The following is a 122,068-nucleotide window of genomic DNA, read 5'->3' on the forward strand; positions in this document are numbered from 1 at the left end:
AATTGGCCGCATTCCTTTATCGTTGGGAATTCCGATACGGTGTATTTTGTCAACATACATGTCAGTTGTTTCAATATCGAGGTAGTCAACTATGAAAGTGGAGATAATGTCTTCTAGATTTTCCCATTTACGTTCCGGTAATCCTCGAAAAATAAGATTATTTTTCCGGTTTTTGGCTTCATTATCTATACTTTTATACTCTAATATTTTGAGCCTATTACACGTGCTTTCGTTTTCTTCTGTAAGTGAGTTCATAACGTGTTCAATGTTTTCCACCTTGTTCGTTATAGAGTTCGCTTTGTGCAGCATTTCAAAAATTGTAATCAATTTATCGTCAGTGTTCATTTGTTTAAATTCATCTTTAGTTATTACATGTGTATCAATATTAGTTTCAAATGTCCCACCTGTAGACCTCCTTTTCCTTTTAGAATTTTGGTTCACCTGCCACGTTTGACCAATATGGCCGCCGTTGCTGTTACCGAGGCCTCCATTGTCATGCATATCTTTGCTAGTTTGACCCTTTCTCCGCTGGTTTCTCCTCATTGTTTATTAAGCACTACCAATAACAATCCCTAAAATAGGGTTTTTAATAGTTTTAGTCTCTGTAATATCCGGAGAAATATAAAAAAAATTAGCGAAATGCGGGAGCTAGTTATTCCGTGCCCAACCACACCATGTCACGTGTTAATCCACGTTCAATTTTCAAAAGTACTCCGTCTCATTTTTATAGTCACAAAAACACATAAATGTTGGAGTATTTTATAACAAAACGCAAGTGAATGTCTTAAAATGAAAACAGTAGTGCATTTACTGAAATATGGTTCCATAAGTCACATATCGAATGATATTCTAGATAAGGAATTTGTTTTGTTGCTATTTACTTCCCCAAAAAAGATTTAGCTTTCCTTATTGAATTTAGCGTATCTTGTTACTTTCGCCCAAATATGGTTAAAATAAATTAACAGCAATAATGTCATGAATGAATGTTTTGTTTGAATCTTGAAATAAGGTGTACAACAAATTGGTTTAAACTCACGCACATTTTCAGAAAGAAATTTGAGTATTTTCCAAGAGATCGGTTTTACAACAAGTTTCGATACGCATTCATAAAATCCTTTCCACTTTAAAACAGATAATTTTTGCTTGAGATATATTATAATAATCTGTCACTGCCTGCAGTTAAAGGTGAGGAAATCCGGTGCGAGCGTAACTGTTAATGCGGTAACGAGGTAACACAACATTTACGGATATTGACATCTGCATCTATAATCAGTGATAAATTCATTTATTGCATACCGTATTTTACCAAATTATAGACGAATTACAACAACACTTTTTCAGCAAATGTCGAAAATCGCTGTTAAAATTAAAAAACGGAAAGAAAATGTTTACACTAATTTCCCTTGATTAAACTTGATAATATTTTTATATGTGACATTTAGTGACATTTATCATGTAAACAAACTGTCAGATGAAATGCACATAAATACGTGTTTTAAATCGGTGGATTATATCAGTTTCCATTTTTTCTTTTACTTAAATTTATCCAAATGAAAGATCAATATGGCTGAAGATTAGTTAAGTGACTGTTCATTATGAACCCCGTATCATCAGTTTTAATGTGCACCAGCCAAAGCAAGGAAAGTACGAATCTGCAAAGGATTACATAATTATATCTTTTCCTGCTCTAGTTCGTTTCTTGTATAATAGACTAACATTTTTTAAATTATTTGAAATATGTTATCACTTTAACGTAGTTCACATTCATGGTCACTTTTTGCAACTTCTTTTGAACCGGGAAATATACTATAATAAAAAGAGAACAACCATCTAGGTATTTGATCTTTATTCAATTTTAATTACCGAAACAATATAAACAATGAACGGAACGAATCTTTAATCATCGCTAACAGCCACAGAGTCATCTGGAATGGTTTTTGTTTTGCCCGTAGCGGTAAAATCACCTTAAACATCATTCCGCCGTGCAAGAAATACTTTTCTCTAAATTTGGATAATACCGCAGACAAGAAGAATGAATCTATTATGTAGATTGAGAACAATTTTTCTGCTTCTACTGATGTAAGCGATAACCATACTTAATAACTGTTGATTCATTTTGTAATACATGTATTACATTCATTCCTATATCTCTTTTTTGATAATCTTTTAGATAATGGAGCTCTAAAGCTGTGTTACCAAAGGTCAGGTGTCCACATTTATCTAAGATAATGACTAAAACCCCAGCAAAACAAGTATTGATTTCATTAACATTGTGACAAAGTAGTAACGAAGATATTTCCTGCATGTTATCCCAACGGAATTGATAGAACTAATTTGATGAAACTTTTAAAAGTTAAAGTTAAGACATGTGGGAACAACGCGTAAGTGTTAAATGTTGGCCCTGAATTTACAAAGGTATGAAGAAAGCGAATAGTGCTCAGTGCAAAATAAAATTAGGTTTTGAATATTGGACACATTTTTAATTTAAAGTAAAAACAAATTCTTACAGTGTATTATATTATCCCAGCAAAGCAGTACACTGTAAACAGAGTCAACCTACTTAGCACAGTTTTCTGATAACATGTTGCAGTGTCGGTTACTTATTGCATATAGAAAAGTTCAGAAAATATAAAATATGAATTGAAATAAAAAAGGGAACATAGTCTCAATATCTAATATGGAAATTATTTGACAGAACAGTTCGACCAGACTTGTCACAACATCATCATAAATGTGAATTACAAACTTAAATTTCTTTGTAAACAAGGATAGGTATCCCTCATGCCTCAAACAAACGAACTTCCTTAACTTTGAATATTGTTAAAAAAAAAATATAGTTGATCTGTATTTTACAGAAGCCTATAACAATATACTGGAAGGGTTGGAGAGATGATCAATACGGTTCTCAGATGTGGATGTATTATCTGGAACTTCACAAGCTTGTAGTAAAAGATGCTACACAGGAGCTAACAGAACGAAACCCAATTGGACCTATGGCAACAGCAGAGGTCAACCACATGGGTGATGTCGTACATTCCCATACATTTATACCTAAAGAACCAGGAATGTACAGGTAGTTGTCTATCTTGCTTCTGGAATTATAACTTTGTTCAGTCGCGGCGGCGTTCGAATAGGACGTTAAGAACAGATGTCGCTCTGCTTCTTCTCGTTCTGTCATTCGCGAAAGAACAGGTCAACACAACAGAATGAAACCACGAAAATTATTATTTCTTTCTTTCTATTTGAATTGCAAGACCGGCATAAGTTATGTGAACCGGTTAAGTGTATATGAAGAAGCAATAATTCACATTTCAGTCATATTGCGTGATATTTCGATGAGGCAGACGTTAAATTTTGCAATAGACTTACAAAGTCTGTTGCGATCAAGTAATCTGTTATAAAGTTTATTTCTTTATTCATAATGACACTGATAATTTCTAGGACTGGGACGATTACTCAGTGAATCGGATCCGATTCTGTTACTATGTAAAACCGGTTTCAATTTTGCAAAACCGCTAATCGCTCTTAAACAATAAACATCACGAATCGTACTTTATCTTTATATATTTCTTTGACCAGCACATTGACCCGCAGTATATTTCTGCTAAAACACACCCCATAACATAATCAGTAGTCTCGGATTCGCCTGACATGATATATTTAAAATGAAATACACCAAAATATTATCTATTAATTTTTAAACTGCTTGCAAACGATAAAGTCTGTAAGTTCTTAATGAAGTCAGCTGCTTGAAGTACCTTGATACGGTCATCAGGAAAGCAAAGAGCATTTTCAATATGGCGGCCGATTAACCAGTTCGATTCGATTTCATACAAATGATTAACCGGTTTCAAAATTTTGAAATCGTCCCGGCCCTAATAATTTCTGAGAAAACCATTTTCTCTCTAGACACATCTCAATAAATAGTTAGAGTCAGAGGTAAGAGATGTTTTTTTTAAAGTGCTATTAGAGAGGATTTAATGACGGACTTTAACGATGATGCCAGTCTAATTTTCAACCCATTCATATAAATACAAAGCAACCAAGTCAGATATAATTCTCTTTTACATCTTCGTTTATGATTACAAAGCTGTAATACGTTTAATAAAATTTGTATAAAGATCCTTTGGAAGCACAGAATGCAACCTAGAACAATATGGCAGACTCGGTTTGATTTATTCTGTTCATGAGAGGTAATGAAATGTACAGAACCCCTCACGCCTTCTAGCACCTACATAAGTGGAACTCTATTACACAACTATTGAAAGGACTCCATGATCTCTAAATTAATTTAAAGGACCAGAAAATATAAAACAATGAATTATCTTCGTCGAATTTTGTATTTATAGATAATGGTTAAATAAAACTTGGTAGAGAGGATATTTAAATGTGTTAACGAAATCATAATACATAGTTTATTACTATAAAATTGCATGTTTGTTACGGTTGTTTATCTTGCAGTGGTTTAATGGAAGTACGGGACATATCAAACAATTCAAGAATAACCAGAAGATTTGTACTTTATGACAATGTATCGAATTTAGTATTTATAGATAATGGTTAAATAAAACTTGGTAGAGAGGATATTTAAATGTGTTAACGAAATCATAATACATAGTTTATTACTATAAAATTGCATGTTTGTTACGGTTGTTTATCTTGCAGTTGTTTAATGGAAGTACGGGACATATCAAACAATTCAAGAATAACCAGAAGATTTGTACTTTATGACAATGTATCGGATGTTGAACTGAATAAAGACAGTCCATATGGACTGCACATATCGTCTGCACAAAACCATACGGAGTTCAAGTGGCAGTCAACAGGAAAAGAAGGTAACTTTCAGCAACAAATTTATCGGGGGCAGACACAGTGATCGCCCTAAAATTCCGTCGAACATTGATGTGTGGTAGCCTTTAATTGATATTTCAATCGTTTTAAGAAAGACTTTCCCATTCTATTCGACGCGCTAATATATATCGGGCTAACGTATTTGCTTAAAATACCTTGACAGCAAAATCTTGCATACGTTAGATTACACTATTTTATGTATAATTTCCTAAATAGCTGCCGCTGTAAAGGTTAATTATTTCCATACTCCGTTCCATACTTTTTGTCTTTCTTAGGTGAAGAAATGAACTTGTTTTATTTCAATATAGTTTTATTTTGTTCTTAAACAATGGAGACAAAACTGAGCAGTTGGGTTTCTTCCTGGTTAGTTTCCCCTTAGTTATCTTTTCAAGCAAGGGAGAGAAAAACGTCTAGTTGTTTCCTCCTGACAAAAAGGGAGACTAGATTAACTGGGTAATTTTCCCACTGAGTTATCTTTACAAACAAGAGAGAATAAACTGTCTAGTTGTTCCCCGGGCCACATGTCCCTTTGAGGTTTACGTATCACAAAAAGGCAGAAGAAACTAAAAAGCCGATTTTTCTCTCCCCGCTTCAAAAAATCCCTTACTTTCCACAAAAGTTTTGTCTCCTTTCAAGTGCTTTGTACACCAAAAGTGAGACAAGACTAACTTATTAGTGTTTTCCTTCCTACCTGTTAGTTTCCCACTAATTTTTGCATTAACCAGTATGTTGATCTGGTTAAAAATGTCCCTGGGATGTATATATCTTCAAACCTGAATAATTAAAAAAGGTAAAGGGAAAGAAACGTACTGGTTGGTTCTTCGCTTCATAAAATATGTACGGCTACATACCTGAAAAATAAACAGTGAAAGGGGAAACAACTGAATGGGTGGTTCTTTTTGCATATACATCACTGGATATGTACAATGAAGGATGTATTTATCTTATTACCTGATTGGTGGAATGCGAAAGGACTAGAAATAGACAATATCAGTTCTATCTCCCCTAGTATATATGTATCAACATACCTGAGCAATAGATGGTGAAGGGGAAGAAAGTAATTCCTTCCTAGTGTGTATACAAACAGAAACATCTACTTTTCAAGATTTTTCATTTTGCCGTATTTAATGTCAGGCAATGCAAATAGTAAGTATTTTGGTATGATATACGTTAGCCAATAATGCCTGTTTATATTATCAGCAGAATCAAACCCGGCAGAATATATACAAATTAAAAAAACTTGAGTAAACCAGTATGTTTATATGCAGACTTTGTATTGGTGATACGTAGTTTTTTACTACCTAGGGGCTACCAATGCATAAGACAATGCCCGACATTTCCTTTAAAAAAACAATAATTCGCCTTCTATCTTTTAGCAGATTTCTTTAAGTGTTGATATATTTAGCGTTGAACTTAAAACCCTAACACAATGCGGTTAGAAATCCTGCTTGGAAGAAGCAATGATAAGGAGTTTAATAGTAGGTCGTGTAACATAATATAAGAACAGAACTGATTTGAAAAACAAGAGGATAATGATCAGCTTCTCATATATTTTAAAGCAAATTATACCTTATATGGAATAATGCATGCGTCAGCTACGGAAGTCTTTTTCTACACTCAGGAAAATATTTTCAAAAATTGTCTCTTGTTCCTGTGAAATTGTTTGAAAAGTGTATAAGTGCGTATAGTCATTAATGTAATATTAGAGAATCAATGTTCGTTCTCATTTGAAACCGTATTCATGACACTGAAAGATTGTTAACATCAGTTAGTAAAAACTGGTTTCCCGTTTAATTGTGTATGTGTTTTTTCGGACCACTTCGAATCAAGTACTTTGTGTAACGACGACGTTGTCTCCACTCGCTTTAGCTACCCAGGTACAGTGAAGCTGACAACGGTTTTGAAATTCCTGTGCTAATTTCGCGCTGATGTTTACAAATCAAATTCTTATTGTTCAAGCAACATCTCTAGATATAGGTAGCAATTCAGATCAGTGCAAGCAGAACAATATCTTTAAGGACATTCCACAGTCGTTCCCCTGTGAAACTGACAATCTCCTGTAAAATTCGACTGTAAAGGTGTATAGGTTGATATGTGTTTGAGCTGGTACCATAAAAACTACTAAACTGATGATTCCAGCGGTGGAATTGCTACCTAGAAATGCTCCTGCTGTGATATGATAATGTCACATTCGATTCCTAGCTTAGATTTCTTTAAATATTCGAATTCCTTTGAAATTAGATATAATTCGGATTCAAGTACCCTTTCTGCATTGCTCACACTTCTGTCCCCAAAAGGAAGTAACAAAGTCTCAAACAGAAACCGTGTTAGTGAACTATCTTCGTTCCCGCATGTTCGCCGTAACAGTATTTCAGTTATGTAAAGGAGTGTCTACATAATTTGAAAGGAAAAGGTATATTTGGTTGCCAGTCCTAGATAGTGCCAGTTACTGCAACTAACCTCTAACAGGCAGTTAGAAATTGTAAACTTAAAAACTGTAAAATATTTTGATCAAAATATTACAGACTTGTATCAGAGAAATGCTGCTTTAGGTACTAACTATTATATCATTTAAGTTGCATAACACTATGTCAACATATAAAAACTGCAGCTGAGATTTTAAATATTGTTATTGACCAAAATAATTGAAATTAACAATTCAAAAGGTCATTTAAAGTTCAATTCAAAACGATAAAGAAAAAAAAAAGCTTTCCGTTTATCCTCCGTGGCGTTCTTTGGTAAAATTATATATACTATGCATTAAGATTTATTTCAAATTACGAAAATAAAAAAAAATATTGATTATGAAACTCGGCAACTTAACTCGGTTTATTGGTGGATAACTTTAGTAGCAGACAACATTGCTTGGTCAATGTGGATATTGTTGACGAGTCTACCATCGTCGGCGACATTTGAGTTGATAAGAAGCACAAAAAATAAACCAAATAAGGTACAATTCTACTTTTAAACCGTATATACATACGTAAAATGATTTCTTTTTTAGGCATAATAGTGTTAAGCGTGTTTAATAAAAACACGGGGAAATGTTCTTGCAACGCAGGGCCTTTGCATTTTTAGCTATTATTGATACATCTGAATTACGCCATGATTAAACAATTGTAAAGCATTTTTGAATTGAATGAACGACCCGAATATTTTACTTGGTCCCCCAGCACTAAAAAGAGGTGACTGGGCTAAACTTGATCCTTGCTGAAATTAATTATTTTTCTAAAACGTAAATATTTTTAGGTGAAAATACGCCAATCATTGTGGATTGGACAGGTTACTTCATGAACAAAGCGCACGAGGACGGGTTTTACAACAATGGGATCCAGAGGTTCAAGCCTCAGTTTGAAAATTTAGAAAATGATGGTATCTTATTCTCCCGAAAGTAAGTATATTTTATTCGCGATAGTGTGCATTTTATTGTTGCTAAAACATGTAAGTTCTAATTACACTGAACGGCTTTGAAAACGCACGTCTAACATAACTATGAATAACTCCACTGAGTTTGATGTTCATATTTTAGTTACATTCTATTTATTATTAGCACTTTAATCATATACATTTATGCCATAAAACTGTGCGATACATATAGTTCGGTTATGAGATCTTTTAATATTGGAACGGTCCGTTGATTTGGTGATGTTATTCAGTACGATAGTAGTTCTTACCTAAATAAGGCAAGGAAATTCATGCTGATTTCCCTAATCAGTAGACGAGTCCATAAATTGAACGGAAGCAAAATATGTGCATACGCATTTTTTTTGCTGTCCACGTGATAACAGTGTCTAAAAATACTGTCGCATCTCGTTCTATATTTATCATTGTTTACAAAAAAGCGTTGCAACGATTTATACAAGTGCATGAGAAAAAATGCAAAAGCTCGAACGTTCAATTAGGTTTCATGTAAATATATTAAACAGTGGCGGCATTTTGCCTTTCGTTGATGAATTATTTTAATGTGTTGGTTAGTCGCTTTAAACATATTATCCTTATTCAGAATGAAACTAGAATTACAGGAACGTCAAAAACTGTTAGAAGAAAAAACATCTTGTATTGTTTTAAAACATACTAAACGTTTACATAATCCATCCCTTTGAATGAAGTCTTCGATATTACTAGTTGTGCTGTAAAATCAAACTTGCTTGCTTTGTACAATGTCTCTATTTGGAAATCTTTATCATACGTGAAATGACGAGTTTTTCCGCTTCATCGTCTGTTGTGAAATGAGGAGTGTTTCTATAAATTTTACCATAATGCATCGCATATCAAAAGAAGTGATTGTTTTTCGATAATCCATCCAATTTATTTTTACGCATGAGTAATTTCAAAACAAAATATTAGAATTTGTCCGTAATAATAAAATATATGAAAGACTTTGAATAAATGAAGAGCCCAAGTCTAGAACTATATATAATAAAGGGATCATAATGAATGTTTTTCTCCACACAAAGCAGATGCCATCAGTTCTCAGAACAAAACTATTTTCAAACACTTCGTCCGCCTGCTTTTCGTGACCTTACTGTGTAGATAACGTACACACGTTCGCAGTTTTTGAGAAAAGTCCCGAGAACTGATTACAGACGTTTCGTGCTGAAAAACACTGATTTTTCTGTCTTCGACGCTCTTTATACGTATTATGAAAATCCGCGAAGTGATCAGGAAAATATAGGCAAAGAGCTATCTGAATCGAGACATTTTCTATTGTGTACAATATTCAAAAGTCACGTTGGTTGGCCACTTTTGTATAATAGTTTCAAAAACAACTTGCTGAGAGTATCATAAGTTTCGATTTTGTTAATGTTTATAAATCTAAGGAAAAACTACTTATGTACACATGACAAATGTTTATAAAAAGGAATTCCTCAAACATTTCTAGTTCTTGCATTTCTTGTCCTTATCAATTGAAAAGAAAAGTTAACTGAAAAGCATATCATTATTATTAAAGTAGTACAGTACAATTATAATGAGATCCTGAAAAACTGGATTTTCATATAAAATACTTCTTCCATTTATCAGATTTGTTGATTCAAAGCTGGATGACGATGAAAGCGAAAGAACACGTGATCCAATACCAAACATCCATGGTATTGTTCAGTTCGAGTACCAGTATACCAGAGACGTTGTCTCCAAGCAGCCTGGAGAAAACTGGACGGTCGTCTTTCCTCTCAGCGAGTCCACTACAATAATAGAACAAATGAGCAGCGGTACTTACTTGTTTCTATTTTGTTATTAATCACATTTATACCACTTTGGCATAACACTGAAATGGAGATATACAAAGTCTTATGTAATTGTACTTCTTACCTGCCATTTAGCGAATAAAAAGAATTTCTTTTTTATCAAACAAAACTTTCCTTTAAAAGTTACTGGTTCACAACAGGTTTGGAAAATAAGAAGACGTGAACTAAACGGAATGAGATATGAAATGTCTATCTCGCATTAAAACCTATTAAAGAAGTGAAAACTAATCATGCAGTTTCGTGTAAACATAATTTGTTCATACGTTTAAATTCTTTTAACACGTTAGTATGATGTGACACTTACAAAACATGACTAGTTCTAAATGCTCATTTTATCTAAATTTATCTGATTTTAGAACGCACTTTCATAACCAGATTACATATAAGGTAACCCAAAGAAGTATAAAATACATTTTTATAGCTCTTTGGGTAACCACAGCTATGTGCATTAAGTAAGCTTAATCATTTGAGTTTGTCCCGCATCTGATATATATTTTAGATTCCTACCGAAAGAATAGACTGAAATAGTGAATAGTTCATAATTATGTTTTATCATTTCAGTAATCCTGAAACTCTACTGATTAACATAAAAATAATTACAAAACAGAAAAAAGTTTTGAACATGTAGTTAATCACACGATATAATCGTGAAATAAGTGAAATTAGCACGCATATCTATTAACAGGACAGCCAACTTAACGGATTTCAATAGAAAAAGGCGTAGAAGACAGGAAACCGAGTGCTTTCCTCGGCATTAAGCGTCTGACTGATACATATTATCAATACTTTATCAGTGGTTTGCACACTGGCCTTCCAATCCTGAGGTCGGGGGTTCGATCCCCGGCAGCTACTCGGGAATTTTCAGAAACGCTTTTCAGTGTTTCCCACCCAACTAGAGGTGTACTGGTCAGGAACCCAGGCAATCCTTGCGTGTATCAGTGCTATACACTGGGCACGTTAAAGAACCAGGCTGTCTATTCGCAACGAGCTAGGCTAAGTTAGCCGGACAAGCCTGTATCTGATTTCTGATCTCCCTGTCGTAGGGGCTTTGTCTCACTCTGTCCCTCTGGTCAGATTGCTCTGTGTCTGTACTAGTAGAGGATGAATTATGCGCCCTATGTGGCTGCATTTGAACTATGTAAAGCGCCTTTGAACGTGAAATTGATCATGAAAAGGGCGCTATATAAATCTGGTATAATAATAATAATAATAATAATAATAATACTTTCTTCAAACACTTTCCCCAAATCCCAGTGTGTACATTACCTTCACATTTGGTCGGTCCGTAAAAAACAACACTTTGGTGAAGTATTTCAGAAAAATATTCAGAATGTCAGACAGGTTAGTGCCAAGGAAAGCACTTGTTTTCTTGTCTCCGATATATTAGAATAAGAAAAGTATGAAAAAAATATAAGCAAAAATGTTACCCTAATCGGACGATTTCCTCGTGTGAACGATACTGAAATGTCATATATGTTTTCCACCCTGTATGAAGTATTTTTCTATTGTATACACAAAATGGGGAAATTATAAGGATAAATTACTAAAGCCGGTGCTAGTGTTACTTCTCCTTAACCTTTAGTTGCAGGCGGCAAATTATTCAGCCTTTGCAACAAGTGTAGACCAGGATCTTCAGTGCAGGCTGATCATGGTCTGCACTGCTCGCTCTTCAGCCAGTAAATTTTCAGTGAACAACCCTTTGAATGATAATGGTATTCCCTAAATTGAATGATAGGCCAGTCCATTTTAGAAATTTAGCAGAATAAAGGTTAACATATTCAATCAAACAAAGTCTGCTGTTGATTTGCTTTCCTGCTTTCTATACTTCCAATGGATCAGTTTAAAGATTTAATTATTGTTTATAGATGTTTGGCATTTCTGTACTTATAAGGGTTACCTACTATTCTATAACACAGGATTCTTTTCATACTGAACTTTAATGCTAAAACTATGTTATGACTTCACTTTACTCCCACGACGTCCAAAATGTCCTGTCAAGTCATTCGTGTTTGATGAAGTCAATATGAAAAAGGCACACTAAGAGCCTGTATATATATGACACTTATATTTTTACTTGAAAATGTCCAGGTGACCAGATAAAGGTATGGATACGAGCGCGTGATATTCTTAACAACACAAAGATCGATTCTACAATGGTTACCACCGATTTTTCCCCACCATCAGTATCCAGTATAGATGATAACACGACAACATACATGGTACTCAATACTAAAGACGGACCATTTAACTACTCCAGCAGGTAATAAAAACTACTAAAGTATTACGTCTAACCAGTATTGAATCAGTTTAGATCTATCTGAACTTACGTGGTAAAAATATCATATGCATTTTATGCTTCGTCCTTTCGATGAAAGCGTTAACACTTTTAATTTATAACAAATATCGTATTTCAGATAAATGTATGTCGATACAATTTCTCATCATTTTGATAATTGTTCAGATAATGCCATTATGCAAATAATGTTAATATTATCCAAAGAATTATGGAATATTTTCTATTTCCGAGCAAACAATCAAGCACAAAACATCATTTCATTTGACAAATTTTCTTATTATATTCTAACGTATTGAAAAACCAAAGTCTAACCATATTTTACATAGTTCAAAATGTTTTATCCGAATGTGCAGTACTACCTAAACAGTGTTAACACGTCCCGTGGAATAACTTTGCGCAGACATCTAAGAATTCATTTTTCTCGCCTAATAATCGATACAGTATGTAAAGTAACGTGTAAAACTTTTATATTATTTCATTTTGATTCTAAAATGTCTTTGATATAAAGTAGCAGATCAAATGTGGTAGCACTCTTTCTCATCGCCTGTATGGCCCCAAATAACATGTCGACGTTACGTCAGTACTGTCGTGTTTTAACGAAAATGTACATGAATGCTTCATTATAATATTTTGTGAACATTATACTAATAATAATAGGGACTTTATGACACAAGTTTTAAAATGTGAAAACTGATCTTTACATAGACTGCATCTGACTGCTAGTGATACAGAGAGTGGTGTTCGCGAATTAGGTCTGGATATTTCCATAAAGGTGCCTGGTCAACCCGACATCAATGTGAAGAAGACTGTTAAAGCAAACACGGACGATGTTAGTATATCTAGTAAGATTTTTGGAAGTATTTAAAATTGTATGCCAAAGCACTTCGAGTACATGATCTGCTTTGGCTATAACCTTAAGATAAAAACTCGATAAGAAAACATTTTGATTTCAAGTTGTACTCTCTAAGTTTCTTTTAATATTGCAATATCGTGGTTTGATTGCAGTAGATATTTCAGTCTTCAAGTGTATCTAATCGTGACAGTATTGTTTAAAAACCCTCGAAGATATATTTCATGTATGTATTATTGCCCAAGTCCTCGCGAACCAACCTGCAATAATTAAAAGAAATAAACAGACACGGAATTCTGATTTACATCGCTTCCATGTCCATATGGATGTGGCCGCTGCCCCGCACTCATCCGTTGTGCCAAATTACATACCTGCGGAAAACATTCCAGTTGGTTTACGGAAGTTCCATGATTTTTCCTCGGTTTTAGCCTGTACTTAGAGAGGAATCCAACATTATTGTATTTAAAAAAGACGTTGTTTGGTCTAGGATATGTTACAGTGACATAAAACCCAAAGGAAACAAAAACAGACTGGTTTATAATGCTCACATGTCTTATTTTGTCTTTTTTACCTATTCCTTGTATTTGTGTGTATGTCGTTGTCTTATTCTTAAATCTCTGTATCAGACAAGACATCCTGACAGGGACGTCAGCTGTATAGAATCAAAGGACAAGAGTACCTGTTTTCTGCAGGATCAGACAGTATATTTAGACAACTGTTGGTTGACTGTGCCCGAGCAATCCCACCTATCTTCAGCCAGTGCTACTGTGAACGTCCTTGCCTACAACCAGGCCATGCTGACCAGTAGTGTCAGTTTTGAGGTATGTTAGGTTTCCGTTTAACAGGATATTTCAATTCAATGTTTTAGATTTATATAATATCTATAGTATTTCGCTAGATAAAGATGTAATATGTATTTCTTTGTGGAATATTTACATTTTACTTCATATCACAAGGCAATCTTTCAATTTTTACTGTCTCTTCAGAACAAACACTCTGTATGAGCAAATTCGAAAAAGATTATAATTTACCTTAACACACTTTTGGCACGAAATAAAACACTTTCTTTCTTGTCCACTGCTTTAGACAAGTAAACCTTTAAAGATTACACTTATGTTGTTTCACTGGTGCTTTCATAAGAAATGCCACTCTTACAACGCTTTATTTAGCAATGAAACATATTTACAGATTCCGTCTGTCATCAAATTAACAGGACTGGAAAGATGTAAGTTGAAGCAGTATTTGCTCTCAGCATTTTTCATTTCTTGTATATAGATCATCTTGTGTAGAGTATAATGAAAGAGATCATTGAAATTCGTGTGAAACTCTGTTTTAGGGAGCTTCTGAATGCATGAATATTTTAAGGACTGATTTGTAATATTTATAACAAAAACGAGGAAAAATATCAAACAGGGAAAGCCACATTCCAAAAACGCAGCCTGCCCAAAGGCACACACGAACAACACACACACACACACACACACACACAATAAACACACAAGGACAAAACAAATACATGAAAGACATCCTTACAAACATTCTTCATACATCTAAGATTTACCTGACCACCTGGTGAACATATTTAATTATTAAACGATTTTCCGATTAAATTGCTTTAAATGAAATACATGTAATGATATAACATAGAAATATATATCAGCTGTCCATGCAGTATACTGAGTATTTTCACATGCAGCCATATATTGTGTTTTATCAATATTTATAATTGTATCCTGTGGCTCTGTTTTTTAAACAGATAAAGGGCCAGAGACGGTCAGAGTGGAAAATGTGGTGGCCGGAAGTTTCCGAATCGTATGGGACTTCCCGAAAAAGATGTCTTGCTATGCGATACAGACAGAAATCATAATAATATTTTATAAACGGGTAATTCAGTTATCGTTTTTTTCATAGTTTGTTCTTAATAATGCCAGGATAGAATTATAGGCCTTCACCCACCATTACACATGTAAAACGGTCATGAAAAAGAAAACAACAAATGAATGCGCCAGTCAAATACTTTCAAAATACTTTCAAAACCACCTTCATACAATATAGCAATAAAAGAGATATAATAAATACGCAAACCTTTGCCGAACTTCGGAGTAACTGTCATCAAGTGAGGTGCCCAGTTTTCCTTATGGTTAGAAAAAGAAACTTTTTTTTTATTCTTCCAAGGAGCAAACGGATCTTACTTTGTAGGCCTTTACAAACATTTATGACCTGCAACTGATTTCCATATCACAGACGAATTTTCCTATGAAGTAGTGAAGCTCCTGTGAAATGTCATGGGAAGTGCTTGTCAAAAATGAAGTTTTACTAGCTAACCAGTGAACATGCTACTTGAATATCATATAATGCAAAAAGTGACAATTGTATGTCAGTCTTTGATTTGCTAAGTTGCATACGCTACACAAGTCAATTTCAAAGTTGAGCTCAAAATAATTGTTACGGCTGCTTACGCATTGTCAGTACGTTTAAAGCCAATCTCTGACAACTGCATCTGAGAGTCAGTTCTTTGGAATACTCGAGCGATCCGGGTTCGAATCCAACCATAGTCAGTTGGGAAAATGCTATGCTCTTTAAGTTCTGTTACGTCAAACCGTCGTAAGATGAGGGCTCGTCGGGGAAACGGACTTTATCTCGTGCGAAAAAGTGCACTTTCTATGCTAAAATGGCTTACATGTCATCATAAATGATAACTTCTTTAACTCGCTAATACGCATAGCTTGTACATTCAAAGCCTATCTCTGACAACTCCGTCAACTCTTTGGCTCAGTAGTTAGAGCACTGGACTAGTGCCCGAGAGATCCGGGTTCGAATCTCGCCACAGACAGTTGGGAGTTTTCGTCATAAAGTGCCATGCTCTTTGATCTGTTATGGGTAAACGTCGTTAGATGATATTTAAAAATATACATACATAAATGTATATACCGTAGTGTTTATTTTTCAATTTAAGAATGATGATGGCACCATAGAAGTGGTAACGCACACTGTACCAGGATCCCGCACTTATTTCGAAATTGCATGGCTGGACCCAGATACGGAATACGAGTTTACATTCACATCTAATATAAATGGAAGGAAAAGCCAACCAATGTCGTTCAAAGCTAGAACAAGTATGAACTAACACTCCTGTTAATGTCGTAAAAGTACATTTAAGCCCTTCTGGAGCAAACACTCTAGGAATAATTAAATTGTGTTTATAGAGGTTGCTGCTCTCGAGAGGTTAATTTACTGCGGGACAGAAAACATATGTCTTTGTTCATAGGTGTTTGTATTTCGGACGTGTCGCTTAAAGAGGCGAACGAATTAATTCTTTTTATCAAGATCTGATAATACAGAATTATCTTTCCCCTGCAGGTATCAATTAAATGTAAAAGAAAATATGACCCTACACGTTCATGCAGTGGTTTTATAGCATGTAACTTTACAACTATAAAAACTTCTCTATTTCAGAAGCCTTGCCAGATCCAGTTGGACTTATTGTTTTGCGGCTGTAAGTAAGTAACCTGTTACTGACTATAAGTCTTCATGTTTTTTTTCTGTTCTTACGTGCAGCTGTTTTGACGACTCAAAGGTATAGTCGGGGTAAACGTTCCTTGTGTGAGTGTGTTTTGTGTCCGCTCTGTGAACTGCTTGAATGATTACAAAGAAACTTGGCACAAATGTTCACCACACTGAGGTGACGTGCAAAGCGCATGTTTTGGATGACTTGCTTCAAGGTCAATGTCACACTAAGGGGTCAAAGGTCATATATGACTTTGCTTTGTGTATATTGCTCTGCATTGCAGTGCTCTTGTTTTTATTTGGCAGATCCCTTTTTGTTCTCTTACAATAATTTTTTTTTGAATTACTTTTTTGTTACTATAAATAGCTTAATTTGAAACATTTTTATTATTGGTCGTAGGGAAAAACCGAGACCACTTTTCTATGGTACAACATGGATGGTACATCCAATTTTTAGATGCATTTTGACATAACTTTACCTGGTAAGAATTTTTTTGTGGACTTAGAAATGTCTTTTTTTTTTGGAATTTCTTCTTTTTTGTTGTTCCTGTCCTTTGGGCTTCAGCAGTCAAGTTCTTTAAATTTTTCTCCCATCCTCTGATGTAACCCTTCGGGCGTATATTGCCCCGCTAGGCGGCGCTCTTGTTGTAGCAATTTGTCGTAAAATTGAATGGTATTTTTGTGCGTTTATATATAAGGGTATGAACCACACTGGAAGGCTTCTTGCCAATCAATCAAAAGAATCGCTAGCGCGATTCATGAGTTTGCAAGACGTCCCAGAAAATAGCATTCACTTCTTGAATAAAGTACACATGTGTGCATACGTGTTACAACGGAATATATTAGTATGCAAATCACCTTGCAATAAATATTCTAAACTGCCTAGGAACTGATAAGACTGCTGAGGACAAACTTTGACTTATGAACAATTTCAAAACAGAAAAAATGATGAAGCTATTTCAATATATCCTTATTTCATTCTTCAAGCACAAATATTTAATTGCTAATGTCGTCTACACATTTCCTTTATTATCGTTTCGTGAAATTAGGTTTCATATTTCAACCTCAATATCTGTCACAAGACTTTTGTCTCTGTATCATTGTTTACTTCCGAGGATGTAGAGATACATTTCACGGAAATTGTAAGTATGAAAATCAATGTTCATGGCAAGTACGATTGTTATATTAAAATGCAACATGCGACATGCAACTTGCAACTTGTAAACATTGTAAACATGCAACAGATGGCTAAAATAACTTTGGTCTAGAAATCAATATAATGCTTACAACATTATTCTTTAACTGCAATATTTAAAACAGAATTTACCCAATGCTAGTTATGAGCATTTATTACATATGTGTATCCTAGGTTTAAAGAAATCGAGGTATTACCATATTTCAAAGGTATTGATGTGTAGGATGAATAATTATTTCATGCGTTAAATAATTTTAATTTATGTATTTTTCCGGCAATAAATTTTGGGAAATGGGTGTCAGGGCATAAGAAGAAGGTGACTGGTGTTGTAACTTTATTTCTGTATACCCCCACCCCCCTTCCCCGACGGAGTGAAGTAGGGATGAGTAGGTGCCTCTTAGCATAATGACCCGGAAAGTATATACTCGTATATATAAGGTAGAAATTAATGAATTGATAGTTTATATGACTGATGTTGAGTGTTATACAACTATGGCAGTCCGGATAACAAAGCCTAAATGTTAATTTATGATTTTTTTCCTTTTGCTCCTGTTGATTCTCTTTGATTGTGGGATAGATAACTTATTTTTGTTTGAGTGTAGAGAAAAATGACAAATTATACAATAAATCACAACATTTCCTTCTTTGTTTAACTGGAAATCAAATCGAGCCATGTTAGAATACTTGGGAATTCATAGTTGTTACAGACACAGTTGTTTATCCTTCTAAATTTTACTAGTGATGGACAGTTGCCATTAAGCAAATTGTTCTGATGGTCAATAACAACTATAGTATATATGCATCTGAAATCATATGTGTATTTGGAATTTTAAATATATTTATATTTAAATAAGTATTTACAATAACAAGTGCAAGTGAAGCAAGAAAAAACAAAATTTAGAAATTTTGATCGAAATTTTGATAAAAGAGCAACAACAGTCTGCTGTCACAAAAATTATAACAAAGTCAAGGACGAAGACAACAGCATACTCATATGCTATGACATTGTCCCTACCTCCATACCTACTCCTGATCAGTTTTTCATTGCTTCTATGGAGTTTTTAGCCTTTTTTATTTTTGGATCTAAAATGATACTCAGCTGAGTAACCGAGTATGCCACGCTACGCGCATGGAAATAAATAGAAATGTACAGTAATGTTAAAACAAGATATTAATTTACTTTTTCAGAGTTTATGCTCGATGCATTAGCTTGATTCGTAGATTTGCCGATCCTATTCTGCCGTACATTTCACATGAACTCTGAAAATACTCATTCCTTAAATTCATTTGACTTTAAAATCTCGTTGAATAATGAAAAAGTATAGAAATTGTGACCTAATCTAATTTTTGGTGTTGCCTTTCAGGAGTCTTAGCCATAGTTGCGATTGTTATTGTATTGTTTGTGTTACTTGTCCGACGAGGCTTCATCCATCCATCAACAAGAAGGAGTGCGACATCCGAAAGAAATATAGAATAGAACAAAACAGAACTTTAATTTTGACATGTATAATGTACATAGTCATAATATACATATATACAATATAATAACCATGATAACAGCCATAGCGAGCAAAACAAGTATAAAGAAAACAAAATTCAAATTTACAGATTTGAATCTAAAGTGTACAGAGGATAAACAATCACATATTTAACATAGCATCTCTGATACATAATGTTTCTTTTACAAATTTAGATACATTTGTTAGAATGTGTTTATCTGATGAATTGAGTATCTCAGTGAGTTTAAATTTACAGTCTGTTGCTAAAATGACGTGAAATGTACTTGTTTCTAAGATCATTAAAACATGAGCATTTGAATAGAACGTGAAATTCATTTTTTTTATTCAGCATTTGAATTACAACACAAACATTTTCGTTCATTGTTCGGAATATAATTTCTTGAGTAAACGAGATGTTTGTACTCTTTTAATATAATACATAAACTCCCAATATTCAAAAAAGATTTCGAAAATAGAATGGTAAAATGTCCAAATAGACCGTACTCAAGTGTAGACTTAACTAATTTATGATTTGGTAAAACTCCAGACACCCATATCATTCTTTGAACAAAGCAATCAACTACTCTTTGCTTAAACGTCATACGAATGGATTTAAAATCAGATAATTTATCATCAGAAACATACAAAAAGCCATACTGACTTAACATTTTTTTCACAGTATAGATTAATCAATCTTACAGTTTTTGCCATATTGCACAGCTTATAAAAAATAAAATCTGTTAAATGATCCTTTACAAGAATAGACATAAAATTAAAATACAACCAAGCTACATAACAGAATCGGTTTGATTGTATCAGTTCATGAAAGGTAATGAAATGTGCAACACCTCTCTCGCCCCCTAGCACCGGCTTAAGTGGACTTCTATCATGGTGAAAATGAATATACTCTATGATAAACTCTATAAGTATCAGAACACTGAGCCTAAGTACGGAGGGACTTTTTACAACCACCACACGGCACTTAAAGACCTCTGTTGCGATAGTTAATAAAATATGTTATATGACCCTTTGGAAGCAAAGAATGCAACCAAGCAACATAATATCTGACTCGGTTTGATTCAGTCTGTTCATGCAAGGATACAATGCGATGAAATGCGATGCGATGCAAGACATGGCAAATCAAATCAAAGCAAAGCAAACCAATAATTAGGGATGCGCATGCGTAAACAAGATGGTTGTGATTTTGTTTTAAAAACAAAGAAAATGTAAACGTTTTATAACTTTACTGGTTCTTGAAGGGATTCACAGCCAGATTATTTGCCGATAGAGTCGTCATAAAGTCACCTATGTCTGTATAAGTATAACGATTCCTCAAAACCTCAGCTGAATCATAAAACAGACTTTTACCTGAGCCAGGTGGAGGTTACATACCGCTATATTGATGGGAAGGCGTAAACGAGTAAAATATTCCCTGGGACAGAAACCATCCAGCAAAATGCACAAAATAACTGACAATTCTGCAACAGTTTATAACCCAGATTACGTAGCCGGTAGCGAAAGTGAGGCCCCTGACTACTTTAAGCCATTTGAATCAGACAAAGACTACGCACCTGGTAATACTCCACACAAATTTTCTATAAACATGTCAAAATTCAGTGAATTGAGTGCTAGACTTGCCCCTATACTTGTTAGAGACTTCAAAGCAGCTCTCAGAGCTGACATAATTTACGATTGATATCCAAGAGCTGGTGAGACAGGAAACTAAAAGCCTCAGAGATGAAATTAAATCTTTGAAGTCTAGCGTAGCCGAACTAGAAACGGAACTCAAATCTGAAAGGCAAAACGCAAAGAGCTTGAACAATACGGTAGAAGAATGTACTTGGATATTTCAAGCATACCGGGAGACACTGGCTCGCCTGACAAAAAATGTGGAACATAATATTCTGGACCATGCCAAGCTACATAACCTGGACCTGAAAAGTTCAGATATTGATAAATGCCATAGAAACTTCAAACCCGATTTATTGGTGAACCGTAAAGTCATCGTTATGTTCACCAGTTCCAAGGCCATGCAAAGGGTTTATGCGACCAGGAAAGACCTTGTTGTCGGTATTTTCGTGCAGGATAACTTGTCGCGTAATTAAGAACATGGACCAGATCAGGGCGATTCTTGAAGGAAGACCATCCCCTCCGAGGAGTTTCTAATACTGTTAGACCAAACGTCTGTTTACAAATAGTGCATTGTGCTACTTAATGACCTTCGGCTTCAATAATATTGATCAATGTATATAAAAGGCATATAGTATAATACAAGTGTATATAATTTGTAGTCTTACCTGTCGATAACAATCTGTAGCAGACGATTATTCTATATCTTTTTTATTTATCAAATCGTGAACGTTTATTTGCAACACGTGACCGTACAATATATTATTGTATTGGACGCACGTGCGTACAAAAATAACCCTGTATTTTATCCGTATTTGGACGGTTCAGCAGTCCCATGTCAAACATACGATAAAGCCTGAAACGCGTGAAAATGTTCCGAATGTAAATCGGGTGAAGTAGGCGCTCTATGAACAGAGTTTGATTATGCATCATGAAATCAGAAAAGGCAGAAAAAACAATATTCAGTGAATCATTTTTTATTTAAACTAGATCTAAAATAAAATAGATATAGAATAAAAAGGTTATTTTACGTTGTACCCAGCGGTACAATAAAAGGTTATTTAACGTTGTACCCAGCTGGGAAAACCATATTAGACTCGCCTAGCGGCTCGTCCAGTATGGTTTTCTGAGCAGTGTATTCGTCCAAATATATCTCCGTATTGTACAGAATAATATTAAATAACCTAATAGTATTATTATTATAAAATCACTTTAAATGTTTAAGATATAAATCCGCACTAAAGTTTTATTTCGGATTGAATCATACTTTTTGGTCGAATTATTACTTACACAACTTGTTTTTCACGGTTAAAAGCAAATTATTCAATACTGTTACATGGGTTTACACACTGGCGCCAGATCAGAAAGAAATGCCTCTGTACATGTTATACCCTACCCCTAGGTATTCTATAAGAACCATGGTCATGAACGGGAAAATATACTAACCCATTTCAATCGCGTATTTCATACCTAAAACACGCAGGTCAGTAAATGTGTACTACTGATATTAAACAAGCGATAATTTATCTTCAATCGTGCACCAGTCACCTTGTCTCAATATTCCATATTGCAGAGATGCTCCGTATATTTTATGCTTTAGTCAACGTTACAGAAAAAACTTGCGTGAACTTCCCTAATGAACATCCGGTCTAGAGGTCACGACAGTGTGCACATGTTAAGCGAAATGTAAACAAACAAAAACAGAATGCAATATATTCACAGTTTTACGATAAGACTCGAAATGATGAATGAAATTCATCTTGTATATGGTTTTGAATTTGAAATCATACATAGTTATACATCTATTCTGTTTATTTAATTCATTTTGCACATTTATGTTGCATATAAACATTTTAGCGTACACGTGTAGTAAAATGACGACTGACATACATTTTCTCATCAGCCAATCAGAGTGTGTCTATAATCTAAAACGGAACTTCACCAGGGAAGTTCAAGCAAGTTTTTTGTGTACCTGTGAAAAAACTGTAAACTACACGTTGTTTTTCTAAGACAAGAACTACTGAAGAAATGTGACCGGTACACAACGGAAGATAAATTACCACTTGTTTAATATCAATAGTACACATTTACTGAACTGCGTGTTTTAGATATGAAATACGCGATTGAAATGGGTTAGTATATTTTCCCGTTCACGACCATGGTTCTTATAGAATACCTAGGGGTAGGGTGTAACACGTACGGAGGCATTTTCTTTCTGATCTGGTGCCAGTGGGTTTACATATCTGATCATTGTCGGTACACAATTCATTGGAAGTAATTCTTATAATATGCATCGTTGATTCAACTTATTATTGTTTAGGTAGTTCTATTACTGACCATTTTCAGTTTTTTATCGGAAAAGGTAAAATAGTGAATTTGTTTTTTTTAACTATATATATTTTGTTTCATTGAAACTGTTTGTATATATATCTACTTAGTTTATTTGTATTATTATTTGACATAATTTAGATTTATTGTATATGCTTTGCTATTTGTCTTGTATGCCATGTTTTTTGTTTTTTTAACTGTAATAAAACATTGCAGTTGTTTATATAACTGCTCTTTTTTCACCATATTGGCATTCAAAAACGATAATATGTCTGTTTCGTCTGCTAGGATTATAGATAAGTCTGTAATTCTACATGTCAATCTGTCCGTTTCACTGTTTATAATTTTTGTGTCTGTATGCCTGCCCGTCAGCGTCTCTCAGTTTCATTAATCATATATTTTGACCAATCTGCTTGCAGACAGTTCTTGTTCTTAGCTATTTGTACGACCGTCTAATTATGTTAATACTCGTCTGCTGTCTGTCCGTTTGTTTGCGCACATTTATTTCGATCGTCTGTCCAAGTGTTCATGTTCGTCCGCTGTTTGTCCATCTGTTTACGTTTTTCTGTCGTCTGTCTACCTGTTCGTCTGCACTCATTTCCCAATGCCGTTCGTCTGTATGTGCGATTTTTTGTTGTCTATCTGTCTGACTGCATATTTCTGTCTGTTATCTTGTCAGTCTATCTCCATATTTGCTGCTCTTTTAGGCAATTAGATGTTCTTTTTACTTATTTGTGCTTGACTATTTAAACATCCTGGTACTCTAGTAGAGCGACTTTTAACATTTTTTTGCCCTCCAGTAGGAACTAGATCTATCTAGATTTTTTCTGTAGATGTTAGGAAACGTGATTATTTTGTACGTTTTAGCTCACTTATTCGAAGAATAAGTAGAGCTATCCTATCACCACGGCTTCGGCGTTGGCTCGGCGCCGATGTCGGCGTTGGCTCGGCGCCGATGTCGGCGTCGGCGTCACACCTGGGTTAAGTTCTTTGTACCAGTCCTCATTTAGACAAAGTCTTTTGAGATAAAGCTTTGCAACTTTCAACACTTGTGTATCATCACCATGTCCAGTTTTCGGCAAGAGTACATTGCTCAATCAAGAATTATGGCCCCTTTCAACTTAAAAATCTTCGTTAAGTTGTTCGTACCAGTTCATATTTTATGTAAAGTGTTTAACATATGGCTTTGAAACTTTTATCAATTGTTAATTACCAGTCTCTATCTGTAGGCAAGAGTACATAACTCTCAACTATTTTGGCTGAATTATGGCCCTTTTTGGATTTGCAAATTGGTCCAGTTTTTATACAACGTTTTGTCAAAACTATTTGACATGTAGCTTTGCAACTTTATCATTATGATTTCCATCTGTTGGCAAGAGTACATAACTCTGTCAATTATTTTGGCTGAGTTATGGCTCTTTTTGACTTGGAAGTCAGTTCAGTTTTTCATACCAGTCAATATTTTGTCTTACCTTTTGGCATATGGCTTTGAAACTTTGACCGCTTGTTTATCATCATAGTTTACATTATGTAGGCAAGACTACATAACTAGGACAAGGACTTTAGCACTGTTATGGCCCTTTATTGACATAGAAATTAGTTAAGTTTCGCATATAATTCCATATTTTGTCTAAACTATTTGATATATGGCTTTGAAACTTTGAGCACGTGGTCACACATTGTCGTATAGTGCAAGACTTATAAGTGATTGAAATAGTTTTTGCCGATTGACCATTGGGTTGTTTCATATACGTAGGGAGAAACTATGTAACACGGATATTTTCAGATCGCGTCCGTTTACCGTTATGTTATACAAAACCTGTTCTATTTATTAATGACCGCGTGTTGTGAAAATTGTACTACAGTATATTTACTTACAGATTTTCGTTTTAAACAGTTTTACTAGTATGTAATGTCACATACTCTCAATAGGAAGAATCTGCATGTATATCCTAGTTGTATTGTAGTTGAGAATGTCTATTACACTCTTAATGCACAGTTTCTTGTCATGCTATGTAGCGATATCGAGGTAAATCCTGGACCTGAGACAGAACATGATTGTCTTTCAATTCTACACCAAAATATACGTAGTATATAGCATAAACTCGTTTATATTAAATATAACTATCTTACCTTTAATAAACTATGTTTTACAGAGAGTATATTCTTTTGATATTGCTGATGATTTCTTAAAATTGGACGGATATGGTAAAATATATAGAAAGGATAGTACTGCTAACTCTGGTGGATAGCTTCACACATCCAGTCCAGGCGTCTTTCAAGACTGGAAAACATTCTCCCGGAACTTATACGGATAGAAATTAAAGATTCTTCTCAAACATTTTTAATTTGCAATTTGTATCGTCCACCCCATTCGATCGTCAACGTCCACCCTATTCGATCGTCAAATTCTGGGATAGAATAAACATTTGTCTTCATAAAGCTCATGAAGTTACCAGTAAAACAGCTGTAATTGGAGATTTTAACGAAGATCAAATGAATTTGACTAATAATAAATTTCGAGATATACTGCTCTTTAATAATATGACAAATGTAACGAACAAACAAGCTCTCAAACGTTAACAGATCCTATAGCTATAACAAATAATATTATATGTCATCACCCTGGTACATTGAGGACACACAGAAACATTAGCGATCATTTCGGAACTTTTGCATACATTAAAGTAAGCATTTTTAGAACGATATTGTGTCTGAAATCATTGGTCCTCCATCTCTGATTCATGTGCGGAAGTTGACAGTTACTTGTGGAGAACAGGTTTGTACTGGTACAGAATCCAGGAACACTGGTTAGGTGCCCGCCATTAAATGACTGAAATACTGTTGAAAAACGGCGTTAAACCCAAAACAAACAAACAAACAAACAAAGAACTTACAAAATCGTGTATTCCAAACAGCTTTGTAACAATTAGACCCAACGACAGACCGTGGTACAATTTAGAAATAAGGAAAATCTCCCGTAAACGCAATAGGCAAAAACGTATATCTCTTACTACAAAGAAAATCTCAGATTGGAATTATTCAAAAGAAATATTTTTTAACAATATTGAATTTACAATAAATGACGTGAACTCTACTAATTCTCGTCAATACTGGAAACTAGTAAAGCAAACTCATCAAATTGTGACGTTATATCACCATTCTCATAAAACAAGAGGGCCATGATGGCCCTATACATCGCTCACCAGAGTTGATCTGGCCTACTGACCTAGTTTTTGACCCCGCATGACCAAGAGTTGAACTTGGCCTAAAGATCATCAAGACAAACATTCTGACTAAATTTCATAAAGATTTGGTTACAACTGTGGCCTCTAGAGTATTCACAAGCTTTTCCTTTGATTTGACCGGTGACCTAGTTTTTGACCCCACATGACACAGATCCGAACTTGACCTATAGATTATCAAAACAAACATTCTGACTATGAGTTTCAAACTTAAATTGTGGTCTCTAGAGTGTTGAAAAGAATTTCCTTTGATCAGGCCTAATGACCTAGTTTTTGACCCCACATGACCCAGATTCATACTTGGCCTAGAAATGATTAAGACAAACATTCTGACACAGTTTCATAAAGACTGAGTCACGAATGTGGCCTCTAAAGTGTTCACAAGCTTTTCTTTTGATTTGACAAAGTGACCTAGCTTTTTGACCCCACATGGCCCAGAAACTTGACCTAGAAATTATCAAGGCAAACGTTCTGACTAAGTTTCATAAATACTGGGTCACAACTGTGGCCTCTAGATTGTTAACAAGCTTTTCCACTGACCTGACCTACTGACCTAGTTTTTGAACCAACATGACCCAGATACAAACTTGACCTAGAGATCATCAATACTAACATACTGATCAAGTTTCATAAAAATGTGGTCTCTAGAGTGTTCACAAGCTATTTCTTTGATCTGATGTACTGACCTAGTTTTTGACCCCACATGACCCAGTTTCGAACTTGACCTAGAGATCATCAAGACAAATGTTCTGACCATGTTTCATAAAGATTGGGTCAAAAATGTTGTCTCTAGAGTGTTCACAAGCTTTTCCATTGATCTGACCTACTGACCTAGTTTCATAAAGATTAGGTCACAAATGTGGTCTTTAGAGTGTTCACAAGCTTTTCCTTTGATCTGACCTACTGACCTAGTTTTTGACCCCATATGACCCATTTTCGAACTTGACCTAGAGATCATCAAGACTAACGTTCTGCCCATATTTCATAAGGATTGGGTCAAAAATGTGGTCTCTAGAGTGTTCACAAGCTTTTCCATTGATCTGACCTATTGACCTAGTTTTTGATCTCACATAACCCAATTTCAAACTTGACCTAGAGATCATCAAGACAAACATTCGAACCAAGTTTCATAAAGATTGGGTCAAAATGTGGTCTCTAGATCTCTAGAGTGTTCACAAGCTTTTCCTTTGATCCGACCTACTGACCTAGTTTTTGATTCCACATGATTCAGTTCGAACTTGACCTAGAGATCATCAAGACTAACATTCTGACTAAGTTTCATAAAGATTAAATCACACATGTGGTGTCTACAGTGTTCACAAGCTTTTCCTTTGATCTGACCTACTGACCTAGTTTTTGACTCCACATGACCGAGTTTCGAACTCGACTTAGAGATCATCAAGACCAACGTTCTGGCTATGTTTCATAAAGATTGGGTCAAAAATGTGGTCTCTAGAATGTTCAAAACCTTTTCCATTGATCTGACCTACTGACCTAGTTTTTGATTCCACATGACACAGTTTCAAACTTGACCTAGAGATCATCAAAACTAACATTCTCACTAAGTTTCATAAAGATTGGATCACAAATGTGGTCTCTACAGTGTTCACAAGCTTTCCCTTTGACCTGACCTACTGAACTAGTTTTTGACCCCACATGACCCAGTTTCGAATCTGACACAGATATCATCAAGACAAATATTCTGACCAAGTTTCATAAAGATTGGGTCAAAAATGTGGTCTCTAGAGTGCTTACAAGGCAAATGTTGACGGACGACGCACGACGCACGCCGACGGACCCGGGACAATGACCGGTCACAATAGCTCACCTTGAGCACTTTGTGCTCTGGTGAGCTAAACATTGGTCGTTTGCGACTTCTGATTTAGAGAAAGCTAACACGCTAAATGATTACTGCGCATCTATATCAGCTATTGACGATTCTAACTAATTTTACAATAAAAACAAATGAAACATTCGGCGATATTGATGTATCAGATCAAGACAAAATTGACGTTTTAACTAATTATGTCTCCCACCACACAATGGTGTGGGAGACATATTGATTTACTCCAGTCTGTGTGTCTGTGTGTCTGCCACAAATCTTGTCCGCACTCTAAGTCGAACATTTCTCATCCGATCTTCAACAAACTTGAACAAAATATGTTTGACATAAGTCCTCTGCCAAGTTCGATAACTAGCCAAATCGACCCAAGCACTTTGGAGTTATTGCCCTTGAATTACCGAAAATTGGCATTTTTACTCTTTTCCGCACTCTAAGTCGAACATCTTTCATCCGATCTTCACTAAACTTGAAAAAATGTGTTTGATCATAAGTCGTCGGCCAAATTCGATAAACAGCCGAATCGGCCAAAGCACTTCCGAATTATGGCCACTGAATTACCGAAAATAGGCCTTTTTACTCTTGTCCGCGCTCTAAGTCGAACATTTTTCATCCGATTTTCACCAAACTTTAACAAAACGTGTTTGACCATAAGTCCTCGGCCAAGTGCTATAACTAGTCAAATCGACACAGGCACTTTGAAATTATAGCCCTTGAATTACCATAAATCAGCGTTTTTACTCTTCGAATATATACGTACCCAAGTTGTTGGAAAGGGGTAAATGTAATGCAACTTTTCAAAAAGGGTGTCCGTTCCTTCAGATTATAGGCCTGTGTCCCTGATGAAGTGTGTTGGTACTCTAGTCCGATTTTGCACATATAAGCTTATTTAAGAAGTTACAAGCATTCTGTTAGTATTTGGTCCAACATACTTTTTTAACATATTTTGGGTATGCTGAATCCAGAAATATATGTTGGCCATCTGGAAAATGACCACTGTTTTTATAATACAAATCTTTATCTTTAGATATGTTTCAACAAATTATTTCATGTTATTAGTGTAATTGAGTAAATATTTATCAATAAAATATATCACAAGTTAAAAATGTGAACCTTACGGGGTTCAAAAAGGGGAATTTGAAGACAATTTTTAAAAAAAATATCCAACATCACTTATAGAATAGAAAAATGAGACTTAGTATTAGATTGAAAACTTCCACTGGAATTTTATGTCACAAAAGAAAATGATATTTTGATGAAATGGATTTGCAGTTTTAAAATAGTCATTTAAGAAAAAATAAACAATGGGGAAGTTATAACTTAATTAACATGACATTGTTTGTAATGAACAGAATACCGTGTAGAACGTATTTTATCCGGGTAAGATCATTTTATTTAATAATCAACTTTTTAATACCTTATAATCATAATAATTAATGAAAATTAAGTGTGACAGGGATTAACATTAAGGTTAATGTGAACTTAATTAGTATAAACAATCCAGGTCTCTATCACAATAACAATCTGAGACAAATCATGTTTTTAAGTCTTTATCTAAACTCTTTGGAGTGTTTTACCTGTCATTTAATGTACATTAACTCTGACAAGAACACACTATTTCATGATCATTAAGGTTTTAGAGATGTCATGAATACTTGAAAGTCTTCATGGAATCAGGATTTTTCGAAGTTGTTTCGAACTCTACATGTATATTTTATTTCTAAACTTTTTTAGAGATGCTTCGCTTTATATACTTCGTTATATTTTAAGATTTGGTGAAATTGTATTTATTTTAATTTTCAGTATCTGTGATAAGTTCATTTATAAGAATCTGTTAATGCTAGCTTTTTATATACTATAATTGCTTGTGAATGATAAGTAATAAATATTATTTTGTTTAATATGTTTTAAAATATTCCAAAGTAAGAATGGACAAGACTTTGCATCTCAAGAGACCATTTCAAGATAGCACAGAAAAGTACATCATTTGTCAGAAGGCAAAATCTGACATAGAGAATATTAGGTTACTGTCTTATAAATTTAAATTTATTAAGTGAGTCGGAGAAAATATAAAAGTCGAGGCTCTGCCGAGACTTTTATTTTTTCGTAGACGAACTTAATAAATTTAAATTTATAAGACAGTAACCTAATGTTCTATTTATCCTACCTTCTGATCTAAAATCATTCTTTAATTAAAATTCAAAATTTACCACCAACTAGATCCGAGTCTGTCTTGCACAGAAATTAATACGCCCCACCATTACACAAACAGGTCTTTAAGATAAAAATATAAAATATGAGCCGAAAAACAAAGGCTAACCTTGTTCTGCTTTGTGTCTGACTTCTCTGTTCTGCTGAACATTAAAGATTAATTCTAATTTGCTGCCAAGTGAAGTTTTGTCCGAAGTTCAGTTGAATGTCGGATTGCCCATCCTCACCAAGCAAACGATTGACGAGACTTATATACACGCCATATCGCCGCTTGACAAAACAAATAGGCAAACCGTTTCCTCGATGATTTTATTCAATAACACTCCATTACAGATGCAATATATTCCTATATTGACGTGTAGAAAGCTAAAATTCTGAACAAACGCTATACATGAGTCACTTTCCGTTTCTCCGAGCGTTTCCGTTATAAAAACTTTTTGTAGTAATTGTAAGTACGGTATGCATACACTATACATTTGTGATGGTCTCACATACCTAATAAAAGCGCGTTTATGAAAATAATTGCATAAATATGTCTTTTAGCAGTTATTCTCAAAAACAAGATGGCGTCGTTTTAAAAAAAAATCCAAAAAGTAGTCCGCCAAGCTTTATTTAGTCACTGACCAGATAAAGCAAAATTTATCTGACCCCTTGATTTTTGCCTTTATTTTGCATGAAGGTAGGATAAAAAACTTTAGACTAAACAACCTCAAGGCATAACATCTCTAAAAGAGTGTGCTGAATCAAGAATTGTTTAGAGATTTTTTTCTAAATATAAAGTCATTAGTAGAATTGAAAAAATAGATGAAAATGACAAAAAAAAAAAACAACGTTGAAAGTGTTATTCTAATTTTGTCCACAAAGAACTAATACATACTATTCAGTCAAAGTTAAGTTTAATATAGAACAAACATCAGATTAAGCTGCATCTTCATCAAACTTATCATATACTCCTACTAAATTAAGAAATGTGTATGTTCTGTCAAGAAAAAAAATACATGAAAAACTAGTCAGTGATAGTATCTTAAAGGATGCTAAACATGACGACACAATGCGATTATGACCCTCTGATGTCAACGGAGGGCAAATATCATAAAAAAAATTAAAATTATATTCTTTTAGATACGGAGTTCGCAAAACCAAGTCGGACAACTCAAATACGGGTCTTGCCATGATCTTTCTTTTACATGAACGTGGGTATGCTGCAATGAAATCGCAAATACTGCAGCTTTCAGCCAGTTGAAACAGATACCGCATACGTACTGAAGACACTTCTTCAAAAATTCTTTGTCATTCATTTAATTCTAGAGTATCATCTTTCAAAGAAGCCCTACAACCTAAACTGAGAAACCAGTTTTAGTTTGTAAATCCACTATATATATATATATATTCTGATGAAAGGAATACACTTCTTGTTCCATATGAATGTTTTGCGTCAGAGCTTAAAGATGCCAATTATAATACTACTGGTAATAGTGATGAACGGCTGACAATACAGAAATATAATTCCAGTGACGACTTTTTGACAACTGGATACGTAGCACTAAAATTAAGGGCTGATATGTTCTCTCTGGAAGGACATTCTGTACTAGGTGTGACTGAAAATGTTTCAGTAAATTCTGTTCAGGAGTGTCTGTTCATGTTTCTGAATTCAACGTTTGGTGGCCAAGAGCTTCTAGATGAAGAATTTGACCATAAAGATCTTGAATCTGATAGGCAAACAAAATTATTAAGATATTGTTTATGGAGTGAGTGATGGTAAAAAATGGACCCCTAAACACATAGGACTTGCAAGTACATAGCACTAGATGACTAGGTTAAAACATTTTGTTAACCTATTTCATAGTGAATGACACAGATTGACCTATAGAGACATACTAGTAGACACATCTTTAGCTGAAAAACAAAACCTGGAATCAATGGATCCTGAAACTGGTCAGGTTTTTCCGCTAAATCTTACTTAGAATGAGATATCGAGACATTTAACACTGTTGTTCAGAAGTGTATGCATATATCAGAAAGACTGGGACAGTCACATTCAGTTATAACTGTTGATCAGGCTCTTTACTTTAAGCTTGTGGATTTGAAATGGGCAGTGCCCCAGAATGGGTGGATTGCAAGTATCAATGAATTATTTGAAATCTGGTGTAACGTTTTGGCACTTCCAGCAAATAAAATTGACGTAGTACATTTTTATCAGAAGCCGATCATGCAATCACCTACAGAAAAGACGTTGGTTGTACTGTTCAAAATGTATTATATGTACTGGTTTGTAATGGATGTAATGAATTTTATATTGGTCAAACAGGAGATAAACTCAGAAATAGAAGGACAGTACATGACCAACAAATAAGAGACCCATCAACAAGACAATTGCCTTTAAGTACTCATTTAGGTATATGCTCAAAAACCGTCCCTAAATTTTCAATATTTCCTTTTTACAAATTTCATAGTAATGATGTTTCAGCTAGGTTATCTAAAGAACGCTATTTCATTGATAGTTTTAAACCGAAACTTAACCAAAATTGATGACGTTACAATATTAACGTTGTGTACACATGTGTACGCAAAAATGAAGTTGCTTAGCAATTACACATTTATTGACGCCATATTGTATTATTTGCCCTGACGAGTATAAATATAATGTAACTCATGTAATGTTGTTTATTTTTTCTTTATTAGGGGCCTCCGTGGCCGAGTGGTTAAGGTCGCTGACTTCAAATCACTTGCCCTCATCGATGTGGGTTCGAGCCTCTCTCGGGACGTTGAATTCTTCATGTGAGGAAGCCATCCAGCTTGCTTACGGAAGGTCGGTGGTTCTACCCAGGTGCTCGCTTGTGATGAAATAATGCACGGACGGGGACCTGGGTTCTTCCTTCACCATCAAAGCTGGAAAGTCGCCATGTGACCTATAACAGTGTCGGTGCGACGTTAAACCAAACAAATTAAATAAATAAATAGATTCAATAAACCAGACAGACAATTAAAGTCTAATTCATTCTTTTAAATTATTAGTTTATACTATCGTATTTTGTGATGAAAGAGCAGATGAAGATGTGATGATACATTAACTCAGGAAAACTGTCATCGTTTTGTACTAATATAGACGAATTATACCTTTTTTAATGAAGGTTATGTGTGGATTTATTTGTTTGGTTCGGGTTTAACGCTGTTTTTCATCAGTATTTCAGTTATGTAACGACGGGCAGCTAACCTTACCTGTACTCATGGATTCTGTACCAGTACATACATGTTCTCCGCACGTAACTGCCAACGTCCCCACATGAATCAGAGGTGGAGGATGAATGATATCAGACACAATGTCGCTTATCAAATCATCACGAAGAACATACGCCCCGACTGGTGATCGAACTCGCGACTCAGCGATCCATAGATCAGGGGCCGTATTCATAAAGCATCTTAAGTATAAGTATAAGAAATTGATTATTTACTTAAGTATTACTTAGGTAAGAAATTTATTTTACTTAAGTATATTTGTTATTCATAAAACGTCTTAAGTAATTCTTGGCTTTTATTGTGGACGAAAACATTAAAACAACAACATTAATTTCAGACAGATACAACATGCACAATAACGTTTAAAGTGCTTTTATCTGAAAAACAACTGTTTACACTTTAATCGTACTCACGACGCCATTTTGTTTCCTGACTTAAGTCAGTTCTTACGTATCTTAAGTTTAAGCTGTTTTATGAATAGGACTTAAGTTTTTTACTTAGACTTACGCTGAAATCACCACCAAATTAAGTAAAATCTTCAACTTAAGTCAAAACTTATACTTAAGATGCTTTATGAATACGGCCCCTGCGCTCTATTGAGGTAAGCGGGCGGGTTATGTGTGGAGGAGGGGAATCAGGGCATTAGGTTGAGGTGTCTCTTTAAAGGTTGTAGCATTCCTTTGCTCAAGGCCATTTTATGTTGCTTAGGTAGTAAAACGTCAACGGCATAGACAACGGCATGATACATTAGACTGAAAGCCCGTAGGTAGAGCGTTGGTCTACGGATCGCGGGGTCGTAGGTTCGATCCTCGGGCGGGGCGCATGTTCTCCGTGACTATTTGATAAACGACATTGTGTCTGAAATCATTTGTCCTCCATCTCTGATTCATGTGGGGAAGTTCGCAGTTACGTGCGGAGAACAGGTTTGTACTGGTTCAGAATCCAGGAACACTGGTTACGTTAACTACCCGCCGTTACATGACTGAAATACTGTTGAAAAATGGCGTTAAACCCAAAAGAAACAAACAAACATTAGACTGAAAATCAAATACCCAGTTACTTCTAACACGCCATCGTAGAAACACGTGTTTTACAATCAGTTTGCTTGTTTTGGTCTTGCCAAAAAAACTGTACTGATACATAAGAAAGACAGACTTGTTATATATCAGCACAGGCTTAATTTTTGCACATGTGTAGAATGTTACCATGTATATCGCGATGTAAACATCAAAGGAAAAGTACTGCACAATGCGATCATAATGATTGTTAACATGTTGCTTTTCATAAAGAGCAATATGTAAGCGAGTCCTTTATATATATGATAATAACATAACTCAAGCTGCCACTGTTAAAATAACAATTTGTGTACCTTGTAAATATTTCTATGGCTCTTTCTGTTATTTCAGTTTATATATATATATATATATATATAATACAATCTGACCCGAAAGCTGTGTCAAGGATGCGATAGTGTGTAGGTGATATTACTTGCCTCTACAGCTATGTTTCGAATAAGATAGATTTTCAAACTTTACGGGTTACGCACATGTTAAACTTGTATTCAAAATTATATAGTTTTAGTTTAAACATATTTATTCCCAAGAGTACATAACATAGATTTGTATATTTACAACAACAAGTTAACATGATACTAAGGAAAGGATAAGAATGAAAGACATGTCTTATAGAATTCTTCTCCTTAGGCGGACAATAAAGTTTGTATGTAAACACAAAAGAGCATTATATCATATTATACTCGTAGTGGGAATAGGTCGTGATACAAGTATCTGTATAGTGTAAAATGATAATGATAATTAAAAATAGAAAATAGAACAACGTTAAGTACTAAAGACTAAAGTAATCAGAAAGAGGAAAGGCAGAGAAAGATAGGGGGGAGTATTGTCTCGGAATGAAAGGAAAAGCATCACGAAAATCTCTTACTCTCAGATATGTAATTCTGAACATGCGTGAATATTATAGTATTATCCTGGTCTGAAAGGAATGGGTTTCCAAAGAGCAATGTGTTGAGATCAATCTCATAGTTTTGTAGATTAAGTAGTAAGACGTTACGGCAAGCACTGTATAATCTACATTCGAAAAGGAAATGGAAGTTTGATTCAATTTTTCCACACGTGCATAAAGGAGACGGAGAAATGTTTTTCATAAAGAGGTGATGGTTGAGGGAACTGCATTTAGTGCGAAGTCGTGTGTGAAGAATTTGGAGTTTTCTGCTACCAACGTAATAATACTGTGGCGTTTTCGTTTTGTTCTTGTAAATTTGACTTTTAAAGGCTGACAAAGTTGAGCAGTTGCGAACGTCTGCTGGTAGTTGGTTCCAATCACGGATGACTGAAGGTAAAAAGGAGTTGTAATATAAAGCAGATTTGGCATGTATATTATGTATGTCATCAGAGTTTCTTAGTGAGTATCGTGGGTAACCAGCGTCGGGAATCAAAGATGAGAGATAATCGGGTGTTTGATTTGCCTGCATTTTATAGAATATAACGAGTTTGTGCTTATATCTTCTTTCCGATAGGGGTTCCCAATTGATTTCCTGGTGTAGATTTTCCAAAGAGATGAGTTTTGTTGTCCCAGAAGCAATACGTGCACACTCGTTTTGAATTTTGTCAAGTTGATCGAATTCGTACTGGGCACAATTGCTCCAAACAACGTCAGCATACTCTAATATCGGCCGAATAAAAGATGTATAAATAACTTCTGTGGATTTACGGTCTAGTGAGTACTTTAATTTACGCATGATGTTAACACGTTTCCATGCTTTGTCTGTGATGTAGTCGATATGTTTATGCCATGTACAATCACTAGAAAGAAAAACACCAAGGTGTTTATGCTCTAGGACCCCGGGTATTTCTTGATTGAACATATGTAGAGGCGGATGTTGCGGACGGTTACGTTTTCTGGTTACAAGAAGAGATTCAGATTTAGATGGATTGAATGTTACTAACCATTTGTTGGCCCACGACGAGATTGTCTGGATATCTGACTGGAGAAGAGTTGCGGCTGAATCAGGCTGTTCTACTATTACATAGAGGCTAGTGTCATCTGCGAAGAGATTTATACAAGATCGTATTTCTTGTACAATATCATTAATAAAGATAAGAAATAGCAGAGGTCCCAAGATTGACCCCTGGGGAACTCCTGCTTTAATGTGAGCCCATGATGACCGAGTGCCAGGAAGTATAACCCGTTGACGCCTATCTGATAGATAACTTTGAAACCAAGAGAGCAAGGGTCCAGTAATACCTGCATATTCTAGTTTGGATAAAAGACCTTTGTGCCATACTTTGTCAAAGGCTTTACTTATGTCAAAGAAAACGACACGAACTTCCAGCCCATCATCAAGAGCTTTGCAAAGTGTTTCGTAAATGAGGACCAATTGATTGACAGTAGAGTCACCAGGAATGAAACCGGACTGAGCTGTAGTTAGAAAGTTGATATCTTGAAGATGATTAAAGACGTGCTTAAAAACCAGACGTTCGAACACCTTTTCAGTTGTGTTTAAAAGAGAAATTGGCCGATAATTGCTTGGAAGTGATGCATCGCCTTTCTTGTGAATAGCAGTTACATGGGCCTCTTTCCAAGCTGACGGCAGTGTACAAGATTGTAAAGATGCATTGAATAATTTACAAAGAGGGAAGGAGAGCTCATGTGAAATTTCTCGTAGGAGTCTGTTACTGATACCATCTGGTCCAGCTGCTTTGTCAACTTGTAATGATTTGAGGACATCTTCAACTTCGACTGGGCGTAGAATTAGATCAGATAGAAAGGACAAGGAGTTGGGAGGGCCAAGGTCAGGTGCTTCTCTATTGTCGTCGTCAATATTTGTTTGCTGAACAAAGTAGTCGTTAAGAAGATTAGCCTTATCAAGGTCAGAGTATGTTGTTTGGGTGGTGTTAAGGTCTTGAAGAGGGGGAATGTTTATCTTATTTGGTTTAGAAGTAAAGGATTTAAGAGTTTTCCACCAATCCTTGGACGATAGGGAACCGCGTTTGAGTTTGTCAGAAAGTTTAAGAAAATAATTTGATTTGGCCTCGCGTATCATTAGGATTGTTTCGTTTCGAACTGTTCTAAATTTTTGCCAGTAATGTTGTGTTGATGTTATTCTGGCCTTTCTGTATAAACGTTTGCGTTTACGTATATTTCTTCGAATGTCATTTGTCATCCAAGGTACATCAAGGGGTCTTACTTTAATAGTCTTGTTAGGAATGTTCTTGTTTTGCAAGGTCAGATATAGTTGTTATTACTTTATTGGCATATGTGTTGATATCTACATCAATGTAGTTATCCCATGGATGATTTTTGACAGCATCTCTCAAACTATCATAGTCACCGCGGTCGTATTCCCAAATAAGTCTATCAAAGCAGTGGCGTTTTGGTTTTTGAAATTTAAGAAGTCCAAATACAGGAGTGTGATAACTTTGTTCTTGGTCAAGAAAGTGTTCACCAACACCAGAATAGAGAACGTTGTTCTTGTTGGAAACAAAAATAAGATCAATCAAAGATTCGGAGTGTTCGGTAAAATGAGTTGGCTGATCAATTAGTTGCTCAAGATTAAATTGTTGTGTGATTGAAGTATTTTTGCGATTTGTTATCGGACTGAATACATTGTAGTTGAAGTCACCGGTTATTATGACATCAGATATATTTGTATCAATTGCAAGACCGATAGAATCCTCAACAAGATTGTTGTAAATAGTATCAGAATTTGGAGGACGATAAAACACTCCGAACAGAATATGTCTGTTACTGTGTAACGTTATTTCCACCCATATACATTCCAAACGATTCAACTCTAAATCAAGCCTCCTCCGATAGTGAAGACTGTCTTTAATATACAAGATAACACCGCCGTGGGTATCACCCACCCGATCTCTGCGTTCAGGCGTATGAAAAGATGATAATAGCAGATCTTCTGTAGGAACAGAATTGTTAAGCCAAGTTTCCGAAAAGGCGAGAATGTCAAAGTCACATAGTTCTGTGTAAAGGATATCAAGTTTGTGCTGTATACTTTGAACATTGAGGTGGATAAAAGAGAGATGATTTGGAATGTTTATCATTTCTGTTGATGTGGAAGACACCGATGAGTAAGAGGAACTTGGACCTGGATTTGAGTGAACATCTCCAGCAGTTAGCAGAAGTAGAGATAACCATGTGTAAAAGTTTACTACAAACAAAACCTTGAGAAGGAATTGTGTAAAACGAAGGTTAGTATAAAAATTCTTAGTGTACACAGAGACTTTTCTTAGGTGATGCTTGTTGTGTTTCTGCTTTTGAAAATATATTATATACGTGTAAAGTGAGAACGAATTTTCAGGTAAACTAGAAAAATGCATCAAAAACAAGATATGCATAAACATTGGGAAGTGCCCTTGGAATCTATATGAATGCATGACGGCTTCTTTTGAGATTTTGTTATTCATGTATTCTGAGTAATAAACAGTCCAAACAGTAGGAAGACTTGAGAAGCCGCCATAAGCATTACAACTAAACCAGGAATACTATGATGCGTGAGAAGGAATTGCCAGCAAGTTTTGGGCTGAGAAAACGAGACAGGTGTGATCGTGATGGAATAGAGAAAATATAGTGAGAAAGAAAAATAGAAAAGCATTGGTATCAAATAGATGAAGGGATTTTACGAGGGACAGATTCAACAAAATTATATTAAACAGTTCATTTGACAATGTTTTAAATAAATGAATACGGACAGATGTGGCGTTACCGTAATGATTTACTGTTCATGTTAAGTTATGAAGTGATGAATATTCCTTACATTTGGTAAAATACATGATGTACACAGTAGTTCAAAAATGTGATAATGATTCAAGTAATATACAACTATGAAGGCTGCAAACGTAAGTAGAAATAACTTATCATTTGATGTTAGTGCACAATGTTATGCTGAGATAGTTGCAACTGATGAGAAAAAGGTCTAGAGCGAGAAGACAAAAAAAAAAAAAAAAAAAAAATCAAAGGCGGATACAGTAATGCCTTCCGAGAAGAATTCTAAGGACTCGTAAATAGTTACATAAACAAACAGAGAAAATGTTATACATTCCTAGAACAGATCTAAAAGTTGTACCACTTTGTTTAGGAAGGGAGGTAAATCAGACACAAACGATTAATCAACAAAAATACAAGATACACAAAACAATAGCTACTACGTGACATGGTATTTTATCACTGAAATGACAAATAAAGCCTGGTATGTATACATATTTTGCTAGCATATACATGTTAACGTTAAGACAGTATACTGTACTTTAATTGGTAATAAGTTCATCGAATATACACAAAACATAGTTACTAGAAGAATTCTAAGGACTCGTAAATAGTTACATAAACAAACAGAGAAAATGCTATACATATCTAGAACAGATCTAAAAGTTTGGAAAGGGAGGTAAGTCAGACACAAACGAATAATCAACAAAAATACAAGATACACAAGACAATAGTTACTACGTGACATGGAATTTTATCACTGAATTTTATGACAAATAAAGCCTGGTATGTGTACATATTTTTGCTAGGATATACATGTGTACGCTAAGACATTATACTGTACTTTACTTGGTAAAAAAAAAAATCATCGATAATTACGCTTGAACTATGTACAATTATTTACTATTCGGAAATTGACAGCAAGGAATGTAATAACCACAGTGATCAACTCAAACTCAAAATCGTAAATATAAATCACAGAAAACTTGTATTCAGTAATGCGACACGTACATATTTCTGTGATTATTAAGCAAATGTATAGAAAATGCTCATTAACTGAAACCGCCGACTGTGAAATAATATATATAAATGGCATGCCGGTCGTACAAATGTATGGCATACAGGTCATACAAATGTATAGATTGAAATACTCATTTGTCGAAACCGAAGATCGTGTAATAACATACGATTACTGAATGTCGACCTAGAGGCCAAATGCGTCGACTGTTAACCGACAAATCCTGGAACAAATACTTAATAGATAAGAACACAAATTAATCCTCGTATTATATTTTAGATATTGTCATAGTGCTGGTCAAGTGGCACATGCAAAATGCCGGCTATTGGTATACCGAGTTATTTTATATGAGCTAAATTTGTTATTTATGACATATTTTAGTCGATTTTTTTTCTCAAAAAATCCTAGATATTTGGGTACCGACTTAAAGTCATAATATTTTGTAAGGTATTCTAATAATAATATCTGTCATGTGTTTACGAATCGGATAGAAATATCCGTCCCGAGGGCACCTGCGCATTGGGCGGTAATGAGGCTTGTCGAATTACCGCCCATGCGCAGGCGACCGAGGGACGGATATTTCCATCCGATTCGTAAACACATGACTGATATTTTTTCTTGCATATCGTATACATGTTAGCATTTTATTCTGGCAGGTTATTTTTTCTTGCATACCGTATTTTACAAATAACAGGTAGAAATACTTTCTTTGTTGCACTCTTTCTTATAGTAGAGCGCGGGAAATTAACGTCCGTAAGCAGAAGTGACGTCATAATGTTTTGCGTTACGCATCATAACAAAGTTCCACTTTAGTTTTATCGTGTGTAGCGTAACATTTTGTTCACATGGTAAAGTAACGTATTTTGAATCGAGAAATATACTATAAGGAACGGTGAGAAACTATCAAGGTACCTGCTTTTTTCGTATTTTTACATAAACAATATATCATCAGTGCATGAACCATTAGTTGTCATTAACAGCACGAGAGTCATCTGGCATGGCGGTGCCAGATTGGTTTTGCCGGCATGGGTAAAATCACCGGGAACGCCAGTCCGGTGTGCAAGAATAAATAATCAAACATATATTTCTCTGCAACGGTTGGCATGGGCTGAATGTATCAAAGTCAAAATTTGATATTGATATCTAAGAGCAAATTAAGCATTAAATTGTATTATTTGATCCCTTTAAAAGAGGTACATATTTTTTGTTTCAAAATTTGAATAACCAACTACCTTCCAGTAAGCAGTCGGATATTCGTGCGAAAAGAAAACCTCCAAATTGAAAACGTTTGGTAGACTGTGTTTTGTTTTGAGTTAAAAAAGTAATCAAACTTGCCTGTACATTCTGATAATAACCAGCTGGCAACTAGTTTGTAGTTGGTTATTCGAATGTCCAACTACCAACTGCCTACCAACTTTACAGTCATCAAGTAGCTTTGTGTTGCAGTTTTTTATATCCGAATATGTCTTATGTAATTATTATATATCGAATCTTTTATGTGAGATATGATGATATAATGCTATATTATATGCTTCGCAAAAACACTAAATATTTGCATATGTTCATTTTTTAAACGGTTGTATTGTTATAATAATTTCTCCAGAAAGAAACAAAACCAAACACATTACGCGGAAGGGAACGTTTTTGAAAAATGGAGAACATCAACAATTCTCTTGCCTTACCAATATCAAACACTTTCTTCTCTCGCTTCGTCATTTTAATGTCATATACAGACCTTAGCGGTTATAAACATGTTTAAAAAATTTCATCTTAGCTGAAAGCAAGTACCTTTAACGGACACTTATTATTAAGTATACTTATTGAACTCTCAAAGCTGATTCGTAAAGTTACAATCCTTATGTTACATTTGCATGTAATATCATACTTGTATAACAAAGCTTTCACCGTGACATTTTCAATATTCGGTATGATGAAGAGATATGAAAGTTGTTCAGTACAAATGCACAAAGGATTGTTAGATATATGCAACGGTTTGTGAGGTAAAATCAACCTGTTAACAAAGCCGGTGTTCAGATCATATACTTACAGACTTTAAAAACGCAACAGTGGCGTAAGTTGGCTTTTAGAAGGAAGGTAACATTGATACTTGTATTGTAATGCACCATTTCATAGGTCAGCTTAATGCCGTACAATTTAAAATTTAATGACTTTTATAGACATATTGCATGGCAAAGATCTTGCTCCAGTAAATGAAATGAGCACGCCCATTGGTAAATACCAGATGTTGAATATTATTAGTCAGTGATCGTGCCGGATATTTTTGTAAGGAAAACAAAATATATATCTATAGCGTTATACATATATATATTACTGTACTTAATTAAACAACTTTTGCATGATAAAGACCTAGCTAATCAGAGAAAGCAAAACACATACAATGGGTATTAGAGCATAATCAAACAAGCGCTTGTATCTCTGATTTTATTCCACAACAAATATTCTATAAAAGACTTTTCTCATTCTTAACATACAACTGAACTTAACAAATGCAAATATCGAAACATCATAAATGTTTGTACATCAATTGTCCATCCACATACTTTGCGTCCATATAAAAACTGTGACATAACTGAAAATACAGCATCTTTAAAGGTATACTAGACCCAAATTTTGTATGAGAAAACATGTACATTACTTCATATAGTTTACGTAAACATAAAATTAACTAGTTTATATATATTAACTGTACTATGTAGTATGTTAAAATAGTACATACTGCATGCTTGTATAGCTAAACGAAGTATAAATGTGTTCTTCAAAAAAAAAATCAACTATTACTTCATGACATTTAATTATTGATGTAGCTTAGTATGCAAACTTAATCTTCCTGCATAGAAATTGTCTGCAGATGTAACAGATGGTAACACGACAGGCTGCAACACGTTATTGATGTACCTCTGAACATGAAGCTCCATCAAAGCTCTTCATCATCCACGACTGCCACCCCACTCCAGGAAATCAAAATTAGTGTTGTCGATGCTGGTGATTCCTGCCCATACCAGCGTAAATGCTAGCCCGAATCGCTTTTCCAGCACAACAACGTTGTCTTTGTATCTTTCCCCACGGATGCGCCGATCACTCAAGTCAATTATGACTTTTGGAAAATTAATCATCAGCTGACGCGCACTGTCCCAGACAGTGAGTAGTTTGACAGCGTTAACGTAGTGTACAGATTGTTGACCGACGAATACATAGATGGTTGGCTGCTTGTTGGTAAGGTATTCCAGCCTTAATCAACGCTAAAAATTTTCATCGTCAATTCTTCTGTAGAATCTTAGCACCACAACACCCATAATACTCTGCACTAATGATTTTCGAAAAAAAAAAAAAAAACAACAACAAAAAACACAAACTTTATAGCCAGTTTGTGGTTTCGTTTACATTTTCTACACTTCGTAGGGAAATTCTGTATTGACCAATGAATTACAATAATGGATTGTATTGCCCGAATTTGTGAATTTGCTGTTACAAAACTATTGTAACTGAAGAAAAATCATAGGTGTCTTTGCACTGAACTAACCACACACGACCTGGATACATTCAAAGGTATGACTTTGTTTTCTGAAGTGATATTTTTATCTTGCGTACATTATTTAGAAGTCCTTGTATTTTTCCATATTTTGATATCAAAATGACGACATTAAATTTAGATTTGAAAAGATGTATTTCAATACAAGTAATGTTGTTACATTCCCTGTAAAAGCCAACTTAACCTACTGTTGCGTTTTCAAAATCTTTAAGTATATTTAACTTATTCCTCTGAATTGTTGATCGATTTAGGACAATATGCGTAAGCGTGCTATAGGCCTACGTATCGGATTACTTGTACTGATATAATTGAAAGATGGTGGTTTGTAGGAGTAAAAGAATTGGAGTTATTCTTATTTTAATTCCGTCTTTGATATTTGCTGAAGCACAGAATTGGACAAAGTAAGAGAACATATGCATATATTTTCTGTCACTTTTTTCCCTAAAGTTATATACCTGATAGCATTTACATATGAATTACTTCAAACTGTGCTGCGGATAGTCCGAATATCAATGAATTTTTATTTTATGATTAACCATAATCATTATGTCATCGTAAACAAATTATTATTTCAAAAGATTACATTCAAATGTCTTGTTCGCATTATTTTTACTAAAATGCAAATAAAAACAAACATACGTTAACGTAGCAAAGTATACTACATAATAACTACGCTTTGAAATATTCAATCGTGGGAGTACGCTCAAAGGGGTCTCAAAGATTGTTTTTTCAGTCAAAATATTTCAAACTAACCAAGTTCCACAAACTTGATTTCTTTTTTAAGCAGTGAACTGTGAACATTTTAAAATATTCATGAAAAAAATATACTGCACAATTTTGGTCGAAATACGACTAATGATATTGTTCACAGATGAAGAACGAAGTTAATCGCTGGATATTTTACCCACGGACTTTTTTCTGAGTAGTCTTTTCAAGTAAAGCACAGTTAAATAACTGCTCATTTGCAATTCCATAACAAACCATTTTAACATTGTTTAACGAGTGAGTATTTCTCTGTCGGTAGTAACTTTGAGATTTCTGAGAGATGGGAGACTACAGGGAATAGTAGATGCTGGAAACATTCGAAATGCTACAGCGCACACACACCGTAAGTTGCTGAAAATAATCGTTTATTGTTTGATAAATGTGTACTGGATAAAAGAAATATATTTCATATGTTTCACCTTAAAAATCTTTAGCATATTTGATAAATTCTAGCACATCTGACGTCCGCTTGAATGGCTGCGTTTTGGAACGTGGCTTTTCTTGTTGGATATTTATCATTGTTTTTTTCCTACATGATATTTACTGGAAAGATAACGGGGCAGTTTTGGAAATGCAGAAATACAGATTTTAAGTTTTCTAACGGTAAAGACTGATTTCTTCTCACCCGCTTAACTGCACACATATACGGATTTAGAAATTAGTGGACGCGCCATAATCTGATTTCGTTTACTGTCAATAGTCAACTTCAAACAGCTTGATGATCGAAATTTGAAATTTCAAAAAGAATTTCGAGTACCTATCGAATTTTGATCTAACTCGAATTTGAAACTGAAATGTTCAGTTAATTCGAGCCAGCATTGAACTTTGAGTCTGTCGAAAATTGAAATTTAAGGAACTGCTTTCGAGCTTGAATTAAAGGGTGTGTCCCAGTTAGGTGTTTCCGCAAAATGTTTTTTCTTTTATTTATATTGTATGGCAATATACCTAGTACATGTATAAAGTTTCATAGTTTTGACTTACTTTATAGATAACGTGGGTGGGGTAATTTGTTACATGTGACCAGCCAGGAACACAATTTCCGTAATTTTTTAAAAAAATGGTTCAAACGTTTTACCATGTTGCATTTTAAATTGTCTTGAATACTTGTTTTTATCACAGAGCAACAAAGTGGCCTGATCAATTTTACTGATTTTCAATGGACGAACTTTCAGGTAAAATGTTTGAACCACTTAAACAAAAATACGGAAATTGTGTTCCTGGCTGGTCACATGTCAAGTTTCCCCACCCACTTTAAATGTGAATGTCAAAACTGCTAACAGCAACACTTGTTAATGAAACGTGTAAGAAGAAACAAAATTTAAAAGTTTCAAAACGTTGATATCAGAGGCGGCATATTTTGACAAGTTTGAAGTAGAAGATCGAAATTCAAATTTTTGAAAGGTTGACGTTGAATGTCAATGAAATTGAGTTTTTGGACAAACACGGAAATCGAAATTAAATGACCTAATTTCGATGTAGAATTAAAATTAGAGCCAGCTTGAAGATCGAATTTCAATTATTTTGGGCTAATATAAATTTATAGTCAAATTAAAACTGCAATCTCCAAACTGGCTCCTAATTCAATACCTGTTGTCGAAATTCAGCTATTTCAAAGTTAGTTTCACATTCAATCCTAGCTTTAAATTTAATTGCTTTGAAAAATCGAGCAGGCTTGAAATATAATACCGGGAATAACCTATTTGAGTTTTTTTTAAAAAACTTGAATTTACATAGTATCTAATCTGGCACGAGTTATGACCTTGAGCAGATCGCAGTTTCAGTATTACATTGAAATTCAGCTTTTCAAAATTTGAAGTACGATTTTCGAGCTGGCTCGACACTAATTGCTTGCTCGATATTCGACTTTAAAAAAATCAGTATCAATCTGTGATCAGGCTGTTCATTCAATACAATGTTGAAATTCGGCTTTTGGATAATTATGAATTTCGATCATTGGACTAGCCCGAAATTAACCGCTATTTTGAAATGAGACGTTTTTATATACTATTTGTATCACGACGCGATGCAAATTTTCCCCTATAGTCGTTATGACCTTTTATCTTGCCAGAAGTGCTCAATTTTTTTTCAGTTTGACAAAAAAGTGACCACCAGAGTAGATTTCGTTTGTTTAAGAACAGTGTCTATATCCTGTACGTGTAATCTTAAAATCTTTACTCTGTAATAGTTGGCTTTGTTTCAAAATAATTTAACACAGCTGATCCTTTTGTGATCCTTCTTGTCACAATTGTTCGCGCCAGTATGTTTAACTTTGTCAAGACTTCCAAGTTTGAGGTGTGAGCGGTAAAGAAAGACCATAATTCCCCTCTTCTTCTGATCTTTGATATATAAACCGGATTATTGCAGATTATGACAAACCACTAATTAGGAAAATACTATTAATTTCAAGTTTAATTTTTAAGCAGTTTTATAACGGCCACATCATCCTCGTCGTATATGCAAGTCGCAGCGTTTGATTTCGGAACAACATACAGCGGTTATGCATTCACTTTCCGCCATGATTCACAGAAAGCTCAAACTTACCATGGCTGGAACGCTGGATCAGAGAAACTTATATCAATGAAGACACCTACCTGCATTCTGTTGAGTCCAGACCGGAAATTCCATTCATTTGGATCTAAGGCTGAGAACAAGTACTCTAGTCTTGCAGAAGATGATCAGCACAAAGGCTGGCTTTTATTCCGGCATTTTAAGGAGATTCTTGATAACAACGAGGTAATAATTCTCTGTCATTTCTTATTGTTTCTGACCACGATTGTTTGCATAAATCTAGAGGGTTTAGAAGCTTTTTTACGGAGGTGAAAGCCCCGGTACTCCCGTTGCGGTGTGTCCTTGGGCAAGGCACGTTTTCACGATTGCCTCAGTCGACCCAGCTGTAAATGCGTACTAGCAATTTGCTGGGGGTAAATTATAATTGGTTTTAGCTGTTCTTAAAACTAGGATCGCTCGAAAGCTATACGGAGCTAATGTTCATTGTTTCATAAGGCGAAGGTAAACCTTTACTTTTCACAGATACGATAGCAAGTCTAGTACTACAATCATTAATGTCAAAACGGGATATGTATCATTCCTTTTAACAAAACTGATCCTGAATTTGCGCCATTTCGTATAAGGCGACGGCAAATTACACATATCACTCTTATCAGCTTTTAAAGTATTTAGATATTCAGATAATATAGCTACAAATATAATAACCACATAAAAATTCTAGACTCTCTAAAATGATATTGAATTGGAATGACTATAATACGAACTAGATTTGAATGGAAATGAACGGTAAAACTACCCTCTATTAGACATAAACATTGTGAAGTCCCTTTTAGAAATAGCGAATGAGGTTCAAAACATATCATTTTAGGCAACACTTGCTTCAAAGTCAGTGTTAAAAGCTCACGAGTTTTATATTATCTATAGACCTAAAGCAAATAGAAAAAGGTTTTACTTAAATTTGCAGAATTTATCTCGGGAAACAATTATTGAGGATATCAGCGGCGTAACACTGCAAGCCATGACTATTTTCACAATGTTCATCCGTTATTTGAGGGAACATTTGATAGAAGCAGTAACAAACCAAACAAGTGCTATAGAAGTAACAGATTTACAGTATGTCTTCACTGTGCCTGCCATATGGAACGACAATGCAAAGCAGTTCATGAGAGAGGCAGCTCAAGAGGTAGGTTTCAACTAATTCGTTCTGTTAACTAGAAAATTCGCGCAATAACTTAACAGCATTTGTTATATTAAAACAGCTTCAATCAAAACAAATATGCACAGAATACCAGTCAGTGAGGCTGATTAGGCTAGGTGCATCTTATCAAATTATTCACGATTGGACGTTGTAAGCTGCGTACATCGACTACCTCGTGACCAACACACTGATCGATCACCCACCCAGCTAACAAAATATTTACCTGTGCAATTTATATCTGCTTTGTATACTACTAAAGGGACTAGTCCATTTTTCTGAGCATGGGATTTCATAGTATCCGTTGCGAAACGCTGCTTTCGTAGCCTCAGAGAACGTTTTATGAACATTCAGACTCTAACATTGCATAATATTACTGAATTTAACCTTTAAGTCTTGTTATTATAGGCTGGCATAGATGAATCACGTCTGAAACTCTGTCTTGTCCCGGCATCAGCTTCTGTTTTGTGTCAGATTGTGTCAACTGATGAAAAGACGAACTTGTCCAAATCTGGAACACAGTATATGGTTGTGGATTTAGGGGGTATGTATAGGTTGTTTTCTTATTGCAGACTGACTATACTCATCATAATGATAAAAGATAGTAAAAGTTATGAAATAAAATCTGGAAAGTAGATCCCTCGGAAGCACCGAAAACAAAGCAAACAGTGAAAATTGCAGGTTTAATTATTCATGCAAAAAGACGTCAACATCTACTTATTTTACATTTACATATATTTTTCGTAACATGAATAGAAGAAATAATTGTCTCGAAAGATTGTACATTTCTACATAATATACGGTCTTTTATCAGTGTATCTCTAGCACCAATGAAACCAATTAGGAGTTCTTTGAAAGGAAAAGGATCAGTATGAATTTATATACATTCACAAGCATGTTGAGTCATGTGCATCAATTACTAATCATTTGTATAATTTCTACATGTAATCACATTTATTAATTGTTTATCAAGACCTTTGTTGCCATAAACCTGTTTCATATACAAATTAACTGCGACTCAATAGTTCAAAGTCTTTCAGGAGGAACAGCTAACATTTCTGTCCACGAAAAATTAATTGACGGCTCTTTGAAAGAGATACACAAAGCAAGTGGGGGACCGTGGGGAGGAAATACCGCCGACAACAACTACTTGGAGTGGCTTATTAAGATATTTGGTAAAGAGACAATGCATCGATTTAAAAATGAGCAGATGACTGATTATTCTGATTTATTTAGAGAATTCGAAATAAAGACAAGAAATATTACGCTGGCATCAAAAGGTAAAATTATTTTTAGAGTGCCGGTATCACTGACAGATATGTATCAAACTGTAGTTGGAATACCACTTAGGGATATTTTTTCCAAGTTAGGGCTGAATGACAGGGTCACATTAATTGGAGACAAACTGGCAATTGATGCATCAATAGTTATCAACTTTTCTGAAATTCTCATGAACAACATAATTGCACACGTGAAAGAAATTTTATCACAGAAAAAAATGAAACAAGTAGACCCCATTGTATTAGTTGGTGGGTTTGCTGAAAATGAATTTGTACTGGAAAAAATGAGAAAGAAAATTAAAAATAAGCGAATCATACTTGCAGACGAATCCGGACTGGTTGTCTTAAAAGGGGCTGTTCGTTTTGGTCATTTCCCAGATGTCATCACGACAAATATTCTGTCATTCATGTATGGCATAGATACCACAAGAGCGTTTAGCGTAGAAAAACATGTACAATCCAAGATACTTAATGTGTTTGGCAAGAACTTTGCAAAGGACTTATTTGAAGTAAAGATAAGAGCAAAGAAGGAGATAAAATCTGCTCAAAAATATAGCTTAAGTCTAAAACGCTTACAACATATTTCTGTAGCCACATCAGACAGAGCAAATGGATTCACAAACGAGAGAAGAGTATATGGATCCAAAAACGAAAGGCAAAAGTATGTGACAGGAGATGTCTGCAAAGTCCTAGGGAAAATCAAAGTGAATACCCCCGAAAGCAAACGTTTGAAAGATAGACACATCACGGCCACACTTGTATTTGAAAATACTAAGCTGCTTGTAAAGGTCAAGATCTTGGAAACTGACAAGGAATTCACAAAGCATATTGACTGTCTTTAACGTGGTTTTAAAGTTTATACCTTTGATTCATTCATCACACTAAATTATTCTTATTATTTTCATGTAGATCAAGTAGAAATTTAGTTTTAATAAATCGATCTAAAGTCTAGCTTAATTTAGAATCAGGGTGTGTGATAAAAACTAGGTCACTAGGTCAGATCGTAGAAAATCCTTGTTCAAACTCATTTTCGACATGATGTACGTGAAACCAGGCCTGGTTAATTTGATCTAGTGTCCTAGGTTTTGATTTTGATGGCCTAGTCTAAGATCCTCCCTATGCCACACAAAGACAAATATTTTAACCACCTTTCATGTAGATCAGATTGACAGTGTGACATCTGTTTATGTTAACACCGTTTTTATATGACTTGAGCTTTAATTCTAGATGATTCTTTTCGATCCTGACCTAACGAACCTTTAACTTCCATTCTGTATGCCGAGCTAAGTTTTAGTCTATGTAATCAGGATAAATGACGTTACTCCATGACTTCTGGTTTATGAAACGCGTAGAATCATCTCAAAATAATAATATCAGTGTTTATCGTGGGATTATTTTTGACGGACGGACGGACGGACAATGCGATTTTAATTTGCCCACCTTCAGGGGCATAAAATACCTCCAGCTACTAAGCTATTTCTTATTTATGTACATTTCTACGAAAGCTGTTTTTCAAAGAAAACTAAATTGATTTGAATGTTTAAATCTTTGAAAGTGCAAATGGCGAGACTAGACTATTCTTAGTATGGGGTGCAGCTGCACTGTTCATGACTTAGTTTTAATAGGGAATGGTGGAGCTGAAACGTATTATTCATGCTCCACAGGACTAGTTATTACAGAGACATCTATCACAGCTTTTTAGGGATTTCTTGTACACAACAAACACAATAGACACTATCGCAAGGAAACATGTTCCTGTGGTCCATGCGATGCGATGCCAATCGTACATCGTGGAAAAAAAAACAAAGACAAATATCAAACAGGGAATGCCACGTACCAAAATCGCAGCCTCCCCAAAACGAAACCTACAGCACACAGACGTGCACATCACAAACACACACACACATGTACACACACAAAGCCAACACACGAGGACAAAACGAACAAACAAAGGAACACACACACATACACAAAGCCTACACAAGAGGACAAAACGAACAAACAAAGGAACACACACACATACACAAAGCCTACACAAGAGGACAAAACGAATAAACAAAGGAACACAGTGGGGCACCGCCTTGGAACGGTCAGTGGCAAAAACACCACTGGAAGCCAACTCATTGATGGACAACTGAGAAACTTATAAAGTGCGCAGCCAAATTTAGTATTAAATGTTCCAACATAGTGTACGCTGTTTACTGTTAATACTTAAAGAGATACATGCATATGGGAAAAGCCGGTGCCTCGTTATTTGGTAAAATTTGTCCAGGAATCTAATGTTATATGACTGGTGTCTAAGTAACCAAAAGGAAACAAGTCTGTAAGTTACAGTTGAATATATAATTCACTTTGATATAAGTGCGAAACAAAGTATTTATTATGCGAATAAACAATCAAAACAAGTTTGCAAAACAAAGTATATGTAAATATATCGGTCTAAATTAGGCAATGGTATTTACCTATGATAACATGGTGCATGGAGGGTCCTGCAAAATGTTCTGTCATTAATGGCCTTCCGTAGTTTTATCCCAGGTATTTATTAACGCTTCACTGAACTTGACTGGTGTATCCAATAGCTACTACTCTCGCACGGTATTTGTAACAATAACATGTTAAATGTTATTATTGAGAAAAGGGGAATCGGGTACTGAAACCATTATCCGTGACAAAATAGTTGTACTACTTTTGAATCGTATTGACTATAAAGACCATGAAGTAAACCCTGAATTACCAATAAAGACATAATCGACTTTTCTGATAATGTTTTCGTTATCGTTCTCTATTTATAACGATATCTGTTTATTCCGTGCAAACCGCTTTTCAAATAATCGAGTTATTTCAAATTGAAATACATGCAGTCATATACACTGACCAATTTACTTGTCATATTGTAAAATGGACGAAAAGAATGAAATTCATAGCTGTATTAAATGCCGCATTTGGCTTATTATAGATTCAAAGCAGATATTTGATGAATTGCGCCGTAAATATGGAACTAATGCCATTTCAATGCGCACAGTGTGTTTAGGTGGGTTAAAGCTTTTAAAGCTTTTAAAGCTGGGGAATTATCTACCAAAGATGATACCCGTTCTGGTAGGCATAAATCCTCTGTTACCAAGACAAACATCACTGCTGTAAAAGCAGTGGTCGAACAGGATGCGCGATTGTCGGAGAAAGATATAGCGTGTTGTATAGATCAACTTTATGCATCGAAGCGTGTCTGCACTTTTAGCTCATAATACTGCGGTAAACGTCGAAGATAGCGGATGTCACGCCTTTCTTATTGACGTTAAATTATACTGGTATATCAGAAGGCAGTGTGCAAACAACTCTGAAAAAGCGTTCGGACTTGAAAAAGGTTTGCGCTAGGTGGGTACCTCATTTGTTCACTGAGGAGCAAAAGAAACAACGCCTTAAATGTGCCTGGGAACTTTTGAAAACTACAAAGGCTGTGATAGTCGGGCTATTTCTAACTTGCTAACAGATCACGAAACATGGGTGCATGTTTGAGCCACAGAGAAGGACTGATAATAAGCCATGGAAATGAAAAGATTAAACAACGACCCTGTATTGCCAAGCCAACCTTTAGTTCGAAAAAACATGTATGCAATTTTCTTCAATTCTAGTGGGCAAATCGTTCAAGTGCCTTCTCCGTCTGGTCATACAGTCACAGGACGATTCTACAAGAACGCTGTACTGAAGAAAGTGAAATACTTTTGTAATAAGAAACGCCCAAACAATGAATGGTCAGGAGTCCATTTTATACACGACAACAAGTCGTTTTTGGCTTCTGAAAAGGTGGATGTTATAAAAAACAAAGACAAGCACCAAAAACGCAGCCTCCCCAAAACGAAACCCACAGCACGCAAACGTGCGCACCACAAACACACACACACACGCACGCACGCACGCACATACACACACCCGCGCGCGCGCACACACAAAGCCGACACATGAGGACAAAACGAACAAACAAAGGAACACAGTGGGGTACCGCCTTGGAACGGTCAGTGGCAAAAACACCACTGGGGAGCTTAAACCGGTTTATGGTGCGCACCCAACCTCATTCTTACCCCCACCATGTTCCAAAGACACGGGACAGTTTAAATAAAAGTAATCCCCTCCAGGTGAAACTCTAACACACGTAATGGAAACAAAAAGGCATGGCATGTAAAACACAAAAATGCTCGTGTATAAATATATAAAAAGCAAACCTTTAGAACCAAAAACGTATGTACTCAATGCCTTTTCAGAAGACAGAGCAACAAAAGAAACACCATTAAGGGCCCGACGAAACAGGCCGGAAGACAGAAATCAAAACAGTTCAGTCCTGGTAGGATTTAAAAACTGCTTATCATAGAGTCCTCCCCCTCTTCCGTCAGACACAATCAAAGAGGGAAGCGTAGTGTCCAACTGTAAACGGGTTGAACACTAAACATGCGGTATGTCTCAAAACAGTTGGGTCGTAACCTGTTTTAATAAAACGTTTTATAATTTTACCAAATACATTTGGAAAATTACCATGACCCAAGATCTTACGAAGTTTGTAAAATAGAAAAAGTGGAAACTCCACAGATCGCTCAACACGACAAAAACGAAAATGTTGCAGGCTCGGTTTGATTGAGCCTGTTCATGGACGGTAGTGGAAATGCATGCTACCGTCCACGCCCTCTAGCTCCGGGTTGAGCAGAACTCAACATTTACACATGCTACAAGTACAAAAATAATTTAGAGACATCCGAAGACGTGTTCATACGGCGGTGTACATGGAACCTTCAATGTTATACTTTCATGTAATTCCATGAAAAGCGGCGTATGGTCCCCAGTTAAAATAATGCGTTTGCCCTAAACGAGAAAACAATGAGCAGAACTAAACAAACTGGAATTTAGAAAGGGTATCTGAGGTTATGGAGCCTGCATACCACAGGAACTGCCAAAAGACAAAATTAAAAAGCAGGCACCATATCCAAGGGGTGATTATACAATACCCAAAGCTATTGGAACCACCCAGGCCGACATGTTCAAGCTTAGAAACTAAACAGTACCAATAACACGACATACAAATCGTGCTGAACGATCTGAGAAGATCGAAATATAACAGCCCTGATTAAATGTACGGGGAGACTTTTTACGGCCGCCACACAACCACATCTCCATAAAAAACGGGTTTAGAAATACCTTCTCGCAGAAGTGTCTTTAAATTACTATTGAATTTTAAAACTAAATCAGAATTGCGATAGTACAATTTAGCAAAATATTTACGCAATTTGTTATAACGGTAGCCTTGGTGAAGAAGTTTACTTGTAATATATTGATTACGTTCATTGAAATGCTTGACATGACTACACGCTCTGGCAAACCGAATTAAGTGAGAAAAATATACCCACTAAGATGTAGCCTGAGGTACATCCCCATCCAAATGGGGAAAATTTACAATACTAAAATTAAAATCATCCCTCTTGTCATAAATTTTGGTATGTATAATATTGTCATAAATAGAGAGATGTAAATCTAAAAATGAAGCATCAGTATCCGAATTGTTAGTTTTAATTAACTGAAGCTCCCTAGGATAAATAGTACCCACCAATTGACCAAAAAACGGATTATCCATATTAAGAATGTCATCCAGATAGCGTGATGTATTATTAAATGCAGTTATAATATCTGCCTGCGCATCTGGAGAAAGGCTCAACATAAAGTCTCTTTCATAACAATATGAAATAGAGAAAAGTAGAAACTTCACAGGTCGCTCAACACGACAAAAACGAAAATGTTGCAGGCTTGGTTTGATTGAGCCTGTTCATGGAATAAATCTGCGACAAGGGGTGCACAATTTGTTCCCATGGGAATACCAATTACTTGTCTAAAATCTGCATTCCCAAACCTGATGTAAATGTTGTTCAATAAAAAGGAAAGGGCTTTACAAACTTCGTCACAGGTCCACATTGTATAATGTTTAAAAATATTGCTAGTAAAAAAAAGCTTTATCAAAATTGCAAGCGAGAAATGTAGCATTCTCTCTTGCAAAAGTCTTTTGAATTAGGGCAGTTAGTTTGTCATTTATTAAGTTATGTGGTAAAGTGGTATACAAAGTAGAAAAGTCGTATGTACTGACTGTAGATACTGTAGATGTAATAATTAATTTTAAACTTATCCAGGATTTCGCCAGAATTTTTAATCGACCAAAATAAGTGTTTACCAGAGTTTTCGTATACTTTTTTGCAGTATCTTTCCACGTGGGCTTTCACAGCAGTTAGACATGATGTTAATAGTTTTGAAATATTTGTAGTGGTACAAGAGCTTGAATTAGCGATGAAGTGAGCTTTATATGGTTGTTTATGCAATTTAGGAATCCAATACATGGTTGGTAGTTTAATTTGTTGATCGTAAATTAGAAACTTCAGTGACCAAATTATTTTCGACAGAAGGACTCAATGTAAAAGTTTTAGAGCTATTTAGTTCGTTTTGTAAAACATTAATATAATTTATAATGTTTTATTTCCAAGGCTTAAAAAATGCTTTCTGGAAAGAAATATAAGTCCATAAGTTCGCAGCTCTATTTATCAGTGTCTCCAACATATACCAAAAGAAGACTATATATCTGTTTTTCGCGATTGGGTAAAAAGGTTACAAAAATGTGTTTCGGTAAAAGGAGAATACTTTGAAGGTCTGTGATAAAACGTAGCACATAAGAAATACGAACCTAATGACAGAACTTTTTGCAGGACCCTCGTAGGGTATAAATTGGTAGACGGAAGACAGTGAATTCATTCTGTATCCGGCGATTGATGTAAACACAGAGAGGAATCAACTTATAATTTATTCCAATACCTTGATAAGAAAGCTATTGCAGCTACACTGTCAGGGTCGATAAATTATTTAAATGAAGACCTTTGACGTTCGTATGCAGTATTATAACTATGTTTCGAGTCTTAGTTCCAGCACATAGAAGTTATACCTTTACGAGATAGTCGATAGCTATAGTCGATAGCAAATATTGGCTGAACATCGGAAAGCTGAGGCAGAGACATATAGTTTGGAAATTTACCGAGACAGTAGGAGAGTTTCAGCTGATAGACGAGGTTCAACGTTATTTGCGAAGTACAGCCAAGGCATCGGGGTCATACTTATATTTTAGTTGATGGCATATAGGTGCTGAGCATCCATGGGTCGGGTTGCAGGTAAAATTAAGAAGACATAGGCTGTACATCTATGTGATATGACTCAATAAAAGCACCTGTCAAGTATAGTATCTGAAGTCTATAGGCGTTTGAGCTGATAATCATTAGTTATATATTTATAACTCATATCTTGACAGTTTATACTTGGAATAATGTATAGCCCAAATCCATCTGATTTCTTCGTCGGTCCTTTACAGAATGACACGACCTCTATTCCTTGATGAATTCTATTCCATTAACATTCGTCTATAATGCCAAAAATTTTTATCTGTCATTGTGTCAGCTTGACGACGGCTTCAATAACTTACTTACCAGATGCCATTTCGACATTCGACATTCTCCACCTGCATATGTAGCTCGTACGAGCGACCGCCTGAAGAATGCAGAAAACTCATAAAAAGCCATAGGCTAGACTAGCCACTAGACTGATAATAAAGAATTCTCACAAAATTTCAACTTTTGTAATTTGTTTCTTATTCTATGTGATAGTGACAAATGCAGGTCTATTGTAGAGATTTTCACAAAGAAATGGTTGTAATAATATCAGTGATATTGGACGTAGGATATAAACCGGCTACGTCCACATTTTTAAAAATAAAACAGATATATCATAGTCTAGGGAGCTAGTCTAGCCATAGGCCTTGCCGAGTGCCGTTACTGGGATAATTGCAATGAGCAAACTTTAAGCTTGTGTCAATTATATGAAAACGAGTTCGAAAAAAAGAGTAAGCACTCAAGTTGGTTTCTCGGCACAGTGGTTCAAATTAAGTGATCCAAGAATCGTAGCTTGATTTCTTGGCCAGTGATGACGGGAAGTTATCGTTACCATTTTGAAAGAGATTTTGTAATTCGAAATCAACGAATATCTAGAATGCATACTAATAGCTTGATGCTGCCATTTAATACAACTTCTTTTTGTCAACTAAGTATTAAATTTTAAACTACATTTCATTACTAACTAAGACAGTGTATTTCTATAGCTGTTCAGAACTAAAAATACAAACTTCAAGTAGGAACTATCTATTTTAGATATAGGTGTAGTTAACTGCATTGAAGTACATAATGATAAAATTATGAAAATGTCATTTTCTGAAAAAAAGTTATTTGAGCTGAAAAAAAAATGATAATTAAAATATTTAGGGAAAAAAAAGGAGACAACTCCGCTAAGACTTTATGGTAGGCTTAGGTGGCTATTGACCTAGAACCTCATGCAAACTCTGTACTTTTTACCTCTAGGCAGGGGAAAAGCATGCATAATTGCCACATGGATTAGCAATCTATGTAAAGAGCAAATAAGATAATGCCCTTGGGTAAGTGTGACATTTTCTGTGGTAAAATTTGTCAACAAACAGACGATTTTTTTAAAAGAAAGTCAAAACCCAAAGAATTTCACAATGTAAATTATGTTGAAAAGGCTACTGCTGAAAAGAGAGCAATCTCTACTACCCAAATATATGCGTCAAAGTATGGGAATAATATCTAGAAATATGAGAAAATCAAAGAAATCAATTTCAGGACTGTTAGATGCATGACTGTGTTATCATGCAGAACATTTAACATAGATGGGTTACTTTTCCATTGCACTGACATAACATGGACAGTATATAAATAAATAAATGAGTGCGATTTCCGGTTCCGGTTTGTGATGGTGGTGTTATTTTTCGCTCTGACAATAATTGCCAATTAAATGACTTTCCAACGATATAAACTGGAAAATAAAGATATGTGATTGTTGGATATAAGTTCTAAATTCTGAATATAGTGATAAAATTGAACTATAGACAGTATCTTGTGAGTAAACGAACATTTCTTCAAAATATTTTGTCTTCAACAAACAAAGCTCGTAAACATCGCTCAGTGGAGGGGTCACGTCGGATTGGTCGGAGGATAGCCCCAGGCTATAACAGGACTAAACTGGCTAATCAGTGATCAATTTATTGAATGACTATTAACGCTGTCAGACAATCACCAGGTTGTATGGTGATCACGATTTCTCACATACAGACAATACGGATGGGCATTCATCGATAGAGATGGATTTCTATGAACTCGACAATCCACAAACATATGTAAAATCAGTCTTTCAATCACCGAACAATATTACATCTGTTGAAACCAAGGGCGGTAACTCCGATCAACGAACATTATACATGAGTTACTCTTCTTCGCCGCCGCTAGACAGTGACGGAAACATTCAATGTGGACAGTGTCCGAATGATTTTACGGCTGAAAAAAACGAACTTAGTAGATTTATTGAGTACTCTTCCGAGGGCTTTGTATGTCAGCAAATTACTTGAATAACCGACTCACATGAAGATCGTTTGTCCCAGTTTCGCTTAGACCTTGCCTCACGAGCCCGTAACTGCGAGAATCCACCGTGTGGCATACTCAAAGACAGGAGAAAATCTTCGAAAATGAGTATTGCTGAGAAATATGCACAGGATTGTTTCAGCTTGAACCAATTCTTGAACGGAAACTGTAACGATCTGAGTTTTATGTTCAAACCCGCGAGCGCAAATCTGAACCAGTCAACTCTTGACCAAATTATACTTGAAAATACGTACACCGAACCAGGCGTCAATCATGAAATTAACTTATTAAAGAGCAGCGTCGCTTCGATGCAGTCTGAAATAAGTATACTTAAACTTGAGTCACGTGAAACTAAAGAAAAGATTGAACGATTCACTTCAGAAACAAAAGGATACGTAGATACAATAAAAAAAGAAGTAGACAGGTGCGCGGAAATAATAAGCCGTCATTTGAATAAAGCAGAACAACTGAAGCTATCAGACGGTATTGCGTCAATCTGCACACAATTAAAGAAATTTGAAAATAGCAGAAAGCAGTTAAACGAGAATGTAGCAGTGCTGACCGATAGTGTATGCGACAATTCGATAAATATCAGCAACATCCAAGATGCTGAGGTTCAGAGAAAAAACTCGCTGAAAACTAGTATTGATGATATGAATGAAAAACTTAGTGAGCATGAAAAGGAACTTTCTGATCAATTAAATAAAAAATTTAAGGATGTGCAATCTGTGAAATCAGTTGAAGCAAAAATGAAAAGTATGGAAGAGAAAATGAATACAAACAATTTAAACAGAACTGTAAAAGAGTCATTTAATCATTTCTCAAATGAACTTTCAAGTAAATTCGATCTGTTGAACAAAAATATGCTTGATCTCATTGAAAAGGTATCGATTAGTACTCCTCCCAGCAAAATCGATGTAAGTCCGATCCGAATACGCATGCGCATCAGGAGCCATACTTATCCCGTCCAAACGTATCACGATCGGACGCAACGCAACAAATACGTCACACACCTGACGTAGGTTTGAAAGTCAAGCAAAATAACAACATATCGCAGCACGGTTCTGAACAAAATCCCATAACTATACCACGTGGCAATAGTACTGGTGATGCTGACTTCGGGACCGACGACGTCGAACTCAACATAGATGTTGTCCCTAAACCGAACAACCGTTTTAGAGGAGTAATCAGAAAGAAAGCAAAATCCTATATACTGACCGGTATTGACTTAGATAGTGATTTAGATGGGTTATATGTTTTTTTTAGAAGAAACAGGATTAAACTGTAAATTTGCAAAATGTTTGACCACAAACAGAACTGATTGTCAGGTCGCACAGATTGTGGTTAGCCAGGATCAAAGTATGTTGGTAGAGAATCTTGATACCTGGCCAGAAGGCATCGTCTGTCGTCCATGGCTAAACAAGTCCGAATATCGGGAGTACCATAACAGAAGGCGGGCTGATAACCGCCAAGGCTTCAATGAATACAACGACGCTTAATAAGATATACTCAATCATGGACCTTCGCTTTATGTCATGGAATGTAACCGGGGTATACACTGGTATACCATATATGTTAGAACAATTTGATAGTAAGCAAATTTCAATTTGTGGCTTATCAGAGCACTCGCTATTAGAACGTAATTCATCGGTTTTAGAGAAAATACACAGAGATTATGAATCGCACGTCGTCTGCTGCAAAACTCCGTACACCCGAAACGGGCGAGAATTCTGCAAAGGTGGAGTAGCGCTCATTTGGCACAAGTCTCTTAGTCAAAAGATTCAAACTATAGAAACAAACAGTGAACGTATCGCCATGTTAAAACTTAATCTACCAACACAATCGCTGTATGTTATTCAAGTGTATCTCCCATGTAGTAGTGAAAGTTTAGATTACTTTAAAGAAGAAGTTAATAAAATTAATGATTTAATCTCGATGATGGATAACGATTCGGGATTGATGTTAATGGGAGACTTTAACTCCAAAATTCTAACTGAAAGTGACAGACAACGTGATAAATTCATATCAAACTTAGTGCGATCTCATTACCTGAAAGTAGTAACAGGAGCTAGTATGTGTACCGGAAGTAGGTTCTCATTTGTACCGGGAACTAACATGTCGCCAAGCCTTATCGATCATTTCGTTGTGTCAAATAACTTGTATAGGGTTATAAAGTCGTGTTTTATTGAAGATGATGCCCCACTAAATGTATCATGCCACTTGCCGCTACATATGTACATACATTTCAGTGCAATAAAAGAGTGCACATTTTCGACAGACAAATTTTGTAAAAACTCTTATAGATGGACATCAGAGAATCAAGTTGACGCGTATCGCAGCGATGTAGAAAACCTAATTAAAGACACAAAGTTCAACTTTGAAAATACTGAAGACTGCTATAATGAAATTATTTCATGTATTAACTCAGCTTCAAATAAAAACTTACCAGTGCGATCATTTAAACCATACCTTAAACCATATTGGTCCACTGACTTAAAATCCTTTCACCGGAAGATGAAAGAGGCGCGTGCGCAATGATTTAGAGCTGGCCGTCCACGAACAGGCGATTTATTCTCAAGCTATAAAGAGGAGAAACGTACGTTCAGGCGTGTTCAAAAAAAGCAGCATCAACATATGAAAGAAACGAATACGACTGAATTGGTAGACTTGCTGAAATAGATCAGAAAGTTTTCTGGAAAGTCGTTAATTCGAAAAAGGAAAGAAATCAAAACAGAACGGTACAGAACTTGTGTTTAACGGCGAGAGTGTGAAAGAGCCCGAACAAATTCTGCTCGGTTGGCAAACATATTTTACTGATTTGTATTCATTTTCAACCGATAACGAATTTGACAGCCAATTTCGGCAACATGTTGAACAATGTGTTAAATCATTCTGTTCGCAAAACCAAACAAATTCGCTGTCTAGAGAAATAACTAAGAAAACGTCTACAAATGAAATACATAATGTGATAAAAAGTATGCCAGATGATAAAAGTGCGTCGTACGATAACGTAACATACGAGCATATCAAAAATGGCGGCGAGACATTAGTTAACTGTATAACTATTGTTTTCAATGAAATATTAACACAAGAACATGTTCCTAAGCAGTTTAAAGAAAGCCTTACAGTAACTCTTCATAAAGGTAATGGGAAAAGTAAAACAGACCCGAACAACTACAGAGCCATTTCTCTTCTCCCAGTGATATCGAAATTGTTTGAAAAAACATCACTTACCCGAATTGAAAAGACTGAATTTAACAGTAAATTTAATCCCCTTCAACACAGGTTCTAGAAGGGAAAGTCGTGTAAAATGGCCTCGTTTATCTATCAGGAAGCCGTTAACTACTGCCAAGAACGTGGAGACGTCACGTATACATGCTTTATGGACGCCATGAAAGCATTTGACATGATATGGATCGATGGTGTAATATACAAGCTATTCAACTTCGGAATACAAGGAAAAGCTCTCAGAATATTTCAAAATTTACTGAATGGAGCACTAAGTCGAGTTCTCGCGTTCCAACACGTGTCGCAACCATTCAACATCATGCAGGGCACCAGACAAGGTAGTATATGTGCTCCGTTTCTGTACACAGTTTTCCTTGATGAACTTCTGAATCAATTAAGCGAATCTTCTGGTGGATTGAAAATAAACAATATACCAGTCTGCGCACCCACACAAGCTGATGACATTGTGTTGATTTCACTCAGTAAAAAGGGACAGTCTGATCTTCTAAACGTGTGTTAAAGATACGCGAACAAATGGCGGTATGTTTATAACCCGAGGAAATGTGCAGTACTTATCCATAATCAGAAACAACGTATGCGTCACGAAGAGACAATCATAATGTATGGCAAATCACCGTTACAAGTATCTACAGAGTATAAACATCTCGGCATTACCCAAAGCAAAACTCGTAAAACACCCACTAGAGTAGACAATGTACGCCAAGTCGCTAGAGGCACACTCTTCAGTTTTAATTGTATACATAAATACGGGGTCAGTCCAATCACATCTGCGCGACTGTACACGTCGACAGTTCTTCCGAAAGCTTTTTTTGACTGTGAGTTATGGAACAATATCAACATAAGCGACATGCGTCATATGGAGGCAACGCACCATTTTTGCCTTAAACGTATACAGTCGCAGCCGGACAGAACACGTTCAGACCTGGTAAAGGGCCTCCTAGGATTCACATCCATAGAAACGTACATAGACCAACAGAAACTGAATTTCGTCGGATCACTTTGTAGAATGAAATCCACAGACATTGTATTAAAATTGTTATTAAACAGATTATTTCAATATCGTAATAACTGTTCGTTGAAACATATGGGTTTTGTGCCAGATATAATTCGTATCCTGTCCAAATACAACTTAGAACACTTTTTGATTGAATTTGAACATTCTATGTGCTTTCCGTCGAAAATATCTTTGAAAAAAAGCTGCAAACATTCACTGATTTTGTATGAACAATCGAAATGGATGGAGCGTATGAATGTATGTTCAGATTTCAGCAGATTCCGAGAAGTGAATTCTGAACTGACACCTTCAAACATTTTGCGAGTCGCTCTTATGAAACCAGACAGTATCGAACTCATGACATTCCTGGCAAAATTATGTTGTACACCAGTTACAAATACAGAAACTACTTGTTTTGTTTGTGATACAGCATATAATGACTATATCTCTCATGTAGTGTTTCATTGTCAAAATTCTGGTCTTAAAGCCATACATGATACATTCTTAAGACAAATTTCAGTTCTTTCTGAAGAATTTCATAGACTGATCACAGACAATATAACCAGATCGTTACAATTACAGTATCTACTTGGATATGTCGACAATAGACTGACAAATGTTGTTACCCATGAGAAATACGCAGATATCATGTGTGCTGTAGCATTATATTTATGACATTTATTTAATACGTACACTGTTTTACAGTCATGAATCTGTATGAATGACAATATAAGCAAAATAGCTAAAACATGTGAGGTAATAATCCTGTATCATAGCTTCGCTTTCGTCCCTATTTCGCTCTTTTTGAAGCTAATGTCAATGGGTTTTATTGCTTTATTGTAGTTAACGAAGAATGTGCATTAGTATTTAGCCTTAAGATGTGTGTATTTTTAAGGAAATGCTATGAAACATATATATTTTGATGTATGATATGATAACCACGTTAAATAATTTTGTAAATAACACAGAGGCTCTGTACTCTGTCTTTATAAATTGATCTGCTTTTCCTTTATAAATGCAATAACAGTTCCTCTGTATTTATACTGATATTTGTGTATTTGTATTATCATATTTGACTCTTCATTGATTTGGAGGAAATAAAGTTGTATATAGTAACAGTAGCTAGTACGTTTTTCTGTCATTATGAATATACAAATGTGTATTGTTTGACTGTAGTATTCATTTGTAAATCTATATTCTTTATCTTTTGTAATGTTTGCCACCAACAAATCGATTATCTGCTGACTGCCTGCTGATAAGTAATCGTTTACATGTATGTGGACTATTCTCGTTTTGTGATATTTCATCAAATCTCATGAACGGACTCATTCGAACACATTCTTCTATTGCAATGCTTGGATGCGTTCTGTACTTTCAAAGAATATTGTCATATATATGATTTATCTTCACAACAGCAGTCTTAATGTCGCAAAATCTCATGAACGGACTCATTCGAACACATTCTTCTATTGCAATGCTTGGATGCGTTCTATACTTTCAAAGAATATTGTCATATATATATGATTTATCTTCACAACAGCAGTCTTAATGTCGCAAAATATCTTCACGTATTCTGACTCTGTTTTACAATTGTTTCTTATTTCTTAGGACCATCTATTCCATTCAACGCTTTTTACTGAAATTCGTTTAGACTGGTGTTGTGGGAGGTAGGCGAAATGTTGCACAGTTTTACCTCTAACTCACCTACCCAATCTGTCTGAGCCAGCTATTATTTTACTTCAGTGCGCTTTATGCTCTCAAATAACTTCCTTATGGACTTAACTAACCTGTAAGCGTCCTGATACAGGCTTAAAGTACACTCCGTTGCTCATTACTTCTGCTTCTCTGGAATCAAACTGTCAAATTTAAAGCGTAAATTTGCTTGTAATTCACTTATTTGCGTTCTTCGCTTTCAAATGAGCTACATGTAGACATATTCGATTAAACGCAGTATTTTAGTTATATACAGTTCGTACTATTCATGGAATACAAGAATTAAACTGTTCTCCGCAAAAATTGACAACATCTCTACATGAATTAGTTGATATGACAAATTATTTTATATATTGTGTTTTCATTCAGCCATCACGGAGTCGCTCTTATCACCAAAGATTCGAACATACATGTATGACCTCCTTTTTTGCTTTCAGAAGTACTTTAAGCAACTGGGTTTTCAGAAGACCCTTTCTTTCATACCAGTATTTTTTCTGTTAATATAGAGTATGTATGTCAAATGTATAACCAGTCTACAACCAAAATGTTAAAACCGGAAAAAGAGCAATATGAGCATCATTCCGAAACGGGCCATTTAAAAAGTAGCTATAGTTTAGATGCTTTCCATAGTAAAAAAATAGTTATATATACACAAAAAACCGGACAATTAACATTTTAAAATCTGTAGGAATATCCATGTTAAAATTGTTTGTTTATGAAACTAAACATGGTATATAAGATTTATGACATATATTAGTTGTATGTACACGTGTTTAATGTACGTATATCGTATTTTCCGGACCATCAAGTGACTCCTTAAGATAACTCAAGTGACTCCTTAGGATAACAGCCCTGAAATGAAAGTAATTATACTTTATATAAGTACATAAGAAGATCGTTAAATGCACCCAATGGCAATTTTGTTACAGAATACAAAAACAAAAATAGATGTATTTCGATTCTATAGTTACATGTTGTTTACACATGTTTATATGAAACAGTTTACTCATGTTTATATGAAACAGTAATTATTTGGGGTTTTTTAAAGTTATTTTCATCCAGTACATAAAGAAGATGTTTGTCGATAAAAGATATATAAACACAAAGTAGACGGAAGGGACTATTGCATTAATTGTACCGGATAGTTTAGGATTTTTTTGTTGACAGGTACATGGGTAGAGTCACCGGCTCGACCATAGTAAGCCACGATGTATACATCTTTATATTCAGAATTCATGGTTAATATATATATAAAGTTTGGTTGGGCAACATTTAGATATTCGATAGCGGTCAACATTGTATGCGTAAAGTGGAGGACATTGATAAAAGTGTTATGTAAGAAGTAAATTTCATTTTAATAGGTATTGTGCTTTAAGAAATTTCAAATTAACTCTGATAGTTGTTTCCATGCTAGAATGCCTACCGAGTTTGGCTATTATTTGAACACTGACTTAGATGCATGCTTTGTTATAACTTCAAGGCACACATGTTTGGTACCAAAAGCTTGAATATAAAAAAATTATATCTACTTGCCTGCTACGCATGCTGTAAGATAGCTTGCCACTGTTCCAGCTATTAGTATCTTTGGCCCTAGTTTTGATATCTCGGGAAGTCTGTGTGGGATGAATGCTGTTGTCAGTCCAAACGTAATACCAATCGTGGGAATCGATGCATAGCCACACAATGCATACGTCACTATAAGTTCTGATCTTTCCTGATGATAAATATTTTCATAAATGAATGTGTAAATCGCCTTTTATAATAAATCAATCTGATTAGAATCATCTCCCCAGTAACGCTATGCATGATGTTCTGACAGTGACCCGTTGTGGGTCGTCTTCTTGGGACTAACCAATCAACGCATTGATTTCAAGATTTTACAGTGAAGGTAGAAGTCCAAAAAATCTATATTTATCCTAATGAGCCTTGGACCTAAATTGTGTAAGTGTGACAACAACAACAACAACAACAAAAATGATTTTGTTAGATATCTGGAAATAACAAACAAAAAGTATCTAATTAAACAGTTTTAGAAAAATATGCACATCTCTTGAGATTTTAGAGACTCGAATCAAGGAGAAAGCAGCATAATGCTATATTTCTTAAGAATGCTTTGAAACTAAATTACTGACAGACTATGTATTACGGAAACACATCAGAATTAGTTTTGATGAAAATTGAAAAGCATTTGTAACGCTTTACTTGAGCTAAACTGCCTTGATTATAAATATCTATATTTAACACGTATTGAACACTAACTCCATAGCGTTATCGGTGGCGGAAAACATCTTTATTGCCGCGGCGGTCCGGGTTCGATTCCCTACGCGGTCATCTTTTTTTCTTGATATGACATTTTAAATAAACAAGAATTCATATTCAAATGTTGATAATATGACCACAATTAAATTTGAAAGAAAGATAATTTTTAACAAAAAAAAAAAAAAAAAAAAAAAAAAAAAAAAAGAGGTCAGTGCCTTTAACACGAATTTATAATTCTTATGACGACCGCATTGAAAGTTAAGTGACTTATCCCGATTATTATAAAACGTCCGCTTGTTTAAGTTTTAGTTCTTTTATTTCAACTTTTTCAAAAACAGTTTTGTTACCACTCAAAGCACAAATGTGCTGCGCCATTTTGTCGGTCGAGCCTACGTTAATATAAACAAACGATTTCATTGGCTGAAATACCGTTTTCAGAAATCCGATACGGTGCGAAAGCAGTGTAGAACTGGCCACCGTCGATTTTAATTAGATTGATAATAAATAGTTTTGTACTTTGTTAGAGAAGGAAATAGTTCCTTGTAATTATATTCTTGCTGTACTCTTTGCTATATGCAAAAAGGTGATTAAATGTATACGATCCCCTCTCCATTTCAATTCGTAGAATATAAGAATAAAAGCATCTGCAAAGGCAACCGGTTGTCAGGTCGTTTTTGTTATCTCATTTATGTAGTTTTTAAGCAAAGCATGTCAATTTTGTACTAATTGTTTCAAATAAAGAACAATTAACATACTTAATCCTGATTCTTTGAACACGGATATACCGAAAATATATATTTGTAATAACCTAAAGTGACACATTTTATATTTGGAATTTTTATCTGTTTTGAGTTAAAATATAAGGTATTCATTGAAACTTTGTGTAAGACCATAATTTATTGTATTTTTTCTTAATTGTATCACATGTTTAGTCATAGACTAGGAGAAATCATGTAGTGTTCAATCAATTACAAAGGTTTCATTTGAATTTGTGTTAAATACATATATCTTGCTTCAAAACGTCTGGAATCTGGAACCAGTATTAAGTGAAATGTGTGACGGCAAAATGGAGGAATAGGCAATATACATATCTTATGCATTTTGACTGGAAGAAAAAACAGTAATACCGAGAAAACACCGTCTGTGAGTGTCATGTTCCAGTTAGGGAGGAATATATCACTTGCTCTGTCGTATTCTAGCGATTCATTAAATGCCTTAGTATAGGCGGTCAAGTGCTGTCTGTTTTGGATTAGTCGACCAAGTTTAATATATGGAATTCCGGGACTTGATAATGTACGAAGCCCCAAATATTCGCCAGCTCGTAGACAATCCTCAGTATCAACTCCCATGACATACACAAACGGGTAAAACAGATAGGATAAGATAAGCTGAAATATAAAACTCCGCATAAGCCGTGTCGTGTAATAAAATAACGTAGGTAAGCAGTTATTAGAAACACAGAAAAAAATCGTAAACGACCAGTCAGATTTTAACCAGATTCACATTTCTAAATTATTGCTAGTTCGTTGGCAAGTTGGTCACGAAATAGCTCAGTAATTATTCAATACGAGTTGATTCATTTCAACGCATCTTTTAAATATAAGGTTCAGAATTTTGCTTCTTTTCTAGAATATATCGACTAATTCAAAACACCTATACACAGAATTTGCATCAGTTTTTCAGCCAAAAAAAAAAAGAAAGAAAGAAATATTTGACTTCAGTACTGTAAATTTTAGTTATAAAAGAGAGAACAAGAATTATGCAGTATTTCAGAAACAGCAAAATTGTTCACTACGTTTACTTTCGTTTTACATCAAAATATCTCTAATTAATTCCGTTTTTCTTTGAAATGTATTTGGATATGTATACATACAAATTGAATTTTCATTGACAATAGCTTCATAAAAGAACAATGATAGTTGTATTTTAACTCAGTCCATTCTATCGTAATAATAGAACAGTATTTGATCGATAAGCTTTCCTCATTTTAAGACCTACATTAAATGTGATGTGAATATTGACTCGATCCCCAAACCACTCTACAGTTTTGTTCAGTAGTTCCAGTACAGCAAGGGAGACAATCAACAATCCAATAATACTTGTCGCAAGTTTTATTCCATTCTTTGTGCCAAATACAAGAGCTTCGCCAACACTTGTCGGTTTCTTAAAACTAAAACAAGAACAAAGTCAAGCATTACATTCATTACGTCAGACATATAGGTGGGCCGGTGGTCTAGTGGTAACACGCTTGATTGTCAAAAAGTTGAGCAGGGGTAAAAAATGAAACCTGTTTAGATGTGGCTGTAAATGGACTGATTTGGCCAGATTATGATAGAAAATGACAATATCAGTGTAGTTTAGCAGAGAAAAAGTAGAAAAACTAAAAATATTTCAATTTCACTGTTTAGGTGTTTTTTTTTAAAAAAATGCATATTTACTGGCTAAATATTGCTAACGTTTAGGCGTCAGAGGTGAGTTTGGGTATATTTTACAGTAACAGTGTGATTTTAGTGCAGTTTATGGTAAAACTTGATAAATATGGCAAAAATAAGTTCCAGCAAGGAAAAGTTGTCATAAATTACGTCGCGACAGCTTGTTTTGAAGGAAATTTGGCGCACTAGCATACGTTACTGAAAAGGTAGTAAAACCTTGAAAATATAACCTTAATTATTGGTTACATTCTGCCAATTCAATTCCTTCATTATTTCATGTAATCAATAAAACATCCAGACCTCATTTTCAGCACGTAGAACATTTTAATGATATGAAAACCATATATGGTCATTTAGTATGACATGTCTTCTTAATAATATCAAAAATAAAAAAAATATTACCATGTTATGTTATATATATAAAAAAAATAATCTGTTCTGAGAGACATCACACTCTAAAAATGCCCCCATGAAAACAGCCGTTTAGCAATTACGCGTATGTCGACATTTTTCTCAAAGAATAAAATCTCCTCATATGACTCATTATACCAGATTTCATCCATAGCATGGAACTAAATCTTTGACTACTTCACATATAACACCGAGTAGTCACTTCCTGTTTGGTGTAATTTGTCCTCAATCCAGAGGTCCGGGGTTCGAATCCCGATCCAGGCACTGGAAATTTATTAGATGCTCTTTGTCAGGATACGAGTTATATGACCCAGGGAAGTGCCTACGCCTTTAGTATCTTGAACAATGGTTTGGGTCCAATCGCTAAGGTGACTATGTCTTAGACTAGCTGACAAACGATGTAGAATGGCCTTTGTTAAAACGTAGAGCTGGTGAGACCAATTATCTCATATATATAGACTTTTCCTCTGGCTACCTTGCCTAAATGATTCGTGTACCAATGATTCGTAAATGATTTCTTATTATGAGCTAGACAATTTCAGGGATCAGGCAAATCACTAAATGTCTATAGGCTGGAGACTCTATACTTGACTGGTCTTTTTGTTGATGTTCCCGTCAGACAGTGTCTTTGAATCAACAACATACGAGTGCTATCGCATAGATTTTCGGCCTTTGTCCTCTCAACTCTATATGATTGGCCTGACTCCTGGATGCTCAGCGCCTATATGCTATGACATGTAGCATTCAACTACCATACAGGTATATCCCCGATGCCTTGGCTGTACTTCGCCAATAATGCTGAACCGTCTATAAGCTGGAACTCTCCTACTATCTCAGTAGATTACCAAACTCTGGGTCTCTGTCTCAGCTTCCCGATGCTCAGCCTATATATGCTATCGTCTATAGCATTAAACTACCTTTAAGGTAAAACTCCTATGCGCTGGCCCTATAGCTCGAAACCTTATAATAATTCTGCTACTCTTCTTTAGTCTAAGAACTTCCAAAGTCTTCTTTTTAATAATGTATCCGCCCTGACAGGGTAACTGCAATAGTCTCCTTCTCAAGGTACTGGGATAAATTATTAGATGAATCCTCGATGTGTCTTCTTCAACCGCTGGATACCGAATGAGCTCTCTGTCACCCATCTACCTATTTATACCCCAGCAGACGTGCTATTTTTAGAACTTGTTTCTGATTGGTCCAAATTTAAACATAACGTTTTACAACGAGTGCTTGCTCTGTCAAATATCTGGTTCCCTTTAACTTTTGTATATGACATAATGTGCGAAGCTGGGACCCAGTCATCCATATAATGAACCCAAATCAGCCATAAATGACCCAAATTCTATTATTAACAGCAATTCAACAATGATTATAGCAATGACAACCTGAAAAGGGATGATTATAGCAATGACAACCTGAAAAGGGGGTCAAACACTATCTGTGCTTATGTGTTACGTTATCAATATATTAGATATACAAATTATTCTGACACCACTCTTGAACTAAGAGTCCTGTACTGGTTCTTCCCAGGAAAAACGGCTTCGCGTGTATCGGTGCAATACATCGGGCACGTTAAAGAACAAGACTGTCTATTTGCAAAGAGCTAGGCTAAGTTAGCCGGACAGGCCTGTATCTAAAAAGAATTTCTCTCTATCCTTTCTGGGGGCTTTATCTCACTCTGTCCCTCTGGTCAGTTCGCTGTGTGTCTGTACTAGTAGAGGATGAATTTCGCGCTATATAGATCTGGTATAATAATAATAATAATGACATTGAATACAATAATAATAATGACATTGAATACAAACTGCTTATTAAGTCACAAAATTGCTAGAATTTTAAAGAGATACATAGAGATACAGATTTATTTTGCAAAATCTTTCTGCACAATTATATTCAAGACAAAGAAGTCATTCTACTGAAAAAAATATTTCTCTTTAAGTCACTGGCTGACCAGTTGTGAAATCGTGACTGTATGTGACAAACTGCCTTAAAAAAACATTTTATTTTCAAAAATTCAGGAGCTATAGGTAATGTTCGAATTCGTAAACCAGAATGGATAGATAACATAACGAAATCAAACTATTAGGTATTTGTAGTGTTGCTTATATATTTTCTACAATAAATAGAGGGCTTTCAATCATTCACCATTTATTCATTCATTCCCCTTCCTCTAAGTTAAAAGTTACAGCAATACATTTAATGCAAAACTAAACAGATAATTGTTTAGTAACTTACTTAGGGCTGTGTTCATTCTTCATTTCCTTCTGATCATTTTCACTTTCATCATCAATTGCGTCCGATATAACTGTTTCTCCTTCCTTTTCAGAATTATTTTCCACTGGAATACGTTGGAGCGTTTCTTTCATAAATTCATTGGATGCATGTCGATTGAATCCATTTTCATTTGTTGTCGAAACTGATGATATATCTTGCACGTTTTCTTTCAGCGCATCTTCCTCTCTATCGGGGTAGACGAGTTTGGCACAAACTAAAGCTGCAGGAGCTGACATAGCCGACGCAGCCAACAAGTATTTAATCGGCACCTTAGAAGAAAGGACAGAGGTTGTCTGGATTAAACTTGCGACACGGTATATGATATTTTGCTTCGATATAATGTCTATATTATAAGCAGAACTTAGTGAAATTATTAAACCGGATATATACAAGAATACAATCAGTCTGTCTATTTTGAAAAGGAAAGTGCAGTGCAAAAATTAAATTATAATACACCTGTATGATTTCTTTTGCATAACACTCATATCCAGATCAATTTCATTGCCAGAATATGGTTAATTCTAGAGATGCGATTTTTTTTCCTTTGTGTAAATGTGTGTAAGTGTGTATGCGTTTTATTACGAAAGGTAATGAAGGTTTCTGTGAGATGTCGTTTATACTTACATGTAACATTTTTAAAGTATCTGGAAAGTTTTAGAAAAAAACAACTGACAAGCTTAACTAATACTTAATATATCATTAAAACCTTTTCTTGTCTCGCAGTATCACATCTTATGAATTATCCTACTATTATTTGTATATATAAGTAAACAGTTGATAAAACATAATAATTAAACTTGAAAATAATAGCTATTCTATAACTTTGGAAAAAAGCAAAGACAGTAAGAAATTTATTTGTACGTAGATTTTATGCAACAAGCTAAAACGGAAATTTAACGACTATGATTAAAAACGCTGTATTCAGTTTCATGAATTTAAGCTTACACCAAATGCCATGTACTGGATTAAAGCCGATCCCGCACATGAAGCTAAACCACCGACATTAATAGCAAACAGTCTGGATGTTGGCATCGTAAAGAGGTACTCTAATACAATTGCACCTGCTTCCGCCTGAAACATTGATATTATGATTAAAGTTTTTTTTAACACGCTCAAATACCTCGGAGGAGTTCTTTTAATAACAAAATACAGTTAATGTTCAATGGATCCTTCGTAATAAATTGATGGTGAGCAAACTCAGAGACGAGTAACAATGTGGTCTTGGCATCCGTATGGGTTTGGTTTCTTTGTATATGTTAAGACTGGTCATGGACAAAATGTGAGCAAACGGGCATGTTTTGATCATGGCAGTCGCTGCACTTAAAATGTTATAAAGGAAGCACATATGTTCACAAAAGTTTTAATTTTTGAAGTGTTTTACATATATTCATAAAGGTTCTACATGGAAAATAGACTCAGTTTTAAAACAAATCAGATTTTTTTTCATGCGGACAAAGCTTCCAATTGTAATGATATGATAGAAAGAACACCCTTTTGAATATAAATATGAAAACAAATTATGTTTTAGAGTTCGATACATTACTATAATGGTATCTTACCCCTCCCAGAAAGATATTAGCGCAAGCATTGATTGCCTCAGGTGCTGATACATCAAGTATATATGCCATTGGTGTTCCTATAAGCTTCACAACAAATTGAATAGCTCCAAGATACATCAGCACTTGAATGACCGCAAGAAACACAATAATGGCAGGAATAGTCTGTAAAAATTGAAAAAGTAAAAATGCACATGCCGCATTAACATAAATGAAAATAGTGTAGACTCGATTTGAGCCTGTTCAAGGACGAAAGTAGATTGCAAGCTACCGTCCATGGCCTTAAGCTCCGTGTTAAGCAGAACTCAACATTTACCCATGTTACATGTACTAAAATACAATTTAGAGACGCCGCAGATGTATGCATATAGCGGTGTACATGGAACCTTCAATGCAATACAGAGTTCAATTAAATGAAAAGCTGAGTATTGTCCAAATTTAAAATGATTGGTTTGCCTTAAATGAATAGAATGAAACAAACTAGAATTTAGAGACTGAACCTGATGTAATGTAGCCTGCATATTACAGAAACTGGCAAAATACAAAATTTAAAAAGCAAGCACCATATCTAAGGGGTAATTAAGGGGTTATTCATTCAACAATACCCAAAGTCAAGAAAACATCTAAAAAATCCAAGTCAGTTTGTACCATGGTAGAGCTCGGGGTGTCATGCATTTGTACAAACTTAAACCTGGTGTTTAGTTATGAAACGTATGTCATATATAGAGGATATTTGTTTGTTTTGAGTGAATATGGAATATATCTCACTGAGAAGTGAGAAAATTTGTTGTGACGTTAAAGACGCACACGACATAAGTTCCATTTTATTTTACTTCTTGCTGCATAACAATATGAAATTCACATAATAAGTAAAATAATTTGAATCGAGAAATACACTATAAAACAAAGTGCGGCTACAATTTTCATCCTTATTTAAGGAAATAATTTAAAATTCATACTCATTGTACAAGTAGATCGACAAAGCAGTGAGTGATATGCAGTGAGTGATATGGATTATATATCACTGATAAAGCACAGTATTTCATCATTTAGCATAAAATAAATATGTATACTTTCCGCATATGTGTTTATTTTACAGGATTTAGACCGACACTTGTAAAACGATATAATGATGACTTCAGGTTTTCAATATGTATTGAAATGAAGAGTGCTGCTATGAAATGAAACAGTACTATGTTATCTAACCTTTCTTCAGTTTACCTATCTCTGTTTGATGTTCCTTATTTTAAGACAGTTATTTCGCTCCACAGTTGCGAATTAGGGAATATTTTGTGTTATTGGGCCGAGATCACGATGAGCGTACCTGCATTACAAAGCTATGATCCAAATATTTTTCGCCAAAAACATACCGGGAACCAACATCAGCGTAACGCATGAACTCTGTCAAACGGTCCGAAAACCACAATAATGTTGTTGTACCTGCAAGACAAAACTATCATGAACGATTAAATAACAACCCTGAACCCTTTCTTCGACCGAGTTGTCAAAAACAAGAAAAACATAAGCTTAGTGTAACTCATTATTTTTCTGTTATTGAACACAGCGTCAAAACATTATCAAAATCATGTGATTTGAAGTGTTATATTTACTTAAACTAAATTTATTGATATAGACCCAGAAATAATTGTTCGCACAGTCGGGACGTTAAGCAGTTAAGTTCTTATGATTTGAAGTGGGTTTATTTCAATAAATTTAGTTTAAATAACAATAAAATTTCAACTGATTTTACTAGTTTATCTGACTTGTTGTTTTTGTAATATATGAGGGATTTAGTAATTGTGTAATATATGATAGATTTAGTACAAATTGTATGTTCACTCTAGATCTGTTACCTGCTGTAGTTTTGATGATAAAAAGCCCAAATAGACATTGAAGAATGATACCATAAAACACACAGTGCCAGTGTATCTGAAAATGAAGTTTTGGACAAGTTGTATGTTTTTCTCTTAATATGCAGTGTTGACCGTTTAATGAAATTCAGTAACATGGATTGAATAAATGTTAAGTCACTAAAATGTATCTTAGAAATCAAATAAATTCAGGAAAGTAGAGTAAATCACATAATCGTTTCTTAAAAATTCCAGATTATTTTTTTTGTAAATAGGAAGAAGAATGGTTAATCCTGGCCTTAAATTTGAATAGAGCCTCTCAGATTAACAGACACAAACCCATTCCGGCTGTATAACTTAATTGATTACAAATATTAATGGCACATGTATTCATGTATAATGTATATGTTTAAGCAGTGTCTGGATGAACGAGGAGTTAGATTAATAGAGGTCTTTACCTGTTGCCTTTCAAATTAAAAAAGAAACATCAAGATTCACGTATACAAATCCTTCTTCGGTTGCTAGAAATGCCTTTACATTTGGATAAGAACGTCCAGATTACATTAGCAAACCCTTCTTCGGTTGATAGAAATGCCTTTACATTTGGATAAAAACGTCCGGATAACATTAGCAAACCCTTCTTCGGTTGATAGAAATGCCTTTACATTTGTATAAAAACGTCCGGATAACATTAGCAAACCCTTCTTCGGTTGATATACATGGCTTTACATTTGGATAAAAACGTCCGGATAACATTAGCAAACCCTTCTTCGGTTGTTGGAAATACATGGATTTACATATACAAGCCCTTCTCCTGTTTTTAGAAACGCCTTGAAACATGAATAGAAACACCCGGATTTACATGTACAGATCATTCTTCTATTATTAGAAATGCCTTATATTTAGGTAGAAACACCACAATTTACTTATACAAACCATTCTTCGGTTGTTGGAAAAGCTTTTCAATTTGGATAGAAATGCCCAGATTTACAGATACAATCATTTTTTTCAGTTGATGAAAATGCCTTTAAATTTGGACAGAAACGCCAAGATTTACATATACAAACCCGTTTTCGGTTGTTGGAAATGAGGACCAGAAGGAGGATGTATACCACAATACCAGCAAGAGGTCTTAGATTCCTTGCCTCTTTTAAAGCGACGTTTATTATGATATAAACAACACATAGGATACCCCACACGGTGTAGAAAAACCTGAAAATAGAAACAAACCATTGAAACTGAAATAGAAATATCATAAATTATAAAATAGACTATTTAAGCAGTTCTAAATTAATCAATCAAAGAAGAAAAAAAAGAAGCGAGTTAAAAGCCAAATAATATAAAATAGTGTAACGGCTCAGTATTTTCCGTCATCGTATTTATTATTCAATTATACTGAATTTGGAATAATACGGAATATATCTTAGCGTGTAAACTGGTTTAATGATAACAGTATTGAATGTGTTTAGATGACGATTATTTTTGCCATCATGTTGAGTAGTATCATATTTAACAAAATGCAAAAGAACGAGCAATATTCTAGTAGTTAATTAAATTGTATGTAAACACTGAATAAATAAATGTTTAAAAGTTGAGAACCTGCGAACCGCTTTTCTCTCAAATGCATGCATATTGGTTAGTATATTTTTATTTATAAACGTTATTTAATAATCATATTTACATTTAATTTATAACGATAATAAATAACCAAGAAAACACATTGTTACAAGTCTTGACATTTTGCACAAAATATACGATTTCCTGTCAACTGGGACGTCAACGTCAATGCTACAAAAATCTGAATTTAAATGATACTTACCACTGAGTAATTTTGGGCCTTCTACCATCGGTATAAACTGAATAAAGTTGCTTGCGAAATGCTCCCCATGTCCTTCTATAACACACCAGTTTCTGAAAATTCTTCCAGCTTATATATGCTACGCCAAACGCCGTGAATACTGTCAGTCGGATGGAAGGTTCATCTCCAAAGTTACAATACATCGCGTAGCCATAGTAACCGAGATAAAGAACCAACAGGAGAATGTTTCTTGCAGTCTTGAAATGCAGTTTGTACTTTCTGAGGAATTCTTTCACATTCTCAGCATGTATACTGAAATTACTGTCATCGTTTATTTCATATTTCTTGGTTTTCCCGTCTGTCTTTCCTTGCTCATGCATCTTGATAGAATCATTGAAACATACTTTCATAGGTTTTTCTATTGTAATATCGTAAGTTTTCATTTCATACCGGTATAAATAAGATAAATCCAGCAACAGTACAGTACCAAAATACTACAAGATATATATTACTCTTTTTTAAATTTGGCATTCAAAGCAACACATTAAATGTTATCTAAATATTTTTTATACCTCTTAAGTACTGATGACCACTTTAACAAATCGAAAATCGAATAACTGTGTGCATTACTGGCGAAATTCGTAGCATGAGTTTAACCGTATTCCATGCATTTATGTTGTTAAAACAATCAACACATTCTAAAAGAGCGTTAATTTTTTTTTAAAAAAAGTTACGTATTCTTCAGATGCAATTTAGGCATTCTCCGTTCTTTTCCTGAAATTCAAATGCGCGTTGAGCTATATTTACGTCCGAAGGATTCCGAATAGCCTAACGAGACGTAATGACACGGAAACCACCGACGTTTCATTGCGGGTTCACAACTTTAAACAAATGTGTTTAGCCTGATAAAATCGTTTAATATTAACCTAGTAAAACTTTATTTATTTATTCTCTCATTAAGCAAACCATAAAATAATTGTTTATATACTTGATTATGCCTTACAATGTAAACATACAGATGTAAATTTGCAATAAAATGTTATCGTAAGCTAAAAGGGAACTACTCATACAATCGTTAATTTCCTTCCATGCCAAAAATCTTTAATGTCATAAGAGGTATAATAACAGAAACTCTTAAATTGTAAACAAAGTAAAAATAAGTCTGCCGGCCAGCTAGTTATAGTAACTTCGTTATTGTATGTGCAGTTGCTCACGGTGATGCTGTAATTCTCACAATAAATAAGTTTTGTATACGCATAATGACATTTGCATTAACACATACCTTCTCAGTGAAAAAAATCTGGCGTTTATCATATTTCAAGAACATCACGTAGCAATTACTGACAGAAATTAAAAATCTAAAGAAACTTGTCATAGTGGCAGAATTGCAGGATACAAGAATTGCTTGTAAACATTTTATAGCGTCTATTGCTTTTCCAGACAACACATTTTGATTTTAAGCAACGTTACATAATAATAGATGGTAATTTGGGAAAGTGATAAACGCAGATTAGTGTTCCTTTAACATGCACACTGGTGGTAGATATGGTTGTTTTGCAGATTTAGTGCAAGATGCCGTTCTGTCTCTGAAAAAAACACCCTAGGATTTACAAAATATACATTGCCCATAGTATTTTACTCCCGTTAACGATATTTTTTCACATACTCCCGTAGTATTTTACTCCCGTTAACGATATTTTTTTACATACTCCCATAGTATTTTACTCCCGTTAACGATATTTTTTACGTACTCCCGTAGTATTTTACGCCCGTTAACGATATTTTTTAAATGCTTGTATTGGTGTATTGACGAAATTAAATGGACTGACAGAAAATTGAAATTCGTATCTTTTTATATGCCATTATGTGTTTATTTTTCAGTATTTATTTGATTTATGTATTTAATTCAGGATTTGTCGACGTTTTTGATAACGTGATTAAAAAAAAAATCATAGCAGGGTATTATTTCTAGTTCACGACGAAAAGGTTTTCTTACAACGATATTGCCGCGTCGTAGCTTCTTCGCTTGGCGCTCAGCATTAAGAGGATAGTGCTAGGACTGGTCAGCCAGGTGTCAGTATAATGTGACTGGGTGCGGTATCATGTCACATGTCTACAGTGAGTAGCACTATAAAATTGGGCATTGTGCTCACTGCTACAAGTAGACACAGTCGTTTATATGACTGGAAAATTGATGAAAAAGACGTTAAACCCGAACACACACACACACACGTACAACGATATAATTTTGAGAGTTTTTAAATCGACTTAAAACACCCTTTTGCTATATAATATTTAGATTATCATAAAAGTTAATAAGTAAAAGTAGATCAAATATGGTAGCACTGTTTATGGCCTTAACAGATAGGTAGACATGTCGCTAACGTCAGCGTTTACTTTTTAATATATACGATCAACATTTTTTCATACGTATCATAAGTTTTTAAATGTTGTTCAAAACTTCTCCCGTTTTAATGAACATTTTATTGGATCCTTAAGTCTTCTCTAAACGAACAATAACACTAAAGTAATAGTTTATGACGGCTCTTTTTATAACACGCTTGTTATATATCTAATAAAAAACCTACTGCTTTAAATCTTATTAGGTAGACAACAGCATGGTTCATGTGTGTCTGCTTCGGGAAAACTGGTAAATCAAAATGTTGTCATTGTCTCAAAAAATAAAAGAGATGCATGAGATTGGATATTTATCAATAATTTAACAATAATTAAATATTGCACGTGTAATTCGTCCTACCACAAATAAAGAACTGAATATAAAGTATGGGTAGAGGATAGGCACGACGAGTGAGCAGCTAGGCATGGTAAATAGCAAATCAGGAAGTATTTAGAACTATTTCATCTAATTCAAGCTTCTAAATTTATCTGTAGCATGCCAAACCAACAGTTTCCTAATACATTTGATTACAACAATACAACCCGTCTTTGCTTCAAAATGGCAGCAATTCAGTACATTAACGCAACCTATCCAAAGCTAAAGATAACGCCATAGTGAAAAGGTAAAGTACATGTAACTTGTTCAACGTGGGCAGTCGACGAAAGTCCCCACCTGGAATTGATGGAACAACTTATATCCAGTCGAGCCGACAGCAGGTGTCATAATTACCTCCCCAGCATTCAGCTTAAGCCAATACTGCTGGAAACAGTACCAATTTAAGTAAATCACCCAGCGCTGAACACTAGTCGGGAAATCAGCCGCGGCTGGGAATCGAACCCGGTCCGCTGGCGTTATAGTCCGGCCTGCTAACTACTGCCTCACTGATCCCCTTACCTTTAATTAAAAAGAAATACATCTCTAGTCATAACCACCGCTAGTAAAACAACCAACCAGAACTTAAAGATGTAAATATGTTGTCAAGATGTTAAGAAAACATAAGATAAATACTAAGGCATGGGTGAGAAAATTCATTACATAACCAAAGTATATCTGACATCCTCAAGAGGGAAACAAACAATCCTGTTCTCTACAAAAATCAAGCGTGATCCTAAAAGAAGACACAGTAGACAAGCTCCGTACAAATAATGAGCACATAACTCTTGTAGTAAGGCTAACTCAACTCGACATAGGTAAGTTTTCTTGCTAAAATAAAAATGTGAAAAAGCACAGGTCACCCTACACGACATAAATGAAAATGTTGCAGGCTCGGTTTGATTGAGCCTGTTCGTGGACGGTAGTGAAAATGCAAGCTATCGTCCATGCCCTCTAGCCCCGGGTTGAGCAAAACTCAACATTTACACATGTTATAAGTACCAGAATATAATTTAGAGACATTCACAGATGAATTGTAACAGAGTCTAATTGTTGAAAGGTAAAAGGAAAAAAACACATGAAATTTGACATATCTATAACAGAACAAGTATATAACGTAGGTTACTTAGTTTAAATGTATATGATACTAGTATAGATTAAATAATAGCATTTTGTTCACTTCATCCCAAACTAGTGTAATAACATTGTAGTGTTTTTGTATATCGGTAAGTGGTTTATTCATTTGCCGGTGTATCTCCATGTAAGGATGGGGACAACTTCTATAATATAATAATCAGTTTTGAATTATGAATACAGACGTTTAAACGCCTCGGTTTGAACAAAAATATAATGTAACTATATTCTTTGCATAGTTTAGCTGCAGCGCCCATCACGAAGAAAAAAGGCAGCAAATATAAAAATAACTTTACTTTACAGACTTCATTTCGACGCAGTTGTGATTAAAAACGGACATTATGATTGGCAAAAATATTAAACTGAACAAGTGTGTGTCCATTTGGGAAGGTCTACATGTACCATCAAAAATTTTGGACACAAAGAAAATAGTCAAAGACATTGGACACAAGTAAAACATGTAAAACTGAGACTGGTGTCAAACTGTGTTGTATTGAATCTGTTCATGAGAAGTAATGGAAAGGGGCTACTTTTCAACACCACTTATGCATGATGTTAATAATTCATACAAATGTACCATCCTTTTTTTTTTCATGTAAAAGTTGGAACATTACTATCTTTATTATTATTATGATGATGATGGAAAAGATTATAATAATTTATAATAATTGCTTTAGTTGTATTGCAAAGTGTTTGAACATTAGATTTATAATAAGTATTGAAACTTGTCCTTCAACAGATTAGTCCATGTATACTGCAAAACTTTATTCATATTGAACAACTTGAGCAGGTATAATTTTCAACTTACTTCGTTTCGACATCTCCTATACGAATGGCGACCTGTATGTGCAGCAAGTTTGTACACTGTGGGAATTTTGATATTGAAAAATATACAAACAACAAATGTATTTAAATTCAGATTTCATGCTTAGTCTTCCACTGAGACACAATTTGAAATTATTTAAGCTTTTAATGGAACCTCGAGGTATCTTGACGATATTTTAAATAAGGACAACCTATATTTTTCAAAAATGGTGAAACACATTTACCCAAAAGAGTTACGGCTTAACTCAGCTGCGTTCCTTTGCTTTGGCATCCCCTCTCCTTTTACTAGGAGTAAGTTAGCGTGTCCGCCTTAATTTTGGCTGCCGGAATCCTAAGGCGGTGCCCGGTTATTGTTTTTGTCATGCTTATATGTGTGCGTTTGCATGCTTGTGCGTCTGTGTGTCTTTGGCAGTGCACTACAGAGCTGTTATATCTAAATTGTCTGTTTATCTATGTAAGTTAATTATATATGTGCGTGCGTCCGTGCGTGCGTGCATGTTTCTCTTTTTTACATGAGTGTATGCGCTGCTGTGGTTTACGTTGTAGGATAAATGTGACGAAGGAACATAGCATTCCCTTTTGAATATTCTTTCTCTTCAACCCCAACCCCCTTTCTACCATTTACCCCTTCCTCTCCCTTTGTCTATATTTTGTATAAAATGAAAATGTACTTGTTGGATTTTTGAAGCAACCCGTCTGTGATATTTTTCCGTTACAGCTTCCTTTTGTTGCAGGCATACTTTGCAAATGCGTGGCTATGAGGCTGTGTTTGTGGTGTTCTATGCTTCCGAGAATTCCTCCCTTACCTATTATATTAAGAACCACAATAGTTCAAAAATTATATGGACTCCATCTTGTCATATATGCTCTGGTACCTGTTGCTCTAACTTAAAACACTATCGAGCCAAATTACGTTATACCTCTTGATAACGAGTAATGGTAGTGTAATAACCGGGTGCTAAAATGATTGACCGGGTCAGTTATTACAACAAGCAATGCTACATACCAGAATGTCTATTAGTTTATGAAAGCACCGGCATAAATTGACATAGGTGATGGCGATCCGAGAAAATCCAAGATGGCTACGAAATATTAGGTAGAAGGTGTTAATATTTATCAGACATTCTTCATTGTAACAAATATAAACAAAGCGAAAACCTTTATACAAGAGTGACTTTGAGAGTAAAATATAAAGCCAACGCTCAAAAACTAAGAGACCATAAATAATAGGTGTTATGACCTGACAGATAAAGAACTTTGTTAAGATTACAAATGTTTTATTTAACAAAATAGTGTTAATGTCCCAAATGGCCATTAAATACAATTTAATTCTAATAAACCGGAATCAGAATCAGCAAATGCTGTAATATATCTACAGCTAACCCGCTATTTTGAGACATCAATACTGATTGTCTCATTTTGCAAATACGTTACAACCATTACTATGAAACACCGCGCGCTCTAGGTTACAATGTGATAAGCAAACTGCTGGAGTTAGTTATGGTTGTTGACCAACGTACGAAAAAAAAAGAAGTTTGTTTTACATATTGTCATCGTGACCATTTACCGAGGAAACGGCGATGTGTAATTTTATTACACTCGTGACACTTTAAAAAAAGAAAGTATTACAATAGACGTTTCAATATTTAATTTGTAAATGGCACATGTGAATTTTTTATTGTTTATGTCAGTAAGAGACATCCACGGACTGGTATTGAAAATATAGAGGAGGTAAGCAAAACGACATAGAAGATTTTCAAGTGTATCTCATTTCAGATCGTTGGTTTCTCAAGTGTCGATGTTTAACAAAAAGCGCTAAAAAGAGTTTTCATTACGTTAAGGAGTTCATATTCACAAGCCAAGTACTTATAGAGAAAATAAATGTTAGGTATACTTTTATAGTTTGATACGTCATGAATTTTGTTCAAGGGAATGTAAAAAAACACATACTTTAAGCCAGATTTTTTCGTCTTCACGTAATACGGTCATTCAAAAAAGTAAATAAATCTCAGATATATATCGTACAGGTTTGATATCTCATGATTTGTCTTTGTTCGGGGAAATTCGGGATTTAACTTTCTCTTCTCGGTTTAAAATGAAGTCTTATAAGGTAACGGAAGGAAATCACAGGAGTATGGATTCAACTGGTTTTGCATCGCCTCTTGGAAGAAACCCAAGTAACTGTGAAAAAGAAATTATTAGTAACAATAAAAATGACTCGAAAATTGTCAAGTTCACAGATATTCTTACTGACTTTTTTCGGGAAAATAAACAACGATTCAAAACAGTGAGAAATGTTTTCTTCTTGGTCCTTTACCTCGCTTACTATGGCTACGCGATGTATTGCAATTTTGGAGATGAGCCTTCTATTCGTCTGACAGTGTTCACGGTATTTGGACTTTTGTGCATAAGCTGGAAGCAACTGAGAAATTTCGAGTGTTTCAGGACGGCATGGAAATCATTTTGTAGAAAGGTGTACGCACTCTATTCAGTTGGCAAACGACCGAAAATTATCCAGGGGTATGTCTCATAAAACATTTTGCAACGTACAGTAACTTAAAGATTTACCATGTCCAAAGCTTAGACTAAAATCAAAATAAATTACTACAGGTGTACATGAATCACAAAGGGGATAAAAACATGTATTTAATTTCTACATTCAGTAACGTGTTCAGGTTTATGAAATCTGTTATATGTAAATAAAGTTTTAAGATATTATTTACTTACATGTTACAGGCATTTAATTCTGTCACAATGTCATTGCTATAGCCAGAGTAACCAGGATTTCATTTGCTCTGGTTACTCTGACTGGCCAGAGTAGCTAGAGTTTCTAAGATTTTAACATGTTCTGGTTACTCTGGTCAGCAAGAGTAGCCAGAGTAACCAGGGTTTTATTTGCTCCGTTTACTGTGGTCAGCCAGAGTAGCCAGAGTAACCAGGATTCCATTTGCTCTGGCTAGCCAGACAACCAGAATTTCCGAGATACCCATTGGTTCTAGCTACCCTGGCTAGCCAGAGAATATACAGTAAAACCTGTTGCCAGAGTTGCCAGTGTAGTCAAAACTCTGGTTACTCTGGCTGACCAGAGCAGCCAGTTCCATAATTTTCACATAGTCTGGCTACTCTGGCTGGCTAGAGTAACCAGGAATAGCTGAAATTCGCTTGGGTTCTGGTTACTCTGGCTGGCCAGAACAGCCAGAGAAAATACAGTCAAACATGTTAACTAGAGCCGTTTTTTTTAAATGTATGACCCTTTTTTCATAATAATCATATTATACATAATTAGGTTGCACTAACTGTTGTATAAAATTATTATGTAAATAAAAAGTTAGACCTGTTGTGTGTCGTGTGTGTGATATATGAAGGTTGAAATTCACATAGATTAAAGCGGACAGGTCTATATCTTTCTGGTAGATGGGAAATCTTTAAAACAAGCAAAACAACAACTAAAAAACTGTTAGACGGCATCATTTTCGGACAAAGTTAAGAGTAACACGTATCGGAAAATGACACTTTTACAAAAAGTTACAGGGTATATGCAGTAAAAGCTGTTTGTTTATGTACATTGTAAATAATGCATAGATATGTATTATTTTTATATAAATTATAATTATACAAACTAGCCTACAAGGTCTGTGGCAGTATATATCAGGATTAATATTTGATATTACAGCCCAGATCTAATTTATTTTGAACTGGTAGGCGTCCAGGATTTTGGACGTTTTCGATCCACTACTTTTGAAAATATTTTGACAAAATATTAAATTGACTACTTAGATACATATGTAATCTACGAATAAGCCGAACATAATTTTGAAATTCCTTCAAATTTCTTCAAAAATGACTTTAGTTTTAACGTACCCCAAATCGGGTTGCACAGTTTTCTATATGCTTATACAGTTCATCTTCAAATACATTGTTCTCAAGACTCTGAATGTAAAAATAAAAAGTCGTAAAAACATTGCGAGTCGGGATATTCAAGGCTATATCATACACACATACTAGTCATATGCCTGTATCATGTCATGTAAAAGTTCTTCTATCCTCTAACAGTTTATACAGGTTCTGGCTTCTTATTTATTTCTCCCCGTCTAGCAGAATGGTTATCATATCCTTCGCACTACCATAAGGTTTCCAAAGGGTTTATGCTGCACCCCATCGCTAAATACAGCCTACCACGAAGGGTAGATACGACGAAGCGACACCCATCCATCCTGGATCTTCAGTACTTATACGGCTGCCATACCACAGTGGACTGTGATTTAGTACAGTGCAACCTGGCTGTCATGGTGCAACGTCGAAAAAAACTTCTTTTTCTTTTTTTGGCGAAACATGGACCTAATCTGGATCTTATTTATGGCAAATTTTATCCCCAGTGTATTGTCTAATAGTCCTTCTCTGGAATAAAAATAATTTTTGGCGCCAAATTCAAACGAAAAGACACAGGTCCTCGTAACGCTTATGGGTGTAAAACCGCTAAATTCATTGTTTTGTTTGCAAATTTGCATGTTACGTGGTTTTTAAAGAGATGTCTTGGCCCAAAAACACGTGTACGGCCTCGGTCACGTGCAATCCTGTAGTATGGCACCCGTGTGTATCGATGTTGGTGTCACAACTATAATTGGAATTTTCTTCAGAAAACTATGGTGTCCATGGCTGGCGATTTCTTCCTTAATCGTTCATTGGGTGGGCGGGACCTGGTGGGATTCTTAGGTTGTCGGCCACCCTGTCTGGTGGTATGAGTCTACCCTCTGGGATAACTCTTGTTTTTTGCCGACGGAGAGTCGATAATGAATTCGTAAATAGTACTTTTTAGTGATTTCGCTTAATTCTGGCTTGCGCCTTCTCCCTTAATCGCCCATTTGGGTGGACAGGACCTCGTGGGATTCTTAGGTGGTCATCCACCCACTCTTGTGGCATGAGTCTACTCTCTGGGATAACTCTTGTTTTTTCCGACGGCGAGTCGAAAATGGGTTCGTGGACAGTATTTTTTAGTGATTTCGCATAATTCTGGCTGGCGCTTTCTCCCTTAATCGCCCACTGGGGTGGACTGGACCTCGTGGGATTCTTAGGTGGTCGGCCACCCTGTCTGGTGGTATGAGTCTAACCTATGGGATAACTCTTGTTTTTTACCAAACGGCGAGTCGAAAATGTTCGTAGATAGTACTCTTTAGTGATTTCGCCTAATTCTGTCTGGCGATTTCTCCCTTAATCGCCCATTGGGATGGACGGGACCTCGTGTGATTCTTAGGTTGTCGGCCACACTGTCTGGTAGTATGAGTCTACCCTCTGGGATAACTCTTGTTTAGGACTGCTGTCTGAAAAGTAAGACAATTCTTTGAAGTCCGTTTGATGAATCACTTGATACATAAAACACAAAAAAATCACCCCAGAGAGTACAAAAATGGGTCATTTCACAACAGGTTTTACTGTATTTTCTCTGGTTATTCTGGCTAGCCAGGGTAGCTAGAACCAATGAGTATCTCGGAAATTCTAGCTGTTCTGGCTAGCCAGAGAAAATTAAATCCTGGGTACTCTCTGGCTACTCTGGCTGACCAGAGTAGCCAGAACATGTTAAAATCCTAGAAATTCTGGCTACTCTGGCTGCTGTCTGAAAAATAAGACAATTCTTTGAAGTCCATTTTATGAATCACTTGATACATAAAACAAAAAAAGATCAACCCTGAGAGTACCAAAAGGGTCATTTTGCAACAGGTTTTACTGTATTTTCTCTGACTATTCTGGCTAGCCAGGTAGCTAGAACCAGTGGGCATTTCGGAAATTCTGGTTCTGGCTGGCCAGAGCAAATAAAATCCTGGCTACTCTGGCTGACCAGAGTAGCCAGAACATGTTAAAATCCTAGAAACTCTGGCTACTCTGGCCCTGACCAGAGTAACCAGAGCAAATGAAATACGTGTTACTCTGGCTACTGGTCAGCCAGAGTAGCCAGAACATGTTAAAATCCTAGAAACTCTGGCTACTCTGGCCAGCCAGAGTAACCAGAGCAAATGAAATCCTGTTTACTCTGGTTACTCTGGCTGGCCAGAGTAGCCAGAACATGTTAAAAACCTAGAAACTCTGGCTACTCTGGCCAGCCAGAGTAACCAGGATTTCATTCGCTCTGGAGCAAATGAAATCCTGGTTACTCTGGTTACTCTGGCTGACCAGAGTAGCCAGAACATGTTAAAATCCTAGAACCTCTGGCTACTCTGGCTGCTTTGGCTAATTTCATGCACATTCATTTTTCTGCATAGTGTCAAAAACGATACTACTGAATTCTAGGTTGATATTCCTTGGCACACAACGTTTATATTTATCTTCAGGTTTCAGCGACTTGTTGAAAGCATTGCATTATGGTGTCTTGATGTTTGCAAGCAACAATGTTATTTATCTACAGTTTTGTTGTCCCTCTGACATGCAGATTTGTAAGCATTTCTAGACCTTGAGAAGCAACGTTACTTGGAATATTGATTTCCGATACCCTAAGACAACGTTGCTTACATTTACAGTTGTCTGAACGTTAATTATTATTCTTATGTTATTTTTTTATATTTTAAACAATGTATTTTATACTTTCAGGGGTCTCTACTTTGTCTGGAGTGCTTTATTTCTAGTTTATGTCATAGTTAATGTCGCTTTGAAAGATTCGAGGACTTTTATTTCGCTGGTTGGCTTTGTTGTATTCATACTTCTTATGATCCTACTTTCCAACAACCGTAGAAGGGTATGTTGCGTTCCTTGTTTTGAAGACCACTCGTAAAACAAATTTACATACACCGATTTTGAGATTAATATAGGTTAAAAGAAAAACAAGTTGCACGTCAGACTCGGCGATATTTATTTAAGAAATAATAAGTTCCAAAGTGTGGTTTATCGTAGAATAACCCGTGTTTTAAGTTCTTATGTGTAAGAATATATCGCCAAGGCCGTAGGCCTGAGTGTTATATTCTTTTGCATAAGAACGAAAATTATTTCGATTCTAACATGACATACTTGAAACAACAGTGTTGGAAAAAATGGTAACTATTTTTTACGATCTGAACTACACTTTGTGTTTAGCACCTGTATTTGGCTGTTGAAATTTCCTTCCACAAAAATGTAAAAGTTGCAGATTCATACATAAAATTTTACACGCAGTGTATAAATGGAATAGCCAACACACGATTTGCACGCAGCACAGTTCAAGGGTGGTTTATTGCAGAATAACCCGAGATAGATTTTACTCTGGTCGTACGATACGTTGTCCTAGATAATAATACTTAGTTTAAAGATAAGTCTTAATCGGAAATTGACAATAAATTACAGAGTCTTTTGAAATGTGACATTATGAAATCCATTTAATCTGTTTTGTTTTTCTTAATGACGCTTAAGCTGGCGCTAGGAGGTGTTGCACTTTTCGTTTCCTTTGATGACCATACTCAAACTAAATGACTAAATATCAAGGTTTCTTCATTTTATAAGTAAATTTTCTGTATTCAAATAAAAAAGAAAAAAAGAAAAACAATTTATGACACACTGTACCAGATGATGCATCTTGTTACTTGTAAGTAGACACCTGTCGTGGTTACGAAAACATTTACCCTACAAATGATGAAATCGGATAGCAAATAGTCTGTCATCGGTAAAAATATGTTTCTTGTATGATACAAATTTTTACCTGAACAGGGGTTCGTTTTACGGTGTTGATCATAGTATCTTAAATACAAATAAGAAAATGCTTGACACCTTTAAATTCTTCCTAACTGGAATGTGCATGTACTAATGCGAACAGTTTACCAGAACTTACAAAAGTATCTATTACCTTAGGAATGATTTTGTGTCAATTTTACGGCTGTATTAGGACTTTCAATAACTTGCCACATTCTAATATATATGAACAGTGAATATTTGTTTCTACAGCTAAATAGTTAACAAAAAGGAAGCAAGAAAAACAAACTATGTGTATTATATTTTCAGATAAACTGGCACTGTGTATTCTATGGTACAGTCCTGCAATGCCTGTTTGGACTTTTCGTATTAAAAACTACAGCAGGTATAACACTTTTTTTATTTATCTAAGAGCATAAGGTAGTTTTACGGCTTACAAGTTACGTTATCATTTCTTGTGGTATCATGTAAAGTGCAAGTAAACTTTATCTCAAATTACTTTTGAAATAAAAAAAGTATTATGTTTTCTTAAAAGTTATTTCCAAATGTCTTTATCATAAAAGGTAAATACTCAGCTTCCTACTCAGTCCTGTATGCTTTTTTGATATATATATACATGTTGTAAATGAATTGTGATTAATAAAATACTGTTTAAACCAAAAGGTAAATAAGCTTTCCTAGAAACGCCTTCAGAGTAAAAAGTAAACCCCATATCTCCAAGAGTAGAATATCAATTGTTGATAGACAGTAAGATTCTTATTACACGGCGCTTATTTAAGCTAAAAAGCATCTAGAACGACAGATAATGCTTATTTTTATTAACAGTTTGCTTGCGGGTAGACAAACTATTAGAAACACGCAATTTAAACTAGTGAATAAGACATTGTTTACATTGGTTTTTCAAGGGGGTCACCTCAGTTTGATCTGAATATATTATAAGCTGAAGGAAAAAACAGGCATATAACAGCCTGGCTTTTTATGCCACACTGTGCGGTGGGGATATATATTTGGCTTTGTCTGTCCGTCCGTCCGTCAGTCCATCAGAATAAAATGCATTACACATACCGCCAAAAGTATTCAACGACCGTCATGAAATTGTATAAGAATGTTATTGAACTTTAGTAGTTGCGCACCAGAGGTTTCAGCACAGCTGAGCACAAACTTCTAAACGTGAGCTATTCTGGTGTCCATCACACTCGAGAGGTTACAATTTTAGTCCAATCGAGATGAAAACTAGTCAAAATGTTTTAGTTAAGAAAAAAGTGACAGATTTTGAATCTGGGTTATCTTGGCTCAACTATTAGGTCAAATCATAGAAAAACCTTCTTTACACTCAATATTTTATTTTGTCTACCGGATCTATATAAGACATGGTCTAAATGTTTGCCTTTATAAGATATACATCAAGTTTGAAACTTGATTATCTAGGTTTTAAAAATAATGTCACCAGGTAGAGCAGTAGAAAAAACATTGTTAACACACTGGAGGCCATGATTTAAACTTGGAATGTTTGACATTATAAAATCTAGATCTAGTTTGAAACTGTATTATGAGGAGTTAAAATTTGTTTCAAGAGGTTGTATCGTAGAACAAAAAAAAAAACAAAAAACATTCTTAACTCTTTATAGGCAATACTTTCTACTTGGGCTAAAGAAATCAGATAAAAATATTCGACTTTATCAAACGTAGGTTTCATTGAAATTTGGTCAAAAAAGCTAAGTCACTAAGTCAAATAATAGAAAAGCCCTGTTAACACTTTAGAGACTAAATTGTTTACCTGATCTGTATGAAACATAGCCATAATGTTTGTCTTAACCAAGTCTAGATAAAGTTTGAAACATGGTCATCTTGCGTTAAAAGGTAGGTCAGTAAGTTTAGTAATAGAAAACCATCATTAACACTTTAGATGCCATATTTGCTGCATGAAACTTAGTCAGAACGTTTCTCTTTATGTCGTCTGGCGACAACGACGGACACAGGGCGATTACACTAGTCCACGTTGACCACTTGTCTCAGATGCTTATCTTCTAATGTTGAAGAACATTTTATTAATTTAAAAGTGTAATGACGGTAGGTCAAATACTTTTGGCGACATGTGTTTCACACAACTTCTTTGACGCACAGACAGACGGATAGACAAAGCCAAATTTATACCGCAACTGCAAAATGGTCTAAAAATAAAACAGACCTTATCACTATTATGGGAATATTTTCCTAACGCACATAATATAATTAAATTAGGCTGAGGTGGTCCCTTTAAAATATCGATCGTCGTAGGTGTTTACAGCCCACTTCGCTTTAATTCGCAAGTATCTATTAAGAGGTTGATAACTGTTTTTTGTTTGTTTTGTTGCGTTTAACGTTACACTGACACAATTATTGGTCATATGGCACCTTTCCAGCTTTGGTGGTGGAGGAAGACAGCAGTTGCCCCTCCGTGCATTATTTTATCACGGGCGGGCACCCGAGTAAAACCTCAGACCTTCCATAAGCCAGCACATGAGGAAGTCAACGCAATAATTTAGTAGAATATTAACTACCATCTATTGAATGATAGAATTAATCGTTCTCAAATTTAGAAAAACGCTTGTACATCTATAAAGTGTTCTAAAATATCACATATACACTTCTTTTCGATATTGTATTTCAAAGATATGACCTACATCCAATGTAAACATCTTTTAACACACATTTGCCGGTAAGTTCAAGTTTACTATTTACCTTATTCAAATAAGGGTTTCAACATGAAAATCTAAATAGGTTAAAGCGGCATGCCTCAGATCGTTTGACAACAAAAGTGTTTGTTTTTTTAGATATCTTGAAATAAATTCTATATTTCTTAAGAAGGCTTTAAAACTTAATTACTGACAAACTTTATGTTACGGAAACATTAGAATTTGCTGTTTTTACTACTTTTTACGATGAAAATCGAAAAGCGTTTGTCACGCTTTTACTCCAGGTAAGCTGTCTCGATTATAAATATCTATATTTTGAAGTCATTATTCACTACTTCAGCTATAGCGCTATTGGTTACGATGACGGGAAAATGTCTTTATTGCCGCGGCGGTCCAGGGTTCGATTCCCGACGCGGTCATCTTTTTTTTCTTGATTTGGATTTTTTAAAATATTTTAGAAACAAAAATTCCTATTCTAATCTTCGTAATATGACCAAAATTTCAATTTGAAAGAAATATTAGTTTTAGCCAAATCTGGAGGTATGCTGCTTTAAAGAAACCAAATATGTGTATCTAAATTTTATATATCCAACGATAGCCACGATAGCATGACACAAAGAAGTACCAGTGTCTATGATATAATAATCTTAATATTTTTACAATTAGTGCATGTCATTATTTCAGTGTCAAATTAGGTGTGAATAAACCTTTTAAAAATGTGTCGATGTGTCTAATATAATGAAAATGCAGCTGTTGTTAAGCCGTGTATTTTCTAATTTCAATGCTTTATATATAAAACTACTTAGTAGCTCAATTTCAGTCTCATTATTTCAGGAACGACAACTCTGATGTGGTTCTCAGATCGTTTGATAGAATTCATAAGCTATTCGGATGTGGGCTCTGCGTTTGTTTTTGGGCAGAAATATTTGGATCATGTATTCGCAATGAAGGTACAGCAAATATAAATCACATTCTTGTCCATACAATATTCTGTAACACATACTATACACCCTTGTCTAATGATTAAGACGCCAGTTTCGGGAACTGGAGGTAAAAGATGCCTGTCTCACTTTGAGACGTTTTGATATGGCCTGGTATTGAAACAACATGTAGTTAAAAATATGAACGGGTAATAAAACACTATGTAGTTAAAAATCATGACTGAGTATCTACCTGCCGAATGCCTGACACAAAATGATAGGATTCGGGAAGATAGTAAACTTGCATAAAATTGGGTCATATCCGGGCACTGTTGTTATAAATTTGTAGGTACAGCTAGAAAAGCGCTGCTGAAATGCAGTTACTGATTGCATCCTATACAGTAAACTCTTTAGCGTCTGTAACCCAGCAGGACGTTTTCGTAACATCTGAAGTATGTTTTGCTATCCTCCTCTATATTGTCAATGCCAGTCCGTTGATGTCTATTATTGACATAACTTCTCGAAATTATCATTCCGTGCCAGCAGCTTTTGTTGTGGTAAAAAAAAATAAAAAAAAGTCTTAGTTGTTTCTTCACATGTGGCATTTCCAAATTACAGATTGAAACGTCTATTGTAATTCGTTTTTTAAAAATGTCACCCGTGTGTTATTATTACGCATCGCCGCTTCCTCTGCAAATGGTCCCGCTGACAATTTGTAAAACAAACTCGAAGTTTCTTCGTATGATGATCAAGAATTTCCGTGCAGCGACCAACTATTTTCTACATGTACCACGTTTTTTTTCAATATCTGTCGAAACGAAATTAAACCACAAATGCAGGGATCGAGACACAAACGGTGGTCCGATGAACCAGGGACAGCGGACAGGTGAATCCCGAAAACTAGCTGGTCCGCCAGACCTCTAAAAGTTCAGTGGTTGTTAATCTAAAATTCAGCAAAGTTTATTTAAAAGTAGAAAACCTTTTGCCCGAAAATAACCCGATGCAGTGCTTTCATTTGAGACATGACATTATGGGATCATATATGGGATTGACCAATGACACAGAAGCTGGGCGTGATGACGACCTAAAGTGAGTGAGTGAGTTGGGTTTTACGGCGAATCGACACAAAATGGTCATATATCGCCGAGAAGAGGTCATATTGCAAACGCCAACTGTAAAGCATAAACATTGATGTAAAAATGTAGAGCATACCTAAAAATATCCATGTAAAATGTAAAGAACACTATGAATAATGGAAAACATCTAAAAACATCCATGTAAAAATGTAAAGCATATCTAAAATCAGTTATGTAAATATGTATATAGGTATGTGTTAAAATATCAGCTGCAACATAATAATATTGCAAGATGTAAATAAAAACATGAAATGTTAGATTTTTTTGATCTATTCCTATCTGCTTTAAAAACGATAAAATATTTCCGACTGAAACGTTTTCAAATAACTCTTTCAAAGATTGAACGTCATAATATGTACTGCGTTGTGTAGCAAAGTCCACATAGTCGATTAAAATATGTTTAATAGTTAGCGGTGTTTGACATGGTACACATTCGGGTTGATCTTCTTTATTCAAAAGATAAGAATGAGTCAAACGGGCATGACCTATTCGACAGCGAGAAAGAGCAACTTCCTCCCTGCGAACAGATCCGTTCCCTTGGTGCCATTCCCCTAGAGTAGGTTTGATATCATGAAGTTTATTGAATGAAGCATTGTACCATGACGATTGCCATTTAGATAAAATGTATTTGTTTATATTGGCCCTGAAATCGGTATGTGGTAATTTCAAATTAGATTGTTATAATGAAAGGGGTTTCTTTCCTGCAATATCAACATCCTCGTTTCCATGAATACCAACATGACTAGGAATCAAACAAAATATGATAGATTTTTTTAAAGATAATTCATGAACCCTGAGAAGAATATTGTGAATGAATGGATTATCCATATTTCGGTTATGAATTGACTGTAAAACAGAAAACGAGTCGGAAAAGATAATAAATTTTTCTTCACTATTTTTAGCCCCCAGCATCTACTGATGCGGGAGGCATATACTGATTTTCCTGTCCGTCCGTCCAATCGTCCGTCCGTACGAGGTTAACAAAATGGGACCGTTTCGTCTAGCATCAATACCCCTTACTAGAATGACTTGATACTAATACAGATGTAACCTGTGACCATTCCTCATCTTCAGACATCACCTGACCCCAGTTTGACCTTGACCTTGACCTCATTTTGGACTTAGGTTGCTTTATATGGGCCTTCTCTTGGTTAACCAAATGGGACCGTTTCGTCTAGCATCAATACCCCTAACTAGAATGGCTTGATACTAATGCAGATGGAACCTGTAACCATTCCTAATCGTCAGACATCACCTGACCTCAGTTTGACCTTGACTTTGACCTCATTTTGGACTTATGTTGCTTTATATGGGCCATCTCTTGGTTATCCAAATGGGACCGGTTCGTCTAGCATCAATACCCCTAACTAGAATGGCTTGATTCTAATGCAGATGTAACCTGTGACCATTCCTCATCTTCAGACATCACCTGACCCCAGTTTGACCTTGACCTTGACCTCATTTTGGACTTAGGTTGCTTTATATGGGCCTTCTCTTGGTTAACCAAATGGGACCGTTTCGTCTAGCATCAATACCCCTAACTAGAATGGCTTGATACTAATGCAGATGGAACCTGTAACCATTCCTCATCGTCAGACATCACCTGACCTCAGTTTGACCTTGACCTTGACCTCATCCTTCAAACATCACCTGACCTCAGTTTGACCTTGACCTTGACCTCGTTTTGGACTTAGGTGCAAAATATATCGACAAGGATGCCACTGGGGGCATCAAGCGTTTATTGAACGCAGCTCCTTGTTTGATATAAAATTTAGAGCTAAATCAATAGCTTTGGCCCTAAAAGATTATAATTGAAAACAATATCTTGTAACTTGCAGAAAATAACATTTCAAATCCAATATCAGTTAAAACATTTTTCCGATCAGTGAATCTACTTACTTTGGATTTACAGTATTATGTTTCTTTAAAAAATGTCTCCTATTAGGTTATACAATTAACAAGACACGTTTTGATGAATAGCCTGAAAAAATACAGGCACGTGACAACTAAACTTTAAAGAAAAAGGGCCAGCAATTTTTTCTTTCTTTTTTGATTTTTGGCATTACTCAGATCTATGATGAAGGTTAACACCTGCATTGCGAGGTGACTTAAATTAGTTTCATCTAATTCTCCAAGATAGTTCCAAGTGTATAAAAATATACTTTTATTATTATTTTTTGTGGATTTTTGTTTTTCATTGAGTTGCAGAATAACTAAGTGTGTGTCTTTTCTTTTTTTATATACAAATGGAAATTAAAAACGTGTAACAGAGACGCTTAGTTTGCAATGAAGTCAAAATATTAATTTGCATCCATTTCTGTTTAGATTTATCAAAATATGATTTAATAATAAAACACATCATATAGCTTTCATCAGCTTAGTGTGATTATTAACATTCTTATATGCTTTCCTCCCCACTCCAAGAAAATCAACGTCTCTTATTTTAGAACACAATCTTCAAGAAGTCTTCAGGCAGTCGGTTTCTTTCTTTTTCGTTTTGTATATATGTGGTATTTTAAGGAAGTAATGATAATTAAAAGTATTGAGATTTCAATATAAATAATCTGTATTCGTAGCAAAAATTATTCTTTCGTATCTTGATCTTCTCTATGTCCATGTAGAAGTTATAGGCCGCTTAATCTTTATAAATTTAATAAACAGAGGAATTGTTAAAATTATTTTTTCGGACACCAACGAACGTGTTTCACAGTCTCACATCTTTTACCAAAATGCTATTATTTCTAATAGGAAAATTTAAAGCGCGAAGTTATCGTAAAGCAACTCAGATAATATAAGCATCAACAGATAGACAATCAATGCAGACAAGTAGTCTGCACATCCATGGTTTGATTTTGCTTTTCTTGACAGAATGGCTTGGACTCCCTACGGCACTAATGTTTTGTGAAGAATCATAACTCCCTTTAAGAATCATAACATCATCAAACGAATCGTAACACATAATAAACTGCAGCATTGCTGTCTTAAACAACGTTCTCACACGGTTTAGTAGGGATAAATTGTTACGTTTGTGTATCATTTATCGACTGACGCCGACTATTTGGCGCAAGAAAACCGCTGAAATGTCATCATTTGTACAACTTCTAAAGTTGACGGTCGCTGCACGACAAATCTTGTATGTATGCAATCCTTGTTCAATCGTGCACCGAATAGCATTCGCTGATTTTTCATTTGTTGTTATATTAGAAAGAAAACGTAATGATTCCTTACCTATGTCTCTGTTTTTACATTAAAACCATTATAATCGGAAATCAGAGCAGAAGCATTTTTGCATACATAACCGAAGGTTATGAATCTGGAGATTACCGGGTGTGACTGGTATCCATGCCTTATGAAGTGTATATAGTCATATTAGCATCCCCAGCAACTGCAAAAACCTGTAAAACACTTGTTGCTGATTTTATTTGCAGTTGCAAATGTATTTCACTTCACTTTCAGGTGTTATGATCAATTGTTCATTATATTTTTTCAGGTAATTCCTGGCATTATCGTGTTTGTTGCTGTTATTCAAGTGCTTATATATCTTGGAGCAGTTCAGTTTATTGTGAAGCTCGTAGGTACTCCATTGGCGTTTATACTTGACGTGTCTGCACCTGAGGCAATGAATGCTTTTGCAAATATTTTTCTTAGCGGGGTAAGATTGTTTCATTAATCTTTCTCGCTTGATGGTTTATAATGCTTATTTCTAGGTATGGTTAGTGTGCATGATAAGTCATTTTTACTCGACTGCTTAAATGTAATTTCTACAAGAGGTTAGAGCGTCTAATTTATTTTAATCACTTGATTGTTCAAAGCTTGTTTTCTAGAAAATCCACTGTTTCATAACTTCCTTTTGTCAACGTTCATCCTACTACATTATAAGAGTTGTACGTGCTGATGATTTAGTAGACAATATGATACGTTGATGACTATTACATCAGCAAAGACAATATAAAAGCGGCAAATTGCGTTTTTTAAACGTTTGAAATATATAGATGCATGTTCTCAGTCGTGAAATGTTTGAACTATGTATCAAAACACGTTGTCGGTCATTAAACGTTTAAATTGTATATTAAACGTGGCTTTTCCTATCGGATATAATTCATTCTTGCTTGTAAGACAATATATATAGAAATTAGTTTAAAGGGTTAAAAAACATAAAAACGAACATTTGCTAATTTGTAATATAATTCTCTCGTGAACACAAGTTGTTTTTTTTTCATTCCTTGGTAAAATATATTTCAAACTAACTCTGAAACAATCAAATGTTTTCTTATGTTACATTTAGGCAGAGTCAAGTGCAACGATTTATGAGTATCTCTTCACGATGCCAACATCCAGGCTTTTTGCTGTTTGTGTGGGTGGTCTTGCTTCGTGTGCAGGTTCAAACTTAATACAGTATATGTCGTTCGGAGTGAGTGTTTGTTATCTCGGTTTTGGTTTATATGACGCTTGAATCTATTGTTCATGACAGTAATATTTCTTTTTTTTCTATTACAAAAAACAGATCGTGCAATTTTTCTGCCTTCTAAGGAAAATGCAATACTTATACGAACACCGTATTATCCAAACATTTACCAAATAAAATTTCTGTTTAAGAAAAAATTCACTGACAATCGTTCTAGTTTACCAGAGCACAATGTGCGCAATATTATATAATATGATTATAAACTGCCAGTCGTTTGTCCCTCTGTCCTTCCGTCAACATTCTGATAGAAAGACGTCTCGTCTGAAATCATTCTACGGAAATTGATGGAACTAGATATAGATGTCCTTTGGTAAGTCTTTTTCAACGATGTTCAAACAGTTCCGATGGAGGCGACCAGACCTAAAAATAGAAAATGGTATGATTTTGACATAATATCACAGAAATATTCCATGAGTGACCCTCTGCAAGAGTACTGAATGCATGCTTATGGTTGTCGTATATGGTTCCATATAAAACGTTCAAAACTGTTTCTGGTAATGTGAAGCTTTGCTGGGCGATTAAGGGCTATCCTGGCACTTTGTTATGTCAATTGAGGCTGGCAATATTCGTTTTTGAAACGGTTTAGTTCAGTTAAAATAAGGGGTGCTGAACGTTTTTTATTATCTCTAATAAACATACTAAGTCATATTGACTTTGATGTTATTTTATTTGGTTGCGTTCCTTGCTACCAGAGTATCTTCTTAAAGATTTTTATTCAGTTGGTATATCTGTTGTATTTATTAGGTGCCGCTAAAATACTTGTTGGCTGCGTCGGCTATGTCAGCACCTGCAGCATTAGTATGTGCTAAAATCGTTTACCCCGATACTGGGGAAGAAGACCTCGAAGAAAATAGTACAGAAATAGCACTGGTTACGACAGAAAGAAACACATTCAGTGCGGCTGTTATATCAGATGAAGGTCCGAAAGAAATATTTTCAAATCACATTACAGAACAAAGCCCCGAATATATCAAGGAAGCTGTATTATTCAATGAAATGGAGGACAAGAATAGACAATCTGAAAAGGAAAATGGGATGGAAGGAAAACAAAGGTAAATGGCTATTATAAAGACTTTTTATTTATCCTAATGTTAAGTTATCTAAATCGAATGGGATTTATTCTAACTTCTAGTCGGATCAGTATTTTAAATATTCAAAGCTGCATTGAAAAGATATGCTCGTACAAATTCAATTACGACTTACCTTTCTGGTACACGATGACACGAAGCATGCGTAAGTTTCGTTTAATTTAAGGATATTCTGTTATAGAACATTCACCTAGGTTCTCTGTGCTACTTAAAGATGCTTTGTTTATATTCATATATAGATTTGTTGCACCGAAAAGTGTAGGTGAAGCACTAGTGGTTGGTACCACAACTGGACTTAAACTCGCAGCAAGTATAATAGGGTTACTGATTGTTAGCTTCGCTGTCATAGAAATGCTGAATAAAACTGTGGAATGGTTTGGAGACAGAGTCAACATTCACATTACATTAAATGTAAGTTTTAGAATATGTCGCGTGGTTTAATGCCAACTTTGGCAAGGGACAAGGACTCTTTGCAGTTATGTAGGTATTGATAAATATGTAACGCTTGACATTATATCAAATGTAAGCTTAAGATTATGTTGCATGGTCTGCCATTATTAAAATCTGTTTTATTAATTTAAGGATGTAAGAACGAAGTTTTTCTTACGTTAAGAATATTTTCATACTCTGTGAGCTTGAAGAACATTAGCTTCAAAGACAAACAAGAGAAGAAAAACACAGGTCACCGAACTCGTTTTAATTCTATAGGGCATTTTCGTCACCCACTGTTTAAGCATTTCTGAAATTTTGAAAAATTGAAAAAATGGTGGTACTTTATAAAACATATAATATCCCACTTAATAATATAGGGATTTCATGTCTTGCAGGCTTATATGTATATAAGGTGATGTCAGTATTATATAAGCATAAATGTCACTAACAGATCTCTTTTATTTTTACATGTTGATATAATTACCGCACTCACTGTATTTTCAATGGAGAAAATGTATTTACATTTACAAGAAAAGTTCTGACGTTAAGATTTTCAAAATATTTTGCAGCTTTAATAAGATACAATAATGCTTCAAAATGGAAAGAAAAAAATGGGGTCACCTTGCATCTAAGAGATTTATTAAGAAAAAACTGTTAAAAACTTGTGAATTTTGATATTTTTTGTTCTTTTACTTTTGATAGATCTTTTTTCTAGATAATATAAAGTGCTATCTTAAAAACTTTTATTTCGGTTATAGCTTATCATTATATGTATCAGTCTGGAAAATATCAAAACCAAACCTGATCTACTTTAATTGATATTTGAAATTACCTACCCCCACCCCATTGTAAATCTTACGCCAATTTTAGGCAAATGCCAGCCAAAAATAAGGGTGATTTTCGCAAAAAGTAGAATCTATTTTGTTAAGTGGTACTGATTAGCCATATTTTACTTATCTAGCATTAATTTTTGGCAAAACTTTTGTTAGAAAGCAATATTCGCAGAAACATTTTTCAAAATGCGGATATCCTGAGAAAAAAAAACCCGCTTGTACATCCTTAAGTAGAGTCCAAGGTACAAATCATGAAACACAGCGCATATTTGTGGTGATTGGACTCTACAGCTAGTCGCTACACTTTCCTGTTTAATGATGCGATTACTACTGATGTGTGAGGCCCAGTGACTCAGATGCTTTATTTCTTAATCTTCCATAAACAGATGTAGGGGGTAAATATTTGTCCCTAGGCCTGCCTAGTCGCGCCCTAAAACGTTATGCTCTTGGTGCTCTGACTTCGGATTATTGAGCACATTGATGTACTAAAAACCAACAAAGATAAACATCCAAAAAGGAAAGCCACGTTCCAAAAACGCAATCTCCCAGAACTGCAACTCACAAAACGCTGATTTCGGATTGATCCTATTTAAATGTTTTGCTTCACATAGTCTTGTATTTCGTTACTAATATTAGAGTTTATCTCATAGTTTAAGTTTAAATTGAGACTGAATTGTTCAGTGTTAATCTTGGTAATTGTGAAATAACTGGACGATGTGTTTGCCTTATAACATTTGCTAATTAGTTTCTTCTGGGACTGGAACAAGTACAACTGGCTATCGTACATCTTTGGAAAACTATCATGATTTTTTACCATTAATCTGAACGAAAAGATACTAAACTAGTATATATACTTAAAAACTAAACGTTCTGTCAGTAATCATAGGGTACATTAAAAGCCGGATATGTGCCTGGATATGAAATAAACAGTATGAAGTCACAGCTTGAAATTGAAACTGTTACCAACAGAATCGGTGATTAATCAAGTATAACAGCTTTCAGGTTGGGGAAATCACTTGTTTTCCAATGGAAGTAATTATGAAAATATATAAATGTGTTATTTTCAGCGTGTGTGTTGATATCGGCATTGTCGGTAGTTATAATAGTCTGACTGTTAATTTCTACATTTTCGGAACAAAACATTTTTTCTAGATATATTTTTTACTGGACTTTTATTTAAGCTTTCAATGAGTACATCAAGCTTTTAAATAAATGCATGTTTTAATTTAGCACCGGTATTTTGTTGAATTGATAAAAATATATTATATGATTTAATCAAGTATCATGTTTTTCTATCTGTGTGGGACTTGGTGTTCATATATATATATATTCTGTAACCACTTGGACCGCAAAATTCATCCACTTCCAACACAGATACACGCCGTTTTGACGAGCGGAACAATGCAATAGAAATCCCTCCGACATTCCTAAAATGAATATTAGATACAGCATATCCAACAACTGTAGCTGGGATCTTTGTAATTAGTCAGACGTATTACCTCAGTGCCCTGTATACTTCACCAATACACATGAAACTATCTTTCGTGGGAAGAACTCTGTTGGATGAAAAGTATCTGGACCTATTTCGAACCTGACAGTCAAGTGTGTTACAAGTAGCTACACATGCTTAGAAGGCAACGAAGCAAAATAATAGAAGTCATGGTTTCATAAAGCTTAATCTTAAGGTTTCGATGGAGGCCTTGAGAAACAAAAATCAAGCAACACCAAATTAAAGAAAGAAAGAGTTGTTTGACATGAAAATTGAACAGCATGTAAAACATGTATATTACTTTACGAAACAAGTGTCAGTATACTGATATAAACATTGAATTCCGGAAAAGGGCTGACTAAAGGGGCTCCACTTCCGGACAGTTAAACGCCTTTAAAAACTCACCATTTTCAAAGAACTGTTACACATGTTTGTTTTGATGCATTTGCAATAGCGTGCGAGTGGTGAAATTTCACGTAACAAGGTGAAACACAGTTTTCAGCAATTGTTTATCTTTATTTCTAAATGGCATTCATTTTCAAAGGGACACAACTTTTTCTCAAAGATTACTTAAAATAATCGGAAAAAGTTGTTTCCCTTTGAAAATGAATGCCATTTGTACTTAAAATAATCGGGAACAGTTGTCTCTCTTTGAAAATGAATGCCTTTTGTAAAGAAATAAAGATAAACAATTGCTGAAAACTGTGTTTCACCTTGTTATGCGAAATTTCACCACTCGCACGCTATTGCAAATGCATCAAAACGAACATGTGTAACTGTTCTTTGAAAATGGTGAGTTTTTAAAGGCGTTTAACTGTCCGGAAGTGGAGCCCCTTTAGGCAGCCCTTTTCTGGAATTCAATGTTTATATCAGTATACTGACACTTGTTTCGTAAAGTAATATACATGTTTTACATGCTGTTCACTTTCATGTCAAACAACTCTTTCTTTCTATGATTTGGTGTTGTTTGATTTTTGTTTCTCAAGGCCTCCATCGAAACCTTAATGTTGCTTTTTTCAGCAAATTTTGTCTTATCTGTTTTACCCATTCGTGTATATTATGGGAGTTGAAAGTGAAGACTGCCTACGAGCTGGTGTATTCCTCGGGCTTCGCACATTATCGGGTCCTGGGATTTCGTACATTTACCTCGGACGGGTTATCTACAATCGACAGCGTTTAGACGCTTATACAGCGGCGTTTAATGAAACATTTACATATGACAGGACAAGCGATATTTTCCTTCCGAACTGGAACATGACGTTGACTGGAGGCACTTTCTCGGTTTGTTTTTATGCCCCCGAGGGTGGGCATATTAAAATCGCACTCTCCGTCCGTCCGTGCGTGTGTGTGTCCGTTCGTGCGTACGTCCATGTAAATTCTTGTTCGGGCTGTAATTTTGCCATTCATATAGGGATTTTGTTATAACTAGGCATAAATGTTCACCATAATGAGGCAATGTGTCTAGCAGAAGACCAAGACCTCCAATCTCACACTTAGATGTCAAAAGTTCAGGATTTGTTTTGTGTCCGGTCCGTAACTGCCATCCATGAAGGGATTTTGAAATACTTTGGCGTAAATGTTTATCATAATAAGACAATGTGTCTCGTGCAAGACCCATGTCCTAACTCCAAGGTCAATGTCCCACATAGAAGTCAAAGGTCAACAGGGTTATTTCGTGTCTGGTTCATAACTCTGCCATTCATCAAGGGATTTTGAAATTACTTGTCATAAATGTTCTCTTTAATGAGACGACATGTCATGCGCAAGACCCTGACCCCTAGCTTGAAAGGTCAAGGTCACACTTAGAAGTCAAATATTAACATAGTCTATTGCTTGTCTGGTCCATAACTCAATTTTATCAAGGAATTAGAAAATAATTTGACGCAAATAAATGTCGAGAATTGTGTCGCGCTTATGACCGGTTCTCTCAGGTAAAGGTCAAATTCACAAAACGATTCATATCTACATTTTTCTGGCATCTTTTGCGCAGACAACTATAGCATTCTTGGGCTCGCATCGGGGGCATTTGTCACTAATACTGACAGCTCTTGTTTTTTCAATCTATTGATTAAAAAATAATCACTTTCATTTAGTCATGTTATTCGATATACAACCATTTTGTATTTAGTTTGCTTGATACTAGCTATTCTCTACTCTTCTTAAGCAATTAATTCTCTATGATTATTAAAATCTATTTAAACAACAGCAATGATCTTCTTTGTCTTTAAACTGCCTCCAGAAATGTACGTTTTTTAGACATTAGATAACAAAACAATAAAGATTATGTAATTCATCCTTGTCAATGAAGGGTTTGTATAAGTTTAACAATGCGATAATTTATGGTATAGCCGTAACAGGGCAAATAGCTCAGCACGTTTTATTATGAATACTTTGTTATGCTGATAATATTCTATTATCATATACCATAAAATTACGAAGTTACTTAATTTGTGTATTTGTTATTGCCAGGAGAGGTCAGAGGTGATAGTGACGTACGCTTTGTGTGGTTTTGCATCAATGCCGACAATTGCGATTATGTTCGGTCTGCTTACAGCATTTATCCCACACCGACTTCCGGAGGTAACCAAGCTCTGGTTTAGATTACTTGTGACTGGAACAGTGGCTAGTTATCTTACTGCTTGTGTAGCAGGTTAGTAATCTACTATTATTAGTAATTAATTTTAGTATTTCTTTTTACCATGATGCATTATAAATATTGTGGTTTCGCATTGATATACAAAGATTTATTGTGTACCTGAAAGAGAACAAATAAAGGTCAAGAGATGGAAGTCCCCCCTCCCCGCCCACACACACACACGCCCCACAGGCGAAAGACTGTACTGCATACCTATATAGAAACAAACTGTTACATCATATATTATACATTATCTTTAAAGACAAAATTTATATTATATTAAATAGTACAATGCTACAATTCTAAAAAGCCAACCCTTTCAACAATTTTTCAGTCATATAAACGACAAGTAGACACCGTCGTTTATATGACTGAAAAAGTGTTGAAAAAGACGTTAAACCCCACACACTTAAAAGCCAACAGAAGTTATAGATCCAAGAAACTACTGAATCGGTTTGTGGAATTTCCTTGTGCTGTATAACCATCCTTGTAGCGTTAGCTGTGCTTCTGGTTATTATTCCTGTCTTGGTTTCTAGATATAGGTGTGTCTAGGTATAGGACACTAAGCTTTCACTGACCTATTGTTGCAATTATCTTTACAGGTTTATTGTCATAGACGGTATGATGTCTACACAAGGAAGACCTCTATATGTTTCAATATGTACTGTTAAAACACCCTAGGTGTAGCTACATATTACAAGAACAGGTTGTGTAAAAAAATATCTAGAAGAAAAGAAACATTTTACGCTCAAAGAGTCTGTAGCATTAATTTTTAATAAGTTAATATAGTAGTTTTATTCTAATAAGAGCTCGTCGAACACGAAATGCCCCCCTTGATGCATTTAGTAATTGCACAAGGAACAGAAATTATATGCTCACTGTAAACAAAAGTTCTACCATTCTGGTTTAATCTGACCTTGACCTTTATCCTAACAAGAGATTACAAAAGCTGTGGCTTGAGAAATGTGAAAGTAGGTCACTAGATCAATATCAAGGTCAAAGTTCAATTCAGTAGACAGAAATATGCATGTGCTTCAAATTGGAGGCTGTACCTTGAGAAATGTGAAAGTAGGTAGTAGGTAAAAATCAATGTCAAGTTTGAATTCAGAACACAAAAATATGCATGTGGTCCAAATTTGAAGCCTGTACCTTCAAAAATGTGAAAGTAGGTCACTAGGTCAATTTCAAGGTCAAAATGATTTTTGGTACACAAAACTATGCATGTGGTCCAAATTTGAAGGCTGTAGCTTGAGAAATGTGAAAGTAGGTCACTAGGTCAAAATCAAGGTCAAATTTCATTTCGGAACACAAAACTATGCATGTGGTCCAAATTTGAAGCCTGTACCTTCAAAAATGTGAAAGTAGGTCACTAGGTCAATGTCAAGGTCAAAAATTTTTTCGGTGCACAAAACTATGCATGTGGTCCAAATTTGAAGGCTGTAGCTACAGAAATGTGAAAGTAGGTCACTAGGTCAAGTTCAAGGTCAACTCATGTCAAGGTTCATCTTGCCACTCAAAACCATACATGTGGTCAAAATTTAAATGTTGTAGGTTATTGACAAGAAGATTTTAAAAGCTTTTCCCGATAGAAGTCTATATAAACCATGTGACCCCCAGGGTGGGGCCATATTTGACCCTAGGGGAATAATTTGAACAAACTTGGTAGAGAATCACTAGATGATGCTACATTACAAATATCAAAGCCCTAGTCTTTGTAGTTTGAAAAAGATTTTCAAAGTTTTTCCCTATATAAGTCTATATAAACCATGTGACCCCCGGGGCGGGGCCATATTAGACCCCAGGGCAATAATTTGAATCATCTTGGAAGAGGACCACTAGATGATGCTTCATACTAAATATCAAAGCCACAGGCTCTGTGGTTTTAGACCAGAAGATAACAAACCATTTTAACTGTTCCTGGCCAATGTGACCTTGACCTTTGACCTAATGACCTCAAAATCAATAGGGGTCATCTGCTGATCATGACCAACCTAACTGTCAATTTTCCTGAAACTAGGCCCAAGCGTTCTTGAGTTATTGCCCGGAAACCATTTTACTGTTCCTGGTCAATGTGACCTTGACCTTTGACATACTGACCTCAAAATCAATAGGGATCATCTGCTGGTCATGACCAATTTCCCTATCAACTTTTGTGACCCTAGGCCTATGCGTTCTTGAGTTATCATGCGGAAACCGTGTAACTGTTCAGGGTCACTGTGACCTTGACCTTTAACATATTGACCTCAAAATCAATAGAGGTCACCTGCTTGTCATGACCAACCTCCTTATCAACTTTCATGATCCTAGGCCCAAGCGTTCTTGAGTTATCATCCGGAAACTGTTTTACTATTCAGGGTCACTGTGACCTTGACCTTTGACATACAGACCTCAAAATCAATAGGGTCATCTGCTGGTGATGACCAACCTCCCTATCAACTTTCATGATCCTAGGCCCAAGCGTTCTTGAGTTATCATCCGGAAACGGATTGGTCTACATTCCGACCGACCGACCGACCGACCGACATCTGCAAAACAATATACCCCACCTTCTTCGAAGGGGAGCATAATAACCAAGTATACAGTGTTGTAATTATGTTCGAGACGACTATCAAGAATGTTGAAGTATGTATGAAGTATGTATGGAAATTTTACAAAAGGAAAATAGAGAAAAAGATGCTTTTCCTATTTCCTATAGGACTGTAATGTTTAACCACAGACTGAAATTAATTAGCTGAGACTATAAAGTAGACATTGATATACATAAATCTGATACTTATAATTGTTTGTTCAGCAAAACGAACCTATCGGACAACGTTTTCTTATTTTGATGTGTTCAATTTGGTAGATCACATATATTTGTACTTTTTTTTAAAATGCGTTATTTCAGGTTTGGTGTATAAATGAGAAAATATTTTTTTGCATGAAAAGATGTAGCAAACATCTTTCTCATAAACATTTTTATTGTTATATACTAGTTTCACTGTATGTACATATACTGTGAAATAATGGTCAACGCATTCTCCAAGAAAACTGGAGGTCAAACGTACGAATTCTACTGGATGTCCCGCAGGCTAGTTCAAGAATAGTTATCCTGGTTTTTGCATGACATTAGAACGAAAGGACAAGTGTGCTTGTAATCCAAAACATAGCTGGTCCAGTTAAAAAGAGAGACACTAATAAAAACACATATTTACCCTTTAATCATTATACTAATTTTATATTTTGAATGTAATTGGCTTTATTTGTACAATACAATAGAATATGTAGTACAATTCAGGCGTGTATATAAAGCAACATCTTATTCGGGTAAGTTGACTTTTTGTGGCATGTGCACACTTATTTGTAATGCTAGGCGCTTTGTCGTAATTTGTTTGGTATATTGTGTTGGTGGTTAGTTCGTATAAATTCTATCTTGTATAAAATCATGAGAGATGGTCCAGTGGAAAAAAATGTAATGCTGTTTAAGAGAAGTTTTAGTCAACATTTTTAAAACACTTATGTTCATTGCATTTACACAGCAATCGAGTTGTGCTGGGTAACTCAGTTCATAGTTTCTTGAGATTAAAAGAAATACTAGTAAACAGGATATGTACTCCGAATATGGTTTAACTCTGAACAGTTTTCAATTTCTTTCTTGAAATCACTATGATATGCTGTTAATAATACACGAAATTTATTTCAGGTCTTTATTTAAGAAATAATTTGTAGCAAAAGAGTGCTTTAACACTGTTATGCACTATAGGCGGTTATACGTCGTGCGTAATAATTTCACGAGGGCGCAGCCCAAGTGAAATTATTTGTACGACATAGTACCGCCAGAGTGTATAAATAGTGTTAAAACACGGTTTTGCTATAAATTATTTCGATTCTAATATGCCCTTAATCTAAAAAAGTAGATAAAATATAGTAGCGCATTTTCTTGGTCGCAACAAAAACATTGACGTCACCGCACGTTAATGTGACGTCATTCTAGCGTAAAAGTATTTTAACAGATAAAAGCATACTAGAATTGTTTTTAATTGTGGACTATTCTAACTAGGCACTTTTGACTACTGTCACAATCTTCATTCAGCTCTGGTACTAATGGAATATCACGCCGTTGAATTAGATTTGATAAAACATACAGTTCTAGCCAATGTTTTAGGCCTATTCCTGTAACGGATCATTGGTATCACCATTACCAAAATGAATTGTAAAGAATATAAGCAAATTATTTAAATATTTTCGACCCTGTGTGGCAAAGGGTTTGTTTGTATAAAAATGTTAGATGTAGTTCACAAGTGTACGTAAAATAAGCATTTCTCTATTATATTTATATATGTTATATAATTTACCAGCCTGTTTGACATTTTATTCTGTAATTGCCATTCTTTTGTAATCAGACATCATTTTAACATTAAAACTTTCTAACAAGCCTCGTGTCATTTTTGTCTATATTACCATAAAGACACTACATAAATAAGCATCATGTAAAGGGTAAGAATTAATCCACATTTTCGCCCTGGTTTTGCAATATATTGTAGACGAGAACAGTTTTGGGAGTAGGTGGATTACTAGAACTAGGAGTGGTGGATATCACTTCCCGTTATTCAATAATAATCTAATAAATTATCAGTTGTTACTATGAGTTGAGTCTAAAAAGATATTTGCATAAAACATTGACACTTGTATAAAATGCAGTTAATGTTGTCAACAAGAAAGTCTTAACAGAAAGGAAATCGCGGAAATTGAATTCTTGATTATAAAGAATTTCATGTGTGTGTGTGTGTGTTTGTGTGTGTTGCGGAGAGGCATGTAGGTTGCATGTCCCCGGACACCTTATCCCTAACAAATTTGTAAAATTGGGTATGGTCATGGGGTTGGTCTCAGAAACTGCCGCATTTAGAGAAGAATTTCTTGGTTTAGTTGATTTTGCCAAATCAAATTCGAAAACAATCACTCAGGATCTTTACTTTTAAAGAATTTAATCTAAACTTGTCAAAAAGGCACGGCAAAATGTGTAGCGGCGAAACTAACATGATGATGAAAAGCTTATTTTTCGTCGATTGAAAGAATAGAATTATCGGGTCACCAAATTCATTTTCGCCTAAAATTACATTACGCTACACCTACCCCCAAATCAGAAAAAACGCAACTAAATAGTTTTCCGAATCTCCTCTTTTTAAGGTAAACTCTACAATTTTATTTTTCAGTTTAGAACTCAGATTTTAATGTAAGAATATGATGCGACAACATCGACACTCCATTACCGTTGCGTTGAATTACATTACTCTTACTATACCCCTACCTCAGATAAAAAGATATGTAATTCATTGGGTTTTCTTATTTCTCGTTATCAAATAGAGAAAAGTGGAAACTTCACAGGTCGCTCAACACGACAAAAACGAAAATTTGCAGGCCCGGTTTGATTGAGCCTGTTCATGGACGGTAGTGGAAATGCATGCTACCGTCCACGCCCTCTAGCCCCGGGTTGAGCAGAACACAACATTTACACATGCTAAAAGTACAAAAAGCAATTTAGAGACATCCGCAGATGTATTCAAACGGCGGTGAACACGGAACCTTCAATGATACACGTGTTGAGGCGTGTAATTCTATGAAGAGCGGCGTTTGGTCCCCAGATAAAGTAAAGGGTTTGCCCCAAACGAGAAAACAATGGGCAGAACTAAACAAACTGGAATTGAGGTTATGGAGCCTGCGTATCACAGGAACTGTCAAAAGACAAAATTAAAAAGCAGGCACCATATCCAAGGGGTGATTAAACAATACCCAAGGCTATGAAAGCGGGAGTATTGGAACCACCCAGGCCGAAATGGTCATGTTGAGAAACTAAACAGTACCAATAACACGACATAAAAGCAAGACAAACTCATATTAACGTGAATCATATAACACCGGTTCTGAAGGAGCTCCACTGGTTGCCAGTGAAATACAGGGTGCAGTACAAGGTTCTGACCCACACCTTTAAGGCTTTACACAATCAGTCCCCTGCCTATATTAGAGATATGTTAGAAGTGTATAAACCGGTCAGAAACCTAAGACCACAAGACACGCTGTCACTGGTTATGCAAAAAACTAAAACCATGATGTATGGCAATCGCAGCTTTTCGTGCACTGCTCCAAACCTTTGGAACTCCCTTCCCGTCAAGATAGGGAAGCTGACCTGCTAGCTGCCTTCAAAAGCCTGTTTTCTTCTTCTTCATAAGACAGCATAGAACACTATTTTATCTTAGGGTCACTTAAATACTTTTTAATATGTATGTAAGTTTATCTTGTTTAGTCTATACGTTTTACATTCATGATTTTTGTTAATGTGCAATGCATTTTTTATATGCGTATTTGTTTGTATTTTTGCAATTTATTCTGTAAAGCACTTTTTAACGTGTACATGTGCATGAAAAAATACTATATAAATGTGGTATAATAATAATAATAATAATAATAATAATAACCTATTTTATGTAGATTTTAATCAAAAGAGTCATTTACAACTGTGCAATGATTTCATTCAACTTTAACAAGTATCTGTATAGAATTCCATCACAGGTCGCAATTTCAGTGACGTATAATCTATGCGTAACAATGGTTAAATAAGTAACACCCAATAGCATTGAGACAAACAATTATAGGCCTACAATCAAAAAGCTCTTATGTAATTATATTATCATGTTCGAATAAACATTATTAATTCATTTCACTTTATTACAAATTTTACATTTGGAAATATTTCATTTGCGTGAAGAGTAGTCGGACATCCCGATTTCGAATAAAATGCATCCTCTGTGAATAACAGCGGAGTAACAGGACATGTATATTTGTTGTAAGGAGGCTGTTGCTCTGAAAAAGGTAAATTGATTTAACAACTTGGCTATATAGAAACACCATCCTTTGCAAATAGCTTTTAGCTTTTAGAGTTACAGAGCGGACACGAAACAAACTGATATGACTTTTGACCCCTAAGTGTGACCTTGACCTTGAAGCAAGTCATCCGGAACATGCGCTCTGCACGTCGTCTTGGTGTGGTGAACATTTATGTCAAGTTTCTTTGAAATCCTTCAAGGGGTTCAAGAGTTACAGAGCGGACACGAAACAGACTGATATGACCTTTGACTCCTATGTGTGACCTTGACCTTGAAGCGAGACATCCAAAACATGCGCTCTGCACATCGTCTCGGTGTGGTGAACATTTGTGTAAAGTTCCCTTGAAATCCTTCAAGGGGTTCAAGAGTTACAGAGCGGACACGAAATTGCTAACGGACAGACGGACTAACGGACGGACACCAGCGTCATAACATAATACGTCCCTTCGGGCGTATAATAAAAAATGGTAACTGAACTATTATGGAATGAATTTAAAATTACATTACGGTAATAAGATACATAGCGTTTTAAATTAAAGGTAAGGAGACCAGAACATGAAACAAAATACAGTAGCGTAAAAATTTAACTGACCTAGGTTAGAGCAGAATAGAACAGAAGACGTCTTACATTTTAAACGGGCAGAATTAACTATATTTTGTGAAATGCATCACAGCATGCAAACCGTCCCGAATGATTGGGTCAATCCCCACCTAAGCGGTCTGGAGAACGTCACGATACATCCCACAGAAACAAAAACACTGCTTATATTATTCTGTAAGACAGTTCTTGATCAGAGTTATTGGCCGACAGAGTACCTACATTATTCTACCAGGTAATTAGTGAGATTATTTCCCAAAGAATTGTATGAAATAATGCGTCTTTAGCGCTTTTTAAAACTTTACAAGGTCTTGCAGTCTCTTATGCCAGATAAGAGGGTATTCCATAATCTCGCAGCTGCTGTCTGAAAGTTCCTGTCACCAAATCTCACTCTCCGACATTTGGACACCACTAGTTCTAATGCATTATTCTGCGATCTCAGATTTCTGGATGGCGTAAATATTTCTAACATGTTCACTACAGAAGCTGGTGATTGATCTTCGAGTGCCTTATATTTATGTGTTAGAATTTTGTATTCTACCCTACATTGCACAGGAAGCCAATGGAGTTCATGCAGCACAGGTGCTATATGGTCGTATCTGGATGTTCTGGTAACGACTCTAACTGCCGTATTTTGGACATATTGTAGTTTTTTCATTGACTGTTTTTAGAATCCCATATAGAAGAGAGATACAATAATCCAAACGTGATGCAACTTGTTGTTACAGTAACATATGTATCTATGATATTTTACAATAACAATGCTTGCGTTTTGTTTGTTGCAAGTGTGAAATGTGCAAAACAAATATGCATTTTCGAAAAATATAGTCTTCAATCTACATTCAGATCAAATTTCTTTAATGTACGTTAATGTTTTACTTTTTTGGTCTAAGGTACGGAGTCACCTTAAACCCGTCAACGATTGACAAGGTGCTTTATCGCTAATGTCTCCTCTTTCCAAAGGTTGACTTCAGACTCATACTGACTAGTTAATGGAATGTCACAGGCGAATTCTCTTTTTATTTTTATTAGTATCCAATTTTGGTGTAAATTGTTTAAAGTATTATGCAGCCAAAATCATCCGGTTATTACACTAGCCATTTCTATAGGAAACCGACTGGTCATATGATAAAAATATGACTGACAAAGGAATAAAAATGGACACAGTAACAGTAACAGTCAGATTCTGTCAAGGTCCGCCCTGTGTCATTTGCGGCGTCTGTGTTATAACATCGATTTTAGATAATATTTGCTCGACTGTGATTTATATTATACTATTTCTATCTTTTGTCGATTTATCAGTTTATATTTTAATAAAGTTTTCACTTCCTTTTTATCATAAAAAAGACCGCAGGAAGTAGCTTATGAATTCTTGGACGGATAAATTGTTTCATAGTCGCTACAAAAAAACCCCCAAAAAACTCTGTAAGAAGTTTGTTTTGGTTTAACGCCGTTTTTCAGGAGTATTTCAGTTATAAAACGGCGGGTAGTTAACCTAACCAGTGTTCTTGAGTTCTTTACCAGTACAAACCTGTTCTCCGCAGCTACCTGCCAACTTCCCCACATGAATCGGTGGTGGAGGACGACTTATTTCAGACACAATGTATTTTATTAAATCGAGAACATACCTATCGAACTCACGACCCCGCGATCCGTAGATCGGCGCTTTCCCTATTGAGCTAAGCGGACGGGTTTAAGATCCCTTTAAAGCATAAATACTATTAAGCACAATAATACAAGACTGGGTTTGATTGAGTCTGTTCATGAAAGGTAATGTAAGCTGTAACACTCATCACGCCACAAACACCAGTTAAAGACGAATTTTATAACACAGATATTGAAAAGACTCAATGATCGTAAGGGGACAGAAAATAATTTAACACTCCAAGTACGGGTGAACATTTACGGAACTTTAAGGCGGCTTAAAATCTTTAAAAAAGTTCATTTGGAAGAACAGCTAAGAACAATAATAGCAAACTGGGTTGGACTGAAACTATTCATGAGCTGTAATGTAGAAAATAGAAAAAATGGAAAACTACAGACCGCCCAACACAACATAAACGAGTTGCAGGCTCGGTTTGATTGAGCCTGTTCACGGACGGTAGAGGAAATGAAAGCTACCGTCCACGCCCTCTAGCCTCTGGTGGAGCATTTTACACATGTATCAGAATATAATTTAGAGAGTTAGGTAAACACCCTTCACGTCCCCAAAGGGGAATTCTGTCCTAATATAAGTATACGTATTAGTAGCACACACAAAATTCTCAATAATGTCTGAAAGATATTACAAGTAAAATGAAAGTAAATAAAACTAGAAATGTGTCCATGGGACACAGATACCCCCACTACATGACAAAGGACACAAATATTTTCCTAGGTCAGGGGCCATAACTCCTACAATACTGAATGAACCTGGACATGAAACCTCAAGTGCACATCTGCACATGCTGACCAACATTCCTGTAAACTTTGGTGACTCTAGGTCAAATACTTTTGGAGCTACGCGCTACACAACATTAAAATGACAAATTTTTAACTAAGTCAGGGGCCATAACTCCTACATGACTGAATGAATCCGGACGCGAAATCCCAGGTACAGAACTGCACATGCTGACCAACATTACTGTAAACTTTGGTGACTCTAGGTCAAATACTTTTGGAGCTACGTGTGACACAACATTAAAATGACCATTTTTTACTGAGTCAGGCGCCATAACCCCTACATGACTGAATGAATCCGGACGCGAAACCCAAGGTGCACAACTACACATGCTGATCAACATTCCTGTAAAGTTTTGTGACTCTACGTCAAATAATTTTGGAGCTAGGCGCGACACAACACTAAAATGACCAATTTTTACAAAGTCAGGGGCCATAACTCCTAAATGAATCTGGACGCGAAACCCCAGGTGCACAACTACACATGCTGACCAACATTCCTGTAAAGTTTTGTGACTCTAGGTCAAATACTTTTGGAGCTAGGCGCGACACAACATTCTCGGAAGGACGGACGGAAGGATAGACGGACGGACGGATAAGGGCAAATCTATATGCCCCCCCACCCTCCCCCCAAAGTGGGGGCATGAAAAAAGAAAAGTAAAAATGGAAATAAATTTTAGGATTAAGTGTTATATTTTCTGGTCCTGTGGGATCATGGAGTCCATTCAATATTTATGTAATAGAGTTCCGATTAATCCAGTGCTAGGGGGCGTAAGAGGTATTGCACATTTACTTACCTCTCATAAAAAGACTCAATCAAACCGAGTCTGCTATTACTTCAAAAAACCATTTTACAGATTTTATTAAATAAGAATTTACTATACTCAACGTTGCTCTAACTTTTTCAGCTGCATTTAGTTTTGATGTGTATATACAGCACTTAAAAGGTAGCGTTGACGAGTGCTCATAAATGTTCAGTAAGGTGGCAGGTTTTCAACAATATAACATCAAAGAGAATATAAGAATAAAACTGAATCTAGCGATTTTATTGTAATTACACAGTCCAATCTTGTGTAAGAAATCATTTAGTTATTTATTTTGTTGGGTTTAACGTCGCACCGACACAATTATAGGTCATATGGCGACATTCCAGCTTTGATGGTGGAGGAAGACCCCGGGTGCCCCTCCGTGCATTATTTCATCACGACGGGGGACCTAAGAAGAACCACCGACCTTCCGTAAGCAATATGAAGAATTTAACGCCCCGAGTGAGGCTCAAAACCTTATCGATGAGGGGCAAGTTATTTGAATTCAGCGATCTTAACCACTTGGCCACGGAGGCCTCTGTTATACCCCAGTCACACATAGGGCGCGGATAGCTTCGTCTAGCTACGGACAGAAACGTAGTAATACGTATCGATCCTTACCTGAGCCGTACCTCAGAGTAGTCATTCGTATTAATCCGTACCAAAACGTGGTCAAAACGTATTCAAAACTTATTCCAAACTTGCAAGTTTCTCCAACTGTTGAACATGCACAAACGTTTGAGCGAACCGTAGCCATTTGAGCGTGACTTTAGTCCAACTTGGCTGAAACTTATGCATCCGTAGTTAAACGTACTTAAGCGTAGTTTACCGCAGACCCGTCCGTGCGCTTGGGAAGTTGCAAGGCGCATTAAAACGTAATTCAACGTAATACCTCGTACGTATCCGTACTTATTCGCGTCCTGTATTGTGTTTCTTACCATTTTTCCCGTACTAAGACGTACTGCTCCGTAGTTAAGCTACAGTCACACATACGGATATGTCCGTGCGTTGAGGTACGGTGCGGATGGGAATGATCTGTGGGGGATTGGACACGGATAAGTACGGAGCAGTAAGTCTTAGTACGGGAAAATTGGTGAGAAACACAATACAGGACGCGAATAAGTACGGAAAGGTACGGCGTAATACGTTGAACTACGTTTTACTGCGCCTGACAACTTGCCCAGCGCGTGGACGGATCTGCGGTGAACTACGTTGAACTACGCTTTAGTACGGATTGCCTCGGATAACTACGTTAAGCTACGGATCAATAAGCATTACTACGTTCGCATTAAGGTTTAGTAGCGGGTCGGTACGTTTCATGTAAATTGGGCCATGTGTAGCCAGCGTTTTCATTACGATTATCTTTAACATCAAGTCAAACTACGGCAAGGTACGTTTCAGTACGGATAACTACGTTTAGTACGTTTAACTACGGATAAATAAGTTTCGGCCAAGTTGGACTAAGTCACGCTCAAATGGCTAAGGATCGCTCAAACTTTTGTGCATGTTCAAAAGTTGGAGAAACTTGCAAGTTGGGAGTACGTCTTGAATACGTTTTGACCAAGTGTCAATACGGATTGATACAGATTACTACTTTGAGGTACGGCACAGGTACGGATCGATACATACGGATAACTACGTTTCTATCCGTGGCTAAACGTAGCTATCCGCGCCTCAACGCACGGACATATCCGTATGTGTGACTGTAGCTTAAGCTACCAACACAATATGTTTTGTTGATATGAAGATATTCATATTTTGTGATGAACTGAAGGTGAACTGAGGATAGACGAAACAAAAATATTGCCGCACAGGGGATAGCTTTTAAGCGGACTGAGGATAGGGACAATGTGTTTTTAACACTGAGACTGTGATAATGATTATCCATTGTAACACTTCGATAATTGAATATTATAAATTACAAAAAGAATGATTAAACACTGACCGTGTACCAACATTTAGCGTGTTATATTTATCACTTTCTTGGCTATATCCGGTGACCGTGTCCCCACCGTGTTTATGAGGCCGTATTTTTGTAAGCATTATTTAACAAAGTTAGCAAAATGTAAATTTTCTTAAACAAAATAAATGTTAATTTGTAGATAATTCTTATCCTATCAGTGGACGAATAAAATTAGACGTTTTGCGCACCCGGAAGCTGCCTTCTCTCGCGGAAAGTATGCTATTTAATGATATCTAACAAACTGAAAATCTGATTTCTATATTAAGTAACATTTGCAGTAAATACGTGCATCAAATGTATGCAGATTTGATACTGCATATGTTGAATTTCCTGTATTACTCGAAAGAGCATAAATTCCTTTTATTGAATGAGTTCATATATATTCAGTACAGACAGTGCAGGAATTCAATATAATGTTTATCACATTATAAGTGATATGAGTCAGGGACGTTCATACGACTTTTAAATCTTGAGCAATGAGATGTGTGCAATCGCTAAGGTGACCATGTCTTCGACTAGCTGACAAACCATATTAAACGTAGAGCTGGTGAGACCCATACATCTCATATATTTTTTTTCCTGTCTACCTTGACTAAATGATTCATACACTACTGATTGTGTAAATGGTTTGAATTCTGAACTCAATAATTTCATGGATCAGGCAAATCCCTCAATATTTTAAAGTAACAACATGAAACTAATGCTATTCTTCTCAGGCTGACTGGTCTTTTTCCCCGTCAGACAATGTCTTTGAATCAGCAACATACGAGTACTATCGCATATGATAAGCTGCAACTCAGTTTGTTTGCCCTGATTCATTGATGCTCAGCGCCTGTATGCTATAATACAGAGCAATCAGCTATCATGTAGGTGTAACCACGATGTCTATCTGTACTTCGCCAGTACTGCCGAATCTTGTCTGTAAGCTGAAACTCTCTGCTGTCGCAGTACACTACCAAACTATGTATCTTTTTCTCGGCTTTACGATGCTCAGCCTATATACGATGTTGTGTAAAGCATGCGTCTACCACAAAGGTATAACTTATATTAGCTGACCCTTAGCTCGAAACGTAGCTAATAATAGCTATAATACTGCATCTCGTCTTTAGTCTATAAAGGTCAAAAGTAAATAATGTATCCACCCTGCCAGTGTAGCAGAAGCATTCTTATCAAGGTACAGGGATAAATCATTAGTTGTATCTACCATGTGCGTACACCAGTCGCTGGATACAGAATGAAATCATGATGTATGTATGTTAGTTTATTTATAGTCGTCACAGGTTACCCATATGGGCGACCCCTGCAGGAGACTGTTAGTAATGCTAGTGGGAGGATAGTGAAAGATACAGAAGACGCTCCAATTTCAGACGCTTTTCTGGCTCTCCAACGTGCCGGTTGGACTCGTGCATTTATTTTCTAGTTAACGTTGATCCTAAAGCAGCCGAATTAACGTTTTCATTTGTGAATTCAAGTAGCATTTAAACTGTTTAACTAATTTTACCCCAAATGCTGAACCTTTCAAATATAGGCGATTTACAAATCTATAAGGGCTAGATCTATGCCTATCGGATAAAAATATCTATCTCATATTATTGAATAAAACTGTCTGTAACAGGTTTAATGTCTTTTCATGCTTCATGCGCTGTAATTAAAAGAACACTTTAACGTTCCTTAAATTTACATAGATTATTTAAGTACAAATGTATGTTTAAAAATATATATTCAGGCACCACTGACCGGACGCCAGATCTGTTAAAATACTCACCATCCACAAGCAGTAAACTTTACAAATGCTTTCATATGACCATGTAAAAAAGATTATCCATTGCGGATATTTCTTTTTATTTTGCTGTTGTTGGACTTTTTATGCAACCCGTCTATTTTTCTGTCACAGTGTCTTTTTGTTGCGTGTCTACTTTTCGATGCTTGCCTCTATACCTGTGTTTGGGGTCCTCTGTGCTTCCAGGGAATTTACCCATACCTTTTATCTTGTATAACAAAATTCAGCATTTTTCTAGCGTTATACTAGTTCTCGAATAATTACGTCATCAGTAACATCACCACTAGACACATGTTTGTTAAAGGCCTAGATTTTGGCAGTGGGCCAAGGGATTTCTGTCTTCACCAGCACAGTTGGGGGCTAATGACCATCACAGTATGGTTCCAATAAACAAGGGTCATTGTTTATTGGAGAGTCAGTCTACCTTACAAGTGTATCAATTAGTGAGAAGTGGAAACAGTGTAATTTATTTTAAATTAATGAATAATTGATAACTTTTAAAGTTATACTAGTTTTTTAGCATTTCTATGTGAAGAAAAATATTTGTTGATCAAACACAATAATAAAATAATCAGAAACTTATTTCCACAATAATGTAATAATGAGAAACTTAATTAAAGAAATATGCAAGTTTTTATTTTTTCAAATTCTGTCTGGAGAATTGTGATATTTCAGAAAAATGTGACTTTCACTCATCTAAAGCTTGCAGAATACTGTAAATAACATTTGTTTAAAACTGAAAACAGAATGTGCATTTCGAAGTTACAAAGCAAAGCATGAAAAGTCACTTTTGGCAATATACTGAAAATGAAAATTGGGTATAGATGGAACACAATAATTTTATGTTCAAATAATTTTGATTACATGAATACAAGAAAATCAATTTCCAATTGGAAAAAATTTTGTCTGTCAGCATAAAGAACTCATGAAGTTTTCACTATACTTGTGTTTTATTATCATTATCATTTTCAATATTATTACTGTATATTTTATCATCCTATATATAATATAATAATAATAATAGTTATGATTATTATCATTATTATAACATTAAAGTAATAGTTATTATATTATATAATATCAAAATAATAACTTTTATTATTATCATTCCACATTCACTGAAGAAAAATTAATTTCTTTCAACTCCACTGCACACATCTTCATGGTCTAGTTGGGGTCCCTGCTGTGCTAATTGCCCTCTAATCAGTTACTGTTACATAATCGCTGATAAGCAGCAGATCAGATGGGAGTTGTATATTGGATTGCGGGGGTGGGGGGCTGGGGGAGACACTTATATAGTAGCGAATCTAGGCCTTTAAGAACTCAAAGATATATTTGAAGATGTATCAGCATTGTTTACTATCAAGGTATTAATTTGAATGTTTTTCATTTTTTTTTATGCCATTTTGTACATACACACTCTTACCGAGGCTCGATTTTGTCCAAAGCAAGAAAAAATATTGTAAAGATGTTTTAAATTGCTAAAAGAATCGGTGCTAGAAGGCTATGTTCTTTGAACAGCGGCTTTCCTGTTTGATAATTATCCTTGCT

At 35.4% G+C, this 122,068-nt stretch overlaps 4 protein-coding genes across 6 annotated transcripts; 3 read left to right on the plus strand and 1 right to left on the minus strand.

Moving 5' to 3' along the window:
• Positions 1 to 2,877: 2,877 nt before the first annotated feature.
• Positions 2,878 to 22,194, plus strand: LOC128547004 (uncharacterized). The gene is made up of 12 exons (XM_053518484.1): positions 2,878 to 3,073; positions 4,666 to 4,835; positions 8,101 to 8,242; positions 9,874 to 10,061; positions 12,186 to 12,357; positions 13,099 to 13,222; positions 13,870 to 14,064; positions 14,432 to 14,468; positions 15,000 to 15,127; positions 16,200 to 16,359; positions 16,700 to 16,743; positions 19,310 to 22,194. The coding sequence occupies exons 1-11, from the start codon at positions 2,910 to 2,912 to the stop codon at positions 16,741 to 16,743; spliced, it is 1,524 nt and encodes a 507-aa protein (XP_053374459.1). The 5' UTR covers positions 2,878 to 2,909; the 3' UTR covers positions 19,310 to 22,194.
• Positions 22,195 to 44,503: 22,309 nt separating this feature from the next.
• On the plus strand, positions 44,504 to 50,834 carry LOC123532492 (heat shock 70 kDa protein 12B-like). 2 transcript variants are annotated; one of them, XM_045313944.2, is made up of 6 exons: positions 44,504 to 44,642; positions 45,266 to 45,349; positions 47,427 to 47,739; positions 48,479 to 48,697; positions 49,118 to 49,253; positions 49,750 to 50,834. In XM_045313944.2, the coding sequence occupies exons 1-6, from the start codon at positions 44,557 to 44,559 to the stop codon at positions 50,829 to 50,831; spliced, it is 1,920 nt and encodes a 639-aa protein (XP_045169879.2). In that variant the 5' UTR covers positions 44,504 to 44,556; the 3' UTR covers positions 50,832 to 50,834. The 2 variants fall into 2 exon arrangements, with proteins under 2 accessions (XP_045169879.2, XP_045169880.2); XM_045313945.2 differs by having other exon boundaries at positions 47,430 to 47,739.
• A 14,009-nt stretch (positions 50,835 to 64,843) lies between these two features.
• LOC123532819 (solute carrier family 28 member 3-like) lies at positions 64,844 to 78,893 on the minus strand. Its single transcript, XM_053518485.1, has 11 exons — positions 78,044 to 78,893; positions 77,292 to 77,436; positions 76,228 to 76,303; positions 75,699 to 75,814; positions 74,378 to 74,539; positions 73,764 to 73,889; positions 72,780 to 73,087; positions 69,697 to 69,868; positions 68,826 to 69,086; positions 66,973 to 67,153; positions 64,844 to 66,291 (listed from the first exon to the last, which is right to left on the minus strand). Exons 1-11 carry the CDS (start codon positions 78,463 to 78,465, stop codon positions 66,278 to 66,280), a joined length of 1,983 nt encoding a protein of 660 aa, XP_053374460.1. The 5' UTR covers positions 78,466 to 78,893; the 3' UTR covers positions 64,844 to 66,277.
• Positions 78,894 to 84,600: 5,707 nt separating this feature from the next.
• On the plus strand, positions 84,601 to 110,478 carry LOC123532649 (solute carrier family 28 member 3-like). 2 transcript variants are annotated; one of them, XM_045314169.2, is made up of 11 exons: positions 84,605 to 85,271; positions 89,331 to 89,475; positions 90,708 to 90,783; positions 93,908 to 94,023; positions 98,620 to 98,781; positions 99,415 to 99,540; positions 100,339 to 100,646; positions 100,922 to 101,093; positions 104,457 to 104,717; positions 105,906 to 106,086; positions 106,674 to 110,478. In XM_045314169.2, the coding sequence occupies exons 1-11, from the start codon at positions 84,847 to 84,849 to the stop codon at positions 106,685 to 106,687; spliced, it is 1,986 nt and encodes a 661-aa protein (XP_045170104.2). In that variant the 5' UTR covers positions 84,605 to 84,846; the 3' UTR covers positions 106,688 to 110,478. The 2 variants fall into 2 exon arrangements, with proteins under 2 accessions (XP_045170105.2, XP_045170104.2); XM_045314170.2 differs by lacking the exon at positions 104,457 to 104,717 and having other exon boundaries at positions 84,601 to 85,271.
• Positions 110,479 to 122,068: the final 11,590 nt, after the last annotated feature.

This window comes from Mercenaria mercenaria, chromosome 11, assembly GCF_021730395.1.
Source record: "Mercenaria mercenaria strain notata chromosome 11, MADL_Memer_1, whole genome shotgun sequence".
Lineage (NCBI taxonomy): Eukaryota > Metazoa > Mollusca > Bivalvia > Venerida > Veneridae > Mercenaria > Mercenaria mercenaria.

Bases quoted from the DNA above. Each gene is read 5' to 3' on its own strand.
- LOC128547004 (XM_053518484.1), top strand. From the start codon at position 2,910: ATGTGGATGTATTATCTGGAACTTCACAAGCTTGTAGTAAAAGATGCT. The intron at 8,243-9,873 runs GTAAGTATATTT...TCCATTTATCAG, and splicing joins GGTATCTTATTCTCCCGAAA to ATTTGTTGATTCAAAGCTGG. The intron at 16,360-16,699 runs GTATGAACTAAC...TCTCTATTTCAG, and splicing joins GTCGTTCAAAGCTAGAACAA to AAGCCTTGCCAGATCCAGTT.
- LOC123532492 (XM_045313944.2), top strand. From the start codon at position 44,557: ATGGTGGTTTGTAGGAGTAAAAGAATTGGAGTTATTCTTATTTTAATT. The intron at 44,643-45,265 runs GTAAGAGAACAT...CTCTGTCGGTAG, and splicing joins GAAGCACAGAATTGGACAAA to TAACTTTGAGATTTCTGAGA. The intron at 47,740-48,478 runs GTAATAATTCTC...TTAAATTTGCAG, and splicing joins AGATTCTTGATAACAACGAG to AATTTATCTCGGGAAACAAT.
- LOC123532819 (XM_053518485.1), bottom strand. From the start codon at position 78,465: ATGAAAACTTACGATATTACAATAGAAAAACCTATGAAAGTATGTTTC. The intron at 77,437-78,043 runs GTAAGTATCATT...TTCTATTTTCAG, and splicing joins AGGCCCAAAATTACTCAGTG to GTTTTTCTACACCGTGTGGG. The intron at 67,154-68,825 runs GTATTACTGTTT...ATTTATCATCAG, and splicing joins TCACAGACGGTGTTTTCTCG to GAAAGATCAGAACTTATAGT.
- LOC123532649 (XM_045314169.2), top strand. From the start codon at position 84,847: ATGAAGTCTTATAAGGTAACGGAAGGAAATCACAGGAGTATGGATTCA. The intron at 94,024-98,619 runs GTACAGCAAATA...ATATTTTTTCAG, and splicing joins ATCATGTATTCGCAATGAAG to GTAATTCCTGGCATTATCGT. The intron at 98,782-99,414 runs GTAAGATTGTTT...TGTTACATTTAG, and splicing joins CAAATATTTTTCTTAGCGGG to GCAGAGTCAAGTGCAACGAT.